At 43.5% G+C, this 135000-nt stretch overlaps 2 protein-coding genes across 2 annotated transcripts in view; both read left to right on the forward strand.

The window, feature by feature from the left end:
* The first annotated feature begins 34044 nt into the window (after positions 1–34044).
* On the forward strand, positions 34045–86075 carry loxa (lysyl oxidase a). The gene is made up of 7 exons (XM_084324724.1): positions 34045–34855; positions 35546–35654; positions 56277–56414; positions 74577–74733; positions 76659–76754; positions 78951–79066; positions 85770–86075. Exons 1-7 carry the CDS (start codon positions 34234–34236, stop codon positions 85774–85776), a joined length of 1245 nt encoding a protein of 414 aa, XP_084180850.1. The 5' UTR covers positions 34045–34233; the 3' UTR covers positions 85777–86075.
* A 12614-nt stretch (positions 86076–98689) lies between these two features.
* The window catches only part of ska1 (spindle and kinetochore associated complex subunit 1), a 41230-nt gene continuing 4919 nt past the window's right edge, over positions 98690–135000 (forward strand). Inside the window, exons 1-6 of the mRNA XM_084324488.1 lie at positions 98690–98805; positions 102079–102170; positions 102451–102575; positions 112465–112559; positions 115328–115459; positions 131747–131916. Coding sequence (XP_084180614.1) covers positions 102083–102170; positions 102451–102575; positions 112465–112559; positions 115328–115459; positions 131747–131916 — 610 coding nt within the window. The 5' untranslated portion in view covers positions 98690–98805; positions 102079–102082. The remainder of the gene's footprint in view (positions 98806–102078; positions 102171–102450; positions 102576–112464; positions 112560–115327; positions 115460–131746; positions 131917–135000) is intronic.

Raw genomic sequence — 135000 nt, forward strand, 5'->3', positions numbered from 1 at the left:
ACCGTACCGTACCGAACGACTGTGTAGTGTACCGAACGAATACAACGGTATGTTAACCACTAATGACCGCCCACCTGGGGCTGTTTTTTCACAATCTAATATAATTATTATTATTTAAAAAATTATTTACAAGTCGATTATTAATTTCAATATAGAATATTCGTTGACAGCCCTACAAGTACAATTAGTTACTGCACACTACATGACCCCTGAGTGGAACATGGAAAGCCAAACTTTCCCCCACTGTACCGAAAACCCGTACCGAACCTTGACTTCAAAACCGAGGCACGTACCGTACCGTGGTTTTTGTGTACCGTTACACCCCTAGTATATAGCCATAGCTTATGTAGACTTTATTTTAATGATGTACAGTTTTATTTATATGTGTCTTATATTGCAACTGACTGTTGATTGTCACATCCTGGTTGGACGTACACAATCTCGTTGCACAGTCTTGTACTGTGTAATGACAATAAAGTGAATCTAATCTAATCTAAAAAGACTGTAGCAGGGCCAGGCACTGGGCTGAAAGTGATATACAAAAGAATTTATAAACATGTCTGTGAAAATGCATTAGTGAGAGAGGGAACTGTCTATAGCCTAGGTCTAGAACTGCACCCTGAGAGGGAGGTTTGTCCTGAGTGGGAGGTTCGAAGGGTCAAAGTGGGTATCAAACAGGAGGGAAGACTGTCACTTTTAAACTGTGGATACCAAAAAGAGAAGGTAAAGACGACTTTGAACTGTTGAACAGTAATCCAGAACTATTTTATTGCACTGTCTGCACTTTATGTGCTCATTTTATGTCTATTCTACTATTTTATTGCACTGCACTATTGCACTATTTTTTTGTTTAAATTTATTTTATGCTGATGGTACTACAATATATGTATCTTCATAAAATGCTAAGGACATGAATACAATGCTTCAAGAGGAGTTGATGCTGGTGTCTGATTGGTTGTCTGAAAACAGACAAAATTTGAACGAAAGTATGTTATGTCTTGTTGATGAGGCTCACTGCAGAGGGGAAGAAACTGTTCTTGTGGCGTGAGGTTTTGGCCCTGATGGACCGCAGCCTCCTGCCAGAGGGGAGTGACTCGAACAGGTTGTGGCCGGGGTGGTAGGGGTCGGCCACAATCTTACCTGCACGCTTCAGAGTTCTGGAGGCGTTCACCTTCTCAGCAGAGTGGATGACACGCTGCAGCCTGCCCTTGTCCTTGGCCGTGGCTGCAGCGTGTCATACTGTGATGGAGGAGGTGAGGATGGACTCGATGATGGCTGTGTAAAAGTGCACCATCATCGTCTTTGGCAGGTTGAATTTCTTCAGCTGCCGCAGGAAGTACATCCTCTGCTGTGCTTTCTTGAGGAGGGAGCTGATGGTCAATCTCCCACCTGTAGGCGGACTCATCCCCAGCAGAGATGAGTCCTATGAGGGTGGTGTCGTCCGTGAACTGAGCTTGATGGACTGGTGACTGGAGGGTATGTATTGATTGAATTGAATTGAAAACCTTTATTTATCCCCGAGGGGAGATTCAGATGTCCATCACAGCATAACAGCAATTTAAAAACAGTTAATGGAAACAGCTAATACATAACATAAACTTATTTAGTATGTGTTAAAAACAAGATGGACAAATACAGAGCTAAAATAGGGCTAAAAGTGATGAATGTCGGGGCGCTTTGTGGTATGTCGGGGGGGGGATAAGTCTGTGGCTAAACGTGGACCGCATTGCGGTCAGCTCATCATGGAGGGGGTGGCAGGGGTTCTCAAGGATATAGCATACAGCTTCCTCCTCGTCCTCCCCTCTGCCACCACCTCCAGACTGTCCAGGTACGCTCCTACCACAGAGCTTGCTTTTTTTTACCAGTTTGTTTATTTTGTCTGTGTTGGTGTTGCCCCCCCCCCCCCCCCCTCCCAGCATACCACAGCGAAGAAGAGGGCACCAGCCACCACAGACTGGTAGAACATCTGCAGTTTGCTGCAGACAGTATGCCCTCTCAGTTATTGAGTAGTTATTGAGCAGGTTAACCCTCTCATTACCGCACTAGCAAAACGGTTAACCCTTTTCACTGCGACAATTCACAGAAGGTTAACCCTTTCACTGCCACACAACAGCCGGTTAACCCTTTCACTGCCACACAACAGCCGGTTAACCCTTGTGTGATAGTAAAGGGTTAACCTTCTGTCGTGTGGCAGTGAAAGGGTTAAGGAGGGAACATTGTCATGGTCAACTCACATCAATATTAGTATAAAAGGTGCGCTTATCTTTTAACAGAGAGATAACAATCAAACAAGTAATACAATCTTTAGTCTCATCCCACTGTGACGCCCCTCCCCCACATTGTGTTTGCTTGCTCTCTGGTGGGTGGAGCTGGCAGAGCAGGGCTGGGGAGGGCTCGTCAGGCTAATTGGGGCACACCTGGGTGCGGTGTGTCCCAGTCGCCTGAATGCTTTCTACAACAGAACTGCGTTTCCGCGTCTCTGATTGGCCAGGTCATTTCTGGTCATGTGATATGTACGCCCAATCGTGGGACCGCAAGTTTCTACACTGGTTAAGGTTAGGCGCTCGTTCGAAGTTGGTTAAGGTTAGAGTTTGTCTTAGAGCATGGCGATAGAACGCCTGCCCTGATTCCGACGGTTAAGCTTAGGCACTCTTTCGAAGTTGGTTAAGGTTAGAGTTTGTCTTAGAGCATGGCAACAGAACGGCAGGTAGTTTGCAGGCTGTTAGACCCGGAAATAAGCGCAGAACTTGCTGTCCCACGATTGGCGCACATGTCACATGACCTGGCCAATCAGAGCGCAAAACTCGAACGCGGAAAGCGCAGTTCCGTCGTAGAAGGCATACACGCGTCCCAGTCAGGATAATAGAGAGAGGCTGCCTCGTCTCTGGCGAACTCCCCACTTTGTTTTGGTTCTTTGGTTGTTTGGTTGCTGTCTTTGGTTCATTTGTTTTTGGTTGCTTTCTTTGCTTTTGCACCTACAACATTCATTCATCCACACACTGCTGAGCTGACACACTGATACTCATATATATTGGCTGCTCATTTAGTTTAGTTATAATAAATTCTTTGTTATTTCTTAAATTGTGCCTGTGTCTCCCCATTCTTGTTGCGAGCTTGAGCCAGTTTGTAACACCACCTAGAATACTACCCAGCAATCTTGTCTAGTGCTTTAAAACTCAACTTTAGAGCTCAATAAGATCCAGCTCACTCAAAATAGAGCTGCACATCTTGTTCTTCACTGTTCAGTGAGGGCCAGCGTGGAAGGGATGCACGCCAGGCTGTTATGGATGAGGGTAGAAGAGAGACTCACATACAGCCTGATCCAATACTGTATATAAGAAACGACATGTATTTTTCTTTCGTTTTGTATTGATAATTGTCAATCAAATCAATCGACACCTCTAAATATACTAAATATAATCCTACCTCTAAATATACTATAGTCTTAACTCTAAATATACTGAATATAATCATACCTCTAAATATAATACATATAGTCCTACTGCTAAATACTATAGTCATACCTCTAAATATAATACATATAGTCCTACTGCTAAATACTATAGTCATACCTCTAAATATAATACATATAGTCCTACTGCTAAATACTATAGTCATACCTCTAAATATAATACATATAGTCCTACTGCTAAATACTATAGTCATACCTCTAAATATAATACATATAGTCCTACTGCTAAATACTATAGTCATACCTCTAAATATAATACATATAGTCCTACTGCTAAATACTATAGTCATACCTCTAAATATAATACATAGAGTCCTACCTCTATTAAATATACTATATATAGTCCTACCTCTAAATATACTAAATATCCTACCTCTAAATAAGATATAATCTCATACCTCTAAATTCTATAAATATAGTCCTACCTAGGGTTATGGTTATAAATGACCACTTTGACATGGCTAGGTTTATGGTTATAAATGACCACTCTGACACAGTTAGGGTTCGTTTTATAAATGACCACTCTGACACAGTTAGGGTTATAAATGACCACTTTGACATGGCTAGGTTTATGGTTATAAATGACCACTCTGACACAGTTAGGGTTATAAATGACCACTTTGACATGCCTAGGGTTAGGGTTATAAATGACCACTTTGACATGGCTAGGTTTATGGTTATAAATGACCACTCTGACACAGTTAGGGTTCGTTTTATAAATGACCACTCTGACACAGTTAGGGTTATAAATGACCACTTTGACATGGCTAGGTTTATGGTTATAAATGACCACTCTGACACAGTTAGGGTTATAAATGACCACTTTGACATGCCTAGGGTTAGGGTTATAAATGACCACTTTGACATGCCTAGGGTTAGGGTTATAAATGACCCCATGGTTATGGTTAGGGGGTTGAGGGTTTCATTATGCTAGAGATGGAAAGGAGTAGGAAGGAGAAGAGAGGAGAGGGAAAGAGGAGAGGAGTTGGGAGGAGAGGAGATTTCTTTTAATGAAAGTAGTTTAGTCTTTATCCCCCTCCCGGTAATACTTTTGAGAAGCAGAGTGCTTTAGATTCTCTGGTTTCTCTGGGCTCAGAGTCAGAGAAGGAATTCCAGCTACGTGGATGTAGGGGACAGTCTAACAGCTACCAGATGTGGCTCAGCTGGCCGGCCTGGGAGGGTAGCAGCGCCTCCGGGGACAGTCATGAATTATGACTATTATAGATGACCTACACAACCAGTCTGTCTGTCTGTCTGTCTGTCTGTCTGTCTGTCTGTCTGTCTGTCTGTCTGTCTGTCTGTCTGTCTGTCTGTCTGTCTGTCTGTCTGTCTGTCTGTCTGTCTGTCTGTCTGTCTGTCTGTCTGTCTGTCTGTCTGTCTGTCTGTCTGTCTGCCTGCCTGCCTGCCTGTCAAACTGTCTGTCTGCCTGCCTGCCTGCCTGCCTGCCTGCCTGTCTGTCTGTCTGTCTGTCTGTCTGTCTGTCTGTCTGTCTGTCTGTCTGTCTGTCTGTCTGTCTGTCTGTCTGTCTGTCTGTCTGTCTGTCTGTCTGCCCTGCCTGGTGGGTCAACAGGTCTGGTCATCCACTGCAGACCTCCCCCTCGACGGCCCTCCAAGAAGCTGTCCTTATACAGTACCATTGACCGGGTCATCAACCCCGCCGCCCTCCGGCTGGCTCTTCATCACTTCCTCCGACGCATCCACCCAGTGTTCGACATCTCCCGGGTCAAGCCCTACGTCACCGCCTGCTCCCCAACCTCCTCCCCAACCTCCTCCCCGACTGGTGGATGGTCACTAGGGTGTGTCAAGAAATGGAAAATAGAGAAATGAGATGTGGCCCTATGGTTTCAAGTTGTATTATGATATAATAAACCATAATCAAAAGCCAAAAAGTGGGTTAGACTTTATTTACCTACCTCGATAGATATTTAAAAAATGTTGGGCCTTTTGGCGGATGTCCACCATTTCCGCAAAATCACATTTTCATATATATGGCTGCTTGAGGGAGGTGCCTTTGTAATCTGTCATTGTTCTGAGGCCTGTACTGAAGAATAGCGCTGCTCCGACCGGCCGCCTTTCTGTTAGCTCCGTCGAGACTGTGCTTACTTTTGTTAATTTTTATAGTTTTAAGAGTTTTATTTGCACCAACTGTTGGTGCATTATATGTGTATGACCGTCAGTCACTCATTGACATTGGATTAAGGAAAACTTACCGACTGGATTGCTCTCTGGATTGGATTGCTGAACAACAACAGTGGCCAGCGGAGATCCTTTGTTGCGGCCGAAGCAAGGAAAAGGCGCAACGACGAGGTAGAAGAGCCGGCGTCCGAAACAGATTGAGATCCAAGCGACACAGAACCACATTGCCCAGCAAATTGTTGGCCAATGTGCAATCGATAGGAAACAAACTGGACGACATCAGAGCACGGATCCAATTCCAGAGGGACATTCGGGACTGCAACGTCCTCTGTTTCACCGAGACTTGGCTGTCTCCAGACGTCCCAAACCATGCAATAGAACCGGCAGATCACTTCTTTGTTCTCCGCAAGGACCGAACGGCAGAAGAATCACTAAAGACGAGAGGAGGCGGCATAGCTTTCATGGTAAACAAGGAGTGGTGCGATATAGGCAACGCAAAGGAATTGTCTAACCACTGCTCCCCAGACCTGGAGTATATCACCATCAAATGCCAACCCTTCTTTCTCCCGAGGGAGATAACGTCCATCATCATGATCGGAGTATACATCCCACCACAAGCGAACACTGGGGCCGCACTTTCAAAGCTGTCATAATCTGAACTATCTGGACACAGACAATACTCCACCCTCTGGCGCTCTGTTTGCGGTACTGCAGGAGTGCCTACTCTGGAGATTATTGAATGTGTGTATTAATGTGTTCCCCTTGTATTTGTTATCGGTCCTGTGTGCTCCCCAGTATGTTCAGATGTCTGCCTATTAGTCTAGTGTCCTTGTATTCATTGTATTATGTGTCCCTATTATCCCTGTTATTGTTAGTGTCTAGTCTTGTCCCCTCTGTGTATTCATGTTCCTGTGTGTATCCATATTCATGTTCCTCTCTTCCCCAGCTGTTCCTGTTTAGTAATCAGTGTAATTAGTCCTCCTATATATTCTGTGCTGTCCTGTTACTTCCCTGTCGGTTTGTAAACGTATCTTGTGTCTTCCGTTGTTGTCAGAACATTATTATACCATTGTGGTTGTGATTCAGCACCCTTCCGTGTTGTCTCTAATTCGTACCCTTTGTTTATTATCTGCCAGCTTAGGCTGTGGTACTCGTCTTTATTGTTTTGTTGTTGTAGTTGTACTCCAAAGAAGTGAAGTAAAGCCTCTTCTCAACTACACCCCGCTTGTGTCCTGCTTCTCTCTCATTTCTGTATTGCGCCTGGGTCCACACACCAACAACCAGATTCTTACAGAACAAACCGACCATAAATTGGACCCAGCAAGCAGGACGAGGGAGAACCGGCACAACCCCCTCCACCGGCCCCACTTCCAGCGCGACCGCCGCGGCCAGCGCCGTCTCTACCTCAAAATGACACAACCAGACCTGGATTCAGTGGACTACGGGAGAGACCAAGCGAACGACTTATTGCTCACCATGGAGCGCTTCTTCCAGGGAGATTTCTGCTCTTCATCCACGTGGGAGAGGATGCAGCTACACGCGCTGCTCTCCGGTGCAAGCAAGACGTGCGGCGCAGAGCAGGCTCCACTGCTCGCGGAATACGACCGCCTGCTGGGAATGGTTATTCGTGCGCTCTGGTCCCCTGCTCCCAACGAAGCCATGGCTACCAGCACGCCTTCCTCCACAAGTAAGGTCTCCACTGCCACCGCAGCAGTTAGCGTTGGTCCCGCAGCCTTCACTGCCCAGGCCGTTAGCCCAGCCGTTAGCATAGCCGTTAGCCTCCCCAGCAGGTACTGCTAACCCCGGCTCCGTTAACCCAGTCCATGCTACTAGCACAGCCGTTAGCCTAGCTTCCACAGCTAGTGCTGCTAGCGTAGCTCGCGCTGTGCGTAGGTCTCGGAGAGCTGGTAGTGCTAGAAAGGCTCGCTTAGCCCCACTTGCCAGACCACCGGTGGTTAGCACCTCAGCTAGTCCTACTAGCATAGGCCCCGCGGTCCTCACTGCCCCGGCAGCTAGCACAAGCCCAGTAGCTAGTACTGTTCCGGTAGCAGTTAGCACCTCAGCTAGTCCCACTAGCATAGGCCCCGCGGTCCTCACTGCCCCGGCAGCTAGCACAAGCCCAGTAGCTAGTACTGTCCCGGTAGCAGTTAGCACCTCAGCTAGTCCCACTAGCATAGGCCCCGCGGTCCTCACTGCCCCGGCAGCTAGCACAAGCCCAGTAGCTAGTACGGCCCCTGTAGCAGTTAGCACCTCAGCTAGTCTTACTAGCATAGGCCCTGCGGCCCTCACTGCCCCGGCAGCTAGCACAAGCCCAGTAGCTAGTACTGTCCCGGTAGCGGTTAGCACCTCAGCTAGTTCTACTAGCATAGGCCCTGCGGCCCTCACTGTCCCGGCAGCTAGCACAAGCCCAGTAGCTAGTACGGCCCCTGTAGCAGTTAGCACCACAGCTAGTCTTACTAGCATAGGCCCCGCGGCCCTCACTGCCCCGGCAGCTAGCACAAGCCCAGTAACTAGTACTGTCCCTGTAGCAGTTAGCACCTCAGCTAGTCCTACTAGCATAGGCCCCGTGGCCCTCACTGCCCCGGCAGCTAGCACAAGCCCAGTAGCTAGTACTGCTTCTGCAGCAGTTAGCCTAGGCTCCGCAGCCTTCACTGCCCAGGCTGTTAACACTGCCCAGACAGCCAGCTCAGGCCCTATAGCTAACAAGGCCTCTGATGCTGGGACCGCCCCGTCGGCCGGCAAGGCCCCTGTGGTTAGCTTAGCCCCTGTAGCCAATGTAGCTTTGGCAGCTACCCCCTTAGCTCTCTCAACAGACACGGGCCCCATAGCTAACAAAGCCTCCGATGCTGGGACCGCCTCGTCGGCCGGCAAGGCCCCTGTGGTTAGCCTAGCTCCCGTTCCTTCTTCCTCTCTCCCAGAAGCAGTCGCATTTTTATCTCCTCTCCCACCTCCAGAGAACACCTCAAGGCCTCTCTCTTATCCGCTTGGAGACGTCCGTACCAGCCCTACAGCTCCTTTCCCTAGAGCCTGGATCTGCCCTCGCTGGGGACGCTCGGACGTTTTTGACCTTTTTCTTCTTTTTCTTTTTACAGCAGAATCCTCAACTCGACCTGACTTTTGACCGTAATATGGATCTAATAAGCTGGGCTTTTACAGCGATTGATCGCATATTCTCGACAAGGAGGCAGAATGCGGATGACCCATTATGCCCTCTTGGGAGCTATCAGGCGGGATACACCATAAATTCATACGGGATCTGGCTCGCGATATGCTTTTTCCCGTTGGAGATAAACGACGTTGAGGGCGTATATCTTCTAATTGTCATGCTGCTCGGCTTGGGCTCCGTCAGCTGTTGGATCTGGTACTGTCTGAATCTAATTCGGAAGAAGTTGATTCCCCTGGCCAGGGATATGGCCGGGATCAAGGACAACCAAATGGAACTGTTTAAAAGGATAGCTGACCTCAGTACCCTGCGTGGTGATGAACAACTGAGCTCCAAGACCATGTTGGAACGGAGCGAAATCTACCATGTAGACAAACAATCGTGCTTGAAGACAATTCTTGAGAGACTTGCTTCTAACCATGCATAGGAACTGTCGCGGTCTCAGGCCATTCTGGACATCACGTCGGAAATTAGGGACGTGAAAATTAAGATGCCACCGTACCGTGCTAATAGGGGGTACGATGATGGTGACGATGATTAAACTAAATTGACCAAATTCTGACCATATGCGGCAATCTGCCTCGAGCTGCATGTATCACCCCCCCCCCCCTCCCTTATCCCTTTCTGCTGTGGAACCAGACCAAGGGCCGAGGTCAGCGCGGGGGAGCGACTCCGGTGAGGTGATTCTGGGAAAGAAGGAGACGAGCTGTGCTGTCTGGAGGCGATAAGATTGATGAGGCCCCCCTCCCCCCTCCCTCCACCCCCCCTTCTCTATCCACCCCTGTCTTCGTGAGTAACTGGCGCCTATGCCTATTGGACGGCCTGCCTCTGATGCGCGTTGGTGGGGGCCCTTAGGCTGCTTCATTACCAAATTCCTGTCCCCCAGTCTCCCACGTCCCCCCCCTCCCTTCATCCCGCCCCCCCCTCCCGTCATCAGGCGCGATCCATCTTGTTTACTACTCAGTGTTTGAATGCTGCCGACTATCGCGCATACGGTGTCTCAGGCCTCCTGTAAGATGACATGTGTCAACAAATGTACATGTCTGTTGAATTTATGCTGTGCCATTGTTACTGTAAAAATGTAATGATTGTGATGTTGTTATTATTAATGAGACGTTGAGCTGTATGTGTGTGTCACGAATTTCCCCAAGGGGATTAATAAAGGAATATCTTATTTTAGCTTGCACTGCTAGCAGAACCTCTGCCTCCACAGCTAAGTCAAGGTTTTATTCTGTTAGGAGGCTCAGGGTAGGCTTCTTCTCTACCACTAGCTTACTCCCTCCTGCTACTGCTAGCGAGGCTTATGCAACTGGCAGAACATTTGGTGATAGAGCAGCCTCTGCAGTAGCTACCTACCTAGCTGCCCTCGCGTGCACAGGCCCTATAGCTAACGTAGCCCCAGATGCTGGGACCGCCCCTTCGGCCGGCATGGCCTCCGTGGTTAGCACAGCCCCTGCCGCTAGTGTAGCCTTGGTAGCTCAGTCCAGTCCGCTAGAGCCCCGTCTGCTAGCGTAGCATGCACTTCTAGCAGGTCTCAGAAGGCTAGCAAAGCTAAGAAGGCTAGCATAGTCCTTCCTGCTAGTGTAGCATCTACAGCTAGCACATCCCCCACTGCTAGCAGACTCTCTGCAGCTAGTACTGCTCCTGCACTTAGCTCAGCCCCTGCTAGAGTACTCCAGGTTGCCTATGTAGCCTCTACCACCAGCATGTCTCCCACTGCTAGGACTGCCCCTTCAGCTAGCAAGGTCAGTTTCCCCACTGCTAGGACTGCCCCTTCAGCTAGCAAGGTCAGTCTCCCCGCTGCTAGGACTGCCTCTTCAGCTAGCAAGGTCAGTTTCCCCACTGCTAGGACTGCCCCTTCAGCTAGCAAGGTCAGTCTCCCCGCTGCTAGGACTGCCTCTTCAGCTAGCAAGGTCAGTTTCCCCACTGCTAGGACTGCCCCTTCAGCTAGCAAGGTCAGTTTCCCCACTGCTAGGACTGCCCCTTCAGCTAGCAAGGTCAGTCTCCCCGCTGCTAGGACTGCCCCTTCAGCTAGCAAGGTCAGTCTCCCCGCTGCTAGGACTGCCTCTTCAGCTAGCAAGGTCAGTTTCCCCGCTGCTAGGACTGCCCCTTCAGCTAGCAAGGTCAGTCTCCCCGCTGCTAGGACTGCCCCTTCAGCTAGCAAGGTCAGTTTCCCGGGAGCCGCCCCGTCGGCTAACCCCTCTGTCTCGTCCGCTAGAGCCCCTGCTGCTAGCCACCTAGTCCTGTCCGCTAGAGTCCCTACTGCTAGCGCCTTAGCCCCGCCGGCTGGTGTAACCCTAGCAGCTAGCACAGGCCCGGCAGCTAGCATATCCCAGGTAGCTAACCCAGTTTCTACTGCCAGTTTAGCCCCTGTTAGGGCAACTCTAGCTGTCCCTGTTCCTCCTCCGGCTCCCGGGGAGACCCCGACGTCTGGTCCGGGTCATGCTCCTGTCCCCGGTGAGTCTCCTGCCTCCAGCTCCTCGTCTGGTCCAGCCCGACACCGTGGTCCACGCCGTGGTCTACGCCGTGGTCAACGCCGTGGTCTGCACTGAGGTCAATCTGCACCTGGAGAGTCGTCTGGTCCAGCCCTGCGCCGTGGTCAACGCCGAGGTCTGCACCGAGGTCGATCTGCATCTGGAGAGTCGTCTGATCCAGCCCTGCGCCGTGGTCAACGCCGAGGTCTGCACCGAGGTCGATCTGCACCTGGAGAGTCGTCTACACACATGACTGCGTGGCACAGCGGAACAACAACACAATCATCAAATTTGCTGATGACACAGTAGTGGTGGGCCTGATCTCTGCCAACGACGAGAGGGCCTACCTGGAAGAGGTAGATAATCTGTCACAGTGGTGTCAGGAGAACTGCCTCTCCCTGAACGTCAGCAAAACAAAAGAGATGATTGTGGACTTCAGGAGGTCGGGGGTCAAGGACTACAGCCCCCTCAGCATCGACGGGGCACCGGTTGAGAGAGTGAACAGTTTCAAGTACCTCGGAGCCCACATATCCGAGGACTTGACATGGACCACACACATTGACAGTGTTGTGAAGAAGGCACGACAACGCCTCTACTTCCTCAGGCGCCTAAGGAAGTTCCAAGTCAGTCAGAAGATCCTTAAGAACTTCTACTCATGTACAATAGAGAGCATCCTGACTGGCAACACCACCTCCTGGTTTGGGAATAGCACTGCACAAGACCGTAGCAGATTACAAAGAGTGACAACAAGCGGTGCAGGGGTAAGGCTAAGAGAATCATCAAGGACTCCAGCCACTCGAACAACTGCCTCTTTGAACTGCTGCGGTCAGGCAAGCGATACCGGAGTCTCAAGGCGAGCACAGAAAGACTCAGAAGAAGCTTCTATCCCCAGGCCATCAGGCTGCTCAACGAACAATAAACACTATGCAACAACCATCAAATGCACACACCACACACACCCACACGCACACACTCACTTTAAACAAACAACACACTGCAGCACCCACTCTCCACACTTTAGATCACCTAAACACACTTTATATTTATTGGTAAAGGATTTGCACTACAACTCGTACACCTTACTGTAAATTGTACCTAAATTGTACCTCATCCCATTTCTGCTTTGCACTATATAGTATTGTATATTAGTACATTGCATAGTATATTGTATATTGTATGGTAACTCAGTTACTTCTATTCTGCATCGAACATTGTACATATGTCTATACTGAACACTGTGACCTCTATTTTTACTTCTATTTTACATGCTATACTATTTTATTTCATACTTATCTTGTCTAGCACAGTCTCTGGAGCGTAACAGTAAGAAGCATTTTGTATAAAAGTATTCTGTACTTCTGTATGACAACTATTAAAGAAACTTGAGAAACTTGAAACTTGTCTACATCCTGGGACCTCATTCAGACTTACTACCCCTACCTTAAGCTTGGTTTGGTAGCCCATTCCATGTTACAATGCCATACCGTACAATACCATGGTATACCATAAATAAATTATGAATTAATCGGAAGTGTGTGGTACTCTAATACACTGATAGACCCTCTAAACACTGTGATAGATCTATCACAGTGTTTAGAGGGTCTATCACAGTGTTTAGAGGGTATATCAGTGTTTAGAGGGTCTGTCAGTGTTTAGATGGTCTATCACAGTGTTTAGAGGGTCTATCACAGTGTTTAGAGGGTCTATCACAGTGTTTAGATGGTCTATCACAGTGTTTAGAGGGTCTATCACAGTGTTTAGAGGGTCTATCACAGTGTTTAGAGGGTCTATCACAGTGTTTAGAGGGTCTATCAGTGTTTAGAGGGTCAGTGTTTAGAGGGTCTATCACAGTGTTTAGAGGGTCTATCACAGTGTTTAGATGGTCTATCAGTGTTTAGAGGGCCCTCTAAACACTGATAGCCCTCTAAACATTCCCTTTATACACACATCACATTCTTTGTTAGGTTTATGTTTTTCACCGTTAATGTGCATGCCTACTGTCACTGCCTGCAGCTTCAGTATATCCTCGTAATTACAATGACCCATGATCTCATGCCATGTCTGAATATCATGACTGACATTACACATATAATTTTCATTACATTCTGTTTGTAGATAATACATTCTCTTGTACACCTCAATGTTAAACCTCGTACCGTCAGGCTCCACAAGAACATCGTTAGCTTCATTGAAGAACACTTTGGCACTGTTTGCAGTAGCAGATTTTACAGAGAATAGTTCTTGTGGGAACGAGGGTATGTAGAGGGTGTTCTTCAACGTCACTGTACACCGGCGCCCCTCACTGTCTATGAGGCATACCTGTGCGTCTCCTCTCCCCTGCGCCAACCCGAAAGTGCGCTTCCCGTCTGCCAGCTCCATGCTGTGTCTCTCCGGCTCGAAGGTGCTGTCAAAGTTCTCGGTTCCTGTCGTTGATAATGTGGGACGACGCACCTGTGTCCACGATCAGTCCCTTCCTTTGGACCTGCTGCTGCTGCATTGACTGGCTGGCGTATGCTGTCTGCGCCCCGAAGGTGAAGTCCTCTCTTCCCGATGCTCTCCGGGCATCGTCTCGACTTGCCTCACGTCCACCGCTGCCGCCATCTTGCACACAGCCACCATCTTGCGCGTGCGCGTATCGAGCGCTCTGTTCGTGCTTCTTTCTACACACTCTGTCTGCGTGTCACGAAGTTTTACAGAAACTACACCAAACTGTTTTTATGCACTTATCTTTTCGGTGACCCTTTTCTCCACATCGCCAACACAACATCTCCGTCAGGGGTCCGGTCTTTTTCTTTGGCGCTGCCCGGGCCTTCATTACCCTTTCTCCCGCCTCTTCGGCGACCGGGTCTGAGTCTTCTGAGGCCTCGAAGTTCCGCAGCTTGGCCTTGAACTCCCCCAGCGACATGTCCGCTGAACTGTGTGTCACCAATGGTGAATGGTTTATACATCTCCGGTAGTCCCCTCATAACCATCGCCATCATTAGTCCATCGCTCGGTGCTTCTCCTGCACTCTTGAGTGCCGTGATGATCTGTTCCGCCCTGATGACGTATTCAGTCACAGTCTCTGTGTTAGCTTTTTTCAGCGCGGTCAAAGTTATATACAGGGATACAATCCGGGGCCTACCTCTGCTGATGTAGTGTTCTCTTAACACTTTTAGACGCTCTCTGCCTTTGTCCTTTGTGTCCCGGAATATCAGCCCCAAGCTCGTGTTGTCTAGGAGTGGTGCTAGCTCGCAGTATGCGTCGCATGGCCTCCGTTATTTCTCCCGTGAGGCCCGTCAAGATTTTTTTTTCAGCCCCACTCCGTGCATACAGCACAACATCCGCTCTTCCCAGAGCTCATATTCTTCTGCCCTTCCGTTAAACGTGGGCCACTTGCTCCTGCCTCTGGTCGCCATCTTTTGATTGTAGCTTAGCTTAGCTGCCCGTTAGCTTAGCTTTAGCGTCACGCGGTTCTCCCGCTGCTAAACTAGCCTAAACTTTTCAGCTAACTAGCTATCGTTATTTTTGCTCTTCCGTGATCTGGGCCCATAACCTGTTGACAGAGTCACCTGGGGAGCAAAATAACTGGGCATGATGACGAGGTCTTCTTTAGCCTTAACTGCCGTGGTTTATTTTATATGTACATTTCCACCACGAAACCTGCTAGAGCTAGAGAGCTAGAGAGAGAGAGAGACAGAGGGGGAGGGAACATTCCCTTATACCTGCTACCTGACGTCAGCTGCTATAGCTGCGTCTCCTTACGCCTATAGCGCCCTCTTGTGGAACAGTTAAAGTGCAGTTATATTCAATCATATAATTACTTACATTTAACAGTTTATTATATCATAATAAAAAAAAAATATCCACTTTTTCTCCCAATTTTAAATTTTTCTCCCATCCCAATTTCGTATCATCCAATTCAACCCTCCCCTGTCTCGAACGCTGTTTCTTGCCTCCCACAAGCCGGCTGCAATGTGGACTAAGTCATAGCACGAGTCCCCTCCGATACTTGAGGTAACAGCAGTCGCATCTTTTCACCTGCGCGGCGCGATCTTTCAGCGTCAGGGGTCTGCGCTTTGGAGGGGCGCCGCCCCCATCGCTTCCTGATTCTACTGTGCAGGCGCACCAACCGACCTATAGGAGTCGCTGTCCACAACGCCCGATCCCCACCCATCAGTTTCCCACCCCCTAATACTGCCAATGTGTATTAGTACGGACGACCAGCTAAACTGAAAGCAATGTGGAGCGCTGGGCTCGAACAGGCGAACCCAGCGTCTCCAGCATTGGTGGTGAGTGCCTTGCCCACTGCACCACCTAGCCGCCCTATCATAATACAATTTGAAACCATAGGGCCACCTCTCATTTCTCTATTTTCCATTTCTTGACACACCCTAATGGTCACCCTCAGTGGGCGGTTAGGAGACTCCTGAAGGTCCGTCGCCAGGGCCGGGGGTTTCAGAGCCTGGTAGATTGGGAGGGTTATGGATCAGATGAGCGGAGCTGGATCCCCCGATCCCAGATGATGTCTCCCATTCTTCTCGGGAGGGGTCCTGTTATGGTTTCAATCGGCACAGGTGATAATCATCACGCTGATGGATGGAGACTCCGCACCTGCCTGCTAATCACCACACCACCCTACAAGATACCTGGATCTCCATGCATCAGCGTCAGATCTTCGTTTAAGATGGCCTGGCAAGTATCTTTGACATTCCTTCTCGTGATAATGTTTTTTCGTATTTTCTGTGTTAATCCTCCTCCCGTTGTGTTCCCGTGTATTGTATCCACCCTCCCCGTGATTTTTGACGCCTCATGTTATCGTGTTTTTGTCGTCGTGTTTTACCCTGTGTGCCTGACTTTGTTTTCCCCGTGAAGACTTATTTAGTTGTTCTCCCTCTGTGTCTTCACAGCCCCACTCCCGTGCTCTCTACCGGTCAGGGTCATCCGCAGCCAGGCTCAAGATGCACACACACACACGCACACACACACACACACACACACACACACACACACACACACACACACACACACACACACACACACACACACACACACACACACACATACACACATCACACACACACACACACACACACACACACAACACACACACACACACACACACACACACACACACACACACACACACACACACACACACACACACACACACACACACACACACACACACACACACCGGACTGGTGTTTTACACCTTTTTCAACATATTATTAAATGCCTTTCGAGGTTGAACATTCTCCTGTCTCCTGTGTTGCATTTGAGTCTACCTGCTACCAAGTCCTAACATATATACTATATTACCACCTTACTGTATATTCTGTATATATACTATATTACCACCTTTATATACTGTATATAGACTATATTACCACCTTTATATACTGTATATAGACTATATTACCACCTTTATATTCTGTGTATATATACACTATATTACCACCTTTATATTCTGTATATATACACTATATTACCACCTTTATATTCTGTATATATACACACTATATTACCACCTCTATATACTGTATATAGACTATATTACCACCTTTATATTCTGTGTATATATACACTATATTACCACCTTTATATTCTGTATATATACACTATATTACCACCTCTATATTCTGTATATATACACTATATTACCACCTCTATATTCTGTATATATACACTATATTACCACCTCTATATTCTGTATATATACACTATATTACCACCTCTATATTCTGTATATATACACTATATTACCACCTCTATATTCTGTATATATACACTATATTACCACCTCTATATTCTGTATATATACTATATTACCACCTTGAGATACTTTTGGAAATATAGCAGCCAATGGGTCAATGACTCTGAACAGTATGTTATTATTATAGGGGAGTACGTGAGGAGACAGGGAATCATGTTTACATAGTTGATAAAGTGGTTATTATTATTATTATTATTATTATTATTGATGTATCTGAAGGAGGTTGAGCCCACAGTGACGTCGCCCTCTGAAGCCTCTTCAGTCTGCTGTTTATCTGTGGGCCTCCCAGACATCTGGAGGGATGAAGCATTTTTCGACGATCAAATAATCGCTCTCGGCTCTGATTGGCTGCTGCGGGTTACACAAGCGAGTGTACCATGTGACCTGGTGTGAGACGTGTCCAGCAGGCTGGTCTGTAGGCCTGGCCTGCTCGGTCAGACCCGGACAGACGCTTTGGAGGGCAGCGGGTTACACAACACATGCACCTGTGTTTATCCAGGACTTTAAGCCTCTTCCTCCTACAACCATTTCATTTATTTTTCAGGACTTTACATTAAATATAGGAAAAATATCAGCGATACTTGTGACAGTATGAAGAGGCTGAAACTACATACAGTGTGAAGTTAAATATCCACACTTTACTATCTGAAATGGATCCTTTCCAGGTGGCGAACCATGATAAGACCGGATAAGACGTGATCAGAATCAGAAGAATCTGAATCAGAAAGGTCTTTATTGTCAAGTAGTTTTCATATACAAAGAATTTGCTTTGGTCCTTATCGGTGCAACATTAGCGGACAGACATTAACAGACAGATAATACAATAAAGAGGTGGAGTCAAATAAAATGAAATGAAATATGAACTAAGTTAAGCACAATAGAATATAATATAATTATGAAATAAAATATAGGCCAGGGCTGTACAACTGTAAATAAGAGGTTGAATAAAATTATATGGGATATAAACTAAATAAAATATAGCACAATAGAATATAGTACAATTATAAGTAAAAAAACAGGAATAGGAATAGGCCTGTCACGGTTCCTACCTGGCTTCTCTCTCTCTCTCTCTCTCTCTCTCTCTCTCTCTCTCTCTCTCTCTCTCTCTCTCCCCTCTCTCTCTCTCTCTCTCTCTCTCTCTCTCTCTCTCTCTCTCTCTCTCTCTCTCCCCTCTCTCTCTCTCTCTCTCTCTCTCTGTCTCTCGTTAAGTCAGGTGCAGAGAGTACAGGTGTGCTGCCGTTAGCGGAGCAGCTAATTGCCGTCTGTGGGCCAATTACATCAGCAATATAACCCCGCCGCAGATGTCATGAGGCTGCCAGATCGTAACTTCGTGTTTCCCAGTTAGTCGTGTTATTCTGCTCTCTCGTATAGTTCTCTAGTCCATTGTTCTTCGACCCTGTCTAACCCTTTGTTGTCCTCCTTCCCCGCAGTCCTACCCTGATCTCTGGCTCTCTACAAGACGTGTTCTGACCCCCGCCTGCCTGGCTCTTCACCCTGATCTCTGGCTCTCTACAAGACGTGTTCAGACCCCCGCCTGCCTGGCTCTTCACCCTGATCTCTGGCTCTCTACAAGACGTGTTCTGACCCCCGCCTGCCTGGCTCTTCACCCTGATCTCTGGCTCTCTATAAGACGTGTTCAGACCCCCGCCTGCCTGGCTCTTCACCCTGATCTCTGGCTCTCTACAAGACGTGTTCAGACCCCCGCCTGCCTGGCTCTTCACCCTGATCTCTGGCTCTCTATAAGACGTGTTCAGACCCCCGCCTGCCTGGCTCTTCACCCTGATCTCTGGCTCTCTATAAGACGTGTTCAGACCCCCGCCTGCCTGGCTCTTCACCCTGATCTCTGGCTCTCTACAAGACGTGTTCAGACCCCCGCCTGCCTGGCTCTTCACCCTGATCTCTGGCTCTCTACAAGACGTGTTCAGACCCCTGCCTGCCTGGCTCTTCACCCTGATCTCTGGCTCTCTACAAGACGTGTTCAGACCCCCGCCTGCCTGGCTCTTCACCCTGATCTCTGGCTCTCTACAAGACGTGTTCAGACCCCCGCCTGCCTGGCTCTTCACCCTGTTCTCTGGCTCTCTACAAGACGTGTTCTGACCCCCGCCTGCCTGGCTCTTCACCCTGATCTCTGGCTCTCTATAAGACGTGTTCAGACCCCCGCCTGCCTGGCTCTTCACCCTGATCTCTGGCTCTCTACAAGACGTGTTCTGACCCCCGCCTGCCTGGCTCTTCACCCTGATCTCTGGCTCTCTACAAGACGTGTTCAGACCCCCGCCTGCCTGGCTCTTCACCCTGATCTCTGGCTCTCTATAAGACGTGTTCAGACCCCCGCCTGCCTGGCTCTTCACCCTGATCTCTGGCTCTCTACAAGACGTGTTCAGACCCCCGCCTGCCTGGCTCTTCACCCTGATCTCTGGCTCTCTACAAGACGTGTTCAGACCCCCGCCTGCCTGGCTCTTCACCCTGTTCTCTGGCTCTCTACAAGACGTGTTCTGACCCCCGCCTGCCTGGCTCTTCACCCTGATCTCTGGCTCTCTATAAGACGTGTTCAGACCCCCGCCTGCCTGGCTCTTCACCCTGATCTCTGGCTCTCTACAAGACGTGTTCAGACCCCCGCCTGCCTGGCTCTTCACCCTGATCTCTGGCTCTCTATAAGACGTGTTCAGACCCCCGCCTGCCTGGCTCTTCACCCTGATCTCTGGCTCTCTACAAGACGTGTTCAGACCCCCGCCTGCCTGGCTCTTCACCCTGATCTCTGGCTCTCTATAAGACGTGTTCAGACCCCCGCCTGCCTGGCTCTTCACCCTGATCTCTGGCTCTCTACAAGACGTGTTCAGACCCCCGCCTGCCTGGCTCTTCACCCTGATCTCTGGCTCTCTATAAGACGTGTTCAGACCCCCGCCTGCCTGGCTCTTCACCCTGATCTCTGGCTCTCTACAAGACGTGTTCAGACCCCCGCCTGCCTGGCTCTTCACCCTGATCTCTGGCTCTCTATAAGACGTGTTCAGACCCCCGCCTGCCTGGCTCTTCACCCTTTCGTCGTCACGCCCGCCTGCGTGACGACTCGCTCTGCCCTACTCCCGGAACGTATGTGGACCTGCACCGGTTTTTATCTCTGCCTGGCTGACTATTCCGTTCCCGTGTATCGACCCCAGCCTGTCTGACTCTCCCGCGCACGCCCCTGGACTGTACGAGTGCTTCCCCCGTGTATCGAACACTGTCTGAATACCTGACCATTCTATATTCATTAAATATACCCAAACTGGGTTTGAACAAGACCTGTCTATCACTCTGTATCTGTACATTGGGTTCAATACCCCGAGTCGTAACAAGGCCAGGGCTGTACAACTGGGCAGATGTGGTCAAATATATAGTTTCTTAAAATTGTCAAGCTACAATATTATAAAATACAATATTATAAAATCCTGTCAGGAATTGTGCCTCAAAGCATGAATGAACCGGCATTTACCGCCATAAACTTACGCGAACTTTAGCGCACATGGAGGCGAACTAAAGTCACGGAAACAGCTGTTCTTGGAGGACGATAACTGGCGTACATAAGGGGGGCGTAATAGCGTAGGTCAGTGGCCAATCAGAGCGCAAAACTCGAACGCGGAAATACGAGTTGTTTGGGCTTCGAATAGACGTGTACAGGTCCTGCAGCCGATCACCTTCTCAGCAGAGTGGATGACACGCTGCAGCCTGCCCTTGTCCTTGGCCGTGGCTGCAGCGTACCATACTGTGATGGAGGAGGTGAGGATGGACTCGATGATGGCTGTGTAAGACCAGATAACACCAGATAAAACCTTATAAGACCAGATAAGACCAGATCAAATCTGATAAAACCTGATAAGACCAGATAAGACCCGATAAGACCAGATAAGACCAGATAAGACCAGATCAAATCTGATAAGAACTGATAAGACCAGATAAGACCTGATAAGACCAGATGAAATCTGATAAAAACCTGATAAGACCAGATACGACATGATACAACCAGATAAGACCAGATAAGACCAGATAAGACCAGATAGGATGCTGGTGATGATATTGAGTAGAGAGTCAGAGGTCACATGATGCTGGTGAATAAAGGCTCAGAGGTCACATGATGCTGGTGAATAAAGGGTCGGAGGTCAGAGGTCAGTGGAGGGTTTGAAGATTGGAAGCTGGTTGGAGGCTCTTTTTCAGTAGAACCCAGAAGACAGTAGACAGCTGGTGATTTTAAGATTACTGAAGAAGGGGTATCCAGAAAATACCTACTCGACCAGTTCAAGATTACTGGACGTCCTGAAAAGACCGCACTGCGGGGGGTTTCAGACAATGACCCGTGCCTTGCTCAAGGACACTTCAACAGAAATAGACACACAGAGCTGTTGCAGAGAACCTGTGTATGAATAACGACTGGTTTTAAGAATAATGTTCTTTATTCATATAATTAAAAACCAACGCCTTGTGGAAACATGCCTTCATCAGGGTCACATGACATAAAATGAACAGTGGAGCTTAAATCTTAAATCTCTTTTTTGTAACCCTGATGAGGGCATGTTGGTTTTAATTATATGAATAAAGAGCATCATTTTTTAGAACATCCGTCGGGCCTCCAAGAGTGTTTCTCCCTCACTGTCTCCAGTTCTGGTTGAAAGACAAAGTCGTGACAGATGTTTCTCTTATGGATAATGTCTGACACATAACCTGTGACCCAATCCTGTTAGCCGTTTCTGGGAATCATTATTCCATGTTCACATCTGGTCAATGTTAGCATGGTGTTATTCACCGTGAAAATATGAAAAAAGAAAAGAAAAAAAAGAAAATTGATATTCTCCTTTGGTTCATTACAATTCACTCAAGCCTAGTAACAGACACAATATTTCTGACACTGGGAATACATTCCCTGAGATCCATAGATGTCCCTAGATACCAAGAACATGCAAATGGACCTTGTAGAAGTTGAGCAATCTTCCATTTACTTAGGTTTATCTAACTATATTAAACCAGCTAGGTTGATCTAACTGTATTAAACCATGTTAGGTTGATCTAACTATATTATACCATGTTAGGTTGATCTGACAATATTAAACCATGTTGGGTTGATTTAACTTAGGGGTTCCCAAACTTTTCAGGCCGCGACCCCCAAATAACGGTGTCAGAGAGCCGCGACCCCCACTATTATAGGAGGTAAAAAAAACGTTTTTAAAGATAATAATTTTTTTTTTTTATAAATGGAAATGTATGGTTGAAACATGCACACGTTCAAACGCACTAATAAGCATTGGAGGCTTTTAACCAGGGACAGACTGGGGAAATCATTCAGGCCAGGAAATATAGTGCAAAATATAGCCCCAGTCAGGCCACTTTTTAAGCAGGGGGTCTGGGGGTCCCCCACCAGGACATTTCTTGTTACAAAGACTTCATTTCCTGCATTCTGGTGCAGGCATTTTTTTATTTGTACCCTTTAAATGCCAGTGTTTGTGATGGCATCACAAATTATAGTTAAAAAACAGGCTAGCATAATGTATGATTAGCAACAACACTGATTTTGATGGATTTCCTGTTTTTTGTAATGTCAGATTGAAAAAAATACAATCTTTTATTCAACTTCAGCCCTGATCATAACACCACATATTCATTTTATAATTCTAACCCTTTAAATGCCAGTGTGTGTGATGGCATATATTTGCAATATATCAAATGCAAAGTAGATTTTTCTGGGGGGGATTATTACAGGCTAGCATGTGTCAATGATTAGCAGTTTTTCGTAAGGATCCCGCCTCCACCAATCACATGCGGCTCCTTAATTTAGAGTGTAGCAGCTGAAATAATCTTTTTTCCCCTACCCTGGGTGAATTGCGAGTGTGATCTCAATTTTGGACGTAGAAATAAAACAAACACATCAAAACGATGACACGGCTGTCAGCCCGCTCACAAAAGAAAAATAAATGGAATTGGACATTTATATCTCAACTGACGACCATTTCTTTGAAGGTTCTCCTCCCCATTGACCGCCATGCAAATCCACTCTAGGAATCGCTTTTTTCTCACTCTTTTTTAGCCTTCTGTTCCGATCGCCGAAGGAGTGCCACAATATCGCACGAATGCCACAATATCGCACACAACCCTTCGCCTACTCGTTGTAGTGCTCATGTGCGCTTCACAACGCTTCATCTCTTATAGTTTTCTTTTAATCAACGTGACAATGCAGTCATGTAAAGAAAATTCAGAATATGCAAGTCATTGTGCTCATGGCTGATTGGTTCAGCCTTAACAGCTGTGAGGCTCAGGGCTCACGGCTCAGCTGACCTGCCAATGACATCATCCACTTAACCCATCATTGCCCATCACTGTGTTGCAGTACTGAATTGCTGGACAGCGCCATCTGTCTTGCGGGTTGTGTCATTGTACTCAGTAGGGATATCCTCTTTCATTTTTCATTGGTCGATGTTGACCACCTTTCATTGGTCGATGTTGACCACTCCCCCGATCCTTAGACCACGCCCCCTTAGGCCACACCCCCTCAGTGTATCTCTTGAACCGTTTGTCGTAGAGACTTGCGGATTGTGCCATTGGTCGATGTTGACCACCTTTCATTGGTCGATGTTGACCACTCCCCCGATCCTTAGACCACGCCCCCTTAGGCCACACCCCCTCAGTGTATCTCTTGAACGTTTGTCGTAGAGACTTGCGGATTGTGCCATTGGTCGATGTTGACCACCTTTCATTGGTCGATGTTGACCACTCCCCCGATCCTTAGACCACGCCCCCTTAGGCCACACCCCCTCAGTGTATCTCTTGAACCGTTTGTCGTAGAGACTTGCGGATTGTGCCATTGTACTCGGTGTAATAGTGTAATAGTGTGTAATAGTGTAATAGTGTAATAGTGTGTAATAGTGTAATAGTGTGTAATAGTGTAATAGTGTAATAGTGTGTAATAGTGTAATAGTGTAATAGTGTGTAATAGTGTAATAGTGTGTAATAGTGTAATAGTGTAATAGTGTGTAATAGTGTAATAGTGTGTAATAGTGTAATAGTGTGTAATAGTGTACTAGTGTGTAATAGTGTAATAGTGTGTAATAGTGTAATAGTGTGTAATAGTGTAATAGTGTGTAATAGTGTAATAGTGTAATAGTGTGTAATAGTGTGTAATAGTGTAATAGTGTGTAATAGTGTAATAGTGTGTAATAGTGTAATAGTGTAATAGTGTGTAATAGTGTAATAGTGTGTAATAGTGTAATAGTGTAATAGTGTGTAATAGTGTAATAGTGTAATATTGTGTAATAGTGTAATAGTGTAATAGTGTGTAATAGTGTAATAGTGTGTAATAGTGTAATAGTGTGTAATAGTGTAATAGTGTAATAGTGTAATAGTGTAATAGTGTGTAATAGTGTAATAGTGTGTGTAATAGTGTAATAGTGTGTAATAGTGTAATAGTGTAATAGTGTAATAGTGTGTAATAGTGTAATAGTGTAATAGTGTAATAGTGTGTAATAGTGTAATAGTGTAATAGTGTGTAATAGTGTAATAGTGTGTAATAGTGTGTAATAGTGTAATAGTGTAATAGTGTGTAATAGTGTAATAGTGTGTAATAGTGTAATAGTGTAATAGTGTGTAATAGTGTAATAGTGTAATAGTGTGTAATAGTGTAATAGTGTGTAATAGTGTAATAGTGTAATAGTGTGTAATAGTGTAATAGTGTAATAGTGTAATAGTGTAATAGTGTGTAATAGTGTGTAATAGTGTAATAGTGTGTAATAGTGTAATAGTGTAATAATAGTGTGTAATAGTGTGTAATAGTGTAATAGTGTAATAGTGTGTAATAGTGTGTAATAGTGTAATAGTGTGTAATAGTGTAATAGTGTAATAGTGTGTAATAGTGTAATAGTGTAATAGTGTAATAGTGTAATAGTGTAATAGTGTGTAATAGTGTAATAGTGTAATAGTGTGTAATAGTGTATTAGTGTAATAGTGTGTAATAGTGTGTAATAGTGTGTAATAGTGTAATAGTGTGTAATAGTGTAATAGTGTGTAATAGTGTGTAATAGTGTAATAGTGTAATAGTGTAATAGTGTGTAATAGTGTAATAGTGTAATAGTGTGTAATAGTGTGTAATAGTGTGTAATAGTGTAATAGTGTGTAATAGTGTAATAGTGTAATAGTGTGTAATAGTGTAATAGTGTAATAGTGTAATAGTGTAATAGTGTGTAATAGTGTAATAGTGTAATAGTGTGTAATAGTGTAATAGTGTAATAGTGTGTAATAGTGTAATAGTGTGTAATAGTGTAATAGTGTGTAATAGTGTGTAATAGTGTAATAGTGTAATAGTGTAATAGTGTGTAATAGTGTAATAGTGTAATAGTGTGTAATAGTGTAATAGTGTAATAGTGTGTAATAGTGTAATATTGTGTAATAGTGTAATAGTGTAATAGTGTGTAATAGTGTGTAATAGTGTAATAGTGTGTAATAGTGTAATAGTGTAATAGTGTGTAATAGTGTAATAGTGTGTAATAGTGTGTAATAGTGTAATAGTGTAATAGTGTGTAATAGTGTGTAATAGTGTAATAGTGTGTAATAGTGTAATAGTGTGTAATAGTGTAATAGTGTAATAGTGTGTAATAGTGTAATAGTGTGTAATAGTGTAATAGTGTGTAATAGTGTAATAGTGTAATAGTGTGTAATAGTGTAATAGTGTAATAGTGTAATAGTGTAATAGTGTGTAATAGTGTAATAGTGTGTAATAGTGTAATAGTGCTATGCGACTTGCGGGTTGTGTCGTTGCACTCAGTAGGGATATCCTCTTTCATTGGTCTATGTTGACCACTCCCCCGATCCTTAGGCCGCGCCCCCTTTTTGTATCCTTTGAACCGTTTGTCATAGAGACTCGCGAGAGACCCTCTCCCCCGTTGGCCGGCGGTGCACAGGCGTCACCCACACTTTCACAATTTCCCCCGCGCGGAATTGTCTAGCACCTACGGGAGGCTGCAATTCGAAACTGGCCACCGTAAATGCCCAAATCCCCCACCACCTCCTAATAGACAGTCTCCTCCCCACCGCATGTATATATTCCCTCCCCGCCGTATGTATATTTCTCTCCCACCCACCCACCCCCTCCTAATGTACAGTCCCCTCCCCATCATATATACTCTGTCAGGATCTAGGGGTAACAGTACTGTATATTTGAATACCGTTTATGTCACAAATGTATCAGTACTAAATACCTATATGTCCCTATGCCATAAATGTCATGTATGTTGTGTATGTCATAAATGTCTATATGAATTGAAAATGGGGGACCCTGATGGAAACAAGACAAACGTCTTTCTCAGGTCTGCATCCCCTTAACAATTGTATGTATTGAGCCGTACTGTATTGTACCCATTCTGCAATCTGTTAAATAAAGTTTTCATTCATTCATTCATTCATTCATTCATTCATTCATTCATTCATTCATTCATTCATTCATTCATTCATTCATTCATTCATTCATTCATTCATTCATTCATTCATTCAATGATTAGCAACAACAGTTTTTTGTAAGGGTCCCGCCTCCACCAATGTGTGTGTGAGAGCAAGAGAGAGAGAGAGAGAGATAGTTCTCCAACTTGTGTGAGTTGCAGTGAGTGATCTCCTGGTTGTTCCCTATCTAACTATTGCGCTGCTGCAACTAGAAACACTGGCCTGGCCTGCTTCTAAGTTCAGTGGCCTGACTGCATGATTTTTTAGATTTTAGATTTTTTTTTTAAATCATCTGGCGACCACCCCCCCCCCCCAGGGTCGCTACACTACCCCTCCCCCCCCCCCCCCCACAAAGTCCCTTGTCGAACCAAAATTACCCACCATCAACAAAATACCCCCCCCCCCCCAACTACACAGTACCCAACACTCCCACCCCATATACGATGCTATGCCCACAGCTAGCTATGCAACGCTGCCGGTAGCTGCACATAGCTACCGGGTACGACCCCCCCCCCCCCCACAAAGTTCCTTGTCGAACCAAAATTACCCACCATCAACAAAATACCCGGGTACGACGCTACGCTAACTGCTAGCTCACTCGTGCTCTGTTGGTTACCGGCTGCTCCGCTCTCCGTCAGGCCCCAAGAGACGACAACCACCAAGCCTCCATTGGTTCCAGGTTGCTCCGCTCTCCTGTTCCCAGACCGACAGAGAGACGCCATTCCCACACAGAGACGTCTTGCTTCCCACCCCAATACCCGCTAAACACAGTACTCAACCCAAACCCACACAGTACACAAACCCACACAGTCCACAGCAGAGAGTTCCATTTACTCATGGCTCTGCACATGGCAGAGTTAGCTGTGTGCTCCGCACACTGGGCATATGTCCCCACACCTCACGGGCCAGGCCCCCAATGTCCTCGGTCAACCCCCGCAGTGGCTCCCCGGGTCTTCCGGCGTCCCCGCTGTCGAGCCTGCCATGTGCCATGGGCACCGCCATGTTGTTCGCATCCCGGTCACCCTTGACCTCCGACCGGCGGGAAACGGAACCCTGCGAAGCCTCCATGGAACCCTCTTGCCTCATCATGGCTCTCAATGTCCTCGTCCATGTCTCCTGACCACCTGCACGTTACTTCTTCCTCTCCGTCCTCTCCTTTCTCTCTCCCCCCTTTCGACCCGCCGCAGACATCCATGCCGCTGCGCCAAGCTAGCCGCTAACTGCAGCTAAGCTAGGCTATGCTAAGCTAATGCACACCTCCGTCAAACTTCTTCTGACGCAGAGCGAAGCGTCTTCTCCATTCTCTCTCTCCACCTTTTTATTCTGACACCAATGTAACGAACTTGGGTTGATCTAACTGTAGCACAGCAGAGGACTAGGCACCCTACTGTAGGTTTATTCCAAGAGCTCTGAATTGAATTCTATATACTGTAACAAACTTGGGTTGTTCATTATTGACGACTCTCAAGGCTGTTTTTATTTCTCACTTTATGTCTTTATTGCAAACATCAGATATGGCTTCGGTACAATTGACTAGATGCATCACCTCTGCACGTAACCAGAAGACTCATCGCTATAACTTCCCATGCATCAAGAGAGCGCACCCTAGGTGCCACACCCTCTTATACCTTTCCCAGGTCAGCGCCTGCCCCCTCCCCTCTACCAACCCCGGGCCTGCGCGACCAACAATGTCACCTGCCAGCCCCAGGTTGGTAGAGCGCAGAGCGACAGCCCGGCCGACCAACGACCCAAATCCCAGGGTCACTACAATACTTTAAAAGTTGTTTTATAGGTCTCCGGGCAAGATTGTGCCAACAGCAGACACCAGGAATTCAAAGTTGCTTTTTTTCATACAGTATATCCAGATGTTTATTTTACTAGTCCATGTTTAAAACCAAGTAACACAAGTAAAACACTATAAAATGTGACAGTGGATTTATATGCCTTGTTGGTCCAGCAGCACAGGAAGGAACACAAACCAAAACACACAAGAGAGGTCAACTAACCATAACAAAAAAAGGGTCGACCATATACATTCAGATTACCATAGGAATAAAACTACAAGACAATAAGGTGTTCTCCTGTACTGGTTCTATATTAAACCATGGTAGGTTAATCTAACTATATTAAACCATGTTGGGTTGATCTAACTATATTAAACCATGTTGGGTTGATCTAACTATATTAAACCATGTTGGGTTGATCTGAATATATTAAACCATGTTGGGTTGATCTGAATATATTAAAGCATGTTAGGTTGATCTGAATATATTAAACCATGTTAGGTTGATCTAACTATATTAAACCATGTTGGGTTGATCTAACTATATTAAACCATGTTAGGTTGATCTAACTATATTAAACCATGTTGGGTTGATCTGAATATATTAAACCATGTTGGGTTGATCTGAATATATTAAAGCATGTTAGGTTGATCTGAATATATTAAAGCATGTTAGGTTGATCTGAATATATTAAACCATGTTAGGTTGATCTAACTATATTAAACCATGTTGGGTTGATCTGAATATATTAAACCATGTTAGGTTGATCTAACTATATTAAACCATGTTGGGTTGATCTGAATATATTAAACCATGTTGGGTTGATCTAACTATATTAAACCATGTTGGGTTGATCTGAATATATTAAAGCATGTTAGGTTGATCTGAATATATTAAAGCATGTTAGGTTGATCTGAATATATTAAAACATGTTAGGTTGATCTGAATATATTAAAGCATGTTAGGTTGATCTGAATATATTAAAGCATGTTAGGTTGATCTGAATATATTAAACCATGTTGGGTTGATCTAACTATATTAAACCAGCTAGGTTGATCTAACTATATTAAACCATGTTGGGTTGATCTAACTATATTAAACCAGCTAGGTTGATCTAACTATATTAAACCAGCTAGGTTGATCTAACTATATTAATCCATGTTAGGTTGATCTAACTATATTAAACCATGTTGGTTTGATCTAACTATATTAAACCATGTTGGGTTGATCTGAATATATTAATCCATGTTGGGTTGATCTAACTATATTAATCCATGTTGGGTTGATCTAACTATATTAAACCATGTTGGGTTGATCTAACTATATTAAACCAGCTAGGTTAATCTAACTATAATAAACCGTGTTGGTTTAGGGTTAGTTATATTAAGGGTTATGGTTGTTACTGTTAGTCATATTGACCATGTCTGCCTGAAAGGTAAATAAAGGTTTGATTATGGGGTTCACCTTTTAGGATGGGTTGTGGGTTAGATGACCATGTCTGCCTGAAAGGTAAATAAAGGTTTGATTATGGGGTTCACCTTTTAGGATGGGTTGTGGGTTAGAATAATAATAATAAAACATTACTTGTATAGCACCTTTCATACAGAAACTGCAGTTTTTCACATTATGGGATCTACCATCCCAACAGGTCACCTTGTTTATGGTTTTATTCAGTTTTAAATAGACAATAATAAAAAGAGTAAGATAGAATAGACAGAGTAAAATAGAGCAATAGTGCAGTGCAATAAGTAGTAGAATAGAATAGACAAGAGCACATAAAGTGCAGACATAAAATCTGTTTTTAACAGTGCAGTAAAATTGTTCTGGATTTCAGTTTAAAGTCGTCTTTACCTTCTCTGTTTGGTATCCACAGTTTAAAACCTGACAGTCTTCCCTCCTGTTTGAATACAATACATTATTATACAATACATTATTATTATTATTATTATTATTATTATTATTATTATTATTATTATTATTATTATTATTATTATTATTATTATTATTATTATTATTATTATTATTATTATTATTATGTAGGTCTCTTATACAGTAGGTTAGCTTATTTTTCTGCATACTGTACATCAACGTTGCCTGTGAGAAAGTTGTGTGCTTGTGATTTGAGACGCTGGCAGTAAGTGGTTATCCTGAGGTCAGCTCCGCCGCGACAAAGGCTGCGCCGCCAGACGCACTAAATGAGAGACTCTGGTTCACTTTCCCAAAGCTGCACATTATCTCTGCGGTGTCAACAACCCAGCCGTGTTTTCATTGGCCGACACCGATAGCTCTGGATTACCCAGAGGAACCGGCGGCCAGCGCAGCGCTCCACCAGCTGACGGAGACGTTTACACTTCACTGGAAATTCAGTCTTTCTATGATTGCTTCATATTTGACTTTACAGATATGAAAATTGTTTAGTGGTGAACCAGCCGGTTAACCCTTTCACTGTGACAATACACAGACGGTTAACCCTTTCACTGCCACACAACAGCAGGTTAACCCTTTCACTGCCACACTACAGAAGGTTACCGTCGGTAGTGTGATAGTAAAGGGTTAACCTTTTGTAGTGTGGCAGTGAAAGGGTTAATGTTTAGTTAGGAAGCTAATGTATGGAAAGAGAGACAGAGAGGGGGAGGGGGAGCGAGAGAGATAGAGGGAGATATGGGGGGTAGAGAGAGAGAGATAGAGGGAGAGAGGAGGGAGAGCAAGAGAGAGAGAGAAAGAGAGAGATAGAGGGAGAGAGGGGGAGAGCAAGAGAGAGAGAGATAGAGGGAAAGAGGGGGGAGAGCAAGAGAGAGAGAGAGGGAGAGATGGGCGGTAGAGGGAGAGAGAGAGAGAGAGAGAGAGAGAGAGAGAGAGAGAGAGAGAGAGAGAGGAGAGAGGGGGGAGCAAGAGAGAGAGAGAGAGAGAAAGACAGGGAGTGGGGAAAAGAGAAAGGCCACTAGACAGGTCAGAATGTTTATCAGGACAATGTACATCACCAGCGTCAGTGCATTCTCTGCAACATCCGGTCGTTTAATTTTTCAAAATATGTTTAGATGTGTGTAATGTTTGGGCCTTCTATCCTATGTTAGGAATGGAAGCCCCATGGTCCTCCTGGAGTACTCCACCCTGGCTCTGTATTATCCCTGATTGTTGTAATTATCCCTGATTGCTGTCACCTGCCTGTGTTCTGTGTCACTGGTTCTGATTGGGTCTGCGGGTTGTTTTGGGGCCTTTATAGTAATCCCTTGCCTCTCTCTTTGTGTCGGTTCTTCAGCAGTGTTACTGGGAACAGCCGTCCTCGGGCAGAAGTCGGCGCTCTCGCCCGGTGTTATTATTTAAAGTTCTCTTATACTTTCGGTCGAGAAGTCGGATATCTCACCATTCCTGTCTCAGTTACTTTTCCTTATTTTGTTATTCTCTAATTACTATTCTTTATCTTGTTATTTCTGCCTATTGCTACTTATATATCTATTATCGCTCAAAGTGTTTCTGATAATAAAATAACACATATTCGAGAAGAGCAACACCATCTCCGTCTCCTTCTTCCGTGCCACAAGAACTCAACTGTCTTACCTTGATTCCTAACAGATGTGCAGCTATACCAACATACTGTAATATGGGTTGTTGTGCATGTTGCCTACAAATGGAAATCAGTGAATATCATTTGTGTGTTCATACAGCTACTTTCATTTCACTGTCACCAATATGATGTCAGGATTTCCATTGACCAAATGGTGTCATATATCTAACATGTAGGCTACTGTCTGTCAGCTGTCCTTGGTAAGTCATATCTAACATGTAAACAGGCCGTCACGCACGCGAGCGCACGTCGCAGCACTTTGCCCTTGTCTCCCGGTTCCGGGCTGCTCTTTTGCCGATCAACTAATACATTGTTGGAAAGTTGAATTTGCCGCCTTTCGATCGTCACCCTACTCGACCTATTGTGTGCTTCCAGTCTCCAGTTATAAGACGAAACATCCGACGAGTGTCATTTGACAAGCCATTCGGACAAGTGACCACGTCCGGTTTGTCCGGTTCCTGAACGGACCAGTCACTGCTGTGCTGATGGCGAAAATTATTGACCACCTTTGTAGCCAATTAAATTCTGGAGCCAGGGGTATATTACATGAGGGCTGATTCCTAAGGTAAACAGAGAGAAGAAGATGAAGATGAAGATGTTTGTTTGGAGAATTCCTCATTCACCGTCCAAATCAATGAGCAGTCCGCCATTTTGGACAAATTATTACCGATACAAGGATTACAAAGACATTTGTAAAACACTCATTTTCCGTGGGATTGTTATAAACTTTGGACCTGCACTGTAGATAAGACTTCAGGCTATGGAACCGTTATGTTTTCCAGCTCCTACCTCTCAGCTGGAACCCAAAAACAGGCATCTGGCAACATGTAAAATAAACTTGAGTATAAGTGGTTCAAGTAATACATCGCAAATTACTTTGGGTATGCAATCGTCAGGCGTTTTATGCAAAATGTGCCCTCAGCATATGGGGTTAAATATTGTAAGTCGTTTTTTTTTTTACAGAAGAATGGATATGCAACCTAGTTACACTAGATAATAGCAATAGCAACCGTCGAACATGGAGGATCAATGAGCATTCTGTTGAATCCAGAATAGAAGACACCGCCTGGCGTACATTTGCTCTCTACTGAGTGTATCCTTCTAGTTTGGTCTGTATCTCGACACCATTGTAAATGAGGGCAGCCTCTATGATCTCTCTTCAAAGTTCCAATGAATAAAAGTAGAAAACGTTTACTCAAGTAGAAACAAAGGTACAGACTCAAAAAGTAGATTTTGCCTCAAATATCTACTAAATTAGAGTAACTGTAATTAATTGCTTTCTACCTCAGTATATTATTTAACTTATTTATCAGGATTCATAGTCAAACCTGGATCACATTCCAGATAAATAGTTGCCATCTCTTTATTCTGTCAGTGTGTGTGTGTGTGTGTGTGTGTGTGTGTGTGTGTGTGTGTGTGTGTGTGTGTGTGTGTGTGTGTGTGTGTGTGTGTGTGTGTGTGTGTGTGCATGTGTTTCCTTCTGTCTGTCTGTCTGTCTGTCTGTCTGTCTGTCTGTCTGTCTGTCTGTCTGTCTGTCTGTCTGTCTGTCTGTCTGTCTGTCTGTCTGTCTGTCTGTCTGTCTGTCTGTCTGTCTGTCTGTCTGTCTGTGGGATTTCTCATCCTGATCTTTGGAGAAGAGAGGAGAGGAGAGGAGAGGAGAGGAGAGGAGAGGAGAGGAGAGGAGAGGAGAGGAGAGGAGAGGAGAGGAGAGGAGAGGAGAGGAGAGGAGAGGAGAGGAGAGGAGAGGAGAGGAGAGGAGAGGAGAGGAGAGGAGAGGAGAGGAGAGGAGAGGAGAGGAGAGGAGAGGGAGGAGGAGAGGAGAGGAGAGGAGAGGAGAGGAGAGGAGAGGAGAGGAGAGGAGAGGAGAGGAGAGGGAGAGGAGAGGAGAGGGGAGGGAGGATAGGAGAGGAGAGGAGCAGGGAGGAGAGGAGATGAGAGGAGAGGAGAGGAGAGGAGAGGAGAGGAGAGGAGAGGAGAGGAGAGGAGAGGAGAGGAGAGGAGAGGAGAGGAGAGGAGAGGAGAGGAGAGGGGAGGGGAGGGGAGGATAGGAGAGAGAACAGGAGACGAGAGGAGCTGCTTGATTGATCAAAAACTGTATTAACAGATTGCAGAATGGGTACAATACAGTACAGCTCAATACAGCTCACACAGACATCCTGGACTTGCTCTTCAGGAAGCATCCTCAACTTCAAACCTCAACTCCTCCTCCTCCTCCTCCCCTCCTCCTCCTATTCTCCTCTTTCCTAATCCTTTCTCTCCTCCTCTCCTCCGAGTGCATCCGAAAGGAATAGAAGAGAGTTTATGCGATAGAATTTCTGATTTATTTTATTGACCCTGCAGAACAAAAGTCGTAGCAGGGGTTCAAATGAAAGACAAATGTTAGACCCCAAACATTTGAAATATTCCTTCATTCAACTCATGGCTTTATATTAAATTCATGATGGGATTATGCGTGTTTGGTAAACTACTTTACGCATCCGCGCACGTCTGTCTGCTGGTCGCACTCCTGCCGGTCGCGCGGGCTCAGCGCGCACCGGCACCGGGGGGCAGCCAGACGCTGCAGTGGCAACACAACGGGAAGGTGTTCAGCATCTTGAGCAGCCACGGCTCTCAGTACCGGCCACCGCGTCAACGTGCCGGCGGTGCCGCCGCGGCGGAGGAGCCAGAGCAGGCGCGCAGTGTGACCGTGGTCCGGGAGGATGGAGGGGCCACCGGCGGCGCGCAGACGGTGTCCGCCGCGGGGACGCGAGCCGCCGGCCTGAGCTCATGGCTGCTGCCGTCGACCGGGAGGCAGCAGAGGAGGAGACCGGAGCGACCCACGGAGACACCGACACCGGTGAGACCCACGGAGCGCGGGCTGGAGGAGACACCGACACCGGTGAGACCCAGCGGGAGTCCCCCTCCTCCCCCTTCAGCGCAGGACAGGATGGTCGCGGATGACCCGTACGACCCCTACAAGTCGTCCGATGGAGACAACCCCTATTATAACCATTATGACGTGTACGACAGACCTCGTCCTCGCGCCAGGCCGGGGTATGGCACGCGGTACCATCAGTACGGTAAGAGGATACTGTATGGCATAATGCGCGCGTGCTGACGGCAGAAATATGAGAGCTGCGAATTATGACGTCCTCCGGATTTCTGTTTTTGGCCTGACCTGGTCCAGGAATATCTAAGAAAAACATGATTCTAGAGAACCAGAGTGTAACAGGCTCCTGAAAGTTGATTAAAATAGTCCTGCCACAGGTATCAGTCTACTAACCCTGTTGGTATCAGTCTGCTAATCCTACTAGTTGTATTGTATTAATTGATTATGAATTTGATAAGGAGTATTTATTGTTGTTTTAATTGTCTGTATGCCATGTGAATGTTGTGAGTGTTATAAAGTCTGTAACTGTATTTGACGTATTATGGGCCCCAGGAGGAAATAATGGGGATCCAAATAAACTTAAAATAGTACCAGTCTACTAACCCTGCTGGTATCGGTCTACTAACACTAACACTATCTCTAACACTGCAACAGGACGTGAATCAACTTGGGCCCATTTAAAAATGATAAAGTCATAAAAGGTCTATGAGTTCTCACATGATAGGTGTGTCTCCTATCTCATTTTGAACTGTTTGGATAACAACAGTACGCTAACTATGAGCCGAGTCCAAATAAAAAACCCTGTGCTGACTGTGTGGATTTCCGTTGTTGACAGTTGATGATGGTGATTGAGGTGTAATTGTGTGTTAACTGAGCGCAGGGCTGCCTGACCTGGTACCGGACCCCTACTACATCCAGGCGGCGGCCTACGTGCAGAGAGCTGCTATGTACAACCTCCGGTGCGCTGCGGAGGAGAACTGCCTCTCCAGGTAATGTGACGGAACCATCGAGATCTGAACACAAAACACCTGTAAGAGAACCCTGTTTACCGAACCCTAATCTAACCCCCTGACCTAAAGCTGACCTAACCTAACCCTAACCTAACCCCCTGACCTAAAGCTGACCTAACCTAACCCTAACCTAACCCCCTGACCTAAAGCTGACCTAACCGAACCCTAACCTAACCCCCTGACCTAAAGCTGACCTAACCTAACCCTAACCTAACCCCCTGACCTAAAGCTGACCTAACCTAACCCTAACCTAACCCCCTGACCTAAAGCTGACCTAAAGCTACTCTAACCCCCTGATCTAAAGCTACTCTAACCCTAACCTAACCCCCTGACCTAAAGCTGACCTAACCCTAACCTAACCACCTAACCTAACCCTAACCTAACCCTAGTATAGCCCTAGTCTAAACCTAACCCTCAGCCATAACAGTGCAGTATGCGGTCCAGAGCTCTCAGTGTAAACAGCAAATGAAGTCCAATTATCCTCCTGCAGGGCAGAGTCTGTAAACACTCCCTGTCCTTTAGAAAGAAGCACATCACTGTTAAAGTCATTATCAAAAACTCAAACAACCACATACGTCCAAAATACTTTTCCACTCCTCCTTCTGCACGGAGCCTGGCCCCGCTTCCCAGCAGTGAGAGGATCTCTTTACCACGAAGGAAGTTACAGAGATTATGATCTCAAGGCTGTTATTGTGCTTAAATACGACAACTTTCTCTTTCTCCTGAGTCCTTATATTAAGTATCGTCTACTTTTATTTATAACTAGTATTCTCAGGACGCTTACTGGCCACTGTAGATTTACCCTCATACTCTTCATGTTGGATACTTACTATGTTGGTGATACTAGAATCATGTTGATACTTACTATGTTGGTGATACTAGAATCATGTTGATACTTACTATGTTGGTGATACTAGAATCATGTTGATACTTACTATGTTGGTGATACTATGATAGTAGTAACAGTGCATGTAGTGTAGTAGTAATAGTACATGTAGTGTAGTAGTAATAGTACATGTAGTGTAATAGTAATAGTACCTCTAGTGTAGTAGTAATAGTATCTCTAGTGTAGTAGTAATAGTACCTCTAGTGTAGTAGTAATAGTACCTCTAGTGTAGTAGTAATAGTACATGTAGTGTAATAGTAATAGTACCTCTAGTGTAGTAGTAATAGTACCTCTAGTGGAATAGTAATCCTACCTATAGTGTAGTAATAATAGTACATCTAGTGTAGTAATAAATAATAGTACCGAATAGTGTAGTAGTTATAGTACATATAGTATAGTAGCAATAGTACTTCTAGTGTAGTAGTAATAGTACCTCTAGTGTAGTTGTAATAAATGGTAAATGGTGCCTTTATATAGCGCTTCTATCCAAATCGCTTTACAATTTTTGTTCCTTACATTCACCCATTCACTCACCGACGGCTGAGGCAACCAGGCAAGGTGCCAACCTGCTCATCGGGAGCAGTATGGGGTTAAGTGTCTTGCTCAAGGACACTTCGACATGCTGCCCGGGAGTAGCGGGGAATCTAACCAGGAACCTTCTCATTACCAGATGACTGCTCTACCTCCTGATCCACTGTCACCCCCATAAGATAAGAGCGAGATAAGATATTCATTTATTGATCCCCTTGGGGAAATTCAGGCATCATAGCAGCATGGCGGAAGGGGGAGGGGAGGTACAGGTAGTAGGAGACATGATACAGGTCATAGAATTATAGTACAAAAATAGTACTGTAGTAGTAATAGTACTTCTAGTGTAGTAGTAATAGTACATGTAGTGTTGTAGTAATAGTACCTGTAGTGTAGTAGTAATAGTACCTGTAGTATAGTAGTAATATTACCTGTAGTATAGTAGTAATAGTACCTGTAGTATAGTAGTAATAGTACCTGTAGTGTAGTAGTAATAGTGCATGTAGTATAGTAGTAATAGTACCTGTAGTATAGTAGTAATATTACCTGTAGTGTAGTAGTAATAGTACCTGTAGTATAATAGTAATAGTACCTGTAGTATAGTAGTAATATTACCTGTAGTATAGTAGTAATAGTACCTGTAGTATAGTAGTAATAGTACCTGTAGTGTAGTAGTAATAGTGCATGTAGTATAGTAGTAATAGTACCTGTAGTATAGTAGTAATAGTGCATGTAGTATAGTAGTAATATTACCTGTAGTATAGTAGTAATATTACCTGTAGTATAGTAGTAATATTACCTGTAGTATAGTAGTAATAGTACCTGTAGTGTAGTAGTAATATTACCTGTAGTATAGTAGTAATAGTACCTGTAGTGTAGTAGTAATATTACTTGTAGTATAGTAGTAATAGTACCTGTAGTATAGTAGTAATATTACTTGTAGTATAGTAGTAATAGTACCTGTAGTGTAGTAGTAATATTACCTGTAGTATAGTAGTAATAGTACCTGTAGTGTAGTAGTAATAGTACCTGTAGTGTAGTAGTAATAGTGCATGTAGTGTAGTAGTAATAGTACCTGTAGTATAGTAGTAATATTACCTGTAGTGTAGTAGTAATAGTGCATGTAGTGTAGTAGTAATAGTACCTGTAGTATAGTAGTAATAGTGCCTGTAGTATAGTAGTAATATTACCTGTAGTATAGTAGTAATAGTACCTGTAGTGTAGTAGTAATATTACCTGTAGTATAGTAGTAATATTACCTGTAGTATAGTAGTAATAGTACCTGTAGTGTAGTAGTAATATTACATGTAGTATAGTAGTAATAGTACCTGTAGTATAGTAGTAATAGTACCTGTAGTGTAGTAGTAATAGTACCTGTAGTATAGTAGTAACAGTGCCTGTAGTATAGTAGTAATATTACCTGTAGTGTAGTAGTAATAGTACCTGTAGTGTAGTAGTAATATTACCTGTAGTATAGTAGTAATAGTACCTGTAGTGTAGTAGTAATAGTGCATGTAGTGTAGTAGTAATAGTACCTGTAGTATAGTAGTAATAGTGCCTGTAGTATAGTAGTAATATTACCTGTAGTATAGTAGTAATAGTGACTGTAGTATAGTAGTAATATTAACTGTAGTATAGTAGTAATATTACATGTAGTATAGTAGTAATAGTACCTGTAGTGTAGTAGTAATAGTACCTGTAGTGTAGTAGTAATAGTACCTGTAGTGTAGTAGTAATATTACCTGTAGTATAGTAGTAATATTACCTGTAGTATAGTAGTAATATTACCTGTAGTATAGTAGTAATAGTACCTGTAGTGTAGTAGTAATAGTGCCTGTAGTATAGTAGTAATATTACCTGTAGTATAGTAGTAATAGTACCTGTAGTGTAGTAGTAATAGTACCTGTAGTGTAGTAGTAATATTACCTGTAGTATAGTAGTAATATTACCTGTAGTATAGTAGTAATATTACCTGTAGTATAGTAGTAATAGTACCTGTAGTGTAGTAGTAATAGTGCCTGTAGTATAGTAGTAATATTACCTGTAGTATAGTAGTAATATTACCTGTAGTATAGTAGTAATAGTACCTGTAGTGTAGTAGTAATATTACCTGTAGTATAGTAGTAATAGTACCTGTAGTATAGTAGTAATAGTGCATGTAGTATAGTAGTAATATTACCTGTAGTATAGTAGTAATATTACCTGTAGTATAGTAGTAATATTACCTGTAGTATAGTAGTAATAGTACCTGTAGTGTAGTAGTAATATTACCTGTAGTATAGTAGTAATAGTACCTGTAGTGTAGTAGTAATATTACTTGTAGTATAGTAGTAATAGTACCTGTAGTATAGTAGTAATATTACTTGTAGTATAGTAGTAATAGTACCTGTAGTGTAGTAGTAATATTACCTGTAGTATAGTAGTAATAGTACCTGTAGTGTAGTAGTAATAGTACCTGTAGTGTAGTAGTAATAGTGCATGTAGTGTAGTAGTAATAGTACCTGTAGTATAGTAGTAATATTACCTGTAGTGTAGTAGTAATAGTGCATGTAGTGTAGTAGTAATAGTACCTGTAGTATAGTAGTAATAGTGCCTGTAGTATAGTAGTAATATTACCTGTAGTATAGTAGTAATAGTACCTGTAGTGTAGTAGTAATATTACCTGTAGTATAGTAGTAATATTACCTGTAGTATAGTAGTAATAGTACCTGTAGTGTAGTAGTAATATTACATGTAGTATAGTAGTAATAGTACCTGTAGTATAGTAGTAATAGTACCTGTAGTGTAGTAGTAATAGTACCTGTAGTATAGTAGTAACAGTGCCTGTAGTATAGTAGTAATATTACCTGTAGTGTAGTAGTAATAGTACCTGTAGTGTAGTAGTAATATTACCTGTAGTATAGTAGTAATAGTACCTGTAGTGTAGTAGTAATAGTGCATGTAGTGTAGTAGTAATAGTACCTGTAGTATAGTAGTAATAGTGCCTGTAGTATAGTAGTAATATTACCTGTAGTATAGTAGTAATAGTGACTGTAGTATAGTAGTAATATTAACTGTAGTATAGTAGTAATATTACATGTAGTATAGTAGTAATAGTACCTGTAGTGTAGTAGTAATAGTACCTGTAGTGTAGTAGTAATAGTACCTGTAGTGTAGTAGTAATATTACCTGTAGTATAGTAGTAATATTACCTGTAGTATAGTAGTAATATTACCTGTAGTATAGTAGTAATAGTACCTGTAGTGTAGTAGTAATAGTGCCTGTAGTATAGTAGTAATATTACCTGTAGTATAGTAGTAATAGTACCTGTAGTGTAGTAGTAATAGTACCTGTAGTGTAGTAGTAATATTACCTGTAGTATAGTAGTAATATTACCTGTAGTATAGTAGTAATATTACCTGTAGTATAGTAGTAATAGTACCTGTAGTGTAGTAGTAATAGTGCCTGTAGTATAGTAGTAATATTACCTGTAGTATAGTAGTAATATTACCTGTAGTATAGTAGTAATAGTACCTGTAGTGTAGTAGTAATATTACCTGTAGTATAGTAGTAATATTACCTGTAGTATAGTAGTAATATTACCTGTAGTATAGTAGTAATAGTACCTGTAGTGTAGTAGTAATAGTACCTGTAGTGTAGTAGTAATATTACCTGTAGTATAGTAGTAATATTACCTGTAGTATAGTAGTAATATTACCTGTAGTATAGTAGTAATAGTACCTGTAGTGTAGTAGTAATAGTGCCTGTAGTATAGTAGTAATATTACCTGTAGTATAGTAGTAATATTACCTGTAGTATAGTAGTAATAGTACCTGTAGTGTAGTAGTAATATTACCTGTAGTATAGTAGTAATATTACCTGTAGTATAGTAGTAATAGTGCATGTAGTGTAGTAGTAATAGTACCTGTAGTGTAGTAGTAATATTACCTGTAGTATAGTAGTAATAGTGCATGTAGTGTAGTAGTAATAGTACCTGTAGTGTAGTAGTAATATTACCTGTAGTATAGTAGTAATAGTGCATGTAGTGTAGTAGTAATATTACCTGTAGTATAGTAGTAATATTACCTGTAGTATAGTAGTAATAGTGCATGTAGTGTAGTAGTAATAGTACCTGTAGTGTAGTAGTAATATTACCTGTAGTATAGTAGTAATAGTGCATGTAGTGTAGTAGTAATATTGCATGTAGTGTAGTAGTAATAGTGCATGTAGTGTAGTAGTAATAGTACCTGTAGTGTAGTAGTAATAGTACCTGTAGTGTAGTAGTAATAGTGCATGTAGTGTAGTAGTAATAGTACCTGTAGTATAGTAGTAATATTACCTGTAGTGTAGTAGTAATAGTGCATGTAGTGTAGTAGTAATAGTACCTGTAGTATAGTAGTAATAGTGCCTGTAGTATAGTAGTAATATTACCTGTAGTATAGTAGTAATAGTACCTGTAGTGTAGTAGTAATATTACCTGTAGTATAGTAGTAATATTACCTGTAGTATAGTAGTAATAGTACCTGTAGTGTAGTAGTAATATTACATGTAGTATAGTAGTAATAGTACCTGTAGTATAGTAGTAATAGTACCTGTAGTGTAGTAGTAATAGTACCTGTAGTATAGTAGTAACAGTGCCTGTAGTATAGTAGTAATATTACCTGTAGTGTAGTAGTAATAGTACCTGTAGTGTAGTAGTAATATTACCTGTAGTATAGTAGTAATAGTACCTGTAGTGTAGTAGTAATAGTGCATGTAGTGTAGTAGTAATAGTACCTGTAGTATAGTAGTAATAGTGCCTGTAGTATAGTAGTAATATTACCTGTAGCATAGTAGTAATAGTGCCTGTAGTATAGTAGTAATATTAACTGTAGTATAGTAGTAATATTACATGTAGTATAGTAGTAATAGTACCTGTAGTGTAGTAGTAATAGTACCTGTAGTGTAGTAGTAATAGTACCTGTAGTGTAGTAGTAATATTACCTGTAGTATAGTAGTAATATTACCTGTAGTATAGTAGTAATATTACCTGTAGTATAGTAGTAATAGTACCTGTAGTGTAGTAGTAATAGTGCCTGTAGTATAGTAGTAATATTACCTGTAGTATAGTAGTAATAGTACCTGTAGTGTAGTAGTAATAGTACCTGTAGTGTAGTAGTAATATTACCTGTAGTATAGTAGTAATATTACCTGTAGTATAGTAGTAATATTACCTGTAGTATAGTAGTAATAGTACCTGTAGTGTAGTAGTAATAGTGCCTGTAGTATAGTAGTAATATTACCTGTAGTATAGTAGTAATATTACCTGTAGTATAGTAGTAATAGTACCTGTAGTGTAGTAGTAATATTACCTGTAGTATAGTAGTAATATTACCTGTAGTATAGTAGTAATATTACCTGTAGTATAGTAGTAATAGTACCTGTAGTGTAGTAGTAATAGTACCTGTAGTGTAGTAGTAATATTACCTGTAGTATAGTAGTGATAGTGCATGTAGTGTAGTAGTAATAGTACCTGTAGTGTAGTAGTAATATTACATGTAGTATAGTAGTAATAGTGCATGTAGTGTAGTAGTAATATTACCTGTAGTATAGTAGTAATATTACCTGTAGTATAGTAGTAATAGTGCATGTAGTGTAGTAGTAATAGTACCTGTAGTGTAGTAGTAATATTACCTGTAGTATAGTAGTAATAGTGCATGTAGTGTAGTAGTAATATTGCATGTAGTGTAGTAGTAATAGTGCATGTAGTGTAGTAGTAATAGTACCTGTAGTATAGTAGTAATAGTGCATGTAGTATAGTAGTAATAGTACATGTAGTATAGTAGTAATAGTGCATGTAGTATAGTAGTAATATTACCTGTAGTATAGTAGTAATATTACCTGTAGTATAGTAGTAATATGACCTGTAGTATAGTAGTAATAGTACCTGTAGTGTAGTAGTAATATTACCTGTAGTATAGTAGTAATAGTACCTGTAGTGTAGTAGTAATAGTACCTGTAGTATAGTAGTAATATTACCTGTAGTGTAGTAGTAATAGTGCATGTAGTGTAGTAGTAATATTACCTGTAGTATAGTAGTAATAGTACCTGTAGTGTAGTAGTAATATTACTTGTAGTATAGTAGTAATAGTACCTGTAGTGTAGTAGTAATAGTGCATGTAGTGTAGTAGTAATAGTACCTGTAGTATAGTAGTAATAGTACCTGTAGTGTAGTAGTAATAGTACCTGTAGTATAGTAGTAATAGTGCCTGTAGTATAGTAGTAATATTACCTGTAGTGTAGTAGTAATAGTACCTGTAGTGTAGTAGTAATATTACCTGTAGTATAGTAGTAATAGTACCTGTAGTGTAGTAGTAATAGTGCATGTAGTGTAGTAGTAATAGTACCTGTAGTATAGTAGTAATAGTGCCTGTAGTATAGTAGTAATATTACCTGTAGTATAGTAGTAATAGTACCTGTAGTGTAGTAGTAATATTACCTGTAGTATAGTAGTAATATTACCTGTAGTATAGTAGTAATAGTGCATGTAGTGTAGTAGTAATAGTACCTGTAGTGTAGTAGTAATATTACCTGTAGTATAGTAGTAATAGTGCATGTAGTGTAGTAGTAATAGTACCTGTAGTGTAGTAGTAATATTACCTGTAGTATAGTAGTAATAGTGCATGTAGTGTAGTAGTAATATTACCTGTAGTATAGTAGTAATATTACCTGTAGTATAGTAGTAATAGTGCATGTAGTGTAGTAGTAATATTACCTGTAGTATAGTAGTAATATTACCTGTAGTATAGTAGTAATAGTGCATGTAGTGTAGTAGTAATAGTACCTGTAGTGTAGTAGTAATATTACCTGTAGTATAGTAGTAATAGTGCATGTAGTGTAGTAGTAATAGTACCTGTAGTGTAGTAGTAATATTACCTGTAGTATAGTAGTAATAGTGCATGTAGTGTAGTAGTAATATTACCTGTAGTATAGTAGTAATAGTGCATGTAGTGTAGTAGTAATAGTACCTGTAGTATAGTAGTAATAGTACCTGTAGTGTAGTAGTAATAGTACCTGTAGTATAATAGTAATATTACCTGTAGTATAGTAGTAATATTACCTGTAGTGTAGTAGTAATATTACCTGTAGTATAGTAGTAATATTACCTGTAGTGTAGTAGTAATATTACTTGTAGTATAGTAGTAATAGTACCTGTAGTATAGTAGTAATAGTACCTGTAGTGTAGTAGTAATATTACATGTAGTATAGTAGTAATAGTACCTGTAGTGTAGTAGTAATAGTACATGTAGTGTAGTAGTAATATTACCTGTAGTATAGTAGTAATAGTACATGTAGTGTAGTAGTAATAGTACCTGTAGTGTAGTAGTAATAGTACCTGTAGTGTAGTAGTAATAGTACCTGTAGTGTAGTAGTAATAGTACATGTAGTGTAGTAGTAATAGTACCTGTAGTGTAGTAGTAATAGTACCTGTAGTGTAGTAGTAATATTACCTGTAGTATAGTAGTAATAGTACCTGTAGTATAGTAGTAATAGTGCATGTAGTATAGTAGTAATATTACCTGTAGTGTAGTAGTAATATTACCTGTAGTATAGTAGTAATATTACCTGTAGTGTAGTAGTAATAGTACATGTAGTGTAGTAGTAATAGTACCTGTAGTGTAGTAGTAATATTACCTGTAGTATAGTAGTAATAGTGCATGTAGTGTAGTAGTAATATTACCTGTAGTATAGTAGTAATATTACCTGTAGTATAGTAGTAATAGTGCATGTAGTGTAGTAGTAATAGTACCTGTAGTGTAGTAGTAATATTACCTGTAGTATAGTAGTAATAGTGCATGTAGTGTAGTAGTAATAGTACCTGTAGTGTAGTAGTAATAGTACCTGTAGTATAGTAGTAATAGTGCATGTAGTATAGTAGTAATATTACCTGTAGTGTAGTAGTAATATTACCTGTAGTATAGTAGTAATATTACCTGTAGTGTAGTAGTAATAGTACATGTAGTGTAGTAGTAATAGTACCTGTAGTGTAGTAGTAATAGTACCTGTAGTATAGTAGTAATATTACCTGTAGTGTAGTAGTAATAGTGCATGTAGTGTAGTAGTAATAGTACCTGTAGTGTAGTAGTAATAGTACCTGTAGTATAGTAGTAATATTACCTGTAGTGTAGTAGTAATAGTGCATGTAGTGTAGTAGTAATAGTACCTGTAGTGTAGTAGTAATAGTGCATGTAGTGTAGTAGTAATAGTACCTGTAGTATAGTAGTAATATTACCTGTAGTGTAGTAGTAATAGTGCATGTAGTGTAGTAGTAATAGTACCTGTAGTGTAGTAGTAATAGTGCATGTAGTGTAGTAGTAATATTACCTGTAGTATAGCAGTAATATTACCTATAGTGTAGTATTAATAGTACATGTAGTGTAGTAGTAATATTACCTGTAGTGTAGTAGTAATAGTACCTGTAGTATAGTAGTAATAGTACCTGTAGTATAGTAGTAATAGTACCTGTAGTATAGTAGTAATAGTACCTGTAGTGTAGTAGTAATAGTACCTGTAGTGTAGTAGTAATATTACATGTAGTGTAGTAGTAATAGTACATGTAGTGTAGTAGTAATAGTACCTGTAGTATAGTAGTAATAGTACCTGTAGTATAGTAGTAATAGTACCTGTAGTGTAGTAGTAATATTACATGTAGTGTAGTAGTAATAGTACATGTAGCGTAGTAGTAATAGTGCATGTAGTATAGTAGTAATATTACCTGTAGTATAGTAGTAATATTACCTGTAGTGTAGTAGTAATATTACATGTAGTGTAGTAGTAATAGTACCTGTAGTGTAGTAGTAATAGTACCTGTAGTATAGTAGTAATAGTGCATGTAGTATAGTAGTAATAGTGCATGTAGTGTAGTAGTAATAGTACCTGTAGTGTAGTAGTAATAGTACCTGTAGTGTAGTAGTAATAGTACCTGTAGTATAGTAGTAATATTACCTGTAGTGTAGTAGTAATAGTGCATGTAGTGTAGTAGTAATAGTACCTGTAGTGTAGTAGTAATAGTGCATGTAGTGTAGTAGTAATAGTACCTGTAGTATAGTAGTAATATTACCTGTAGTGTAGTAGTAATAGTGCATGTAGTGTAGTAGTAATAGTACCTGTAGTGTAGTAGTAATAGTGCATGTAGTGTAGTAGTAATATTACCTGTAGTAAGTAGTAATATTACCTGTAGTGTAGTAGTAATAGTACATGTAGTGTAGTAGTAATATTACCTGTAGTGTAGTAGTAATAGTACCTGTAGTATAGTAGTAATAGTACCTGTAGTATAGTAGTAATAGTACCTGTAGTATAGTAGTAATAGTACCTGTAGTGTAGTAGTAATAGTACCTGTAGTGTAGTAGTAATATTACATGTAGTGTAGTAGTAATAGTACATGTAGTGTAGTAGTAATAGTACCTGTAGTATAGTAGTAATAGTACCTGTAGTATAGTAGTAATAGTACCTGTAGTGTAGTAGTAATATTACATGTAGTGTAGTAGTAATAGTACATGTAGTGTAGTAGTAATAGTGCATGTAGTATAGTAGTAATATTACCTGTAGTATAGTAGTAATATTACCTGTAGTGTAGTAGTAATATTACATGTAGTGTAGTAGTAATAGTACCTGTAGTGTAGTAGTAATAGTACCTGTAGTATAGTAGTAATAGTGCATGTAGTATAGTAGTAATAGTGCATGTAGTGTAGTAGTAATAGTACCTGTAGTGTAGTAGTAATAGTACCTGTAGTGTAGTAGTAATAGTACATGTAGTGTAGTAGTAATAGTACCTGTAGTGTAGTAGTAATAGTACCTGTAGTGTAGTAGTAATAGTACCTGTAGTATAGTAGTAATAGTGCATGTAGTATAGTAGTAATAGTGCCTGTAGTGTAGTAGTAATAGTACCTGTAGTGTAGTAGTAATAGTACCTTTAGTATAGTAGTAATAGTACCTGTAGTGTAGTAGTAATAGTACCTGTAGTATAGTAGTAATAGTACCTTTAGTATAGTAGTAATAGTACCTGTAGTGTAGTAGTAATAGTACCTGTAGTATAGTAGTAATAGTACCTCTATATAATTTTTTATTTTTATATTGTATTATGAAATTGATTAGGGTTTTTACTGTTGTTTTAATTGTCTGTATGACATGTAAATGTTGTGAGTGTATAAGGGTTTTTTATTGTTGTTTTAATGGTCTGTATGTCATGTAAATGTTATGAGTGTATAAGGGTTTTTATTGTTGTTTTAATTGTCTGTATGACATGTAAATGTTGTGAGTGTATACGTCTGTAACTGTATTTTATGTGTTATGGACCCCAGGAAGAATAGCCCCAGCACTGCTGTGGCTAATGGGGATCCAAATAAACTTAAACTTAAACTAGTGTAGTAGTAATAGTACCTGTCGTGTAATAGTAATAGTGCATGTAGTGTAGTAGTAATAGTACCTGTAGTGTAGTAGTAATAGTACATGTAGTATAGTAGTAATAGTACCTGTAGTATAGTAGTAATAGTACCTGTAGTATAGTAGTAATAGTGCCTGTAGTGTAGTAGTAATAGTACATGTAGTATAGTAGTAATAGTACCTGTAGTATAGTAGTAATAGTACCTGTAGTGTAGTAGTAATAGTGTCTGTAGTATAGTAGTAATATGACCTGTAGTGTAGTAGTAATAGTATATGTAGTATAGTAGTAATAGTACCTGTAGTATAGTAGTAATAGTGTCTGTAGTATAGTAGTAATATTACCTGTAGTATAGTAGTAATATTACCTGTAGTATAGTAGTAATAGTACTTCTAGTGTAGTAGTAATAGTACTTCTAGTGTAGTAGTAATAGTACCTGTAGTGTAGTAGTAATAGTACATATAGTGTAGTAGTAATTGTAATTGTAGTCATTTAGAATAGCTATGCCTTATAAATAGTTAATATATCATTCATAAACTGTTAGTTAATTAGTTATTATTGACTTGTTAAATGCTTGTTAATAGCTGGTTAATTATTGTTTTTCGCAGCTGTTCGCAATCAAGCCCACTGACACACTGCATCAGTGCAGCCAATCAGACACACCTGCTGCCGGCTGCACTGACAGCGGAGTGTGTGTGACGATGACAGCGGAGCCAGAACAGAACTGCGTCTGCATTTGATCTCGTCTTGTCGATGTAAAATGAATTAGGTATATTGTTAGTAAGTTAGCCATGTAATAAGCGGGATAATGTATAGCTAGCTATACTTGATCATTGTCGCAAAATAATTGACCTTCACTGACGTTTAAAACACCTCGGCGAGGTGCCTCGGTATTTTAAACTCTGTGTCGGTCAATTATTTTGCGACAATGACCTCGTAGCTATACATTATCCCTTACTTAATACATAATGAACATGCTATTAATAATCTACTTACTAATGATTTGTTAAATATTTATTAATAGTTGAATACAAGTAAACCCTCTCTGCTGCCAATTCCTCCTGTTAGATTTTGCCCAACATCCAACACATTGTTTTACATGTTAGTAAATGAGGAATAGTTGCACCTTTATAATAACATCCCATAAAGGTCTATAACTCATAAACATGATTTTATCAAATATTTTAACTGACCTTACAAATCAGTTGTTAATAATTCATTACTAATTTACTAATACAAAATAACATTAGTAAATGAAGAATGGTTGCAACTTTAGAATAACGTCCCAATGAGGTCTTTAAACTATTGACAAATATATTTACTAACCTTTAAATAATGATTTGTTTATTTGAAACGTGTATTCAGTGGTGTTTAGAAAGGTCCCCTGAAGCCAGCTGCAGGTGTTGATCTTCCAGTGCTGATGATGTTCAGCGTAGGTCTATTTGTACTGAAAGTTGTTAACGAACTCTTAACAAATACTTAACAGATCGTTAATAACTCATTAACTTACAGTTCTGTATCACACTAGCTCCCGCTCAGCGTCTCATTGCATATATCTCGCTTCAGCATATATATACTGAATAAATTTCAAAATGTACCTTTAAATGCCAGCATTCATCTGGCCACACCCCCATCCGCTTACCTACATAAGCAGGGGTGGTGCCACACACTCATCTCCTTCTCAAATTTCATCACAAGCAACGTGTTGCTCATATGCCCACTTGACGTGGAGAAAAATATTGGCTGACAATGTTTACGAGGAAAGGAAGAACAGGAGATACGTTGACATCATATCTATATTTTCTCTCTCACTATTTTCGAGAAAATACGGCGATATTGTCTGCGTCACTGGAGTGTCTGGAAGATGGTGATCATTCTAAAACCTCCACCGGGTTCGTATGGGGAGCACGCCGCTACATGCCTCTCAACTACAGTTCTTTGCTGTGTCTGGTTGCGGTAAAACCTTCAGCACAGCTGAACTGTAGGACGCGCCGCTGTTGTGAGAAGCGGTGTTTTCCAGGTTGGTGAGTATTGTTTTGCTTGCAAGCTTCACTTGTCTGTTAGTGCTACGGGGGCTAGCTGACAATGTTTACGAACACCGGCCCCAGACTAGGGTCTTTTGTTCAGCCTCTTAGGCAACAGCAGAAGACCTTGGTCTGAAGCCCATTAGTTAACTAGTGGGCCACGACCATTAACACTGGTGATCCCTGTGTTTTCTGGACGAGTGGATTTTTCTCTGTCACCGTGTAGGCCCCGTCTTTCATATCCAAATGAGAGTATTCCTCACGAGGAAATATGGGCATAGATGTTCGTTAGCGGAAGATCTGTGTTCAAGCCAGCTACAGACCAGAATGATGGGTATTGTGCTGGCTCCGTCGGGTGTTGGTAAAATCACCGTTGTAAAACTGTGTTAACATCTTGTTTCTCTTTTCTCTTAAAAAGTGAGGAGGGTTTCAGAACGGCGGCCTGTCTGAGTGAGTGTTATGTCATTGTGTACAAGTTCAGGTGATAGCTGCTTAGCTTACGTGCTAGTGGTGGCCTACTGTTAGCCAGTCAGCTGTTAGCTGCGGCGCTAGCCTGCTGTGATCACTAGGTGGCCTACCTGGCTAGGCTAGGAAACGTTAGCTTGCTGCTATCGGCCGAGGCCCAGCGCGGGGTGGCTCCGGCCCCTCGCGCGCCGCCGCGGTTCCCAACTCCCCTCTCCCTCACGGGGAGAGGCGGGGGGGATTCGAAGTCTCCCCTCTGGTCGCGTGCGCCGTTCGCTCTGCGTCTCGCGGGCAGGGGCGGTAGCGCCCGACGGTTAGAGCGGCCGTTAGCTTAATGCTACTCTGTTGAACGTGCTTTGATTATAACATGTTTTAAACACTCTTGACTACGACGTCATCTTTGACAGAGGATGTTCGTCAAACCTACCCTGGGCCAGGACGGCAAGGACTGCGTCAACAAGGGGGACCGTAGCGACGGGATGGAGCGGCGACGCTGCCCAGATCGACAACACAGAACGGCTGTGTTTACTACGGTGCCTTGAGACTGCACTTCGCTTGATCTACGCTCCGGGTAGGCAAGGCCTGACCAGACCTTGTACACTTCTTCTGGCTTTCCCTTCTAAATGTTTTGTAAATAACGATGTTTTCCAAAACGAGTGTTGCTGCACTACATTTAGGATACGACGCGAGTTATGTGTGAATTGTCTTGTCACTGGTATTTAGCTTCTCCATGCAAATCGGGTTGTTGTTACAGATGTGAAAATGATCTGGTTTGTTGTGTTGAGAAACATCATGTGTGTTTATATGTACCGTGTACTCACAACTAAGGGGGTTAAACTAACCTATAAAGCTATGCTTAGTGACAAATGAGTAAAGAATGATTCTTTTCTCAGCCTGTAATGACAATGAACAGTGTGTTCACATATTAACAGGTTTTCCTGTTTTAACTGGCCGTATTAAGGGTAAAGTAGGAGGATTGTGTTTCCCCCCGGTTCCCTGGGGACTTCTTCATCCTCCTCTCAGACATGTTGTTGCACTACATTGTGTCACTGTGTGGAGTAGGGATACGATGTAACCCTTAGCTTGATTGCTGAGGTTGTGCTAAAACTGCTGGAGAAACTTTATTTTCCTAAAAGAAAAGATTGTTTGGTCGCTTTCGTGTGTGCTTAGCAAGGCCTGTGGCCGATACTAATAGAGAATTATGTATTCTCTCATTGTGAAAAACGGCGTTCCTCTGTAGAGTGTTTTTGCCATTTTTTATAGGTGATGATGGGTTGTGTGTGTCATGTGACCTACAACTGGGTTGGACTGGCCACAGAAGCACATGTGTAAGTTTGGTACCGGGGCTCTTGGAGAGCCCTCTCTATTCTGTGTTTTTTCCTTAGTAAAAATCAGATAGCAGGTTAGCTCATGCGCTGTGTGAAGCTGTCAGACGCTTCATGGAGCTGACTATGACTGTGTCATACTCTCTTTTTGTCATTACATCGTATCATGGGTGTGGGGTCGTAAAGGGGTGAACTGGTAACCTTTCCTCCCCCTTTTTTCTGTTGGTCAGGGGTAAACCCACCTGTCCTTCAAGGTTCCTGTCACGTTGCGGTTCGGCACGTTACAGGGTGAGGGGGGGGGGGGGGGGGGGGGGGAGTTTCCTGGTCCCACGGCCTGGAATATTGGGCGTGTGCACCGCAGAAATTCCCCCGCCATAGAGTACGTCACTGTGCGCGTCTCTGTTGGTAGGACTTCCGTGTGCTGTTCAGGTCCATGTGATGGATCTGTTTCGGGGGGTGGTCAGGGCTCCTCCTCACCAAGCTCCTATTCGGGCCTTCTGTGAGTTGGGACTCTCCTTCCATGTGAGGGAGCCTCCTTCAGAGTACAGAGCCTCCTCCTCAGATTGTCAAGGTGAGTGGACCCTCAAGAAGGAGTCCTACTCTATTGTGTATGTATTCGATTCAATTCGATTATTGAGTGTGTATGGGTTCAGTGCCTCTTCCCCGGAGAGCCCTAAAACCATTTTTTTACATGGCTCAAGGTGCAATATATTCTTTTCAATCTGTACAGCTCGCGTGGGAAGTCTCTCTGGGGATTCCCGTCTCCTTCCTATGGGAGGGTGGTGGGATGTAAAAATGTGAAAAATTTTTACCCCCGGCTGTGTAGACTGGGATACATACTGTTGGTGCTTCCTTCTTTTCTATTAAAAAGAGTTGGAGTTAGGAAGTATCACACCCCTCTTGTCGTTCCCCTGGGCGCCTTGGGGAATCAATGACAGGTCTAAATAGCCTGTTCATTGATGTGGGTGTGTCCCGACGCACGTATAGTGCTAGCTCGGGGTGTTCTGTAAACAGGCGACTGACTGGCACGCCTTGGTTGCTTGAGGTTAAAACGGCGTTTTTATAAAGCAACTGGGATGGAGGTTTTTCCTCTTCCGACGACCAAATCCGACGACCTGGTTTGGTTATCGACGGATTCTCGTTCATATCTGGGGGATGATGACGGAATGGATCTGAACATATGTAGAGGGGTCTCACGCCCTGGGGGTGGGCCACCGGGCGCGGTTCGCCCGAACGTCTGGGTGGCGCCTTCTTTTCATGTTTAAGATCAACACGCATATCTGCCCCTTCTCCTGGAGTAGGCATGTCGGCGTGGTTAGGGCACGGGACTGGTTCTGGTCACGCTGGTCCGGATCAGTTGAACCCGTTGTCTGCCGGGGATGCAGATCTGCTGTTCTGGTACCCTGAGGGACTTGGGCTTTTTTCAGGGGGAAAAATGCCAGGTCGGTCCGGGTGTCACAGGGTTAAGCGCTATGGAGACCCTGGTTGGGTAAATTTTTTACTCAGCACTGTCGTAATGGCTTACGGCCATGCCAACCTGTACACGCTCGATCTCGTCAGATCTCGGCCGCTACACAGGTTGGTCCTGGTTAGTACTTGGTTGGGAGACCGCCTGGGAATACCAAGTACGGTGTGCTTGGGGCTGGTTCTCCATTCTTTTTCGCTCCTCTCTCACGCATGGCGAAGAGGGGCCTGTTGGGGTGGTCTTTGACCTCCTCTGGTGACCCTGTGCTTCCTGTATCGCCGGGCCCGGTCCGAAGTAATGTTTCGTCGACCCGTAGGCCTGGGTTAACCCTTTTTTGAAAAACTGAAACACTTGTACTGCGGTATAGCCGGTGTATACCCGCAGGTGTGTTTTGGAGTTTTTTTCTTGAGGGGTTATAGGAACAACCACCGCATTGGGTAACACCAAGGTGGTTGATTCCCTGGTGTGTTGGAGCAGTGTCAACTCCCGGGTTCATCGGTTGAGGGTGCCCCTGCACGTTCATGACGTCTGCCAATCGTGTCAGCCTTCTCTGCCTCAACCCCTCTGGGTGGGTTTTTTTTAAATGGAGGCTTGGTCATGCAACAACGCCAGCTTACGCCCCTTCCGCCGGGGCGGCTGTGTTCAGCTGTCCCCTCTGGCGCCTGTCTCGTCCGCAGTCTCCAGGCTAGGGTTAACAGCCTGTTGCCTGGTTTTTCCCCGGTGCTCTGCCTGCTTCCGTTGGTTAACCTTTTTTGTGTGCTTATGGCCATGCTGACTGCCTGTTCTGCAGGGTCAGTGTGCCAGGCGGTGTACTATTGGGGGGACAGGGCCCGCTCGCTGAGGGGCCTTTGTCAGAATACGCTGGCGATGTGGGGGGCGGGGTCACTAAGTGCCCACCTGGTGGGGTCTTGATGCTGGCATCATGGACTTCTCCGGGCCCCGGTTCCAGGGGGTCCAGTCCCTTTGGTGGGCTACGGCCTTGCCACGGGGTTGGGTTTGCCCTTGACGCGGTGATTCTGGGGGCAGTAATGAGGTTGTTCCCTCCGTTCGTTCCCGGGTGGCATGCGGGTTGTGCGTGTGTGTAGTCGTGGGGTCAAGCCACGGTCTGCTCACCCTGTGCGTTGAGTTGCTTGAGTGCCTCTTCGCACGGTCGGGTCCGTCGCCCTTCCGTGAAGCCCCCAATAGGGGGGGTACCCTCCATTAGGGGGGGTCGGGGGGGCTCGGTCCTCCCTGATCTGATGGCTGTGGGGGGCCTCAGCGGGGTACATTTGTCGAGCTTCTAGCTCCCGCTCAGCTCCTATTATGCAATGAGACGCTGAGCGGGAGCTAGTGTGATACAGAACGTTAGGTTATGACTATAACCAAGTTCTGTTAACACTAGTGGACGCTCAGCGTCTAGACGCCGCTGCGGCCCTTGATTTTTCATTGTGGTGAAATTTGTTGGGAAGGAGATGAGTGTGTGGCACCACCCCTGCTTATGTAGGTAAGCGGATGGGGGTGTGGCCAGATGAATGCTGGCATTTAAAGGTACATTTTGAAATTTATTCAGTATATATATGCTGAAGCGAGATATATGCAATGAGACGCTGAGCGTCCACTAGTGTTAACAGAACTTGGTTATAGTCATAACCTAACGTTTATGATCTATTAACTATTCATAAAGGATAGTACCTGTTAGAGCCTCTCTAGCCTCAGACTGTTTCTTTCATCTGAGAAACATCGCTAAACTCCGGTCCATCATATCCCACAATGAACTGGAAATGTCTGCACACGCCTTTATTTCATCCAGACTCTGACTGACTGCAGCTGACTATTCATTTGCCTAAATAAAACATCCGTGGATCAACTTCAGTTGGTCCAAAATGCTGCTGCCAGGCTACTCACTAGGTCAAAGAACATCACATCACATCACCCCCATCCCAGCTCCCCTGTACTGGCTCCTGGTACATTTCAGGATACATTTCAAGGTCCTGGTGTTCGCCTACAGAGCCCTCCATGGGCAAGCCCCCCCCCCCCCCCCCCCACATTAGCGAGCTCATCCACCCACTTTCCTTCAGCCGGTCACTGCGGTCATCCGACCAGGAGCTCCTGGTGGTGCCCAGGACCAGGCTTAAAACAAAAGGGGACCGAGCTTTCGTGGTGACAGCCCCAAGGCTCTGGAACGCCCTCCCCTAAACATGAAAACCCTCTCCCTCTGAACTCATATGTAAAAGGAAGCTAAAAACGTACCTCTACAGGCACCTATAGCCGTTTCTCTGTTCATGTCCCTTTGTTTTTTGTTGTCTATTCTATTGTTTTAGCTCATTTTAATGTTTTATTCATTTCTTCAAATGTTTCCTCTTACTGTATTTTTATTGATGTTATATATTACTGTTATAAAGCAATCTGTGCACTCATGCTGAGAAGGGCGCTATATATATATAAATAAAGTTTTACTTACTTACTTACTTACTTACTTACTTACTTACTTACTTACTTACTTACTTACTTACTTACTTACTTACTTACTTACTTACTTACTTACTTAACACATTCGTGGCCAACCACAACGTGTTTGGGAGCCGACCTTTGAAGGCCAACCACGTATATATACGTGTTAAACTCGTTTTTGCTTTTATTCCATTTTAATATCCCGGATGTTGTCACAGAGCTGTATTTTGGCTGGAAAAGGCATATTGGGACTCCGAAAGTGCAGTACTGGCCAGATCCTGGTATTGGCGCTGTCTCAAGAATGCAGTTTCCCCTGTTGCAGACCGGGTGTCACTTTTTTTTCGCTCCGGGTGGACTTTTTTGTTAGTCTGAAGTGAGGCCTTTACCTGATCGCCTGGAATACTTTTTGCGACGCCAAATTCAGTATGCAATAAAGGAATATAGCATCAGCCAATGGACATATCGATCTACCAGATGGCAATCAAATAACTGGGAAATAATTTTTGGAAACCAACCGGCCACAGGTAAGAGCGATTTGATGTAAATTTCAGCCTGATCAGGCCTTGTTCTCATAGCCATCCACCCGGTCAGCGTATCTTGTTGCAATAACGAATGCCGTTATTGGTCATCAATAATCAGAAACGACTTCCCCCGCCCCCCCCCCCCTCATGCATTCATGGTGGAACATGATACAGATCATATGCATTTAGATTTTTTAACTCTAGCTTGTGTAGGCCCGAAACGCCAATCGATTTAACGTTATTAGCTTAGCGCCCTATAACTAGCGTTGCAGGAATTATACCAGACCATTCCGATATAACGTTCATATTCACGACGCTATAAAACGGGGGAACGTATTGATGAAAAAATTATTTCTTTGTGGCATATTGTAGGGAAGGTTTATACTGTCAATTGACAATGACAATGGACACATAGCAATCATCTAAAATATAGATTTAGCTCTACAAACAACCTCACACACAGTGAAACGTTGTAATGAAAAGCTGGCCTCCTAGAGTGGGCCCCGTCTAATCCCAATGGCCCCGAATGTGTTGATGTGAATGTTGTGTTTGTGTCTCCAGCTCTGCCTACAGGTCGGAGGTGAGGGACTATGATACGCGGATGTTGCTGAGGTTCCCTCAGAGAGTGAAGAACCAGGGAACGGCAGACTTCCTCCCCAGCAGACCTCGGTACTCCTGGGAGTGGCACAGCTGCCACCAGTGAGTCCACACTCCACTACCTCTATTATTGATTAGACTGATTTCTGTATTAGCCTGTTTTTGTTATATTATCATACTGGCCATCGCGTCTCGCTCTTTGCCATTATGAGATATCTCTTATCTCCTAGTACCTACTGTGCTCACGAACAAACAATTGCACTCCATGCACGTGACCAGGCCACGCCCCCCCCGCGTCCTGCTATATGACGCCGGACATGGTCACACTCTACCTTCCTCTTTTTTGTTTCCAACACGGACGCTGCAGTGCACTCCGTGAACTAGTTGTTATGAAACGCAGGGAGAAATTACACAATGTTGGGTTTTCGCCGGAGGTTCACCAGCCCCTGGAATCTTCTCGGCACATCCTAACAGCGCATCGGGCCTGTCCTGGGGTTCCTCATCTCGTTACACATACACACAGTCATCATATACCTCCTAGTTACACACAGTCTTCATATCCCTCCTAGTTACACAGTCTTCATATCCCTCCTAGTTACACACAGTCCTCATATCCCTCCTAGTTACACACAGTCCTCATATCCCTCCTAGTTACACACAGTCCTCATATCCCTCCTAGTTACACACAGTCCTCATATCCCTCCTAGTTACACACAGTCCTCATATCCCTCCTAGTTACACACAGTCCTCATATCCCTCCTAGTTACACACAGTCCTCATATCCCTCCTAGTTACACACAGTCCTCATATCCCTCCTAGTTACATACAGTCCTCATATCCCTCCTAGTTACATACAGTCTTCATATCCCTCCTAGTTACATACAGTCCTCATATCCCTCCTAGTTACATACAGTCCTCATATCTCTCCTAGTTACACACAGTCTTCATATACCTCCTAGTTACATACAGTCCTCATATCCCTCCTTACACATACAGTCCTCATATCCCTCCTAGTTACATACAGTCCTCATATCCCTCCTTACACATACAGTCCTCATATCCCTCCTAGTTACACACAGTCCTCATATCCCTCCTAGTTACATACAGTCCTCATATCCCTCCTAGTTACACACAGTCCTCATATCCCTCCTAGTTACACACAGTCCTCATATCCCTCCTAGTTACACACAGTCCTCATATCCCTCCTAGTTACACACAGTCCTCATATCCCTCCTAGTTACACACAGTCCTCATATCCCTCCTAGTTACACACAGTCCTCATATCCCTCCTAGTTACACACAGTCCTCATATCCCTCCTAGTTACATACAGTCCTCATATCCCTCCTAGTTACACACAGTCCTCATATCCCTCCTAGTTACATACAGTCCTCATATCCCTCCTAGTTACACACAGTCCTCATATCCCTCTTAGTTACACACAGTCCTCATATCCCTCCTAGTTACATACAGTCCTCATATCCCTCCTAGTTACACACAGTCCTCATATCCCTCCTAGTTACATACAGTCCTCATATCCCTCCTAGTTACACACAGTCCTCATATCCCTCCTAGTTACATACAGTCCTCATATCAATCCTAGTTACACACAGTCTTCATATCCCTCCTAGTTACACACAGTCCTCATATCTCTCCCAGTTACACACAGTCCTCATATCCCTCCTAGTTACACACAGTCCTCATATCTCTCCCAGTTACACACAGTCCTCATATCCCTCATAGTTACACACAGTCCTCATATCTCTCCTAATTACACACAGTCCTCATATCCCTCCTAGTTACACACAGTCCTCATATCCCTCCTAGTTACACACAGTCCTCATATCCCTTCTAGTTACACACAGTCCTCATATCCCTCCTAATTACACACAGTCCTCATATCCCTCCTAGTTACACACAGTCCTCATATCCCTCCTAGTTACACACAGTCCTCATATCCCTCCTAGTTACACACAGTCCTCATATCCCTCCTAATTACACACAGTCCTCATATCCCTCCTAGTTACACACAGTCCTCATATCCCTCCTAGTTACACACAGTCCTCATATCTCTCCTATTTACATACAGACCTCATATCTCGTCTAGCTACACACAGTCTACCTAAGACTGTTATAATGATATACCTAAGACTGTTAGAATGATATACATAAGACTGTTAGAATGATATACCTAAGACTGTTAGAATGATATACCGAAGACTGTTAGAATGATATACCTAAGACTGTTAGAATGATATACCTAAGACTGTTAGAATGATATACCTAAGACTGTTAGAATGATATACCGAAGACTGTTAGAATGATATACCGAAGACTGTTAGAATGATATACATAAGACTGTTAGAATGATATACCTAAGACTGTTAGAATGATATACCTAAGACTGTTAGAATGATATACATAAAACTGTTAGAATGATATACCTAAGACTGTTAGAATGATTTACCAAAGCCTGTTAGAATGATATACCTAAGACTGTTATAATGATATACCTAAGACTGTTATAATGATATACCTAAGACTGTTATAATGATATATCTAAGACTGTTAGAATGATATACCTAAGACTGTTATAATGATATACCTAAGACTGTTAGAATGATTTACCAAAGCCTGTTATAATGATATACCTAAGACTGTTATAATGATATACCTAAGACTGTTATAATGATATACCTAAGACTGTTAGAATGATTTACCAAAGCCTGTTAGAATGATATACCTAAGACAGTTATAATGATATACCTAAGACTGTTATAATGATATACCTAAGACTGTTAGAATGATATATCTAAGACTGTTAGAATGATATACATAAGACTGTTATAATGATATACCTAAGACTGTTATAATGATATATCTAAGACTGTTAGAATGATATACCTAAGACTGTTAGAATTATATACCTAAGACTGTTAGAATGATATACCTAAGGCTGTTAGAATGATATACCTAAGACTGTTCTGACAGCTTGTTGTTTGTTCTGTCAGTTTGTTGTTTGTTCTGTCAGCTTGTTGTTTGTTCTGTCAGTTTGTTGTTTGTTCTGTCAGCTTGTTGTTTGTTCTGTCAGCTTGTTGTTTGTTCTGTCAATTAGTTGTTTGTTCTGTCAGCTTGTTGTTTGTTCTGTCAGCTTGTTGTTTGTTCTGTCAGCCTGTTTTTTGTTCTGAAAGCCTGTTAGTAGTTATATAATTCATTGTCTTGGTTTTTTATTTGGAAATGTAAGGGAGAATAATTCAGCGACTGTTGGAGGCTGACGAATGTTCTAAAAACAAATACAGTTAAAACATTATTTTTAGAACATCCATCTGCCTCCAAGAGTAGCTGAATCTTCCTCACGTACCAGTTGTTTCCAGTTTATGCAGCTTGGTTGAAAGACAAAGTTTCTCTTATTTGTAAGTAGAAGTTGGTGGCAGTTATTCCCTGAAAGGTACAACAAAATATCCCTTGTATTGAGCCAATGAGACGTCTTATATAACTCGTCCTAATATCAGCTTGACTTATAGTTTAGCTTGTCTCAGAGGGAGTTGCAAGAAATACATTCCTAATTCCACTGGTTGGAAGATGGAGATAGTAAGAAAAAAACGTTTTAATCATAATAGAAACGGCCTGTATATGAAGTAAAGTAGAGATTCAAAGAGAGGAATGAAGCAGAATAAACCACTGATTCTGTTCTGAACTGGCAGCAGCTCTGAACAGCGTCATTCCATAGCTATGTCCTTACGTCACTCACACACACACACACACACGCACACACACACACACTCCGGACCCAAACATGGAGTAGCCTACATTTGGCAGAGGGCCAGTGAATATATTGTCATAAGCCTTGTCATATGCCTTGCCCTCGCACTAAAGAACCACATGCAGTTTTACAACCAATCCAAATAACTTGGAGTGTGAATGTGATACAGTATATCACCAGAAAGTACTCAGCCTCTACTGTCTTTAACTATGAATGAACACAACATTCTAACTCACCATCTTTAGATAATAATGTACTCAACCTCTACTGTCTTTAACTATAAATGAACACAACACTCTAAGTTACCATCTTTAGATAATAAAGTTTTGAAAACATTGTTCCTCCGAAAATGGCCTTATATGGTTCTTTGTCTAAGATACTAAATTAAAGCGCAGCACTGGCCTTTTTTCTTCTTTTCTAGACATAGATTTGCAGCCCTTTGGATAAACCAGACCATGATTAACATAATGTTATGAATAAACCAGACCATGATTAACATAATGTTATGAATAAACCAGACCATGGTTAACATAATGTTATGAATAAACCAGACCATGATTAACGATAGGTTATGTAGATAACCTAGTTATATTAGTATTGGCTAAGCGTCCCGCTCTGAGCCTTACGAGATACTTCTATCTCCTGTGATACCTAATGTATCTCCCACGAATAAAAAACACATGCACCCCACCTGTATGGGGCCCCGCCCCTTATGGTGGCACCACCCATATAACCATGACTCTGGTCATGAAACACCCTTCCTCGCCAAAAACCCGTCCCAGGAAAAGATCCCTCAAGAGGGAACTCAGGGCGCGCAGAGCGGGACGCTTAGCCAATACTAATATAACTAGGTTATCTACATAACCTATCGTTATATTTCGTATTGCATCGCGTCCCGCTCTGAGCCTTACGAGATAATGGGGAAGAGCGGGCGCGAGACCCGACAGATGTACCCCCTGAGGACCCGTAAGCCCACATCAAGGGGTGCGGGGAGCCCTGTCACCCCATCCTTCCTAACGAAGGGGGGGCGCAGTCAACTCCACCTGAATGCGAACAAGAGGGAGCCAGAACCCCTTGAACACACCGTACAGGCGGAACCACGTGTGACTCAACACACTGCGGCCCATACCCATACACTCCTGCTACCCGACCAAAGGACGGGAAGCAGGAAAGGCCACAGACCCCAGAACCGCCTGGGAGACAGAACCCCCGGTCATGTCCACGAGGTAAAACCTTACAAAGGGGCCCGGTGAGGACCATGAAGCTGCAGCACAGATGTCCTCCACCGAGGCCCCACCCAGGAGAGCGGCAGAGGCAGCCACCCCACGAGTGGAGTGCGCCCTGACGCCCCCAGGGGGATCCTGCCCAGCCAACGTGTAGCAGAGGGCAATACCCTCGCACAACCAACGGGACAGGCGCTGCTTCGACAGTGCCTTACCAGCACGAGCCCCACCGTAACAGACAAAAAGCTGGTCGGTAACCCTGAAGCCCTGAGTACGGCTGAGGTAAATCCCCAAAGCACGGACTGGACATGACAGGTGAAGGCCCGCATCTAATTCACTAGCGTGAGGAGGAGGACGAAAAGCCTGAACCACAATATCCCGGGAGCGGAAGGAACTCCGGATATTCTTAGGCACGAAAGCAGGATTAGGTCGCAGAGTGGCACCACAATCGGTCCGAAAAGACAGGCACTCTGGACGTACCGAGAGAGCACAGAGCTCACCCACGCGTTTAGCGGAAGTGACAGCCAGTAGGAACGCGGTCTTGAAAGACAGCCGTTCCAACGGCGCCTGCTCGAGCGGCTCAAACGGGGCCAAGGACAACCGACCGAGGACCAATTGAAGATCCCAAGTCGGAGCCAAGGAGCGTTGCACCGGCTTAACGCGTCGAGCGCCAAGCAGGAAACGCTTCACAAGAGGGTGGCTGAACAAAACAGTCCCCTCAAAACCCTCATGACAGGAGGATATAGCTGCCGCATATACCCTCACTGTCGAAGCCGACAGCCTACCAAGAAGAGACTGGAGATAACCCAGAACAGCATCCAGGGGGCAGGAGACTGGGTCCCAGCCCCCCCCCTTACACCATTCTTGGAACGCACGCCACCCGCCCGCGTAAACCGCGACAGTGGAGGGAGCATGCGCACACCGGATGGTATCAACCACTGCGGGATCCATCCTCTCCAGACTCACCCTCCCACCAGCCACACCACCAGGCGTTGACCCAACACCGGAGGCTGGACAAGCACTCCGTTGTGCTGCGAGAGGGCCGTCGCTGACCACGGAATGACCCAAGGAGGAGCGACCAGAAGCTGGATTAAGACCGGGAACCACACTGACGTGCCCCGGTCCGGCGCGACCAAGATCACCGTCCTGCGCTCCCTCCGTATCCGCTCCAACAGCTGACTCAACAGCTGTACAGGAGGGAAGGCGTACAGAAGACCGGGCGGCCATGGAAAGGTCGAGAAGGCATCCACCCCCAAGGGGGGATGATCCGCTCGACTGAGCGAGAACCACAAGGGGCACTTGTGAGAACGTCGGCACGCAAACAGATCTACCGAGGCCTTCCCGAACCGATCCCAGATCTGTCCGACTATGTCGGGGCGGAGTTCCCACTCGTCGCGACGAGGACCGCCCCGAGACATTATATCCGCCGCCACATTTTCCGTACCAGGAACGTGGAGCGCCCGCAGACTGCGCAGCCTGCGGGATGCCCATAGCAACAGTTCGCGCGCCACCCGGAGCAGGCGGGCGGAACGAGTCCCACCCTGCCTGTTGATATACGCCGCCGCCGTCACATTGTCCGTCCTGATCAAAACGTGTTCGCCTACCACCAGGTGGCCGAGCCGTTTCAGGACCAGGAGGACCGCCTTCAACTCCAACACATTGATATGCAGGACAGCCGGGTCGGCATGACCCGTCCAGCTGCCCCCCACTGCGTGGGTCCGAAACGCCCCTCCCCAACCTGTGAGAGAGGCGTCGGTGAAAACCGTGACGTGGGAGCCACTGCTGCCCATGGGGACCCCAGCGGAGAGGATACCCAGCCTCCCCCAGTGGGCGAGATCCCCCCATATCGACAAAGGAACCGTCAACCGTCTCCCTTTGCCCCACACCGGATCTATTCTCAAAGAGAGAAACCACCTCTGTATCCGCCTCATAAAGAGGAGGCCAAGAGGAACCACCGTGTGGGCCGCCGACATAAGGCCCAGCAGACGCATCACCTGCAGCGCCGTAACCGTCCCTCCCAGACGGAAACCCCCGAGCGCGTGACGGAGAACCACCCGACGATGCTCCGAGAGGGTCGCAAGCATGGGCTTCGACCTCAATGTCAAGCCCAAGTACTCCACCTGTTGACTGGGAAGAGGGGTACTCTTCTTCCAATTCACAGCAAAACCCAGGCTGGTGAGGAATTCCACCACCAGTCGAGTATGAGACCTGGCAACCTCCTCTGAACGGCTGAGGAGCAGAATGTCGTCGAGATAGAACAGAACTCGTATCCCCCGACGACGTAAAGGCCCCAGAGCAGCCGCCACGCACTTGGTGAATGTGCGGGGAGCCAGAGAATAACCGAACGGCATTCTGTGGTACTCGTACGCTACGCCCTGAAACAGGAACCGTAGGAACTTCCTGTGAGGAGGGAAAATGGGTATGTGAAAATACGCATCCTTCAGGTCTATGGAGGTGAACCAGTCCCCCCTCCTGACAGCAAGCAGAAGGAATCGGACGGTCAACATCCTGAACGGTCTCACTACAATCAACCGATTGAACATGGACAGATTCAGTATAGGTCTGACCCCCCCAGTTTTCTTGGGCACCAGAAAATAACGGGAGTAGACGCCTGACATTGCGTCCTCTCTCGGGACCACAACGACGGCCTGCTTCGCCAACAGAGATTGGATCTCGTCGGCCAGGGCTGTCACCGCGCCCGACCCTAACAATAGGGTCGGCACCAAACCTGAGAACGGAGGATGGGGCCGCGCAAACTGCAAAACCAGCCCCGCCTCTAACGTTCTCCTCATCCACCGATTCAAGGGACATTCCCGTCGCCATATGTGAATATAATCCCACAGCGCCCCCGCCGTCAACTGACGCTGGGCCGCAAGGAACAGCAGATAATTGGCCCGGTGACAACACGGTGACAGAGAGAATCCACTCGTCCAGAACACACAGGGATCACCAGTGTCAATGGTCGCGGCCCACTAGTTAAAACTATAATGGTCTCCAGACCAAGGCCTTCTGTCGCCTAGGCGGCTAAACAAAGGACCCTAGCCTGGGGCCGGTTTCCATAAACTTTGTCAAGTAGCCCCCATAGCACTAACAGACAAGTGGAGCCCGCCAGCAAACACTACTCACCCAACCTGGAACGCACCGCTTCTCACAACAGCGGCATGTCCGACAGTTCAGCTGTGGCCTGACAGGTTTCACCCCAACAAACACAGCAAGGAACTGCAGTTGAGAAGCATGCAGCGGCGTGCTCCCAATACGAAAACCGGTGGAGGGTTTTTAGAATGATCATCATCTTCTAGACACTCCAGTACGAAGACAATATCGCCGTATTTTCTCGAAAATAGTGAGAGAGAAAATAAAGATATGATGTCAACGTATCCTTGTTTCCCAAGCTGTTCCTAATCCAATTTCTTCCATCATGGTGTCAAGTGTGGGGATCTACCGAGGCACCTCTTCCTTGTGGTGAAAGCGAGAAGGAGGAGAGCAGGTGACCACACACCTGCTTATGAAGGTAAGCTGATGAGGGGTGTGGTCAGACTAATACTGGTATTAGAGGTACATTTGTGGTTTATTCAGTACGCGTGCACGTACGCGAGATAGTGCAGTAGTGATGCCAAGCTAAGCCACTAACGATACAGAACATAATGTTATGAATAAACCAGACCATGGTTAACATAATGTTATGAATAAACCAGACCATGGTTAACATAATGTTATGAATAAACCAGACCATGATTAACATAATGTTATGAATAAACCAGACCATGGTTAACATAATGTTATGAATAAACCAGACCATGGTTAACATAATGTTATGAATAAACCAGACCATGATTAACATAATGTTATGAATAAACCAGACCATGGTTAACATAATGTTATGAATAAACCAGACCATGATTAACATAATGTTATGAATAAACCAGACCATGGTTAACATAATGTTATGAATAAACCAGACCATGATTAACATAATGTTATGAATAAACCAGACCATGGTTAACATAATGTTATGAATAAACCAGACCATGGTTAACATAATGTTATGAAAAAACCAGACCATGATTAACATAATGTTATGAATGACTCTTGAACATTGTTTAATGTATTGGGTTGAGTCGTCAGCCAGTATTCTGCTGAGTGACGCGCTCTAATCACTGTTAAAGTGGTATTCTGCTGAGTGCTCTAATCACTGTTAAAGTGGTATTCTGCTGAGTGACGAGCTCTAATCACTGTTAAAGTGGTATTCTGCTGAGTGCTCTAATCACTGTTAAAGTGGTATTCTGCTGAGTGACGAGCTCTAATCACTGTTAAAGTGGTATTCTGCTGAGTGACGAGCTCTAATCACTGTTAAAGTGGTATTCTGCTGAGTGACGAGCTCTAATCACTGTTAAAGTGGTATTCTGCTGAGTGACGAGCTCTAATCACTGTTAAAGTGGTATTCTGCTGAGTGACGCGCTCTAATCACTGTTAAAGTGGTATTCTGCTGAGTGACGAGCTCTAATCACTGTTAAAGTGGTATTCTGCTGAGTGACGAGCTCTAATCACTGTTAAAGTGGTATTCTGCTGAGTGACGAGCTCTAATCACCGTTAAAGTGGTATTCGGCTGAGTGACGAGCTCTGATCACTGTTAAAGTAGTATTCTGCTGAGTGACGCGCTCTAATCACTGTTAAAGTGGTATTCTGCTGAGTGACGAGCTCTAATCACTGTTAAAGTGGTATTCTGCTGAGTGACGAGCTCTAATCACTGTTAAAGTAGTATTCTGCTGAGTGACGCGCTCTAATCACTGTTAAAGTGGTATTCTGCTGAGTGACAAGCTCTAATCACTGTTAAAGTGGTATTCTGCTGAGTGACGAGCTCTAATCACTGTTAAAGTGGTATTCTGCTGAGTGCTCTAATCACCGTTAAAGTGGTATTCTGCTGAGTGACGAGCTCTAATCACCGTTGAAGTGGTATTCTGCTGAGTGACGAGCTCTAATCACTGTTAAAGTGGTATTCTGCTGAGTGACGCGCTCTAATCACTGTTAAAGTGGTATTCTGCTGAGTGCTCTAATCACTGTTAAAGTGGTATTCTGCTGAGTGACGAGCTCTAATCACCGTTAAAGTGGTATTCTGCTGAGTGACGAGCTATAATCACTGTTAAAGTGGTATTCTGCTGAGTGACGAGCAGTGATGCCGGTAACGCGTTACTAAGTAACGCGTTATTGTAATCTGATTACTTTCCCCCGAAAATAGTAATCTAACGCGTTAATCTTTAAAAGCCAGTAATCTGATTGCAGTTACTTGTCCAAGTGGCTGTGCATTACTATTTCGTTACTATCTCATCATAAATTCATAATGCATGCGGAATGCAGTATTTTATTTCGTTTTCGACAGTCAAAAATACATTTTTGAGCTGTTTTTCTTATTTGGGAGTGACGTGGTGTGGCAGTGAAAGGGTTACACAAGAATGTGTCCTCGCGGCGTGACTGGACTCTCTGTCTGTGAGTGACTCTGCTTTGGCCCAATCACATTCCCCATCCACAGTCTGCGAATCAGAGGCAGAGTAGGGCGGGTCTTCACAGCACGTCATGTGACATATGCGCCAATCGTCTGACAGCAGAGCTCCGTTGCATTCGTCTGAGAATTCCACCCCAAAACGCTTGTCTAAACGAAGTGAAACCGCAAGAAGACTAGAGAGACATTTATAAAAACAATTTAATAGTTACAGTTGATATAATTGAATAGTTCAGCCTGCATTTGTTAGATGTGAATGGATACACTGGTTTTGTAAAACCACTGGCTGGCTGCTCTAATGCTCTCCCACAGTTCTTCAGGTGGGAGAACACGAGTGACAGAGAGAGGGGAGAGAGACACACACACACACACACACACACACACACACACACACACACACACACACACAAGCACAAGCACACGCACACACGCGCACACACATACACACAGAGAGGGAGAGAAGGGATTATATTATAATAATAATAATAATAATTATTATTATTATTATTATTATTATTATTATTATTATTATTATTATTATTATTATTATTATTATTATTATTATTATTATTATTATTATTATTATATTAGAGATGTAGGCTGTCTGGGTGGGGTTGGAGAGAAAGAGGCATGGGGTGAGAGAGAGAGAGAGAGAGAGAGAGGGGTGAGAGAGAGAGAGAGAGAGAGAGAGAGAGAGAGAGAGAGAGGGGTGAGAGAGAGAGAGAGAGAGAGAGAGAGAGAGAGAGAGAGAGAGAGAGAGAGAGAAAAGCTCTTATTTGCCAGATTTACAGTTAATTTACATGTTAAAGAGAGACTGCTTGTATGTTTATAGAGAGACATTTATAAAAACAATTTAATAGTTACAGTTGATATAATTGAATAGTTCAGCCTGCATTTGTTAGATGTGAATGGATACACTGGTTTTGTAAAACCACTGGCTGGCTGCTCTAATGCTGTGAGCATCATAGACTGTTGCTTTACCATACTTGATGGTACAGAAGCTGAAGCACTAGTTTAACAATTTACGTTATGTGCAGAGAAACAAGTTAAAAACAATTTATGCACTTTCAATAAAGCGTTTAAAAAAAACTGTTGGGGGAACGACGACTTCGTAACCTAGTTACTTTCAAAGTAACTAAGTTACTCTGATAATCAAGTAATCAGTAAAGTAACTTGGATTACTTTTTAAAGGAGTAATCAGTAATCAGTAATCGGATTACTTTTACAAGTAATCTGTGGCATCACTGGTGACGAGCTCTAATCACGTTAAAGTGGTATTCTGCTGAGTGACGAGCTCTAATCACTGTTAAAGTGGTATTCTGCTGAGTGACGCGCTCTAATCACTGTTAAAGTGGTATTCTGCTGAGTGACGCGCTCTAATCACAGTTAAAGTGGTATTCTGCTGAGTGACGAGCTCTAATCACTGTTAAAGTGGTATTCTGCTGAGTGATGAGCTCTAATCACTGTTAAAGTGGTATTCTGCTGAGTGACGCGCTCTAATCACTGTTAAAGTGGTATTCTGCTGAGTGCTCTAATCACCGCTAAAGTGGTATTCTGCTGAGTGACGAGCTCTAATCACTGTTAAAGTGGTATTCTGCTGAGTGCTCTGATCACCGTTAAAGTGGTATTCTGCTGAGTGACGAGCTCTAATCACCGTTAAAGTGGTATTCTGCTGAGTGACGAGCTCTAATCACTGTTAAAGTGGTATTCTGCTGAGTGACGCGCTCTAATCACTGTTAAAGTGGTATTCTGCTGAGTGACAAGCTCTAATCACTGTTAAAGTGGTATTCTGCTGAGTGACGCGCTCTAATCACTGTTAAAGTGGTATTCTGCTGAGTGACGCGCTCTAATCACTGTTAAAGTGGTATTCTGCTGAGTGACAAGCTCTAATCACTGTTAAAGTGGTATTCTGCTGAGTGACGAGCTCTGATCACTGTTAAAGTGGTATTCTGCTGAGTGACGAGCTCTAATCACTGTTAAAGTGGTATTCTGCTGAGTGCTCTGATCACCGTTAAAGTGGTATTCTGCTGAGTGACGAGCTCTAATCACTGTTAAAGTGGTATTCTGCTGAGTGACGAGCTCTAATCACTGTTAAAGTGGTATTCTGCTGAGTGACGAGCTCTAATCACTGTTAAAGTGGTATTCTGCTGAGTGACGCGCTCTAATCACTGTTAAAGTGGTATTCTGCTGAGTGACGCGCTCTAATCACAGTTAAAGTGGTATTCTGCTGAGTGACGAGCTCTAATCACTGTTAAAGTGGTATTCTGCTGAGTGATGAGCTCTAATCACTGTTAAAGTGGTATTCTGCTGAGTGACGCGCTCTAATCACTGTTAAAGTGGTATTCTGCTGAGTGCTCTAATCACCGCTAAAGTGGTATTCTGCTGAGTGACGAGCTCTAATCACTGTTAAAGTGGTATTCTGCTGAGTGCTCTGATCACCGTTAAAGTGGTATTCTGCTGAGTGACGAGCTCTAATCACCGTTAAAGTGGTATTCTGCTGAGTGACGAGCTCTAATCACTGTTAAAGTGGTATTCTGCTGAGTGACGCGCTCTAATCACTGTTAAAGTGGTATTCTGCTGAGTGACAAGCTCTAATCACTGTTAAAGTGGTATTCTGCTGAGTGACGCGCTCTAATCACTGTTAAAGTGGTATTCTGCTGAGTGACGCGCTCTAATCACTGTTAAAGTGGTATTCTGCTGAGTGACAAGCTCTAATCACTGTTAAAGTGGTATTCTGCTGAGTGACGAGCTCTGATCACTGTTAAAGTGGTATTCTGCTGAGTGACGAGCTCTAATCACTGTTAAAGTGGTATTCTGCTGAGTGCTCTGATCACCGTTAAAGTGGTATTCTGCTGAGTGACGAGCTCTAATCACTGTTAAAGTGGTATTCTGCTGAGTGACGAGCTCTAATCACTGTTAAAGTGGTATTCTGCTGAGTGACGAGCTCTAATCACTGTTAAAGTGGTATTCTGCTGAGTGACGCGCTCTAATCACTGTTAAAGTGGTATTCTGCTGAGTGACGAGCTCTAATCACTGTTAAAGTGGTATTCTGCTGAGTGACCTGCTCTAATCACTGTTAAAGTGGTGTTCTGCTGAGTGACGAGCTCTAATCACTGTTAAAGTGGTATTCTGCTGAGTGACGCGCTCTAATCACTGTTAAAGTGGTATTCTGCTGAGTGCTCTAATCACCGTTAAAGTGGTATTCTGCTGAGTGACGAGCTCTAATCACTGTTGAAGTGGTATACTGCTGAGTGCTCTGATCACCGTTAAAGTGGTATTCTGCTGAGTGACCTGCTCTAATCACTGTTAAAGTGGTATTCTGCTGAGTGACGAGCTCTAATCACTGTTAAAGTGGTATTCTGCTGAGTGACGCGCTCTAATCACTGTTAAAGTGGTATTCTGCTGAGTGCTCTAATCACCGTTAAAGTGGTATTCTGCTGAGTGACGAGCTCTAATCACTGTTAAAGTGGTATTCTGCTGAGTGACGCGCTCTAATCACTGTTAAAGTGGTATTCTGCTGAGTGACAAGCTCTAATCACTGTTAAAGTGGTATTCTGCTGAGTGACGAGCTCTGATCACTGTTAAAGTGGTATTCTGCTGAGTGACGAGCTCTAATCACTGTTAAAGTGGTATTCTGCTGAGTGACGCGCTCTAATCACTGTTAAAGTGGTATTCTGCTGAGTGACAAGCTCTAATCACCGTTAAAGTGGTATTCTGCTGAGTGACACGCTCTAATCACCGTTAAAGTGGTATTCTGCTGAGTGACGAGCTCTAATCACCGTTAAAGTGGTATTCTGCTGAGTGACGCGCTCTAATCACCGTTAAAGTGGTATTCTGCTGAGTGACGAGCTCTAATCACTGTTAAAGTGGTATTCTGCTGAGTGACGAGCTCTAATCACTGTTAAAGTGGTATTCTGCTGAGTCACGAGCTCTAATCACTGTTAAAGTGGTATTCTGCTGAGTGACGAGCTCTAATCACTGTTAAAGTGGTATTCTGCTGAGTGACGAGCTCTAATCACTGTTAAAGTGGTATTCTGCTGAGTGACGCGCTCTAATCACTGTTAAAGTGGTATTCTGCTGAGTGACAAGCTCTAATCACTGTTAAAGTGGTATTCTGCTGAGTGCTCTAATCACTGTTAAAGTGGTATTCTGCTGAGTGACGAGCTCTGATCACTGTTAAAGTGGTATTCTGCTGAGTGACGCGCTCTAATCACTGTTAAAGTGGTATTCTGCTGAGTGACCTGCTCTAATCACTGTTAAAGTGGTATTCTGCTGAGTGACGAGCTCTAATCACTGTTAAAGTGGTATTCTGCTGAGTGACGAGCTCTAATCACTGTTAAAGTGGTATTCTGCTGAGTGACAAGCTCTAATCACGGTTAAAGTGGTATTCTGCTGAGTGACGCGCTCTAATCACTGTTAAAGTGGTATTCTGCTGAGTGACGAGCTCTAATCACTGTTAAAGTGGTATTCTGCTGAGTGCTCTAATCACTGTTAAAGTGGTATTCTGCTGAGTGACGAGCTCTAATCACTGTTAAAGTGGTATTCTGCTGAGTGACGAGCTCTAATCACTGTTAAAGTGGTATTCTGCTGAGTGACGCGCTCTAATCACTGTTAAAGTGGTATTCTGCTGAGTGCTCTAATCACTGTTAAAGTGGTATTCTGCTGAGTGACGAGCTCTAATCACCGTTAAAGTGGTATTCTGCTGAGTGACGAGCTCTAATCACTGTTAAAGTGGTATTCTGCTGAGTGACGCGCTCTAATCACAGTTAAAGTGGTATTCTGCTGAGTGACGAGCTCTAATCACTGTTAAAGTGGTATTCTGCTGAGTGATGAGCTCTAATCACTGTTAAAGTGGTATTCTGCTGAGTGACGCGCTCTAATCACTGTTAAAGTGGTATTCTGCTGAGTGCTCTAATCACCGCTAAAGTGGTATTCTGCTGAGTGACGAGCTCTAATCACTGTTAAAGTGGTATTCTGCTGAGTGCTCTGATCACCGTTAAAGTGGTATTCTGCTGAGTGACGAGCTCTAATCACCGTTAAAGTGGTATTCTGCTGAGTGACGAGCTCTAATCACAGTTAAAGTGGTATTCTGCTGAGTGACGCGCTCTAATCACTGTTAAAGTGGTATTCTGCTGAGTGACGAGCTCTAATCACTGTTAAAGTGGTATTCTGCTGAGTGACGCGCTCTAATCACTGTTAAAGTGGTATTCTGCTGAGTGACAAGCTCTAATCACTGTTAAAGTGGTATTCTGCTGAGTGACGAGCTCTGATCACTGTTAAAGTGGTATTCTGCTGAGTGACGAGCTCTAATCACTGTTAAAGTGGTATTCTGCTGAGTGCTCTGATCACCGTTAAAGTGGTATTCTGCTGAGTGACGAGCTCTAATCACTGTTAAAGTGGTATTCTGCTGAGTGACGAGCTCTAATCACTGTTAAAGTGGTATTCTGCTGAGTGACAAGCTCTAATCACTGTTAAAGTGGTATTCTGCTGAGTGACGCGCTCTAATCACTGTTAAAGTGGTATTCTGCTGAGTGACGAGCTCTAATCACTGTTAAAGTGGTATTCTGCTGAGTGACCTGCTCTAATCACTGTTAAAGTGGTGTTCTGCTGAGTGACGCGCTCTAATCACTGTTAAAGTGGTATTCTGCTGAGTGCTCTAATCACCGTTAAAGTGGTATTCTGCTGAGTGACGAGCTCTAATCACTGTTGAAGTGGTATACTGCTGAGTGCTCTGATCACCGTTAAAGTGGTATTCTGCTGAGTGACCTGCTCTAATCACTGTTAAAGTGGTATTCTGCTGAGTGACGAGCTCTAATCACTGTTAAAGTGGTATTCTGCTGAGTGACGCGCTCTAATCACTGTTAAAGTGGTATTCTGCTGAGTGCTCTAATCACCGTTAAAGTGGTATTCTGCTGAGTGACGAGCTCTAATCACTGTTAAAGTGGTATTCTGCTGAGCGACGAGCTCTAATCACTGTTAAAGTGGTATTCTGCTGAGTGACGCGCTCTAATCACTGTTAAAGTGGTATTCTGCTGAGTGACAAGCTCTAATCACTGTTAAAGTGGTATTCTGCTGAGTGACGAGCTCTGATCACTGTTAAAGTGGTATTCTGCTGCTTAAAGTGGTATTCTGCTGAGTGACGCGCTCTAATCACTGTTAAAGTGGTATTCTGCTGAGTGACAAGCTCTAATCACCGTTAAAGTGGTATTCTGCTGAGTGACACGCTCTAATCACCGTTAAAGTGGTATTCTGCTGAGTGACGAGCTCTAATCACCGTTAAAGTGGTATTCTGCTGAGTGACGCGCTCTAATCACCGTTAAAGTGGTATTCTGCTGAGTGACGAGCTCTAATCACTGTTAAAGTGGTATTCTGCTGAGTGACGCGCTCTAATCACTGTTAAAGTGGTATTCTGCTGAGTGACGAGCTCTAATCACTGTTAAAGTGGTATTCTGCTGAGTGACGCGCTCTAATCACTGTTAAAGTGGTATTCTGCTGAGTGACAAGCTCTAATCACTGTTAAAGTGGTATTCTGCTGAGTGCTCTAATCACTGTTAAAGTGGTATTCTGCTGAGTGACGAGCTCTGATCACTGTTAAAGTGGTATTCTGCTGAGTGACGCGCTCTAATCACTGTTAAAGTGGTATTCTGCTGAGTGACCTGCTCTAATCACTGTTAAAGTGGTATTCTGCTGAGTGACAAGCTCTAATCACTGTTAAAGTGGTATTCTGCTGAGTGACGAGCTCTAATCACTGTTAAAGTGGTATTCTGCTGAGTGACAAGCTCTAATCACGGTTAAAGTGGTATTCTGCTGAGTGACGCGCTCTAATCACTGTTAAAGTGGTATTCTGCTGAGTGACGAGCTCTAATCACTGTTAAAGTGGTATTCTGCTGAGTGCTCTAATCACTGTTAAAGTGGTATTCTGCTGAGTGACGAGCTCTAATCACTGTTAAAGTGGTATTCTGCTGAGTGACGAGCTCTAATCACTGTTAAAGTGGTATTCTGCTGAGTGACGCGCTCTAATCACTGTTAAAGTGGTATTCTGCTGAGTGACGCGCTCTAATCACTGTTAAAGTGGTATTCTGCTGAGTGACCTGCTCTAATCACTGTTAAAGGTGTATTCTGCTGAGTGACGAGCTCTAATCACTGTTAAAGTGGTATTCTGCTGAGTGACGAGCTCTAATCACAGTTAAAGTGGTATTCTGCTGAGTGACGAGCTCTAATCACTGTTAAAGTGGTATTCTGCTGAGTGACCTGCTCTATTCACTGTTAAAGTGGTATTCTGCTGAGTGACGCGCTCTAATCACTGTTAAAGTGGTATTCTGCTGAGTGCTCTAATCACTGTTAAAGTGGTATTCTGCTGAGTGACGCGCTCTAATCACTGTTAAAGTGGTATTCTGCTGAGTGACGAGCTCTAATCACTGTTAAAGTGGTATTCTTCTGAGTGACGAGCTCTAATCACTGTTAAAGTGATATTCTGCTGAGTGACGCGCTCTAATCACTGTTAAAGTGGTTTCCTGGTGTTTACCTAACCCTAACCATTCTGTAACCAGGAGGTCACATGTTTGTTCTCTGCAAATGCCAATGTGTTCATCCCTGTCCTAAGCAAGGCACTACTTGGTCCAGGGGTGCTGCAAATAAAGACACAAAAGGTGGATAAATGGGGGGGGGGGGTAGACAGATTGGAGAGGTGTGGGGGGAATAACAAGAATGGGAGGGGGTTGGAACATGGGATTGTTTGAGCGAGCAGGGGATCATTATTCATATTCATATTCATATTGGACAGACACTACCACAGCATGGACGAGTTCAGCCACTACGAGCTGCTGGACGCCAGCACCGAGCGGAGCGTCGCGGAGGGTCACAAGGCCAGCTTCTGCCTGGAGGACACGTCCTGCGACTACGGCTACTACCGCCGCTTCGCCTGCACGTCACACACCCAGGTGAACTATTACACACCCAGGTGAACTATCATACACCCAGGTGAACTATCACACACCCAGGTGAACTATTACACACCCAGGTGAACTATCATACACCCAGGTGAACTATCACACACCCAGGTTAACTATTACACACCCAGGTTAACTATAATACACCCAGGTTAACTATAACACACCCAGGTGAACTATTACACACCCAGGTGAACTATCACACACGGTTAACTATTACACACCCAGGTTAACTATAACACACCCAGGTTAACTATAACACACCCAGGTTAACTATTACACACCCAGGTTAACTATTACACACCCAGGTTAACTATAACACACCCAGGTTAACTATTACACACCCAGGTTAACTATAACACACCCAGGTGAACTAATACACACCCAGGTTAACTATAACACACCCAGGTTAACTAATACACACCCAGGTTAACTATAACACACCCAGGTTAACTATAACACACCCAGGTTAACTATTACACACCCAGGTTAACTAATACACACCCAGGTTAACTATAACACACCCAGGTTAACTAATACACACCCAGGTTAACTATAACACACCCAGGTTAACTATAACACACCCAGGTGAACTATCACACACCCAGGTGAACTAATACACACCCAGGTTAACTAATACACACCCAGGTTAACTATAACACACCCAGGTTAACTAATACACACCCAGGTTAACTATAACACACTCAGGTTAGCTATTACACACCCAGGTTAACTATAACACACCCAGGTTAACTAATACACACCCAGGTTAACTATAACACACCCAGGTTAACTATTACACACCCAGGTTAACTATAACACACCCAGGTTAACTAATACACACCCATGTTAACTATAACACACCCAGGTTAACTATTACACACTCAGGTTAACTATAACACACCCAGGTTAACTATCTAACACACTCAGGTTAACTATAACACACTCAGGTTAACTAATACACACCCAGGTTAACTATTACACACCCAGGTTAACTATTACACACCCAGGTTAACTATTACACTCCCAGGTTAACTATAACATACCCAGGTTAACTAATACACACCCAGGTTAACTATTACACACCCAGGTTAACTATTACACACCCAGGTTAACTATAACACACCCAGGTTAACTATTTCACACCCAGGTTAACTAATACACACCCAGGTTAACTATAACACACGCAGGTTAACTAATACACACCCAGGTTAACTATAACACACCCAGGTGAACTATAACACACCCATGTTAACTAATACACACCCATGTTAACTATAACACACCCAGGTTAACTATAACACACCCAGGTTAACTAATACAGACCCATGTTAACTATAACACACCCAGGTGAACTATAACACACCCAGGTTAACTAATACACACCCATGTTAACTATAACACACCCAGGTTAACTATAACACACCCAGGTTAACTATAACACACCCAGGTTAACTATAACACACCCAGGTGAACTAGACAGGAAACAGGAGACGCGAGGTACGAGACACGAGAGACAAATGGAATGTTCCATTTCTACTGACTAGACACACAGACCTGCTGTTGGAATGTTCCATTTCTACTGACTAGACACACAGACCTGCTGTTGGAATGTTCCATTTCTACTGACTAGACACACAGACCTGCTGTTGGAATGTTCCATTTCTACTGACTAGACACACAGACCTGCTGTTGGAATGTTCCATTTCCATGTTCCAATATATCTCTTATAACAACAGATTTGCTGTGTAGAGTAGAACCCACACATCGACCCTGGTCAAATGTCAGTGAATCATCTATATAGGCTATAATATATTATATAAACATATTAAAGCTTGTCCACAGACTAAATCATAGATTATAAATGCTGCTTCCATGAATATGATTTGTAAATCAGATGTCTGTGTGAACGCTAGGGGCTGAGTCCAGGATGTTACGACACCTACAACGCTGACATCGACTGCCAATGGGTCGACATAACAGATGTGAAACCTGGAAACTATATCCTGAAGGTTGGTCATAACACTGATATATACAAACTACTACAGTATGTCATGAATGTCAAAATCTAATCTACGAATTCCAATCTGGCTTCAGAACATCCCACTCCACTGACACATGCCTTCTCTATTTGAACGACCACATCAAGCAAGAGGTGGACGCAGGCAAATACTGCGGCATGGTCATGCTGGACCTACAAAAGGCCTTCGACACTGTCAATCACACCATTCTGATTGACAAGCTAAAAGCAATTGGTTTTGATAGTTTATCAGTGAGCTGGATACAATCCTACCTGGAGGGGAGAGAACAGATGGTGGAGGTAAACGGTACCCTATCCCCCCCCCTCACAGTGAACTGTGGTGTTCCACAAGGAAGCATACTAGGACCACTACTGTTCCTAATTTATGCAAATGACATGTCGTCAGCTTGTGACTGCAACTTGTTCCTGTTTGCGGACGACTCAGCCCTGCTGGTCTCTGACAAGAACAAGTTACAGGTTGAAAAAACTCTCAGCTCGGAACTAGGCAAAATCTGCATATGGCTCGCTGATAACAAACTATCATTACACATGGGCAAAACAGAGTCCATTCTCTTCGGTTCAAATAACAAACTCAGCAAAACAGACGGCTTCCCAGTTACAGTGGGTGACAATATTGTCACAAGGAAAGATGAAATTACCTACCTGGGTTCCATCCTAGAGGCTAATCTTTCCTGTGACAAAATGGCATCCAATGTAATAAAAAAAGTCAATCAACGAACTCGATTCTTGTACCGGATCTCCTCCCTGGTAAACAAGAATACCCTGAAGACTCTGGCAGGAGCACTCATTCAAGGGTACTACGACTATGCTTGCACCTCATGGTACCAAAGCACCTCAAAGGCACTAAAAACCAAATTACAAACATCTCAAAACAAACTAGTCAGACTACTGCTTGACCTGACTCCTAGAACCCACCTCACCCCTGCACACTTTGCCAACCTAGGATGGCTTAGAGTAGACGACAGAGTACAGCAACTTGCAATGGGCCTGGTCTACAAGATACACTACACGACCAAGGTACCCATGTACATGTCAAAATACTTCCCAAAGGTCAGTGAATACCACGATCACAACACCAGAGGGAGCTCCACAAATCATGTAAAACCCAGATTCGGCTCAAACAAGGGACTAAACACGTTTCGCAATTATGCCACAACAATGTGGAACGCCCTACCCAAAGCTGTAAAGGAATGTAAATCACTACCCACCTTCAAAAACACTCTCAAAGAACACCTACGGGAGACTGCAATTCAAAACTGGCCCCTACAAATGTCCTAACCCAGTTGTACAATAAAGACCAAGCATGGCTATTCCAATGTACAGCCCCACCCAACCCCACCCCACCTACCCAACCTCCTCCAATGTACAGTTTCCATGTCAAATGTATGTCAGTATTCCAATGTACAGTGTCCCCCCCCCCTACCCAACCCCCCCCCCCCCCCCCCCACCTCCAATGTACAGCCCCACCCCACCTACCCAACCTCCCCCAATGCACAGTTTCTATGTCAAATGTATATACTCTTCTTCTGGATTTTTTTAGTATCACAAACAGTACTGTATTTGAAAATCTGGTATGTCATAAATGTATAGATGTAGCAGTACTGTCTATCTGTATGTCATGTGTGTCATATGATGAATTGAAAATGGGGGACCCTGATGGAAACAAGACGAAAGTCTTTCTCAGGTCTGCATCCTCTTAACAATTGTATGTATTGAGCTGTACTGTACTGTACCCATTCTGCAATCTGTTAATAAACTTTTCAATCAATCAATCAATCAATGAAGGTTGGCCATACCACTCAGTATAGACATAGTAGCATATAGGTAGTAGTATAGGTATAATAGCATAGTAGAGTCAAGAGTCAAGAGTCAAGAGTTTTATTTGTCACAGCATACAAGCATACAGTGAAATATGGGTGGTCATGCCCGCAGCGATTGTGCAATAATACAAGTAATAAGAATAAGAATAAGACATAGAATAAGACATAACAGGTATAATGTACATAACATTTACATGTGTATATGTGTGTGTGTGTGTCCCGTGTGTGTGTCTGTGTGTGTGTGTGTGTATGTATGTGTGTGTGTGTGTGTGTGTATGTGTGTGTGTGTGTGTGTGTGTGTGTGTGTGTGTGTGTGTATGTGTGTGTGTGTGTGTGTGTGTGTGTAGGTCAGTGTAAACCCTAGTTATCAGGTACCTGAATCTGACTACAGTAATAACGTGGTTCGCTGTGATGTTCGTTACACCGGAAACTACGCCCACCTGTCTGGATGTCAGATGTCCGCGTGAGTCAACTCAACTCAACTCATAACATAACACAACATTACATATGAACATAACATAACACAACACAACACAACACAACATATGAACATAACATAACATATGAACATAACACAACACAACACAACACAACATAACATATGAACATAACATAACATATGAACATAACACAACACAACACACCATAACATATAAACATAACACAACACAACAACCCACAACACATTACAACACAACATAACATAACATAACATAGCAACACAACACAACACAACATAACATAGCATAGCATAACATAACATAGCACAACACAACACAACATAACAGCATAGCATAGCATAGCATAACACAACACAACACAACACAACACAGCACAACACAACATAACATAACATAACATATGAACATAACATAACATCCATCAACGCTGGAGACGCTGGGTTCGAATCCAGCTCTCGGCGTTGCTATCAGCTTGGCTGGTCGTTCATACTAACACAATTGGCAGTGTTAGGGGTGGGAAAGCTGATGGGTGGGTCCTGGGCGTTGTGGACAGCGACCCCTACAGTTCGGTCGGGGCGCCTGCACAGCGAGGGTAGGATCTGGATGGAGGTAGTGTGACCTTCCACACGTTACACTCTCCCGGTGAGAATCTGTGCTGCCAGGCTGGCTGCCGGCTGGCTGCACATGCGTCGGAGGAAAGCATGTGACAGTCTCCGGCCTCCCGGACCAACAGTAGGGGGGAGTGCGCAACAACCAGGAAGGGGGTTGGGAATTGGCATAACGACTAACAGTGGGATGGGAGAAAAATCGGAAAAAGGAGGGGGGGGAAAGATAATAATAATAAAAAAAAAACATAACATAACATAGCATAACATAACATAGCATAGCATAGCATAACATAACATAACATAACATAATGTAAGGTTATCCTATAACCCTAGTTATATGAATACTGGCTGAGCGTCTCGCTCTGCCTTCTGAGATAACCCATTATCTCCAGCACCTAGTGTGCTCTGGGAAACAAAACAAATGCACCCACTTGCACGTGACCACGCCACTCCCATGCGTCCCCTATATTACGCCGGAAGTGGTCACGCCTCACCCTTCCCAGTTCGATTTCCATAAGCGGAAAACATCCAAGGGACCTCAGGGCGCTAAGAGCGAGACGCTCAGCCAGTATTCATATAACTAGGGTTATAGGATAACCTTACGTTATATATCATCTGGCTTCGCGTCTCGCTCTGCCTTCTGAGATAAAGGGCAGAGCGGACGCGTGGCCCCGACAAATGCACCCCCTGAGGGCCCGTAAGCCCCAGCCAGGGAGGAGGGGAGTCCCGTCCACCTGCCCGTCCTAACGAAGGGGGGGAGGCAGTCAACTCCACCAAAGTGCGAAAAAAGGGGAACCAGGCACCTCCGAACGCACAGCGCAAGCGGGACCACGTGTGACACAGCACCCCGCGGTCCACACCCACACACCCCTGCTAGCCCACCTGATGGCGGGATGCAGGAGAGGTCCTGGACCTCAGGACAGCCTGGGAGACAGAACCCCCAGTCATGTCCATAAGGTAAAACGTAACGAAAGGACTTGGGGAGGACCAGGAGGCCGCAGCACAAATGTCCTCCACCGAGGCCACACCACGAGTGGAGTGCGCCCTGACGCCCCCGGGGGGAACCTGTCCAGCCAACGTGTAGCAAAGAGCAATGCCCTCGCACAACCAATGTGACAGGCGCTGCTTGGACAGCGCCTCACCCGCGCGAGGGCCACCGTAACAAACAAACAGTTGATCGGAAGCCCTGAGATCCCGCGTGCGACTAAGGTAAACCTTCAGTGCATGGAGAGGACACAACAGGTGAAGGCTCACCTCCAACCCACTAGCGTGAGGAGGAGTGCGAAACGCCTGAAGCACCATATCCCAGGAACGACAAGAGCTCCCGATATTCATTGGCACGAAGGCCGGATCAGGCCACAGAGTCGCCTGCTATCGGCTCGAATAGACAGGTACTCCGACCGCACTGAGAGAGCACATGGCTCACCCACGCATTCAGCGGAGTTGATGGCCCAAAAAAGGAATGCAGTCGTAAGACAGACAATCCAATGGTGCCTGCTCAAAAGGCTCAAACGGGGCCCCCAACAGCCTTTCCAGAACAGTTGGAGGTCCCGACTCGGAGACAGAGAACGTTCCACAGGCTTGAGACGCCGTGCGCCAAGCAAGAACGTCCCACGAGAGGGTGGCTGAGCAATGTTCTGCCCCCCACTCTCGACCATACGCCACTTCCCTGCGTAAGCCGCTGTAGTGGACGGAGCGAGCGCGTTCCGGATGGCGTTAACCACAGAAGAGTTAGGACGCATTCCCCACCAGATTCACCCTTTCAGCAGCCAAGCCTAGAGGCTGCCCCAGAACAGGAGGCAGAACAGAGTTCCGCGTGCCTGAGAGATGGCCCGCGGTGACCACGGAACAGGCCACGGCGGGGCCACCAAGAGCTGAATCAGGGCCGGGAACCACACAGCCGAGCCCCGGCCCGGCGCGACCAGGATCAAAGTCCTGCGCTCCTGACGTACCCGCCCCAACAGCTGAGCCATCAGGTGTATGGGGGGGGAACGCGTACAGAATCCCGGGCAGCCACGGACACATCGAGAAGGTAACCACCCCCAGAGAGGGGTTGCCTTCCGACTGACCGAGAACCACAAGGGGCACTGGTGGGACTGTCTGCTCGCAAACAGGTCCACCGTGGCCTCCCCGAATCGGTCCCAGACCTGTCTGACTATGTCCGGACGTAGTCCCCACTCGTCGGGGTGAAGACCGCCCCGCGACATCACATCTGCACCCACATTCTCCCTGCCGGTGATGTGGAGAGCCCTCAGGCTGCGCAGATTGAGAGACGCCCATAGCCAGAGCTCGACTGCCGCCCAGTGCAGACGGGGGGAGTGTACTCCTCCCTGTCTGTCGATATACAACGCTGACGTCGTGTTGTCCGTCCTGATCAAAACATGCTTGCCCACCACAAGGTGGCCGAGCCGTTTGAGGACCAGAAGGATGGCCTTCAAGTCCAACACATTGAAATGTAGTGCAGACCGGCCAGCATGGTCCTGCCAGCTGCACCCTACTGCGTTGGCCCGACACGTCCATGAGAACCGTGACGTGTGACAGCCTGCTGCCCATGGGGACCCCGCTGGTGAGGGCCCCAGGCCCTCCCCAGAGGGCGAGGTCCCCCAGTACCGACATGGGAACCTTCAGCCACTTCCACTTGCCTCTCACCGGGTCTATTTCCATACTGGAAAACCACTTCTGTATCCTCCTCATGAAGAAGAGGCCAAGAGGGACCACAGAGTGAGCAGATGCCATCATACCGAGCAGGCGCATCACGGACAGCGCCGTAACCGTCCTAGGACGGAACCTCCCAAGCGCGCCGAGAACATCCACTCGCCGCCGCTCTGAGAGCGCCTTAGAAATAAGCCCAAGTACTCCACCCGTTGACTGGGAATAGGAATACTCTACTTCCAGTCTACAGCAAAACCCAGACTGGTGAGGAATTCCACCACCTGCCTGGTAGAGCTGCCGGCTCAGTGGCCTCGTGGGTAGAGTGTCCGCCCTGAGTTCGGGAGGCTGGGAGTTCAAGCCCCGGCAGAGTCATACCAAAGACTATTTAAAAAATGGTACCCATAGCCTCCCTGCTTGACACTCAGCATCATGGGTTGGTTTGGGGGGAAGTCCTTGCGACATACTAGCGTCATGTCCAAGCTGCCTCACGCTACGGAAACAGGAGATAGGCTCCTGCCCCATGTGCCATTACGGCTCGAGAACCATTGGTTCTCAAAGGCAACTTCTTCTTCTGGTATGAGACCTGGCGATCTTCTCTGACCGGCCGAGGACCAGAACGTCGTCCAGGGTAGAATAAAATTCGTATCCCCTGACGACGCAGAGGCCCCAGCGCGGTCTCCACGCACTTGGTGAAGATGCGAAGCCCAACATTGCGTAATTCTTCCCTACATTCTCGGTCGTATCCCCTGATACAAAGTTGTTCCAGTTCAAAAGTGCGTCTGAGCTGCTTCCGCGTTGGAAACGAATGAGGAAGGGTGAGGCGTGACCACTTCCGGCGTAATATAGGGGACGCATGGGAGTGGCGTGGTCACGTGCAAGTGGGTGCATTTGTTTTGTTTCCCAGAGCACACTAGGTGCTGGAGATAATGGGTTATCTCAGAAGGCAGAGCAAGACGCAAAGCCAGATGATATATAACATAACATAACATATGAACATAACATAACATAACACAACATAACATAACATAACATAACATAACACAACATAACATAACATAACACAGCATAACATAACATAACACAGCATAACATAACATAACACAACATAACATAACATAACACAGCATAACATAACATAACACAACATAACATAACATAACACAACATAACATAACACAGCATAACATAACATAACACAACATAACATAACATAACATAACACAACATAACATAACATAACATAACACAGCATAACATAACATAACATAACACAACATAACATAACATAACATAACATAACACAACATAACATAACATAACATAACACAACATAACATAACACAGCATAACATAACATAACACAACATAACATAACATAACACAGCATAACATAACATAACATAACATAACACAGCATAACATAACATAACATAACATAACATAACATAACACAACATAACACAGCATAACATAACATAACATAACATAACATAACACAACATAACATAACACAGCATAACATAACATAACACAACATAACATAACATAACACAGCATAACATAACATAACATAACACAACATAACATAACATAACACAACATAACATAACATAACATAACATAACACAGCATAACATAACATAACATAACACAACACAACATAACATAACATAACATAACACAACATAACATAACATAACACAACACAACACAACATAACATAACACAACATAACATAACATAACACAGCATAACATAACACAACACAACACAACACAACACAACATAACATAACATAACATAACATAACATAACATAACATAACACAACACAACACAACATAACATAACATAACATAACATAACATAACACAACACAACATAACATAACATAACATAACATAACACAACACAACACAACATAACATAACACAACACAACATAACATAACACAACACAACATAACATAACATAACACAACACAACACAACACAACACAACACAACACAACACAACACAACATAACATAACATAACACAACATAACATAACATAACACAACATAACATAACATAACATAACACAACACAACATAACATAACACAACACAACACAACATAACATAACACAACATAACATAACATAACATAACACAACACAACATAACATAACATAACATAACATAACATAACATAACACAACACAACACAACATAACACAACATAACATAACATAACACAACATAACATAACACAACACAACATAACATAACACAACATAACATAACATAACATAACACAACATAACATAACATAACATAACATAACATAACACAACATAACATAACACAACATAACATAACATAACACAACATAACATAACATAACATAACACAACATAACATAACATAACACAACACAACATAACATAACATAACATAACATAACACAACATAACATAACATAACGTAACATAACATAACATAACATAACATAACACAACATAACATAACATAACATAACATAACATAACACAACATAACATAACATAACATAACATAACACAACACAACATAACATAACATAACATAACATAACATAACATAACATAACATAACATAACATAACACAACATAACATAACATAACATAACATAACACAACATAACATAACATAACATAACACAACATAACATAACATAACACAACATAACATAACATAACACAACATAACATAACATAACATAACACAACATAACATAACATAACATAACATAACATAACATAACACAACACAACATAACATAACATAACATAACACAACATAACATAACATAACATAACATAACACAACATAACATAACATAACATAACATAACATAACACAACACACAGTATGTATTGAATTCCTTACCATGGCAGTTAGTGCCTTGCTCTACCCGTTAAGCTACATGGGGAATGGAACCCCTAACCCTGGCAGTGTTAGTGCCTTGCTCTACCCATTAAGCTACAAGGGGAATGGAACCACTAACCTTGGCAGTGTTAGTGCCTTGCTCTACCCGTTAAGCTACATGGGGAATGGAACCCCTAACCTTGGCAGTGTTAGTGCCTTGCTCTACCCATTAAGCTACACAGGGAATGGAACCCCTAACCTTGGCAGTGTTAGTGCCTTGCTCTACCCATTAAGCTACAAGGGGAATGGAACCCCTAACCTTGGCAGTGTTAGTGCCTTGCTCTACCCGTTAAGCTACACGGGGAATGGAACCACTAACCCTGGCAGTGTTAGTGCCTTGCTCTACCCGTTAAGCTACACGGGGAATGGAACCCCTAACCCTGGCAGTGTTAGTGCCTTGCTCTACCCGTTAAGCTACAATGGAACCCCTAACCCTGGCAGTGTTAGTGTCTTATTACTTTAATGCAGTAAAGCTTTCTGCGTCTCTCTTCTTCAGGTACTGAGAACGGAGCAGAGAAGACGACTGGACATCAGCAACAAGACATCAGTTAGACACTGAGCTCTGGTCACGGTGTTTAAGTATTAAGAAATGTCCCATTCCAATCACTCTAGTACTCAGGCACGTGCAGAGGGGGGGGGGGGCTTTGGCCACTTGCACATGTGCCCCTTGATGACCAAAGTGCCCTTTTTTGGCAAGGCTTTTTTTTTTATTATAATTTTTTTGTAAAGAGCAATGCCCATGGTCCTCATCAAGAATAATTTTAATAATATTATAAATAAAAATAAATATTTGAAAGCCTGAGTCTGTCTGAGGTACGTGGTTTTCTGTTACGTTGCGTGACGCGTCGCCCTCCCTCTTGGAATGACGGGCCCATTAGCCAATAGAAATCTATAATACATTTTGATAAATCCCCAACTATTCTAAGGCGTAATCATAGAGTATGATGCAGTTTGTTGTAAGATTCCGTGTTACATTCTCTGAATATTGGTGGCTAATGCTATAGTTTGGCTGGTTACGTTACGCTGTAGTTGGTGTTCTAACATTTTGATACATGTGCCCTTTTTTAAATGTGTCCCTCTACAGGTCTCTGCACGGCCCTGCTAGTATGAATGAATGAATGAAAACTTTATTTAACAGATTGCAGAATGGGTACAATACAGTACGGCTCAATACATACAATTGTTAAGGGGATGCAGACCTGAGAAAGACGTTTGTCTTGTTTCCATCAGGGTCCCCCATTTTACTAGATTTTACTAGATAATAGCACTAGACGAGAGCACTTGAATTGATCGTACACGTTCAAATAGTCACAGACGGTCAAACGATTAAGATGTTGATCCGACAGGATCCACTTTAGCACCGGATACAGTTGTCGCTTTAGTTTGTTTGAAGGTTTAAGACAATGTGTGTTTCCTTCCAATCTGTTTACCTCTTCATCTGTATTTGTTTTTTTTTGCTTTTGTTGCATCGTTTTGTGTCCTTTCCATTCACGCCACTTCTATTATGAGAGGTCTTACTGTTAACGATTAGAAGTGAAGATTGAAGGGAAAACCTCTTAGTTAGTTTGGATTCTTGGACACTTAAGTTGAATGAAATACTGTGTCCAGCAGTGTAGAGGATGTAAAGCTGTTACAGCTCACTTACAGAGTCCCGTGGTCAGAGTTCTGTCTGGTTTCCCAGCGAACCGGAAAGCAAAACGGGATCTTGAAAACAAAAGGTTTGAGTCCACACCACGACATGCAGGCAAAAGGGTGACCAATTTATATAACACAAAATCATTGTCCTCCAGCACTTTGGATACTGTGCTATCACTGCTAGTATTTCCTTGGGGGGAAAAAAAGAAGAAAAGCTGGTGTATTACTCTGCATATTTCACAGGTAACGGCGCCCATCATCAGCTGTTCCACAATTCTGGAGGACCGTGGTTTGGTTCTGGACGTGCAGTAAGTTAGTAACCCTATACCTGCATGTTGTGGATTTAGACTTTTTTTGGGGGGTTTTCACTTGGAACCCGGCCACGGGAGTCTGTGAGTAAGTTAACCCTTTCACTGCCACACGACAGCCGGTTAACCCTTTCACTGTGACAATACAGAAGGTTAGCCCTTTACTATCACACAACCGACGGTTGTGTGATAGTAAAGGGTTAACCTTCTGTCGTGTGGCAGTGAAAGGGTTAATAGCGTTGCTTCCACTATACGCTAATGGCACGTCACTTCATACAACTTTAGTGTCCAATAATCCGAACTGTCCCTTTAATATTTTGATGACTGATATTTATATGCAATGAGGGAGCTCATCTTCCTGCAAATCTATGAAATGTACTTGAATAAACATTCTGATTCCCACGTCTTTTTTCAATAATCTACTTTCAGCGGTGCAGAGGTTTCCCCTCTGAGACACACATACTGTACATGTAGACATTAATATCTCCCTCTGAGACACATACTGTACATGAAGACATTAATATCTCTCTGAGACACACATACTGTACATGAAGACATTAATATCTCCCTCTGAGACACACATACTGTACATGAAGACATTAATATCTCTGAGACACACATACTGTACATGAAGACATTAATATCTCTGAGACACACATACTGTACATGAAGACATTAATATCTCTCTGAGACACACATACTGTACATGAAGACATTAATATCTCCCTCTGAGACACACATACTGTACATGTAGACATTAATATCTCCCTCTGAGACACATACTGTACATGTAGACATTAATATCTCCCTCTGAGACACACATACATGTAGACATTAATATCTCCCTCTGAGACACACATACATGTAGACATTAATATCTCCCTCTGAGACACACATACATGTAGACATTAATATCTCTCTGAGACACACATACATGTAGACATTAATATCTCTCTCTGAGACACATGTAGACATTAATATCTCTGAGACATACATGTAGACATTAATATTTCTCTGAGACACACATACATGTAGACATTAATATCTCTCTGAGACACACATACATGTAGACATTAATATCTCTGAGACACATGTAGACATTAATATCTCTGAGACATACATGTAGACATTAATATATCTCTGACACACATACATGTAGACATTAATATCTCTCTGAGACACATACATGTAGACATTAATATATCTCTGACACACATACATGTAGACATTAATAGATATCTGAGACACACATACATGTAGACATTAATATCTCTCTGAGACACACGTACATGTAGACATTAATATATCTCTGAGACACATGTAGACATTAATATCTCTCTCTGAGACACATCCATGTAGACATTAATATCTCTCTCTGAGACACACATACATGGAGACATTAATATCTATCTGAGACATACATGTATACACAGTGCCGTCTGGGAGAAATGCGAGTCCCTGTGCGAAATTTAAATGCTCAGAACTAGGCTAAATCTGCATATGGCTCCCTGATAACAAACTATCATTACACATGGGCAAAACAGAGTCCATTCTCTTCGGTTCAAATAACAAACTCAGCAAGACCGACGGCTTCTCAGTTACAGTGGGTGACAATATTGTCACAAGGAAAGAAGATATTACCTACCTGGGTTCCATCCTAGAGGCAAATCTTTCCTGTGACAAAATGGCATCCAATGTAATAAAAAAAAAAGTCAACCAACAAACTCGATTCTTGTACCGGATCTCCTCACTGGTAAACAAGAATACCCTGAAGACTCTGGCAGGAGCACTCATTCAAGGGTACTACGACTATGCTTGCACCTCATGGTACCAAAGCACCTCAAAGGCACTAAAAACAAAATTACAAACATCTCAGAACAAACTGGTCAGACTACTGCTTGACCTTACTCCTAGAACCCACCTCACCCCTGCCCACTTTGACAACCTAGGATGGCTTAGAGTAGACGACAGAGTACAGCAACTTGCAATGGGCCTGGTCTACAAGATACACTATACGACTAAGGTACCCATGTACATGTCAAAATACTTCCCAAAGGTCAGTGAATACCACGATCACAACACCAGAGGGAGCTCCACAAATCATGTTAAACCCAGATTCGGCTCAAACAAGGGACTAAACACGTTTCGCAATTATGCCACATCAATGTGGAACGCCTTACCCAAAGCTGTAAAGGAATGTGAATCACTACCCACTTTCAAAAACACTCTCAAAAAACACCTACGGGAGACTGCAATTCGAAACTGGCCCCTGTAAATGTCCTAACACAACCCCCTCCAATGTACAGTAAATGACCAAGTATGGTCTTGTCAATATTCCAATGTACAGTTGTACAGTGTCCCCCACCCACCCCTCCTACCCTCCTACCCACCCCTCCTACCCCCTTCGTTCCTCCCGCAAGCAGTACCCTCCCTTGATGACCACTAGAAACCTTACAATGAAAAGGGGAGAGTTGGGTAGGAAGGGGTTAATGGTATATACGTTACCCACACCAAAATGGTTAATACTGGGCGCAGGAATGGACATGCACACAAAATCCCATCTAATGTTTAATATTAATTGTACCGTTCAGTTACAATGATTTAACAGGAGTGGTCAAATGGACTGAAGTCCCACTATAGCTCCGTTTGTAACTCAATACCTCATAGACACGTATATTATACACCCACCTCTGGGTTAGTATCAGGGATAATATACTTCAATGTGTTTGACTCATCACCCACGTCTGGGTCAGCACCCTGTATAATACCTCTGACAGGCTTTAATTATACGGCAAGAGACCCTGATGTAAACAAGACGAAAGTATTTCTCTGGTCTGCATCCCCTTAACAATTGTGTGTATTGAGCCGTACTGTATTGTACCCATTCTACAATCTGTTAATAACGTTTTCAATCAATCAATTAATCAATACAATACAGTACAGCTCAATACTAACAACTGCTAAGAGGATTGATTGATTGATTGATTGATTGATTGATTGATTGATTGATTGATTGATTGAAAACCTTATTAACAGATTGGGTACAATACAGTACAGCTCAATACACACAATTGTTAAGGGGATGCAGACCAGAAAAATACTTTCGTCTTGTTTACATCAGGGTCCCCCATTTTCAATTCATAATGACATTTATGACACACACAGCATACAGATAGACAGTACTGCTACATCTATACATTTATGACATACAAGATATACAAATATATAGTACTGTTTAAGAGACAGATCATAAAAGAAAATATACATTCGAGGGGGAAGAAACTGTACATTGGAGGGGGTTGGGTGGGGGGGGGGGGGGGGGGGGGGTGGACATTTACCGGGTCAGTTTCGAATTGCAACCTCCCGTAGGTGCGGTTTTGAAGGAGGGTAGTGATCCACATTCCTTTACAGCTTTGGGTAGGGCGTTCCACATTGTTGTGGCATAATTTCGAAAACGTGTTCAGTTCCTTGTTTGAGCCGAATCTGGGTTGGACATGATTTGTTGAGCTTCCTCTGGTGTTGTGGTCGTGGTATTCTCTGACCTTTGGGAAGTATTTTGACATGTACATGGGTACCTTAGTGGTGTATTGTATCTTGTAGACCAGGCCCATTGCAAATTGCTGTACGCTGTCGTCTACTCTAAGCCATCCTAGGTTGTCAAAGTGGGCAGGGGTGAGGTGGGTTCTAGGAGTAAGGTCAAGTAGTAGTCTGACCAGTTTGTTTTGTGATGTTTGTAATTTTGTTTTTAGCACATTTGAGGTGTTTTGGTACCATGAGGTGCAAGCATAGTCGTAGTACCCTTGAACACGATTACAATATCATATAAATATGGGGTTAGAGGGTAAAGATTTATCTAAAATACACCAAAGTAAAATATTTCAGTTAAATTTTGTTTGCCCTTTTTCAGTTCTATTGTGAATCAGAATTATTGTTTTTTATTTTATTGTGCATTCATATGGAGTCGGACAATGTGGCACTTTGTGTGAGCAATTCAATTTGAGTTTCATCACTATAGTGCTCAGTGTCTGCTGATTTAAATGAGAAATAAATTAAATAAATCCTCAAATGACATCCGTATGATGCGTGACCATTATTTAATTGGACCTGTGTTGCTGCTACAGTGAGAACCAGTGCCAGTTAAATTGCTGTGCAGTGCCGCGGTATCGCCACGAGAGGGCAGCGTTGTCCAGTGTACAGCTCTGTGCTACTGCTAAAACATTTTAGAACTTTTGCAAGATTTGACATTTTTAAGAGGAGTGTATTGATTGATTGATTGAAAACTTTATCAACAGATTGCAGAATGGGTACAATACAGTACAGCTCAATACACACAATTGTTAAGGGGATAGAGACCAGAAAAATACTTTCGTCTTGTTTACATCAGGGTCCCCCATTTTCAATTCATAATGACATTTATGACGACATACAGATATACAGTACTGTTACATCCAGACATTTATGACATACAAGAAATACAAATATATAGTACTGTTTAAGAGACAGATCATAAAAGAAAATATATACATTCGAGGGGGAAGAAACTGTAGGAGTAAGGTCAAGCAGTAGTCTGACCAGTTTGTTTTGTGATGTTTGTAATTCTGTTTTTAGCGCCTTTGAGGTGTTTTGGTACCATGAGGTGCAAGCATAGTCGTAGTACCCTTGAACACGATTACAATATCATATAAATATGGGGTTAAAGGGTAAAGATGTATCTAAAATACACCAAAGTAAAATATTTCAGTAAAATTTTGTTTGCCCTTTTTCAGTTCTATTGTGAATCAGAATTATTGTTTTTTATTTTATTGTGCATTCATATGGAGTCGGACAATGTGGCACTTTGTGTGAGCAATTCAATTTGAGTTTCATCACTATAGTTCTCACAGTGTCTGCTGATTTAAATGAGAAATAAATTAAATAAATCCTCAAATGACATCCGTATGATGCGTGACCATTATTTAATTGGACCTGTGTTGCTGCTACAGTGAGAACCAGTGCCAGTTAAATTGCTGTGCAGTGCCGCGGTATCGCCACGAGAGGGCAGCGTTGTCCAGTGTACAGCTCTGTGCTACTGCTAAAACATTTTTGAACTTTTGCAAGATTTGACATTTTTAAGAGGAGTGTATTGATTGATTGATTGATTGATTGAAAACTTTATCAACAGATTGCAGAATGGGTACAATACAGTAAAGCTCAATACACACAATTGTTAAGGGGATAGAGACCAGAAAAATACTTTAGTCTTGTTTACATCAGGGTCCCCCATTTTCAATTCATAATGACATTTATGACGACATAAATATGGGGTTAACGGGTAAAGATTAATCTAAAATACACTAAAGTGAAATATTTCAGTAACGTTTTTTTTGTCCTCTTTTTCAGTTGTATTGTGAATCAGAGTTATTGTTTTTTATTTAATTGTGCATTCATGCGTACATGACATTTGTGTCATGTACGAAGGTCAAACGACCGCACCAAAGAGAATCAGGAGTAGGCTATACATGAACAGAAACAGCCTCTCTCAGTAAATGTTTTCAAAATAGTCCCGGGCAGGTAGGTAATAACAAACACAAGACGTTTTCAAATGGTAAATTAAGGTTTTATTCAAATGTGGGGGTTTCAACCCACTGCCTTTTCCCAAAGGGAAAAGGGGATGTCGTCGGTGGGGATTTCAACCCACAACAATTAACAAACAGGGAGATATAAGGGGAGAACAAACAAGGGAAGTATAATAGTAAACAAGTCTGGACAAACACAAAGAACCACCACTCTAACCATGCTCCAGTTTAGGATGAACACCAATCCACCTCCTCTCACAGGGAGTGTGGGATGAACCACCGCTCTAACCGTACCTCTCACGGCTTAGGATGAATCTAGGAAGCCAACAAGATCTACATACATATACTTAAACATACAAGCTCACCTTCTTAAACATAGAAACACCACTCTACCCATGTGCAGGATGAATCCAAGGTGGCCAACGATATATACATCTCCCACAAACATGTAAACATAATGGCAACCTCACTCTACTCAAAGACTGAGCAATTGACTGAGAATGAGGCGCCGAGATGTGTGTGTGCCGTCAGGTATTTGACTACCCATTCCTCTTGAGATTGATTGCCATCAGCTGTCATTCATCATGCAATCAGCACTCTTCAGTAGGGATGGGCAGCACCTGACAGGGAGAGAAGAGACAGCATTAGCTCTCATTTTCACACACACACACACACATCATATACAAAACAACACATTAAATATACTAACCTGATGTTCAGAAGGTGTCATAAATACAGTAATAATGGTAATGACCAACCCACGTACCCAAGGTACGTCACAATATGGAGTCGGACAATGTGGCACTTTGTGTGAGCAATTCAATTTGAGTTTAATTCCTAGTTATCACGGTGTCTGCTGATTTAAATGAGAAATAAATTAAATAAATCCTCAAATGACATCCGTATGATGCGTGACCATTATTTAATTGGACCTACAGTGAGAATGAACCAGTGCCAGTTAAATTGATGTGCAGTGCCGCGGTATCGCCACTAGAGGGCAGCGTTGCCCATTGTACTGCTACATTTTTGAACGTTTGCAAGATTTGACATTTATTTTTTTAAACTTTGACCAGACAGCTGGTTCTTTTTTAGCGTTTATCGCTTTTTCTGGTCAAGCATGACCGACAGAAACAGGTTGAATGGGATATAGATCAGGGGAAGACACTCTGAGAAAATACGGCGAGTCCGGGAGTCGAACTCGTGTACCCCAGATCCGTGACGCCGCCGAGATACGCGGTGAGCTACTGGAGCTCCCCAAGATTTGACATTTTTAAGAGGAGTGTAGGCTACATATTGTAGCGTTCCGTCATGCAGGGAATACTGAGGAGAGTTTCCATTGGTGAAGGGTGCTTTATTTCAGCTGAAATAAGGGTATTTACAGGTTAATACCTCGCCCAGCTACATGCTTTCCCGCTAGCTTCACACAAACGTCAACATCCGGTCCGTCACTCTTATATCTCCCGGGGAAAACAGCACCGCCAGCTGCGTGTAGTCTTTTACCAACACAGTTGCAGTTCCGCGTTCGGGTTCCGCGATCTGATTGGCCACGCATTTAGTTCAGTTAGCTGGATGGCCACACCATCGTAAATAAATCCCACCTCGCTTCCTGAAATAATTCTCACAGTCTAGATCCCATTATACTATTCTGAATTATGTTTTTGTGCTTTGTTTTTCTAGAGGGGGCTTTTGAAATGTAAAAAATAATAGACCTAAAATGCTGATACTAAATTTACTTTACAAGTCCTAAATAATGCACGTTATATATACGCCGCTCGCGAGGTGCGATATACACATTATGTGGCTATTTTAATAACGGGATTCATAAGAAATATGATGTTGACATGCTGGGATTCATAAGAAATATGAATGAATGAATGAATGAATGAATGAATGAATGACTTTATTTGACAATATAAAAAATAAACATGTGACAGAAGAGCACAGTCAGGATATACTGCCAAGGATGAAACACAAAAAAGCTCAGAGCTTATTTCCATTGTGGTCCTTGTAGGGGGGTGGGGGAGTGTGATGCTTAATAAATGCATCATACAAAACGTGACATCACAACACATCACATATAATTTAACATTTATATACATAACAGACTCATACAACATGCAAGGGTGCCTTAAGCTAAGTGTCTAGGTCAAGTATAGTCCCTTTTGAGCCATGTCTTCAGGCTGGACTTGAATCTAACGGCATTGTCTATGATTTTCAGTTCACTGGGCAGACTGTTCCAATAGATAGCTGCTGAATATAAAAATGACTCTTTCCCCATACAGCTCCTGAATCTGACTGGCACAAAGTCAGTTGAGCTGCGCCTAGTTTGGTATGCATGGGTGTCTCTGATTCGGTTGAAGTAGTTGTTAAAGTACACTGGCACTACCCCGTGCACTATTCTGTGAACTAGGCACATCCCTGTCTTAGTTCCACCTTAAGCCATCTCATGATCTCAAAGTGTGATGGATCAAGGTGGGTTCGGGCAGGTAGCCTTAGTATTACCCTGATTAGCTTGTTTTGTGATGTCTGTAGTTTTATTTTCTGACTTTTGGGGGCACTGTTGTACCAGGAGCAACACGCATAGTCATAGTGACACTGTATGAGAGCTCCAGCAAGAATCTTCATCGCTGACTGATCTAAAAAATGAGAGATTCTGGCTAGGTATCTAGTCCTGTTATTTTTTTATTTTTTTTTAAATCTTTTTCCCCCTCCATTTTCCTCCGATTTTTCTCCCATCCCAATGTTAGTCGTATGCCAATTCCCAATCCCCTTCCTGGTCGCTGCGCACTTACCCCCCACAGTCAGATCATCTGGGAGAGTGGAGGCTACCACGTGCTTCCTCCGACACACGTCCAGCCAATCACCGCTTCTTTTCACCTGGCAGCGCGGATCCTCCCTGAGAGGGCGTAGCGTGTGGAAGGATCACACTATCCCCCTCAGGTCCCATCCGCGCTTAGCAGGCGCCCCGACCTAACTGTAGGAGTCGCTGTTTACAACGACCCGGACCCACCCCGCCAGCTTCTCCCACCCTCTAATACAGCCAATTGTATTAGTGTGAACGGCAAGCCAAGCTGGTGACAACCCCGGAGCTGTGAGCTGGATTCGAACAGGCGAATGCTAGCGTCTCCGGGGTTGGTGACGAACAGCAATCTCCGCTACGCCACCTAACCGCCCTATCTAGTCCTGTTATTGATCTTTGTAAGTGCTTGGTGAGCCATGCTTTCCCCTGATAAGCTGTTTTCCAGGACGCAACCAAGATATTTCACAGATGTTTTGTCTGTGAGAACAGTATCTCCTATTCTAATGTTAAAACCTGGCGATTTTCTGAGCCTGACCTTTGACCCGAATAGAATGGACTCAGTCTTCCCCACGTGGAGGGACAGCTTGTTGTGGCCTAGCCAGTCGCTAACCTTCTCTAGTTCTGCACTCAATGTCTGCTCAACCACTTGTTTGTCTTTGTGTGACACTAGTAAGGCGGAGTCATCCGCATATAAAAAAAGGTCACATGAGCAAGCTGCTTTCAGGTCATTTATATACAGGAGAAAGAGGAGCGGACCCAAAACACTCCCTTGCGGGACCCCGCACTCTACTGTCCGAGGACTGGAGAGTACTCCGTTTATATCTACCACCTGTTGTCTCCCTGTTAGGTAGGATATGATGTTGACGTGCTGGGATTCATCATAAATATGATGTTGACGTGCTGGGATTCATCATAAATATGATGTTGACGTGCTGGGATTCATCATAAATATGATGTTGACCTGCTGGGATTCATCATAAATATGTTGTTGACCTGCTGGGATTCATCATAAATATGATGTTGACCTGCTGGGATTCATCATAAATATGTTGTTGACCTGCTGGGATTCATCATAAATATGATGTTGACCTGCTGGGATTCATCATAAATATGATGTTGACCTGCTGGGATTCATCATAAATATGTTGTTGACCTGCTGGGATTCATCATAAATATGATGTTGACCTGCTGGGATTCATCATAAATATGTTGTTGACCTGCTGGGATTCATATAAATATGATGTTGACGTGCTGGGATTCATCATAAATATGATGTTGACCTGCTGGGATTCATATAAATATGATGTTGACGTGCTGGGATTCATCATAAATATGATGTTGACCTGCTGGGATTCATATAAATATGATGTTGACGTGCTGGGATTCATATAAATATGATGTTGACCTGCTGGGATTCATATAAATATGATGTTGACCTGCCACATGTCTTCCCCTCTTCTCCTCCCGTTTCTCCCTCTCTCCTCTGTCGATCCTGCGTGGCCAGAAAAAGCGAATAAAGATAATTAAAAGAAATTATAATATGATGTTGACGTGCTGGGATTCATCAGAAATATGATGTTGACGTGACATGACATAATCTAATCTAATTTACCATGTGGTCACATGATGCATTTCCAATTTTACGAGTTGACGAATACCAACCAAACGCATTATCAGGTGATAATGACAAGGTTGACAAATACAATGACAAATACACAACGGAGAGGAGTGTGCTGTTGTTCACTGCAGCACTGGATGCAGGGCTGCCTTGTTGCATCTCACTGAGGAATACACTGAAACCTGAGGAACAGCAAAGTGCAGTGGTGAAAGCTGGCATGGAGTTTATTGAATGAATGAATGAATGAAAACTTTATTAACAGATTGCAGAATGGGTACAGTGCAGTACAGCTCAATACATACAATTGTTAAGGGGATGCAGACCAGAGAAAGACTTTCGTCTTGTTTCCACCAGGGTCCCCCATTTCCAATTCATCGTAACATATATGACATACATGACATACAGATAGACAGTACTGCTACATCTATACATTTATGACATACCAGATTTGCAATTACAGTACTGTATTTGTGATACAAAAAGAGTCCAGAAAGAAAAGAGTATATACATTAGGCGTAGAAACTGTACATTGGATTGGGTAGGTGGGGGTGGGACTGTACATTGGAGGTGGTTGGGGGGGGGGGGGGGGGGGGGGGGGTAGGCGGGGGTTGTGTTCGGACATTTACAGGGGCCAGTTTCGAGTTGCAGTCTCCCTTAGGTGTTTTTTGAGAGTGTTTTTGAAAGTGGGTAGTGATTCACATTCCTTTACAGCTTTGGGTAGGGCGTTCCACATTGATGTGGCATAATTGCGAAACGTGTTTAGTCCCTTGTTTGAGCCGAATCTGGGTTTAACATGATTTGTGGAGCTCCCTCTGGTGTTGTGATCGTGGTATTCACTGACCTTTGGGAAGTATTTAGTCATGTACATGGGTACCTTGGTCGTGTAGTGTATCTTGTAGACCAGGCCCATTGCAAGTTGCTGTACTCTGTCGTCTACTCTAAGCCATCCTAGGTTGTCAAAGTGGGCAGGGGTGAGGTGGGTTCTAGGAGTAAGGTCAAGCAGTAGTCTGACCAGTTTGTTTTGAGATGTTTGTAATTTTGTTTTTAGCGCCTTTGAGGTGCTTTGGTACCATGAGGTGCAAGCATAGTCGTAGTACCCTTGAATGAGTGCTCCTGCTAGAGTCTTCAGGGTATTCTTGTTTACCAGTGAGGAGATCCGGTACAAGAAACGAGTTCGTTGGTTGACTTTTTTTTTGTACATTTCAATACATTTGTACATTTGTACATTCCAATTGTACATTTACATTTACATTTAGTCATTTAGCTGACGCTTTTATCCAAAGCGACTTACAAGTTCTGTACGACAAGACAGCAAGAAGGGTACAACTCTATCAGCTGAGTAACAATGTTCATCAAGTGTTGCGTTGTCAATTGTCAATTGTAGACACAGGCCACAGTATTGTGCAGTACCTAACACAACCAGCGTGAGGCAGCAATACGCCGACGGGCGTCTAGACTGCCGGAAAGCCAAAGAAGAAGAACGCACCATCACCGGTTCGGCGCCACTTCAGATCATTTGAACGTAAACACCAGAGATAAAACATTTCTCTTCTCTTTTCAGAAAACAAATTAAGATCAACTTATTCTTCAGATCAACCGTCTCATTCATCAAGAGTGTAAGTTATCCAACCGTCTTTGTCCCGGTGGGTTAAACTTGACGCACCGTTAGCTTTAGCTCCAGTAACGTTAGGTTTGATTGATTGATTGATTGAAAACTTTATTAACAGATTGCAGAATGGGTACAGTACAGCCCAATACATACAATTGTTAAGGGGATGCAGACCAGAGAAAGAGAATAACATCATGTTGTCTAGTGTTCCTTGTATCTAGAGCTGTCAGTCAACTAGAGACAGCATGTTGTCTAGTGTTAGTCCTTGTATCTAGAGCTCAGTCAACTAGAGACAGCATGTTGTCTAGTGTTAGTCCTTGTATCTAGAGCTGTCAGTCAACTAGAGACAGCATGTTGTCTAGTGTTAGTCCTTGTATCTAGAGCTCAGTCAACTAGAGAATGACATGTTGTCTAGTGTTAGTCCTCCTTGTATCTAGAGCTCAGTCAACTAGAGAATGACAGCATGTTGTCTAGTGTTAGTCCTTGTATCCAGAGCTCAGTCAGTCAACTAGAGAATAACAGCATGTTGTCTAGTGTTAGTCCTTGTATCTAGAGCTCAGTCAACTAGACTCGAGACAGCATGTTGTCTAGTGTTAGTCCTTGTATCTAGAGCTCAGTCAACTAGAGACAGCATGTTGTCTAGTGTTAGTCCTTGTATCTAGAGCTCAGTCAACTAGAGACAGCATGTTGTCTGGTGTTAGTCCTTGTATCTAGAGCTCAGTCAGTCAACTAGAGAATGGCAGCATGACTGCATTTCTATTTCTACCCATTTGTGTTTGTTAGGATCACTGACTGGGCTTTTAAACTGTGTTCACATTCCACATTGAAAACATGGGACAGCTAATTTCATGCTGTAACCGTTAGTTCCAATGCTTAACAGCTGTTGGGGAACCTGAGGGGCAAATGTTCAAACCTTTTTCCACGATAGGACAGAAAAATAACACAGCCATTGTAGTCAATCTCAAATCCCTTTTCAAATTCTTCACTTTGTTTCTTAACCACTCCAAAAATGTACCTACATAAGCATTATAAATCGTGTATAGAAATAATAATAATTATCCAACATAATTTTTGAAAATCAGTTGTTTTCAGATAAGGACATTTAGTCATGAGAACTTTATGAAAACCTCTATACTGTAGAGTCAATCTCTAGTCTCTACTGTAGTTGAGGAGAGAGCAGAGAGACCATCTATCAGTCTATACTGTAGTTGAGGAGACACATCTGTGATATATATGACATATAGACTCACCTGAAAAGACAGCAGGTGTCGATTGCAGAAATCCTGATTTTCTAACGGCATTGATTGATTGATTGATTGATTTAAAACTTTATTAACAGATTGCAGAATAGGTACAATACAGTACGGCTCAATAGCCTCGCCGACAAGTTAAATGCATAATCTATAGGTTAATTTTAAATCCCTCATTACCCCAATCAATCAGATTATATTTCTTTAAATGTGCCTGCTGGCAGTAGGCTTAATGGAATGAATAATCGAATGAGATCTATTGCTAGCGAAAATAATTAGTTCAACTCTTTCAAAATAAGTAGATACAAACAAGCCCAAAGAGTATCTAATTGATACGAAATAATAGATACTTATGAGGAATTATTCTGTACTGTATGCGCTCGGCTTAGGTATCATGTACTTTATATATAAATACATGGTTCCCAAAATGTTCAAGGCGCGACCCCCGAAATAACGTGTCAGAGAGGCTTGGAGGGAGGCTATACAGTTTCACTATTAATCAGGTTTTAATCTGTTTCGGACATCATCCATACATGCATTGAATTGATTAACCTTTGGTTTATACCAGTGATACCTCATGTTCATCATCAGATAACAGTGCTTGAACAGATAAATGCATTTTCTCAAATTAATTCATAAAAACGTCAAAGGCTCATTCAATTTCTCAAATCCGTCAAACAGCGCATCTCATCAGAAATTTTAATCCCAGTTACAATAGCACAATAACGTGTGAGTGACAGTGATACAATTCAACAATCCACAGATTCAGATTCCTCGTAATTAATATCCACAGTCCACGCATAAAGACGCTTCAATTTATGCTTGAATGAAACACAATCCGGGCGCTCCGTTAAGCAAATACATCAACAGCGAAGAATATGAAACTAATCCGAGCCAAATGAAACGTCCGATAGGTTTCATTCATTAAAAATATCCCTGTGGGATTCACATTTGCAATGCTCCGTTATTAAAATAACCACATAGTGTGTCGCGACGCGCGAGCGTCGTATCCGTATAACTATGACGTGCATTATTTAGGACAAAGTAAATCCAAATATGATTTATTATCAGCATTTTAGGTATATTATTTTACATTTCAAAAGCCCCCTCTAGAAAAACGAAGCACAAAAACATAATTCAGAATGGTATAATGGGATCTAGAGTCTAGACTGAGAATTATTTCAGGAAGGGAGCTGGCATTTCTTTGCGGGGGCGTGGCCATGGTTTATCCAGCTAACTGAACTAAACCCTGCCCTCGACCAGGCTAAAACTTTTTGATTTGTTGCCATAGTGATTTAGACAATCTGACGTCGGGGAACGGAAAGGTCTGGCTTAAGTCAAGCTATCCTGAAAATTATCCCGCTAACTCAGTTAGCCAGGTACGAGGAACAGGGCCCTGGTAGCTCTGTGATGTAGGGTGTTTATAGACTATATTCAGACCTGGTAGCTCTGTGATGTAGGGTGTTTATAGACTATATTCAGACCTGGCTGGTAGCTCTGTGATGTAGGGTGTTTATAGACTATATTCAGACCTGGTAGCTCTGTGATGTAGGGTGTTTATGTTTATAGACTATATTCAGACCTGGTGGTAGCTCTGTGATGTCGGGTGTTTCTAGACTATATTCAGACCTGGTGGTAGCTCTGTGATGTCGGGTGTTTCTAGACTATATTCAGACCAGGCAGCTCTGTGATGTACGGTGTTTCTAGACTATATTCAGACCTGGTGGTAGCTCTGTGATGTCGGGTGTTTCTAGACTATATTCAGACCAGGCAGCTCTGTGATGTACGGTGTTTCTAGACTATTCAGACCTGGTAGCTCTGTGATGTAGGGTGTTTCTAGACTATATTCAGACCTAGTAGCTCTGTGATGTCGGGTGTTTCTAGACTATATTCAGACCAGGCAGCTCTGTGATGTCGGGTGTTTCTAGACTATATTCAGACCAGGCAGCTCTGTGATGTCGGGTGTTTCTAGACTATATTCAGACCTGGTAGCTCTGTGATGTCGGGTGTTTATGTGACGTCTCCTTCAGGAACATGAGTGACTCTGATCTGCTGGACTTCAGCCAACACATCAACAACAAGATCTCAAACCTACGACACATCCTGGAGCTCAGAACACTAGGTATGACATCACATCCTCTCCTGAGGTATTTGTATTTTTATATATGCCAGAGCAGAGAGCATGCTAGAACGACTGGGTTTCAATACACATAGTATTTAAAATGATGGTCTTGTTCAGGATAAGGTTTTTACATGCCTCAGTATCACATATATCATATTCCGGTTCCTTATAGTAAGGATCCTGGCTGTTGTACACAGGATATAATGTTTTTATGAGTTTATATGAATGAATAAATGATTTTGACACCAGTTGGTTCTCTAACGGCTGTTGTGTCTATCAGTTAAAGACCCAGAGAAGGTCCAGGTCCTGAGGAGACTGGGACGAGATGTCCACGAGATCGACGGTCTCCTGGACCAGCTGGAGAAATGTGTGGACCGACAGAGAGCCGCGCTGAACCGACTCCAGGTACAAGTGTAGCCGGGCTCGTATTGCCATCTCTGCGTTGTGTTAAAGTTCAACCCCTGTCAAGGGATTGCCTCGAGTGATTCTCGAACCCGGGTCTGCCGCACCGCGGGCGACATCGCAGACCACTGTAGAGGTGAATTCACATGTCTGCACTCTGCATACCTTTTATTTCATGTACCAAGGTCTAATGACCACATAGAATAGAAACTGAAGCAGGCTGCACATGAACAAAAACAACCCCCTCAGTAGATGCTTTTAAAGCACGGTCCCGGCAGGAAACAACACAAACGCGCTTTCAAAAGGTAAATTATATTAGCTGTAGGAGGAATTCAAACCTCCACTGAATTAGGATGAGGAAAGAGGGGAAATAATCCCACAAACATATAACAAATAGGGAAAAGGGTAGTTGGAGAACACACAAGCAAATATAATAAAGTAAGGCACAAGAGCCAACACAAAGCCCTAGTGACCTAGTGTCACAGGACACAACCACAAGCCCTGCGGTTGGCAGTCTGGGAATCCCCCAGCAAATGTACACAACGTGCACACACAATATAGTTCCACACAAGCAGTGGCAAAAAGGCAGAAGGCCCAATACATAGATATATATATTAATTCCACACAAGCAGTGGCAAAAAGGCAAGAGGCCACTATATATATATATATATATACTCACCTGGTAGCTACACAAATACAATGCCTACCAGGTAAGTGGTGTGAACAACAAGAACACACAATGAAACAGTCCCACACAACAGTGGAAACAAAGGCAGTATTATAATAATTATTCCACACAAGCAGTGGTAAACAATGGCAACCTCCAACTCTATGGTCACTGGCAAATGACTCCATGAGGCGCCCAGACGTGTGTGTGCTGTCAGGCATTTGTCCACCCGTCCCTCTCGAGGTGATTGCCATCAGCTGTCATTCATTAGGCAATCAGCACTCTTCAGTGTAGGGACGGGCGGCACCTGACAGAGAAAAAGAGACAGCATTAGCTATCATGCACACACACACACACATCACATCCAAAACATAACATATTTACATATACTTACTAACCTGATGTTCAGATGGTGTCATAAATACAGTAATAATGGTAATGATCAACCCACGTACCCATGTACGTCACACCTCCCCCCATAAGAGCGAACCTGCAGGGTTAGCAAAACATTATTACTCATTACCCAACATGAGATTAGTACCACATACCAGGGAGAACAGAAACAACAACAAAAAAACTCCCTCCACAAAATCACCCACCAAATGGGCCACATCAGCACCACACAGGCCCCGCTCTGGGCCCACACGGTCGACCACCACCTCACCCAAAACACACACAATGCCCTTAGGCACATCACCCAACACCAGACGCACCAGCCGTCGGAACGTGGCCGGTGCAATCCCTATCCCGAAGGCCATGACGGGCCCATCCTGGACAACGGGAACGACTCAGGCACCGTTATTACGTTCACCCTCCTGTAGTACAGAAAACGGAGAGACACATTAGCATTGGGAGCCAGAAGGCAAGGAGAGCCCCAGGGACCATGGCTCAGCTAGCCCCTTGTCCAGGGTGCACAGAGCCTCCCCTCTCACTACCTCCCTCATCGCCACCGGACACTGATATGTGTATTGCTTAAAGGGAGTTTGCACCCCCAACACGAACACCGTGCTCCAGGATGGTCGTTCTGGAAAACACAGACAACATAACAATTGAAACATGCACAACATGTACAACGACATATGTACAATAGACGCGCAGTGACGTCACCCACATGCAGCGGGTCCATTAGGCCATTAGGGTCTAATCCCTACCCAAAATATTATGCTGGGAATCCTGAAAAGCATACATAATCCAAATCCCAGCCCGCCGATGCAGCAAACACCAGCGCACTATATTGAGTCAAATTTCAAAAAGGAAAATGGACACAGTACTTCCCCAAGGCATACAAACAAAGTAACCTAGAAGCCGCACCGGGCCGTCCCTGGGCATAACCACAGGATCACCGGAGGCCATATGTCACCTCATCTTGGCAAACAAGCCTGCATGACGAAAGCCAGAGTTCATCAAATCGTGAAAACTGTATGTAGTACATATACTGGCTACTGTATGCACACTGTTTTCAAAACATGGTGAGATCTAACCCACAAATAATCATAAGTGCCATAAGACACAATCAAGCCCACCTGGATAAACAAAAACACCACTCCAACCATGTAGCTCACAGGGTAGGATGAACACCACTTTAACCCTAATGCTTAGAGTGTAGGATGAATCACCACTCTAACCATATAGCTCACAGTGTAGGATGAATCTAAAGTGGCCAACAATATATATTTGGTCCACGCAGGCCGGTAGAGCTCTTTACATTGCTGTCAGTACTGCAACTTGCGATTCAAGTTGTAAACGGTCTTTCTCAGCAATGAAGCACATCACATCCAAAACCAACAATGCACATCTCACATAAGTAGCGCCCGACACTCTTCTCTCCACTTCATAGGATCCTATATCCTCATGTTCCCCCGGACAGAAGCGAGGGCTCCCTAGCCAACGAGAACGCACAGTGCCCCCTACTCTGGGAGACAAAATCAAACACACCTGAATTAGAAGAACCAGACGGCATCTTCTATTCGAGCATTTCTAATGGACCACGCACCCCGTGACCACACCAGCTTTGCAGGGCTAAACACAATTTTTACTCCTGTTTAGCATCCCTAATAACAAACAGAACAAATGGCACAGCCCCACCCCAACCACAACCTGCACCAACACAGTATTTGGCATATGGTAGACTGGTAGTGTTCTCAGTTCAGGAACAGAAAATGTAGCCACACATAAAATTCCCCATGGTGTGTAGAACTCTAGAGAATAACATGTTTGCAAATAGTTTGGACTATTGGAAATACTTCTTAAACTGTTTTGTGTTGCCCTTTAAGGGTCTACACGTGGATTACCGAATGTTGTGAAAAAAAACAACAACAAACTTTACTTTGATAGGCCGCTCCACCGATACCAACCTGTCAACAGGAGACAACAAACTGGAAACATTTCCTAAAAAATCATCTCATCGCGCGTAACAGGACAGCAAACAGGGAAACAAAAATCAGCACATTTCCCTGGCACCATCACAGCGCCCATCTCCCTTCAAAATGGCGTCACAAAAATAACATGGTCAGGATCCAAAATGGTGTCTGTAAAAATAACATCAACAGGACCCAAAATGGTGTCACTCAAATTAGAACCTTGGTAACGGCCGGAACAATAATTTTCCTCAGAGGTATCGCCTCTGGGAAACTGGTGGAACCACACATAATTGTCAACATGTATTGATTTTCTGCTCTCGTTTTAGGCAGATGACAGATACATGTTCAAAAGGTTCCCCCATGTCCGGAATGGAGCGCAGGGGAGCCGGATGCACCCCCTGATTTGGCGTCCCCACTATTACAAGTTTTAGCAATACCTAAATGGCCAGACCACACATGGTCATGTGCCAACATTTACATGTGATGTCCACATATCATTGGCAACACAATTTGACGCTTTGTATTCCAGTCCTCTCCACACCTCAAATCTGCAACACCCGGTCTAGGTGTGCAACACCCCCTCCTCTATCACAAAAGTCTGTTTCCTACTAGCAGTAGCACTGGCCACTGCCGCAAAACAACTTGATAGGGAGTAATCACTGTGCTGAGCAGTGATCAATGCTTGACGAGTCAGTGGTAGTGATACGTCAGCAAATTTGGGAATTACCAGCTTCCCCTGAACGCTACTTACAGCAACCTCTTCCATCTCTCCAATAGATGGCCCCCTGTCCTCAGCGAGAGCCTCGCCACCGACAGAGTCACTCAACGTCAAAGCTTGAGTTCGCATCCTTTCCTGTGCCTTGGTGACAACACAAGTAGAAAAAACATTGGGGTGATTATTAATCAATTCATCACAACACAAGTCAGTCAATGGAGCGTTTTCAACCTCCAACACAGGGATCACACTCTCCCCAGCAATATCGTTCCCCATGATAAACTCAACGCCCTCCACAGGGAAACATGGGCGAACGGCGACAGGAAAACAACCTGTGATCAGATCTGACTGTACATGCACCTTATGCAACGGCATGCGCATACACCCCATTTCAATACCTCTCACCATCGCACTAGACTGACAGTAAGAGTTTTCATTCAGCGGTAAGACATCAGCCAGGATGAATGACTGAGAACCACCTGTATCACGGAGTATTCTCACCTTCCGTTGGTCACAGACGTCACCCGACAGTGACACACAACCATCAAACAGAAAGGGTTTAAAACAGCCATCACTTTCTTTCTCCAGAGAGCTATTCTGGTCAGAACACGACACTGTACCAATCAACCCCACACCTTTTGGTTTCTGGGCTGACCCTTTCCTCTTCTGTCGCTTCCTCAGCGTATGACATCCTTTTACCGTATGGCCTGTCTTTTTACAATAATTACACACCACCGGTCTTTTAGACGGCGGTGAGCGTGGCTGGAATGCTGACTCACAAGGAGTGAATGAGCCACCTCCAACACAAAAATCAGGACGCACAAAACCATGTATGTGTGACCATTCAAACTCATCTGCCAAAATCGCAGCCTGTCGGAGTGTTGACACCCTCTGCTCATTTAAATAGTTCACAGTTCGGTCTGGCAGATAGGCTTTGAACTGCTCAACAAGCATTAATTCACTCAATGATGCAAAGTCTGCTACTTCACACGCAGAACACCACCGAGCAAAATTAAGTCTCTCCTCCCGGGAGAAATCAACATGGGACTGGGAAGGAGATTTACGGCGGTTGCGAAAATGCTGCCTGTATGCTTCTGGCGCCTCTCTTCCAGTCTGATGGTCTCGCGCTCGTTCTGTTGTTGTGCTTGGAGACGTTCTCTTTGTAGTGCAGAATGTTCGCGCTCACTCTGTTGTTGCGCTTGGCGGCGCTCTCGTTCCGCTGCAGAGTGTTCGCGCTCACTAAGTGCTTGCGCCTGGAGGCGCTCTCGTTCCGCTGCAGAGTGTTCGCGCTCACTAAGGGCTTGTGCTTGGAGTTGGTCGCGCTCACCCTGGAGTCGGTCTCTTTCGGTTGAAGCTGTCAGCGTGGCGATCAAGGCTTGCGCCAGTCTCTGGTCAGCCTCGCTGGGGGATGACACTGGAGGAGGTGATCGGGCGCTGACAGGGCTTGGGGGAGACCTGTCCTCCTGGCGCGCTCCGAGGTCTATCTCTTGAGCGCGGTACTCTTCTCGTGGTTGCGTGCCGAGGGCTGTCTCGGGTACGCGCTCTTGGGTTGGTTGTGCACCGGGGTCTATCCCTGGAGCGCTTTCTTTATCCTGGAGCGCTCCGGGGTCTATCCCGGTGACGCTGTCTGGAGGTATAGTCACGTCATGTCCCGCTTGGTCCCCCCCGTGAGCTAAGTCAATAGGAGTGGGCATGCTTAAACTATCCGTTTTATCCGTATTTAACGTCCGTTTAGATAAGCTAGGGGGTAAAACGAAAGCGAAGTCCTCTAGATATGGAGGTGGCTGACGTTTGCGCTGCAGGCGTTCTAGCTTAGGGGAGCCGCTTGGAGAGTGTTCACCGCTGGCCATGTCAATATTAATATTATATTAAATATTACACTGATACCCTCCGGCTCGAAGGATCAATTGTAACTGAGGGGTTACAAAACCCTGACTGTATTAAAGATTGTGATAGATTAAACCACTGCTAGTTATGTACTTTAATTACTGGCCAGACAGTACATCGAATATAGATGGTGAACACTCACAAGAACACGGCATTGTCAAAGAAATAGTATTTGAGGGTATTTTATTATAATGCAACATTAGGTTACAGAATGAGAATTAGGGTCGCGCTTGTATGGCGAAGAATATGCGTAAAGTCAGTCAATAGCATGAGTCACTAAGAATAGCAGGAATCCTACGATGGGTCTAAGTTGACACCACCTGTCGTATAATAGCAACTATATAAGGCAACACTGGTACCGCCTGGAGACAATGGGTTCCCTCCGGGGGTGTAAGGCCTGGAGGGTAGAGGAATGTTCGGATACTCAGTCTGATTCAATGAGGAATAAAGAGACTCCAGGTACAGGAGTCGGTCCTTATAAATCCCACGACCAGCAGCAAAGCAATAGTTGTAATCCAAATGCTCGATAGCACTGATGACAGCTAGCCAGCCTCTGTCCATGAGGCCAGCCCGAGTTGTAATCCTCACGAGGTTGAATCCCAAACGATAGTGGAAATCAAAGAGGCTCTTCTCCGGGTAACACGTTCCAAATCAATATAATCCAACCGGTAATGGTTCTGCAATCGCAGACGCTGGTTCTCCTGTGCACATGTCCAATGCTACACACGAACGAACTGTGGTTGCACGATATACAATAAATGAACGACTATTTACTTCACATTAGATTAGGTCGAACTTGACGTTACTGCATTAAACTCTGACACTTTACTATTCCCTTCGCACATGGTTCTCCACGCTCTGTTAGACGCACTGCTGCTCACTTCACTGTTACCGAACTTGTCACACTGCTGCTTTAGACGAACTGCTGCTGTGCGCACCTGCGCCAGCATATATACTTAAGTGGTTTTCTAGTCCCAAACCTAACCGCTTGGTCCTGAATCAATACACTGCCAAGGGCATGTCCCGACTTGCCCCAAACTCGCCCATTGCACCTGTCTGAGTGCGAGACTGCCTGGCGCCGCCGTCAGGGGGGCATTATTCATAAGGAAAGTGAATATTACTATGGTTTGAACGCAGGTAAAGGGATATTCCGTGTATATATAAATAATATACAATGTACATAAAACAATAAAGGTAGATTCTCAGTTTTAATCTGGCCCTTCACAACACTAGCCATCTATAAAACATCATGCTAAAACTGAAACAAATGTCCTACTCCCCTAAAGAAAGAAATACATAGCAAACATGACTCAGTTATCCAATAGTGCTGCTGCTTTTTATTTTGTTAAAATCTTTTAGTTAATAAGACTAAAAGACTACAATATATATGACTACAAGGGCCAGAAGCCGACTTCATGACGGCTTCCTGTCCTCTCATTCCATTTCCGGTTTTCCAATTAACGTTACATTTTTTTTTTCTTTTTTTTTTACTTTATTTTTTAGCGTTTATCGCTTTCCTGGTCAAGCATGACCGACAGTTGCAGGGTGAAACGGGAGAGAGAGCAGGGGGAGACATTCAGCAAATGACGGCGGTTCCGGGAATCGAACTCGGAGTCAACCAGATCCGCGACGCAGCACGGAGTCCCGCGCGAGCGCGGTAACATGGTGTGCTACTGGAGCACCCCCTAACGTTACATTTTCAACAACAGATTGCTGCTAATTAAACACTTCATGGAAACGGAGTAATGTTAACGTTATGTCGAGTTCATACGTGTAGTGTAGTATGAACTCGACATAACGTTAACATTACTCCGTGTCCACTGTTGCTGCCACTGTTGCGTCGCAGATGGATGGTACACTCTGTTAGCTCCATAGCTAATCCGCTCATAGACTAACTTACCGATTGCAGTACCGTTAACGTCGGAGCTTACTCCTGGGTTTCAGGGGGCATCCCTAGCACCGAGCCACCGCCTCTCTGTCTCTGGCTAGGTGTGTGCGCTTGCGTGCGTGTATGTGCGTGTAAATGACATAATTTGGGCAAGTGTGTGTGTGACTGACTTTTTTTTTTCCTGTGAGAGGGAGAGGAAAGCATTTAGCACTGCGCTTGTAAGTCTCATCTCAGCCGTGGCGGCCTCTAACGCGAGGGCAAAACATCACGATATCCACGATACGTTTAAAAAGTGTATTGTTAATGAACTGTACCCGATATTTATATAATATCGTCATATCGCCCAGCCCTAGTTAAGAGCATAACTCACAACAACGGTTTACAACAGTCAAGTGTGCAGCACGGAAATATGGATATATAATAATACAACTTACCAAATGAAAAGACGCAACCTACCTGACACGCTCCAATCGACAAGTCCACATGTCACATGCCCATGTCATGTACCAACAAGGAACTATACAATTGTGCAAACTAGCGAGCTCCCATGTCACAAGGACATGAAAGACCGGCATAGAGCCCCCATGTCATGTACCAAGGTCTAATGACCACATAGAATAGAAACTGAAGCAGGCTGCACATGAACAAAAACAACCCCCTCAGTAGATGCTTTTAAAGCACGGTCCCGGCAGATAGGAAACAACACAAACGCGCTTTCAAAAGGTAAATTATATTTATTAGTTGTGGCAGGAATTCAAACCTCCACTGAATTAGGATGAGGAAAGAGGGGAAATAATCCCACAAACATCTAACAAATAGGGAAAAGGGTAGTTGGAGAACACACAAGCAAATATAATAAAGTAAGGCACAAGAGCCAACACAAAGCCCTAGTGACCTAGTGTCACAGGACACAACCACAAGCCCTGCGGTTGGCAGTCTGGGAATCCCCCAGCAAATGTACACAACGTGCACACACAATATAGTTCCACACAAGCAGTGGCAAAAAGGCAGAAGGCCCAATACATAGATATATATATTAATTCCACACAAGCAGTGGCAAAAAGGCAAGAGGCCACAATATATATATATATATATATATATATATATATATATATATATATATATATATATATATATATATATATATATATATATATACTCACCTGGTAGCTGCACCAACACAAATACAATGCCTACCAGGTAAGTGGTGTGAACAACAAGAACACACAATGAAACAGTCCCACACAACAGTGGAAACAAAGGCAGTATTATAATAATTATTCCACACAAGCAGTGGTAAACAATGGCAACCTCCAACTCTATGGTCACTGGCAAATGACTCCATGAGGCGCCCAGACGTGTGTGTGCTGTCAGGCATTTGTCCACCCGTCCCTCTCGAGGTGATTGCCATCAGCTGTCATTCATTAGGCAATCAGCACTCTTCAGTGTAGGGACGGGCGGCACCTGACAGAGAAAAAGAGACAGCATTAGCTATCATGCACACACACACACACCACATCCAAAACATAACATATTTACATATACTTACTAACCTGATGTTCAGATGGTGTCATAAATACAGTAATAATGGTAATGACCAACCCACGTACCCATGTACGTCACAGTGGATGAGTTTACTTGCAGTACTGCTACGTGCCACAGTCATTTCACAACACTTGAACACCATTTCACTCGCATTTGCCCCTAAAAATGGATTTGTGCAAACCGGAAAAATTATTTAGGAGCACAGTGTGCGAGTAATAGTTTTGCGTAGTGGGCGTGTCAACGCGCAATTGTCATTTCATAATAGACAGAGAGCAGCGCGGACCAGCTCTGTAACAACTCATCTCCCAACACGCTCTAGTCTCCTGTCTTGTTATTTCACGCAAACATCACACTGTTTCTATGTGCAACGAAAACTCTGCGAGCAACGGGTCCAATGGTCTAACATGCTTTGCATCCTCGGCTTCCTAAATACCTATATTATTTAATTATAATGAATTAAAGCATTGTATAAAGAATATTCCATGTTCTGTCATCTAATAATATATTCCATTACCTTTCCTATCTGTATCGAAGTCAAAATGTTGGTATTGTGACAACACTACAACATACAAAAGCAGCTTGACAACCGATATCTTTTGCGTCTAGTAGGCATGGGCCAATGTGTGATTTTGGTGGTATGGTATGTGCTATTTGCACAGATGTTTGTTCCTTAGTATGCACACGCACAGTATAATATGCATGTAATAAATAGTTTGTTAATAAACTCTGTTACTTGAAAAATTTTCACTGTGCTCCTAAATGTGTGCTCCTTGGGACAAAGGTTAGCGTGGAGCCCTGCAGTGACGTCATGGAGATGTGGTGTTTTTCAGGAATTCGAGCGCTCTGTACAGCAGGATGTCCAAGATGGCCGACACCTGATGGACAACCTGCCCTCTCACCTCCCCTGCAAACAGGAGGCAGCAGGGTAAGGTGTTCTAATCTTTTTTTAGTGCTCTGAGACCCACAGACATCATGATATTAAAGCAAGAGCTGGAGACGCGTTCAACCTCCATCCCGTTGATGGTGCGTGCCAGCTCTGGTCTTCCTGAAGTCCACCATGAGCTCCTTGGTTTTCCTGCTGTTGAGTGACAGGTGGTTGTGGGCGCGTCACGCCGCCAGGTGCTGGACCTCCTCCCTGTTGAGTGACAGGTGGTTGTCGGCACCTTGGGGGCCTGGGTTAGAGGCTGGAGGCCTGGGTTAGAGACTGGAGGCCTGGGTTAGAGGCTGGAGGCCTGGGTTAGAGACTGGAGGCCTGGGTTAGAGGCTGGAGGCCTGGGTTAGAGACTGGAGGCCTGGGTTAGAGGCTGGAGGCCTGGGTTAGAGACTGGAGGCCTGGGTTAGAGACTGGAGGCCTGGGTTAGAGACTGGAGGCCTGGGTTAGAGACTGGAGGCCTGGGTTAGAGGCTGGAGGCCTGGGTTAGAGGCTGGAGGCCTGGGTTAGAGACTGGAGGCCTGGGTTAGAGGCTGGAGGCCTGGGTTAGAGACTGGAGGCCTGGGTTAGAGACTGGAGGCCTGGGTTAGAGGCTGGAGGCCTGGGTTAGAGACTGGAGACTGGAGGCCTGGGTTAGAGGCTGGAGGCCTGGGTTAGAGGCTGGAGGCCTGGGTTAGAGGCTGGAGGCTGGAGGCCTGGGTTAGAGACTGGAGGTCTGGGTTAGAGACTGGAGGCTGGAGGCCTGGGTTAGAGACTGGAGGTCTGGGTTAGAGGACTGGAGGCCTGGGTTAGAGACTGGAGGCCTGGGTTAGAGACTGGAGGCCTGGGTTAGAGGCTGGAGGCCTGGGTTAGAGACTGGAGGCCTGGGTTAGAGACTGGAGGCCTGGGTTAGAGGCTGGAGGCCTGGGTTAGAGACTGGAGGCCTGGGTTAGAGGCTGGAGGCCTGGGTTAGAGGCTGGAGGCCTGGGTTAGAGACTGGAGGCCTGGGTTAGAGGCTGGAGGCCTGGGTTAGAGACTGGAGGCTGGAGGCCTGGGTTAGAGACTGGAGGCCTGGGTTAGAGGCTGGAGGCCTGGGTTAGAGACTGGAGGCTGGAGGCCTGGGTTAGAGACTGGAGGCTGGAGGCCTGGGTTAGAGGCTGGAGGCCTGGGTTAGAGGCTGGAGGCCTGGGTGGGAGGCTGGAGGCCTGGGTGGGAGGCTGGAGGCCTGGGTGGGAGGCTGGAGGCCTGGGTGGGAGGCTGGAGGCCTGGGTTAGAGACTGGAGGCCTGGGTTAGAGGCTGGAGGCCTGGGTTAGAGGCTGGATGCCTGGGTTAGAGACTGGAGGCTTATATAAATACCTAAATAAGAATAAGCCATAAAATAAGGCAGGACTTCTTACCTGGTCGATGTTTGTGTCTGGAGTGGCCACTTGAATTTTCCCTCCTATTCGCTGCCATCTTGAACTTTTAATATTGTATGTTATACTCTTCTGACACCACCAGATGGCAGTATAAGTGTCCACATATGTAGCCATAAGACCCCAATTCAGCAGTGTACACAATTGTGGACATAAGAGCTAGAAAGTGCTGTCCATGGCACGCATGTGACCACTAAGCCTTAGGGAATAAATCAAATTGCACTTTTAATACTTGGTTGCAAATCCTTTGCAGTCGATGACAGGCTGAAGTGTGGAACCCATAGATATCACCAGATGCGGGGTCTCGTCCCTGGTGATGCTCTGCCAGGCCTCTTCAGTTCCTGCTTGTTCTTGGGGCCATTTTCAAATCAAATCAAATTTATTTGTAAGGCCCGACAACACACGTTAATGTCCCCATGGGCCGGACACGTCTTCTTTAATTAAACAAGTCAAGAAGAAACATCACAATAAGTCTTGGGGCATTTTCACCCTTCAGTTTTGTCTGCAGCAAGTGAAATGCACGCTCAATTGGATTCAGGTCAGGTGATTGACTTGGCCATTGCATAACATTCCACTTCTTTGCCTTAAAAAACATATTGTAATTCCTATACCGTTCACCTGATTTGGATGTAAATACTCTCAAATTAAAGGGGAAAGACTGCACTTAAAGCACATCTTGATTGTTTCATTTCAAATCCATTGTGGTGGTGTACAGAGCCAAAATGATGACATTTGTGTTGATGTCCAAATATTTATGAACCTGTAGCTCACTATGATGGTTACATTTCGCAATGAATCCATGGTTCACATGCGTGCCGCACCATGGGGGGCGACCCGAACGGGTCTCAACTAGGATCCGTTAAACACCCCTACTTCTCACGGTAGGCAAATTGGTATTTTGTCCAGTGAGGGTGATGGGCCTGATTTTGAACTGAGCCAGGACCAGCCCCTCAAACCACTTTGTGATGATGAGGGGCGAGTGCAACTGGGCGGAAGTCATTGAGGCTCACTTGCAGAGGAGTGTTTTGGCACTGGCACGACGGAGGGGGGCTTAAATATAATAGTAGATTCAAGATTCAAGATTGTTTATTGTCATGTGCACAGTTAAACGGACAGTTTGCCATACAATGAAAATCTTACTTTGCCAGTCCGCCCTTCACACAAAATCACACAATACTTAACTAAAACATATTTAAATACAAGCGAGTGCTAGAAAATAAGGTAAAAATAGATAAATATAATATATACAAGGCACAGTGAGTAACATTGCATGTTCCGATCAGTGTTTACAACATACATGGAGGTGACAGTGGGTCACAGCAGCAGTTAGAAAAGTGACTAACCAGGTGTTAATATTGTGTCCTCAGTGTGAGTGGTTCTGCTCAGACCCAGGTGGGAGCAGCTGCAGAACCAGGTCAGGAGAACTCCAGGAAGTCCAGCAAGAAGCCCATCGGACAGATCCTCTTCATCACCACGCAGGAGTTCGACTCCATCCCCCAGTCAGTACTGTCAACAACTATACATACTCAGTACTGTCAATAACGATACATACTCAGTAGTACTGTCAATAACTATACATACTCAGTACTGTCAATAACTATACATACTCAGTACTGTCAATAACTATACATACTCAGTACTGTCAATAACTATACATACTCAGCAGGGCTCCAGACTAACTTTTTACATTGGTTGCACCAGTGCGCCTAACTTTTTCATTTAGGTGCACCAGCAAACGGCGACAAAAATTTCCACTGCGCCTTTTGCCGCTGCAATAATACATTTTAAGCGTTACCTTTACCATTACCTTTTTTGTCAGTTTCCATACACATTAGTAATTTCTTACGATGTTATGTAAATTATTGTAAAAAATAACATTGTATTACAGTTAGCTCGCAAAGTCCAATCCTTCCCATTTTTATGTCTATTTTAACACATTCAGCTCAGCTCCAGTTAGAGCTGTCCCAAGCCTGTTTTTGGGATTCGAACATTCGCCAGGGTTTTTCGAACGGATGTTCGAACCATCATTTTTAATCATGCAAACAATTGGCTCCTAAATAGGGAGGTGTAGTCTGACGTCACTTTGGACCGCCTGCGAGATCCACCCGTATAGGGATTTATCTTTGGGAAAATGGATTATCGGCTATTGTAACAATTCTACCTCATGAACATTTGGAAAGCTTTTCATTTTTGCACAAAATGAGTTCCCTTCTATCACTAACATTATTTGTTAAGCATTTTTGGTTGAAATAAAATTCAGCGTTTTTTTTTTTACAATTAATTGCGAATATTTTCATGTTGAGCTATAGATTGTGGATGAATAAGCACAGAAAGGTACACCATACAAATGTTGATGCTTTATTTGTTTTAAACGAGACGATTTAGAAATGGGCAATGGGCAAATACATTGGGCCTCATTCAACAATACTCTCTTATTATTTTTCTTATATTCTTGCTTACCTGTCTGTTAAGAGAACAATAAAAAAAAAAGCCACCGCCACATTCATCAAGCCATTCTTAAAGTCCAAATCTGTTCTTACCCAGGTTTTTTGAATGGTGAATCTCACTCATTCTAAACTGGATGCGCGTTCTCGCGCAAGTTTCGTTTATTCGGATCCCCATTAGCCATTGCCACAGGCATAGGCTACTATTACTGGGGTCCACACAAATCAATACAATACAATAAAATCACTACAATACAATTAATACAATACAATACAATAAAACAATACAATACACCTCAATAACACATACAAATATTATATAATAAAATATCTAAGTTCACCAATCACACATACCCATCTACTCAATCATGTTTCAAGGCATATATGTTCACTTAAAGCACAACAATACATCTACTCAATCATGTTTCAAGCCATATATGTTCACTTAAAGCACAACAATACATCTCAATACAATATACAAATATATTAAACATCTAAGTTCAACAATCACACATACCCATCTTCTCAAGTCATTTGCATACAGAGACACCCCTCGCGGGCTCATTATAATACGAGAGCTGTGGGTCTGCATTGGATCCCCCGGCCGTATTCTATTCGCTTTGCGATGGATCAAAATTAGATAGGAATCAAATGTATTGTCATCATACAGCACCTATAGCTATATAGTGGAATATACTGTATTAATATAGTAATATAATAGTAGTTGGCTAGTTGCGCGCTTCTGGCCACCTCCCGCAGTGCGCGCATACACACGTACTGTATACAGTACGTGCAAAATGAATCGTTCCAGCAAAGTACTGTAGGCTTTGTCAATACTGAACGACTGTGCGTTGTCAAGAGCCAATCGCACAGGTTGCCACTCATCTGGCTCTGCAAATAGATCTAGAGTCTGAATATCTCCGCATAGCCTGATAACTGGCAGTGCGCATAGTGCATGCTCCAAGTCAAACTGGATGACACATTTCTCTCAAATCCATTCTGAGAACGGAACGCAGTGCCCGCGACGCGGGTCTTGATTGATTGATTGATTGAAAATTGTATTAACAGATTGCAGAATGGGTACAATACAATACGGCTCAATACAAACAATTGTTAAGGGAATGCAGACTGTTGTAGCTTGGACGCGTCTATGCCAAATACAACGCAGTTCGGTTTCCGGGTTCCTCTGATTGGCCACTAAGCCCACGTGACCGCACGCTAGCACGCCCCCCTTATCGCCCGCTGCCGTGCTGTGAAGCGGAAGAGCCAGCGAGGCGACGCGAGGCGGTGGTTTCAGCAGCAGCGGCCGTCTTCTTCCGAGGCGGCTCGTTCTTATTAATCCCTAATGTCATGTATGTTGTGTATGTCATAAATGTCGATATGAATTGAAAATGGGGGACCCTGATGTAAACCAGACGAAAGTCTTTCTCTGGTCTGCATCCCCTTAACAATTGTGTGTATTGCGCCGTACTGTATTGTACCCATTCTGCAATCTGTTAAATAAAGTTTTCATTCATTCATTTCTCCCCCACTACTCCCAAAAGTAACACTAAATAGATAAAGTACAACAACGCCAGACTCAAGAAACTGTGTTCCCTTTGGCGCAATACACACAATTGTTTTTTTTTATCCACTTTTTCTCCCATTTTCTATATTTTCTCCCATCCCAATTTCGTATCATCCAATTCAACCCTCCCCTGTCACGAACGCTGTTTCTTGCCTCCCACAAGCCGGCTGCAATGTGGACTAAGTCATACATAACACAAGTCCCCTCCGGTACTTGAGGTAACAGCAGTCGCATCTTTTCACCTGCGCAGCTCGATCTCTCAGTGGCGAGGAGTAACGCGTGGGAGGCTCACGCTGCCCCCGACACTTCCTGATTCTACTGCGCAGGCGCACCAACCGACCTGTAGGAGTCGCTGTCCACAACGCCCGATCCCCACCCATCAGTTTTCACCCCCTAATACGGCCAATGTGTATTAGGACTGGCAACATCACCTCCTGGTTTGGGAATAGCACTGCACAAGACCGAAGCAGACTACAAAGAGTGACACGTTCAGCCGAACGCACAATTGGAGGGGGGCTCCCCACCCTCCAGAACATTTACAACAAGCGTTGCAAGGGCAAGGCTAAGAGAATCATTAAAGACTCCAGTCACCCGAACAACTGCCTCTTTGAACTGCTGCGGTCAGGCAAGCGATACCGGAGTCTCAAGGCGAGCACAGAAAGACTCCGAAGAAGCTTCTATCCCCAGGCCATCAGACTGCTAAACGAACAATGAACACTACACAACAACAACCTCCAAACGCACATAGCACACACATCCACACGCACACACTCACTTTAAACAGACACACTGTAGCACCCACTCCCCACACTTTATATTTATTGATGAAGGATTGCACTACAACTCGTACACCTTACTGTAAATTGTACCTAAATTGTACCTCATCCCATTTCTGCTTTGCACTATATAGTACTGTACATTAGTACACTGCATAGTATTGTATATTATATGGTAACTCAGAACATTGTACATATGTCTATACCGAACACTGTGACCTCATTTCTTCTTCTAAATTACATGCTATACTATGTTATTTGATACTATCTTGTCTAGCACAGTCTCTGGAGCGTAACAGTAAGAAGCATTTTGTATGAAAGTATTCTGTACTTCTGTATGACAACTATTAAAGAAACTTGAAACTAGTATGAACGACCAGCTAAACTGAAAGCAATGTGGAGCGCTGGGCTCGAACAGGCGAGCCCAGCGTCTTCGCATTCGTGGCGAGCGCCTTGCCCACTACGCCACGTAGCCGCCCTAATATACACAATTGTTAAGGGGATGCAGACCAGAGAAAGACGTTTGTCTTGTTTACATCAGGGTCCCCCATTTTCAATTAATATCGACATTTATGACATACACAACATACATGACAGCTTTGGCTGTTTGTACGATGAAACAAAGAACTTCTAAGATATACATTAACTTGGATTTCAGTGATATTCAGCGGTTATGTCAGTGTTCTTAAAAGCTTGTAGTTGTGCATGTCATAAAAAAATAAACTCATCATTTGGGTATTTCTGAATGTTTTGGCATATGAGTCTATATAGGATGCATTTTTGTGTAATTGTTTGATCATAATACAGGACTAAGGAACATGGTATTTTTTTTATTTCAAATTATATATATAGGACTATGTATAAAGAAACCATTTCTTCTTTCAGAAAGGCTGATATAAAGCTAATGTTTTGTGTAATTGTTATACTCATTGAGGACCATTACATTTGTAGTATTAATCGTAGAATCATATCATATCAGTACCTTCAATAAAGAGTAGATCTGACTACTTTACTGAATTAACAATTACTGTGAATATCTCCAAACCACGCCCACAAACATTGAGTAACAATACCTTGGATGATGTAACTGATATGGATATTAGTCGCGCTACTGGAGAAAAAGACGCTGGTACCATTGACAGTTAAAAAAAAGAAATCACTTTATTCATTCCAGATGTAGCTTATTTTTCCAATCATATTGTACTGCTGTAAACACTGGAAATAACCGTGCGGGTCTCTACTGCGCAGATTACATGGCACCATTGTCTGCGAGTTTTGGCAAGTATCCAAAACGGAAACACCTTTTCAGCATTGCCAGTAGGACAACACGTTTTCCTGCCAAAACGGCGTTTCTTTTTAACTTGGACAGCAAACGTAATCATTCAGCAACAAAAACGTTGCTGTATTCCCCAGTGTAACCATGGCCTAAGTACATTACTCAGTACTCTCACTAAGTACATTACTCGGTACTATATAATTACATTACTCAGTACTCTCACTAAGTACATTACTCAGTACTATATAAGTACATTACTCAGTACTGTCACTAAGTACATTACTCAGTACTATATAAGTACATTACTCAGTACTATATAAGTACATTACTCAGTACTGTCACTAAGTACATTACTCAGTACTGTCACTAAGTATATTACTCAGTACTGTCACTAAGTACATTACTCAGTACTGTCACTAAGTACATTACTCAGTACTGTCACTAAGTACATTACTCAGTACTGTCACTAAGTACATTACTCAGTACTATATAAGTACATTACTCAGTACTGTCACTAAGTACATTACTCAGTACTATATAAGTACATTACTCAGTACTATATAAGTACATTACTCAGTACTGTCACTAAGTACATTACTCAGTACTGTCACTAAGTACATTACTCAGTACTGTCACTAAGTACATTACTCAGTACTCTCACTAAGTACATTACTCAGTACTATATAAGTACATTACTCAGTACTATATAAGTACATTACTCAGTACTGTCACTAAGTACATTACTCAGTACTGTCACTAAGTACATTACTCAGTACTGTCACTAAGTACATTACTCAGTACTGTCACTACGTACATTACTCAGTACTATATAAGTACATTACTCAGTACTGTCACTAAGTACATTACTCAGTACTGTCACTAAGTACATTACTCAGTACTATATAAGTACATTACTCAGTACTGTCACTAAGTACATTACTCAGTACTGTCACTAAGTACATTACTCAGTACTATATAAGTACATTACTCAGTACTGTCACTAAGTACATTACTCAGTACTGTCACTAAGTACATTACTCAGTACTATATAAGTACATTACTCAGTACTGTCACTAAGTACATTACTCAGTACTATCTAAGATGGAGAGGATTTGAGATTGTGTAATTTTTAAATGATGATGTACGACAACCTTCTCAAGTGTGCTCAGATTGATGATGTCGCATGTCGCTTTGCAACTGGATCACCACCACTTTGCAAACACATTTGCTTTTATTTGAAAGTTGATGAAAGATGAACAATTCGAAAGGAGAAGATTGTAATAATCTAATTCAATACAATATATATTCAACAATATATATTCAATATATATATAATTAAATATGTCAAATATGATATATATATATAATTGGATATAATCTTAAATATATATATAAATATAAAATCACGATCACACGATTATTCTACTATTGCAGTAGCCCTAAGTACTTGGTCTGCTGGTGTTGGTAACTGGGTTTACAGGTCCATGTTATAATCATTAGCATCCGCGGAGCTAATGATGCTAATGATGGAGCATCGCCGTCGGTTGTGTGTTAGTAAAGGGCTAATCTTCTGTCGTGTGGCAGTGAAAGGGTTAACCTTCTGTCGTGTGGCAGTGAAAAGGTTAAACAATCATACAGTATCCGGGGCAGGGGTCGCGTTAGGCCGGTAATTGCCGGTTTGTACAGTTTTTTTTTTTTAATGACAAAAAACGGAAAATGTAATTCCCTCCAGACATTCGAGCCGGTAAAAAAATAAAATAATAATGTATAACAATCACACAAATAAATAAAGTAAAAACTCTGCAATATAGCCTAGTAATTTAACATTTTGTCTCAATATCACAACAATTTATCATTAGGCTTATTAACACAGCAAATCAGACAACGTTACATCAATTTGAGCCATTGACTGAGCTGCTGAAAGTTGTCAAAGCTCCCGACTTCTTTTTTTTTTTGATAATTTTTTTTATTATTAATTACATGAAACAGGACAACACAATAACCACAGTAACAAAAAACATAACTTCACAGGAGAATAACAAACAATAATAATACAGAATAATAAATTATAAAGACAAAAAGAAAAAGAAACAGCGTCCAACCTATCAAATATAGATGGCTACTTCAATAACAAAAAGGGTCTTCAAAACATGGCAACCTTTCCCCACCTTTACAAAGTGGAGTGACTTAAAAGATTGTTTATGAGAGTGTTGCCGCAGATTTACTGTAGATAGCCTAGGTCCCTTACACATGTTCAAGACTGCCAAACTCGCAGAAGGTAAAGTGTAAGAAGAAAGAAATTCTTCCTCCAAGTTGGTTGACAGGTCAATCAGTCTGCCAATATTAGTCCCTTGGGGAGATGGCATGTGAATTGACATATAGCGCAGAATAGCTAAATACCAACCCCCCTAAAATCCCCCCAGTCAAAGTTAAGAAGGACAAGACAAAAACCAAGACAGACAAGACATTTCCTCCTCCCCCTCCCCAGAGACCGCCGGACCCCCCCGATCAAGCGCCCCAACCCCGCTCAGCCGCACACTGCGGTCTTTACCTTCTCAGCTGCTGCGAACCACAGGTCAATTCCAGCCTGCCCTACCCCAATCACCCGGGCCGTGGATATCTCAAGATAAATCACATCCAATAGAGTTAGGGACCAGTTAATCATTGTAAGCTTCTCAGGCTCCTTCCATCTCATTGCTATTAGCTTCTTCGCTGCTGTGACGCCCGCTAGGACAACCCTTTTCAGTTGTACGGACGCGGGTAGTGTCGTTATATCGTTCAGGAGTAGCGTAACAGCTGTGAATGGGATAGTTAAGCCACACAGATCTGAAAGTTTGTCCGTTATTGACCTCCAGAAGCGGGCCACTGGTGGGCAATCCCAATACATATGCATATAAGTGCCAGTGGCCTTTTGAGAGCACAAAGTGCACCGAGAGTCGGTTATCAGTCCCATAGCATATAGCTTCCTAGGTGTAAGATAGGTCCTATGAATATAATTAAAATTAATTTGCTGGTGATTGGGGTTGCGGGAAGATAATGCCACATTTGCCCAAACATCATCCCAGTCAAACTCGGGGTCCAACTCCGGGATATCCACACGCCAGATTGTATCCAATGATACATTTTTATACGTGGATTGAATTAAGAGCGTATAAAAGTCTGAGACAAACCCTCTGGATGTCGTCCTGTCCACTATGAGCCAGAGGAAGGGGTGTGGGTGCAAGGCTTGAGCCCACGGTACGCCATGCGCCCTCAGTGCTGACCTTAGTTGAAGGTAAAGAAAGAAGGACTCGCCGGGAAGATCATAAAATTCTCTTAAGTCCTGAAACGCACGGAGGCCGTTCTTATCATAAATATCCTCCAGAGTATGCACTCCCCTCCTTTGCCATTGAGGAATATTAACCGGCTTGTGCCCAACAAGTAATTGCTGGTTATTAAAAATTGGAGAGTCCAGGTGCCATGGGCATTTAACCCCACACGACCTCTGTACATTACGCCACGTTTGGATCACGTGAGTTATGATCGGTCCATACCTCAGCCGGCATTTCGAAATAGAGACAGTGGAGTACACTACATCCTGCAATCTTAGTGGAGATACCGCCGCCGCTTCTAAGGAGCGCCACGATACAGCCTCTACAGGGTCTAGCCAGCACATCAGAGGTCTCAGTGAAAAGGACCAGAAATAAAGTTTAAAATCAGGGATTGCGAGGCCCCCATCTTGTTTTCTACGTTGAGTAGTAGCCCTTTTGATTCTCGGGCGTTTGTTATTCCAGATAAACTTAGATACCATCGATTGTACCTTGCGCCAGTGGTCTATTGGAGGGGGCAGGGGGAGCATTGAGCTAATAAAATTTATCCTAGGCAGGATGTTCATTTTGATTATGGAAGCCCGGGCTTGTAAGGAGTTAGGAAGGGACGACCACCTGTCTAGATCCTGGCGTATTTTATCATAAGTACCCGTGAAGTTGTACTTAGTAGTTTGGTTCAGCGTGGGGAATATCTCTATGCCCAAGTATTTAAAATGTTCTACTATGGGGATATCAGCTGGTAGTCGTACCGCCTTGGCCAGCTCATTAAGAGGTAGGCAGGCTGATTTGTTCCAGTTAATCTTAAAGCCTGACAATTTACCAAAGTCGTCGATTATCCTCAATAATTTTGTGGCCGACCGGGAGGGGTCGTCCATGAAAATCAGCAGGTCATCCGCATAGAGAGCAATTTTGTGTGGAGTATTATTGACCATTATGGGGACGATGTCCTCCGATTGCCTAATAAATTGGGCCAAAGGTTCGAGGGAAAGCGCGAACAGTCCTGGGCTCAGAGGACAACCCTGTCTAGAAGATCTGGGCCCTCATGCATCAACGTGTTCTACGCACAGATCTGTGCGTAACCCGTGCGTACGATCATTTCTAAGCAAAGAGTGGGATTCATCAATTTCGATTTGAACTTGACTTCGTGCGTACATCTACGCACATTTCAGACCTGGCGTACCTAGCTCCCAGTGGTAGAATATATTATTACAACAAGGAAATGAGCTTCTGTGCATAATAACACTGGATGTTCTGTATGAACCGTAGTTCATTATAGTTCATTGTAAGATAGCAACAGTAGTGTAATTATGGTCAAAACCCTATAAATAGCATTTGGAATAATAGATCTTTCTCTCAGAATGAATGCAGCATGTCATATATGTTACGATGAATTGAAAATGGGGGACCCTGATGTAAACAAGACGAAAGTCTTTCTCTGGTCTGCATCCCCTTAACAATTGTATGTATTGAGCTGTACTGTACTGTACCCATTCTGCAATCTGTTAATAAAGTTTTCATTCATTCATTCATTCATGGTTTATATAGCGTTATCGGAATATACGGGGTGTAGGCTACTGACTGACTGCGCTCCGCGTAGCTTGATTGATTGATTGATTGAAAAGTTTATTAACAGATTGCAGAATGGGTACAGTACAGTACAGCTCAGTACATACAATTGTTAATTGGGGATGCAGACCAACTTTCGTCTTGTTTACATCAGGGTCCCCCATTTTCAATTCATCATAAATCATAAAGCTCAACTCGTTATTATTTTGCGCACAGACCGCCGAAACACGGGAACGTTTTGATTATATTTAAAAGGCTTTACGTTAAACGAAACAAGTGGAATTTCGAAGCTGTAAGCAGAATAAGTCATATGAATATAGTGTTCTTCCCCCTTTTTACTGTACAAGAAAGAATAGAAAACGCATTGCAATGACACCATGCAGATAGTGGACAGACTATATGATGGGATTCAAGTTCATGTATTGAAAGGCAGGATACATCATACATGCAGTGAGATTCATTGTTCTATGCTCTCGTATTATATTGTTTATATAGGCTACCCAATACTGACATCAAAATAGATTGTAGTATGCCTCTAGAAATCATATGCAGCAGGTAGAAAATTGATGGGAGATCCATCGCGATTTGGAATAGAATTGAGGAGAACTTTAATCCGTGGGTATTAATCAAACAACACGGGAAAAGGCAGTCATATTCCAGCGCGGTCTTTATTAGCCGACAACAAAATAGATGCCTCTAAAAATCATATAGCCAATCGAACACAACTAATAAAGGCATTCATACAGCACGGTTATAATGACACACAACCAGCGCCAAACAGTGGTCAACGAACGGTCTTTATTAGTATTTTGAGCTGTCCAGGCAGAATTGCAGCAATGGTTTTAGGGAGCCGTTGATATCTGACATCACCGTTTACAAGTCCGCCTTCTATTTATCCCATAAATCATAATACGCGATAGTGTCTTCTTGGTTCGACAGCAGTGAATTCTCCGTGGAGTTTCTCGGAGTCCCGCTCGGGTCGGTCCATTATTTCACATCCCATGGGGGGTGTTTCCTCATTTTCATGACCATATATGGATAATCATGCACGAGCATTGACGGTAGAACAAAGTGGTATTCATCAACACGGAGGACCATAGAGCCTGCGTACGCACGTGTGATGAATGCCGACTTCCCTGTGCGTACGCTAGTTCTACATTCCGTGCTTACGTGTGGAAGTAGGTCAAGTTCAAAGTCCACGTTGATGCATGAGGGCCCTGGAGACTGGAAAGAGTGTGAACAGTTTTTGCCTGTCAGTATCATCGCAGACGGCGAGGCATACAGGACTTTAATCATATGAATAAAACTCTTCCCAAGACCCATGACCTCAAGTACCTTCCACAGGTATGACCACTCAAGTCTGTCAAACGCCTTCATGGCATCCAAAGACAGAACTGTGGATGGAGTTGTATTGTCTTTACTGTTATCGATTACATGCAACAGCCTCCTAAGATTATCTGCAGCCAGACGCCCCGGGATAAAACCAGTTTGATCGCAGTGTACCAATACAGACATAAATCTCTGCAGGCGACGGGCCAGCACCTTGGCAAACACTTTTAAATCGGCCCCGAGAAGACTCAAGGGTCTATAGCTACCACAATCATTGGGATCTTTGTCCTTCTTGAGAAGTAAAGAAATCAACGCCATATTGACATCTCTTGAGAACTCCCCTTGTTCGATAGCGTAATTGATCATATCGAGCATCAATGGACCCAGTTGGTCCCAGAAAGCTAAATACACTTCGGGTGGAATACCATCCCAGCCTGGTGCCTTACCCCTCTGCATTTCAACAATCGTCTCCCTCAATTCCACGAGAGTAATCGGTCTCCCCAGTTCCTTGGCCTCTTCCTCAGAAATGTGGGGTATCTCAAGCCCGCCAATGAACGATTCAAATTTAGAGTCATCAAGATTACCCTCTGAGCTATATAACTGTGAGTAAAACTCTTTAAAAGTGTCATTGATCTTTTTCGAATCAGTAGTGACTGCACCCTGGCTCGTCCTGATCGAGGGGATATCCGAGAAATGATCATTTGAGCGTATTTTCATTGCCAATAGATGGCTAGGTCTGGAGCCGTGAAAGTAGTAATTTTGTCTTGTCCTATGTATCAAGAACTCAGACTGTTGTTTAAGTATGGAGTTTATTTCTTTTTTGACTATCTTACGTTGTGTGTTTAGTCGTTCACTATAGTTAGTTTGCAGGGATGCGTATAGGTCCGCATATAATGATTCCAGTCCTTCTAGCTTTTTTGACCGGGATTTTCGCAAATTGGAGGCAAATAGTGTGACATGACCCCTGATAAATCCTTTCAATGCGTTCCACAGGACCCTAGGGTCTTCTACTGTGCCAACGTTGATCTGCAAAAATTCAGCTAGTTTACTCCTGAACTCAGAACAGAAGTCATCGTTCTTTAGCAAGGTCGAATTAAAACGCCATCTGGGAGCTCTTGCGGAGAGCCTGCCAAAGGTTGCCGTAAGGAAAATCCCCTTGTGGTCTGAGAGAGCCAAGGGAACCAATGAGACATCGAAACTATCAAACATATTAGGGGACGCGAATGCATAGTCAATTCGAGAGAAGCTTTTGTGTCTGGCTGACAGGTGAGAGTAATCTTTGAGGGTGGGGTTGGATAAGCGCCAAAGGTCTGTTAGCCCCGTGTCCTGGGCCCACATCCTGAGGGCCTTAGAGGCCCGTTTTTGGTCGCTCGTTTCAGAGGGCCCGGACCTATCCATCTCCGCATCCCAGCACGCATTAAAATCGCCACCCACAATGAGAGCGTATCCATTAAGTTCCAACATATTCTTCGTGATTGTATTATAGAACGCTGAATCAAATGTGTTAGGAGCATACAATGCTATTATTGCCATCTTCCTATGAGAGAACTCAACTTTTGCTATAGTAATCCTTCCCTCCGTGTCCGACCATACATTCAGGACTTTGATATCAAGGTTACGTCTTGTAACTATGACGACTCCTTTCGTCTTATCATCGGCTGAGGATGAGGAGATAACGTGATATTGTCGATTTGCTAGCCTTGACACATCACCCACCAATAAATGCGTCTCACTAAGGAGAGCCATGTCAATATTTCTTCTCTTCAATAACCAAAGGACACTGGCACGCTTGTGTGGGGCATTAAGACCTCCTGCGTTCCAAATTAAAATATTCAATTTAGCCATGGTCGAGTTTGTCTAAATGCGTAGAGAACATACCAGTGCAGCCAGGCTGAGTACAGAGGCGCTGATCCAGGCGGGCCCAGACGGTCAATCTCAGGAGTTCAGAGGAGGAACAATCACACGCATATAAGACAACAGTACATAAAACACAGAACAATACCACCCCAGTTACAACCCCCCCTCCTTCTACTCTAAACACTAACCCACCCGTCCTATTATTAATACCCCTATACCCACTCTCCAATCCCCTCCCTATGCCCCATCCATTAAGGATGGTCATCTTCCTCTCATTACCCACTGGAGTCATGGACCCAATAAGACGTTCTCCACTCCGATCCCCCTCTAAATAAACCCCTAATTAAACCCCCACTAGTCCAATAAACAAAAATTAAAATTAAATTCAATAAAGATATAGATATCGGTCGAAAACCACCTTGGTGAGCCTTGGCCCTAACATGAGGCAACTATAATGGAAGAAATAGCCACTATTATATAACAACTCAACATCAACCCTGTAACCATCCTCTTCCGAGTCTGTATCAATGTCGCAACGTTATAGCATAAAAATGGATAAAGGAAAATTCAAAACAAAATCAAAGCATATCAGCAGTTAGTCCAAGGTAGGATCGAATCACAGTTAAATTGCTCATTCAAATGCCATTAAAACAGCGACAATAATAGGAAAAGGAAAAAGAGGGTTATGGCTAAAGTGCAAGCAAAGCTAAACCTGACCCAGCCTGTTATCACATATTTTATGTATATTCGTTCGAGAGCCAACGTGAACCTTGGCCCTAACATGACAACTATAATGGAAAAATTAGCCATTATTATATAATTACTCAACATCAACCCTGTAACCATCTACCTCGTAGTCTGCATATTAATGTTGCAACGTTATAGTATAAATGGATAAAGGAAAATTCAAAACAAAATCAAAGTATATCAGCAGTTAGTCTAAGGTAGGATCAAATCACAGTTAAATGCTCATTCAAATGCCATTAAAACAGCGACAATAATAGGAAAAGGAAAAAGAGGGTTATGGCTAAAGTGCAAGCAAAGCTAAACCTGACCCAGCCTGTTATCACATATTTTATGTATATTCGTTCGAGAGCCAACGTGAACCTTGGCCCTAACATGACAACTATAATGGAAAAATTAGCCATTATTATATAATTACTCAACATCAACCCTGTAACCATCTACCTCGTAGTCTGCATATTAATGTTGCAACGTTATAGTATAAATGGATAAAGGAAAATTCAAAACAAAATCAAAGCATATCAGCAGTTAGTCTAAGGTAGGATCGAATCACAGTTAAATTGCTCATTCAAATGCCATTAAAACAGCGACAATAATAGGAAAAGGAAAAAGAGGGTTATGGCTAAAGTGCAAGCAAAGCTAAACCTGACCCAGCCTGTTATCACATATTTTATGTATATTCGGTCGAGAGCCAACGTGAGCCTTGGCCCTAACATGACAGCTATAATGGAAAAATTAGCCATTATTATATAATTACTCAACATCAACCCTGTAACCATCTACCTTGGAGTCTGCATATTAATGTCGCAACGTTATAGCATAAATGGATCACGGAAAATTCAAAAAAAATTAAGGCATATCAGCAGTTAGTCCAAGGTAGAATCGGATCACATTTAAATCGCGCATACAGATGACATAAAAACAGCGACAATAAGAAAAAAAAGGAAAAGAGGGTCATGGCTAAAGTGCAAGCCATATAACCATATAGCCATGAAGTGCAAGCCATACCCGACCCAACCTGTTATCATATATTGTATATGCATATTCAACCGACCTTGGCTTCTACTATGGATCCCAAAGCTCAAAACAACCTGGATATAAAAATAAAAGCATACCAGAAGTTAGTTAGGGACCCGATCACTCTTGAATTGTGCAAACCAATGTCCCTTTGAACAGCAACAGCAACCAAAATACGTAACCATTAACGGGTCTCGAATGTCTCAGCGCAGACGATAGACGAAGCCCGGTAGCTAGCCCGAGGCTAGCGCGTAAGCTAGTGATGAATCCGGATAGCACGTTAGCCTATTATGTACATTGTTCAGCTAGCTCGTTAGCTTCCAAAGAGGCGATACACAAGTACGACCATGAGGTCAGCTTTAGCAAGTAACAGAAGTCATTGGGAAGCCCCGCTAGTTGGATGGGCAGTGGGCAGTTAGCATGTCTGGGCATGACAGCAAGTATCTGTGAATAGTCGGCCTAATCAATGTATATAGGCCCACACCGCCAAGTCACTCACCCGACATAGATATCAAGCAACAGTCTCGGGTATCCCCGCGAGATATTCCTTCGCTTTAGCCAACGACCAAAATGAACGCTGACCATCGACCTTCTCCAACACAGATAATTTCGCGGGAGCGAATAACGTGGGCCTCAGGCCTAGTTTCCATAGCTTAGACAGGACCACCTTGTATTCGCCTCTCTGTGCTTGAACCTCCGGCGTAAAGTCTTCGAAAATGGCCACTTTGTGATCGCCAAGCCTCAGATTACCCCTTCTGGTACGAGCCGACCGCATGATGAGTTCTCTCTGCTGAAGCCTGTTCAGCTTGACTATGATGGGCCTCGGCTCTTTGTTCACGCCGGGAGAAAACCTGCCCGCTCTGTAGGCCGACTCACAGACAGGAGGCGAAGGGAGGACGTCCGTCCCTAGTATTTTCTGCAGCAGTTCGGGCATGGTCTCAGAGAGACGGCCTTCACCGCTGGCCTCCGGTACTCCAACAATCCTGACGTTGTGGCGTCTATCCCGGGACTGCATCTCCTCCATTGCCGACTGTAGTTTGTTGACTTCAGCCTGCCTAGCCAGCAGGGCGGATTCGAGACCCGCCATCTTCTCGCACTGTAATGATACCTCCGTCGTTAGCATGGCTAGTTTGTTAGCATTAGCCGATGAGGCAGCGTGAATCGACTCCATCTTGTCTGTCAGCGGGACTACCGCCAGCCGTATTTCTTCTGATATCTCACGATGGAGGTTGACACAAAAATCCGCCAACACTTTCTTCTGTGCTTCAGCGACGCGTGCCTCAGAGTCTGCGTGTAGCTTGGTCATGACCAAGAGCACAGCTTCGCTTATCTCCCCGACACCGGGCGACGATGCGGCCAGGCCCGGTGGTGGTGGTTTGCTGGTTGGGGCGCTCATGGCTCTGGTTTCCACCCCCGTCATCACAGAAAGTCGAAAAAAGTCGATGACAGTATACTAAACACGACGACCTAGCAAACAGATAAAAAACAAATAAAAATAAAATAAAGACTAATGGGGAGAAACGTATATTCAGCACGGTAGAAGGGAGCTCATGTGAAACACGTCTACTCCATGATCGCTCAGCTCCGCCCCCTCAAAGCTCCCGACTTCTTAACACCAACATGCAACAGGCATATACAAACACCACGACTCGTTTGTTGACTTGGAGAAATCATTGGAGTGTATAATTCTTAAAGAGATGGATGAAAAAATACAGAGGAGTGACTTCATCTGTGTCATTATTGACGAGACGGTCAATATAACAGTGGATCTAAAACTGATTACATATCTGAAACCAGAAGATGTGTGCCGTGGTTGGTAGTTTTGGTCAGTCAATAATCTCTCTCTCTCTGTCTGTCTCTGTCTCTGTCTCTGTCTCTCTGTCTCTCTCTCTCTCTCTCTAGGTATATGAGGGGTCGTACGACCTATGAGCAGCTGAATGCAGCTGTTGAGAACATGAACGTGGCCATCAGGGGGAAATATAAGATCCTGTCTCAACCTGTTAAGAACCTGAACAACAGCAACCGCAAACTCCAGCAGCGCTTCAAGGACGAGGAGACGAAAAACACCAAAGGTGATGAATGAAATGAAATGGATGCAGTGGTTTTATATTCACAGACTAGAGATTGATTGAGCATTACATCACACGCAGGAGTGTGTTATACTCATTAGATCACGCCTAGGGGTGGTTGTTAGGCCCGACGTGCAGCGGAGGGTCGTTAGACCCCCCTATGCATGATCTAATGAGTATAACACACGACTTCAAGTGATGTAATGCTTTTATACAATGGCCCAATTCACCCAACCTTATTGCTATACAATAAACACACAGTAATTGAAGCATAATGGAGATTTATTCACAAAACCATCCACAGAGAAAATAGATCCAATAGTAGACACCAGAGGGAGCTCCATAAATCATGTTAAACCCAGATTCGGCTCAAACAAGGGACTAAACACGTTTCGCAATTATGCCACATCAATGTGGAACGCCCTACCCACAGCTGTAAAGGAATGTGACCACTACCCACTTTCAAAACCACTCTCAAAGAGCACCTATGGGAGACTGCAATTCGAAACTGGCCCCTGTAAATGTCCTACCCCAACCCCCTCCAATGTACAGTAAATGTCCTAACCCAATAATACACAAGACCCTCTTCTTGGGACCAAGTAAGGTTTTGTCGATAATCCAATGTACAGTAATTCGGTTGTGGGAGGGATCCGGGGTCACGTGGAGTGTGTTATACGAAATAACAACGTCTAACTTGACTGTTTCAGCCAATCAGAATCAAGAAATGTGCATGCCATTGTATAAGAGGTGTTAGGGTTTCATTTTGGACTGATGTTTATATTCAGCCCCAAGCTAGTATGACATGGTTGTAGGGATGCTCGATATTGGCTTTTTTACCGATACCGATATACCGATATTGTCCAACTCTTAATTTCCGATACCGATATCAACCGATACCGATATATGCAGGGTCCCCCCCCCCCCCCCCCCCCCAAAAATGGAATAATTTCAGGTAATTAACATTACATATCTCTTGTTGTGGAATTAACATTATGCATACTTTTGACAATAAATTTAATCTGAATTTGTTCTTACTTGCTTGCCTGGGTAAATAAAGGTTATAGAAATGTAAAAAATAAATAAATACAAATAAATTGAAAACCGATACCGATATTTTCCGATATCACATTTTAATGCCGATATCGGCCGATAATATCGGTAGGCCGATAATATCGGACATCCCTACATGGTTGGTATCTACAGATTCCTTGTAAGCTAGTATGACATGGTTGGTATCACTATCTACAGATTACTCATAAACTAGTATGACATGGTTGGTTGGTATCACTATCTACAGATTACTCGTAAGCTAGTATGACATGGTTGGTATCTACAGATTCCTGCTAAGCTAGTATGACATGGTTGTTATCTACAGATTCCTGCTAAGCTAGTATGACATGGTTGGTATCTACAGATTCTTGCTAAGCTAGTATGACATGGTTGGTATCTACAGATTCCTGCTAAGCTAGTATGACATGGTTGATATCTACAGATTCCTGCTAAGCTAGTATGACATGGTTGGTATCTACAGATTCCTGGTAAGCTAGTATGACATGGTTGGTAGGTATTAGGGGTATTAGGTATTAGACTAGAGCAGCGAGTCACAGCAGTAGCAATGACGTTAACGTTACTTGACGATTCACTCGACATTTGAAGCTAGTATGACATGGTTGTTATCTACAGATTCCTGGTAAGTAGTATGACATGGTTGGTATCTACAGATTCCTGCTAAACTAGGATGACATGGTTGGTATCTACAGATTCCTGCTAAGCTAGTATGATATGGTTGGTATCTACAGATTCCTGGTAAGCTAGTATGACATGGTTGGTATCTACAGATTCCTGGTAAGCTAGTATGACATTATTTTATCATTATTATTATTAGGGCAGGGACTTTATCGCGTTCATTTTGATTAATTAACTACAGAAAAAATTTAACGTTAAAACAAATGACGCATTTTATCGTACGTTCACTTTGCTCTCGTCTGTCGGCTCCGGGCTGCGTTTTTGCCGATCAACCAATACATTGTTGGAAAGTTGAATTTGCCGCCTTTCGAACGTCACCACACCCAATCTATTGCGTGATTCCATTCTCGAGTTACAAGATGAAACACCCGGCGAGCGTCATTTGACAAGCCGTTCTGACCAGTGACCACGTCCGGTTGTGAGCGGTCCTGAACTGACCAGTGACCAGTCACTGCTGATGGTGAAAATTATTGACCACCGTTGTAGCCAAGCAGCGTCTTCTCCTAAAGCGATCTGAGACAGGCACTCCGAGTGGCGGAAGGTGACACAAGAAGACGAAGAAGTCCTTTGTTATGTATAGTGAAAATGAAGTGTTCAAATTAAGGCATCCAATATGATTAACCATTGTCTTACCTTAAAATGCAAAATGCAATGTTTCGTCTTGGCATCAATGATCTTTTCTGCTTTAAGTTTGTCTGTGAGATCACTTTCAATGTGAAGCAGACTCTGAGTTGACTGTCTCTCCTGGCACATTGTTGTTCTTAGATATTCCCTGTTGCACTTAACAGTTTCCATAATGAGAGTTACTTAACTGTGCAGCAACGGAACCAGTGGTTTTGGATTGCATATATATGATTGCCATGATTGCTCCATACACTGCCGATGGGAACAACATTCAGTGTGTTTCTGTAACTTGACTGAAATATTTATCTTTTTTTTTTTAATCTACCTTTTCTCCCCATTTTCTATTTTTCTCCCATCCCAATTTCATATTATCCAATTCTACCCTCCCCCGTCTCGAACGTTGTTAGACCATGCCTCCCACTGGTCGGCTGCAGTGAGGAACAAGCCTTGCATCCCGTGTCCCCTCCGGTACTCGAGGAGGCAGCCGTCGCATCTTTTCACCTGAACAGCGCGATCTCTCAGTGGCGAGGAGTAGCGCATGGGAGGGACACGCTGCCCCCGATACTTCCTGATTCTGCTGTACAGGCGCACCAACCAACCTGTAGGAGTCGCTGTCCACAACGTCCGATCCCCACCCACTGGCTTTCCCACCCTCTAACACTGCCAATTGTATTAGTATGAATGACCAGCCAAGCCGGAAGCAACGCCGAGAGCTGG

This window comes from Notolepis coatsorum (genome assembly GCF_963971535.1).
Source record: "Notolepis coatsorum genome assembly, chromosome: 11".
NCBI classification, from domain to species: domain Eukaryota; kingdom Metazoa; phylum Chordata; class Actinopteri; order Aulopiformes; family Paralepididae; genus Notolepis; species Notolepis coatsorum.

Coding starts and splice junctions, on each gene's coding strand:
- loxa (XM_084324724.1), top strand. CDS start 34,234: ATGATGGGATTATGCGTGTTTGGTAAACTACTTTACGCATCCGCGCAC. Junction 35,655..56,276: donor GAGGAGAACTGCCTCTCCAG/GTAATGTGACGG, acceptor TTGTGTCTCCAG/CTCTGCCTACAGGTCGGAGG. Junction 74,734..76,658: donor CCTGCACGTCACACACCCAG/GTGAACTATTAC, acceptor TGTGAACGCTAG/GGGCTGAGTCCAGGATGTTA.